This window comes from Uranotaenia lowii, chromosome 2, assembly GCF_029784155.1.
Source record: "Uranotaenia lowii strain MFRU-FL chromosome 2, ASM2978415v1, whole genome shotgun sequence".
Lineage (NCBI taxonomy): Eukaryota > Metazoa > Arthropoda > Insecta > Diptera > Culicidae > Uranotaenia > Uranotaenia lowii.
In genome coordinates, this window is record NC_073692.1 from 315,451,528 (window position 1) to 315,573,423 (window position 121,896).

The 121,896-nt window shown below is 37.6% G+C and overlaps 3 protein-coding genes across 9 annotated transcripts in view; all 3 read left to right on the forward strand.

Moving 5' to 3' along the window:
• The window catches only part of LOC129747983 (sodium/potassium/calcium exchanger 3), a 23,219-nt gene extending 19,374 nt beyond the window's left edge, over positions 1-3,845 (forward strand). For both annotated transcript variants that reach the window (XM_055742431.1, XM_055742432.1), the window contains 2 exons: positions 2,349-2,450; positions 2,527-3,845. In XM_055742431.1, the coding sequence (XP_055598406.1) occupies positions 2,349-2,450; positions 2,527-2,861 (437 nt within the window). In that variant the 3' untranslated portion in view covers positions 2,862-3,845. The remainder of the gene's footprint in view (positions 1-2,348; positions 2,451-2,526) is intronic.
• A 12,000-nt stretch (positions 3,846-15,845) lies between these two features.
• Positions 15,846-49,660, forward strand: LOC129749937 (sodium/potassium/calcium exchanger 3-like). Of its 6 annotated transcripts, none has more exons than XM_055745072.1 (8): positions 15,846-15,987; positions 26,887-27,571; positions 27,646-27,833; positions 36,593-36,740; positions 37,278-37,481; positions 37,548-37,745; positions 48,913-49,136; positions 49,298-49,660. In XM_055745072.1, exons 2-8 carry the CDS (start codon positions 27,091-27,093, stop codon positions 49,508-49,510), a joined length of 1,656 nt encoding a protein of 551 aa, XP_055601047.1. In that variant the 5' UTR covers positions 15,846-15,987; positions 26,887-27,090; the 3' UTR covers positions 49,511-49,660. The 6 variants fall into 6 exon arrangements, with proteins under 6 accessions (XP_055601047.1, XP_055601044.1, XP_055601046.1 ...); XM_055745069.1 differs by having other exon boundaries at positions 15,852-15,987; positions 26,844-27,571; XM_055745071.1 differs by having other exon boundaries at positions 15,879-15,987; positions 26,818-27,571.
• An 8,525-nt stretch (positions 49,661-58,185) lies between these two features.
• On the forward strand, positions 58,186-119,859 carry LOC129749936 (sodium/potassium/calcium exchanger 3-like). Its single transcript, XM_055745068.1, has 8 exons — positions 58,186-58,201; positions 68,558-68,917; positions 83,623-83,925; positions 83,987-84,123; positions 100,215-100,385; positions 100,445-100,862; positions 118,674-119,018; positions 119,087-119,859. Exons 2-8 carry the CDS (start codon positions 68,770-68,772, stop codon positions 119,410-119,412), a joined length of 1,848 nt encoding a protein of 615 aa, XP_055601043.1. The 5' UTR covers positions 58,186-58,201; positions 68,558-68,769; the 3' UTR covers positions 119,413-119,859.
• Positions 119,860-121,896: the final 2,037 nt, after the last annotated feature.

The window sequence follows — 121,896 nt, forward strand, 5'->3', positions numbered from 1 at the left end:
ACTTTTATATTGGCAGAATCATATTATTTCATTCAAATTTATAAAATACTCTTATTTCTAACAAAATATCTAGAAGCAGTTGAAGCCAAAAAATTTCAAATAACAACGAAAGGATTGAAAAGCCAATTTTATGACTGTCTTTCATTGATTTTCACTATGTCGTTTTGCTTTTTAGCTTTGGTTTAATGAAATTTGGTTACATAACATCTTAAAATATTGAAAAAAAAGCTACAAGTTTTCAAACGAACCTAATGTATGAAGACTCACCGACCAAATATTTTCATTTTGGGTGGAATTTGTTCAAAAAAGGCTAAATTTTACGATGGAACAAAAATTAGCGTTACTGTTTTTTTTTTCTTAAACACTTCTCAAAAAAGCACCGTGATAATCCATTGAAAATATAAGATAAGTTTATTATAATTTTTGTCAGTTCATTCTTAACATGCGCATTTTGAATACCATGATCCCTGGCGTGGCTTAGCAGAACAATCAATTTCAACAAAGTCCAACAGAATGGTTTTTGAGATTAACAGTACATTCTCGGTGCACAAAAAAAAAATAAAAAAACAACGTTGTAGTAGCCGGCCACGTCCTAGTAGTAAATGAGGATGAAGGGGAGGAATATTATGTAGTGAGATATTCTTCAGGTTCTCTCGCAAACTTCTTTTCCTGCATATTACAAAATTTACTTTCGAAAGATTCAGAATAAAAGGTAGTCAAGAATCATCAACTATGGAAACCGTCTGTACGTCTGCGAATGTATATTGCAGTATCATATGATGGAGATTTGTTAGTAAGAGAGAGGTATTGACCAGGATCCATTTTGGTGCGATTTTTTCCCTACACCTTTTGAGGTTCTAAAAATTTACTATGGTAATTCCTACTTCCAGTAATGAGGCTTGAAAAATATAAAAGAAATCTAATAATATTCCTTTCAACACTAAAAATATTAAAATTTTTCGTTGAAAAACTCATTTGTTCTAGCCAAACTGCAAAATTCACCTTCTAACTAAAACTTTTATGCACATGAATCGATTATGGTCTCCAAAACAAAATATAGATATTTTGAAGAAGATATTCATAAACAAACCATAACACATATTGTCAATTTTATGAATTTTTAGACTATTGCGAGAATCTGATTTGACAGATAAAAATTCCGCATTCACTAATACCATCACATTCTTTATGTAAACAATCATGTGCCAAAAGTTGAAAAGGGAGTATAAGACAAAAGGACCAACATCAGAGTTAAGTTGCTTCAAATCATTTCTACTAAAAAATCTACATTCATACGCACCGTTGCCATCCTCAACAAACTGCGCTGATTGCACCTATTTAGACTCCCTTGCAAATAATTCGCGCGCAGTATAATCTTCTCACTAACGCATACATAGACAATGACATATATTGATATGCTTTAAGATGAAATTGAATTAAAAATAATTGCGACTAGCTTGTCTATAAACAAGTGGATGATTTCTTAATTTAAGCTATTTTTTCATTAATTCAAAATACGTCCGTATAACCTATGATTTGTTTGTTTCAATAACATTCATTTAGTACCTGTAGAATGGACAGAATGCATTTTTTTCTGTTCGTTTTTTTATATGCAGGTCAATCAACTTTCATTATTAAACTCCTTGGTTCGCATTTCATAACTATTTTCGTTCAAAACAACAACGATTATGCCGTTTGGAAATGTGATTCGAAAATCAGAAGCGAGCAACGGCTGATTTGAAAATCTGTCATCGATTGTCTATGTATGCGTCAGTGCGAAAATATTTCTGCATGAAAATTATTTGCACAGGAGTCTAAATATGTGCAATTTCCGCAATAACCTCTTTTTATTTAAAATTGTATCCTAAAGTTTCGATAACGGTAGCTTAAGACGCAGTATTTCTAAAACGGGGTTCCCATAAAAGATTTTGATTTTTTATTGCAATTTAGGGTGATTCCCTTTTTTTTGCTACCAAAAATGTTGGTGGATACTTGCGTCAAACATAGGTTTTTTTTGCTCAGCTCCCATATTCTTCGATCAGGAAATATTGACAGCAAAAAACGAGATCGACTCAATTTTATCGTAATTAGTTCTTACAGCTAATCCCACGGTTGGGGTTTTTGATATGGCCGCTCGCTCTCTTACCCGCTTGACTGGGTGGCTGGTGGCCTAGGTAGCTAGTAAAAATTTACTTTGTCGTGGGTACCAACTTAGGCTAAGATAACACATGCGCGAAATGTAGAAACGATTTAGGGTTTTTTTCCTGTGGTGCGAAAGTGCGCTTCTAATCCCTCCAGTCTTCATATCTGTTAGTTGCTAACTTTTTTCTGTTTCTATCCCTCAACAGGCGATACGCTCAAGATACCGGACTCGGTGATGGGCATCACGTTTCTGGCAGCCGGTACCAGTGTGCCCGAGGCAGTCTCCAGCGTCATTGTCGCCAAGCAAGGTAGCGTCATAATTGAAGAGTAAAGAGACGCGTGAGGTCTGGATAATATTGCTCTTTCTCTCCCTTTCCATAACAGGTCATGGTTCGATGGGAATCAGCAACTCGATTGGGTCGAATACGTTCGACATTCTGTTGTGTTTGGGATTGCCGTGGTTCTTCAAGGCTGCGTTTTCACCGATTGAAGACGGTCATCACTGGGTCGGTATCAACTCGGCTGGGCTAGAGTATTCGGCGATTTCGTTGCTTTCGACACTTCTGATGCTGTACGTAGCCTTCTCGATGAACAAGTTCAAGCTCGACCGACGGGTTGGCAACGCCTGTTTGATCATGTATGCAGTATTTCTCATCTTGGCTAGCCTCATCGAGTTGAATGTTTTCTTCCCAGTTAATCTTCCGACCTGCGTTCGGTGAACGCCGAAATTGCGTTAGCTAACGCTCTGCAAAATCATTGTCGAATTCAGCTCCTCCTTCGCCAAATCGTGTGCATGAGGAGCGTTAAGAGTGTTGTGAATGCAACAGGCTGAAGCTGTTAGTAAAATTGTTATTGTTGTTGTTTGAAAGCGAAATAATTTTTGACAACGCCCCTTGGATTAAGATCGACAATGAAACCCGAAAAAAAACTGATAACAAAACAAAACAACATCACAAAAAAAAATTAAAACAGAAAAAGAGGCGGGGCATTAACCTTGTTATTGTTAACGAAAGTTGAAAAGGCGTCAAATTTAAAGCTGTATTTAACTTAATGCCGATTGTGACATTGGTCCCAATGAAAATGTTAGATGGTTAAGCATAAAAAAATGTCTTTTTAAAGGCAGAAAACGTTGTAAACAAATTCCAAAGATCATAGCCAAGTACCAAAAATAAATTCTCTCTACACATGTCTAAGTTAGCCGAATCTGCCGGTTTTGCGACTCAAAAAAGAATCAATTCCGTTAAATCAAACCAAAAGAGACAACACTGTCGTAATCCAAAATCAAAGGATCAGCTTATCTATTTTGTTATCCAAAATAAAAAAATCGTTGTTGTTTGCAGGAAACTGTTTGTCATACATCGTTTTTCATCAGATGTTATTCAGTATAACAAATAGAAAGAAAACAAATAGTCATTTTCAAATGTTGGATCTGAAAATTTTCATAGAAGCTTTACAATAGCACCAAAACAATAAAAAAAGTGCTCCATTTGTTACAATACAATGTATCTCATTTGGATTCATGCCATTTTAAACAGTAGGTGAATTTAATAATAAGAATTTAAATTGCTTCTTTGATATTCCTGTAGTAGTGAACTTTTTCCTCTGTTGTACATATGCGTCTGCAAATGATTTCTCCGTGTTTTATGTTTGTTTCAAATGTGCAGAAAGCTTATCTTAGCAAAGAAGAGTAAAGATATGATTTTATAATCTAAGCTAAAAGGTTGTTTTATTCCTTGTGGGTAGGGATTTTTTTCTTTCAAAATCTCCAAATGGCTAACCTGTAGATTAGACTGGCCCAAATTTGTATGGGATGATTTTCACAACATTTTTTGTGACACAACATTGTGACGCAATACGAGTTGAGTGTGATAAGTTATTTGCATTTGAATGTGCGATATTTTTCGCATTTCATCGATATGTCGTGAACGATGGACGGATTATTAGAACTAACTAGTTAGCATAGTCACACAATGAGAATAATAGATAGAAAATTTGTGTCTTCGGCAAATTTGTTGCTTATTTCATAACAAATATCTTTGCAAAAAGCTTTTTTGGCAACTTTTCCGAGTACACAAACTTTTTGTCATTCTTATTGTGTAACGATGCTATCAAGTTAGTGCGATTATTAGCCCATACACCGTTCAAATGTCCGAAAATGACCGAAAAATGTCACACATTCAAATGTAAATAACTCATCAAAGTCAACTCATATCGCATTACAATCTACAACAAACTTGGTTATGATCGTTTGAACTACAATTCCTGAAATTCTGAGCTTTCTAGCATACTGGAAACATATTTTAGAACACAAAGAGTGAAAGTATGTCGATTTTTGATACATTTTGCCGAAAATCTCCATACAAATTTCAAGTCCTTTGCGCCAGCTCGTACTTCTGCCAAATGTCCTGAAACTTTCAGAAAGTCATTTTTTCACCAGTCAGTTGAGAACTATAAAACAAACACTGTTTCTTACCATGTACCATGCCGACCTTATTTTAAAAAAAATTTAATGAATGATTGGTCAAATACCAATAAATACAAGCGAGATTTCAGTCTAATCTGGCACTTACGGATAAAATCCGATGCATGCATATTGATTTCATAACTCAATTTTGAAAGTCTGTAAAATCTGGACACTCTCAGCAAAAATCTGGGCAAAATCTGTGCCCGACCAATATCTGGACGAAGGGTTAAAAGTCTTGGTTTTTCAGACAAATCTGGGCACCTGGCAACCCAGGGCCCTTATCTCCTAACTGGGGAAGTGCATGCAGTAGGCGTTGGTAGGATCGGATGTATAATTTTTTTTCCGCGTGTGTCAAAATCGTAGTCGGACAATTCTTTTCCATGTTATTCAATAAGGGGAAAATTAAATTAATCAGTTTCCTCTAATAGTGGAGATGGATTACCCTCAAGGCCTTCGAATTCCGATGTTGCTCTTCCCAGAATTTCCTAGAACGAGTGAATAAGTCTTGCGAGGCAGAATGTTGTTCCCCCGGCCGGGTGTAGCCTATTGGCTGGACTGCGGACGAGTCTGCAACGTCCTCTTTGGCAAAAATTCAAGTAAATCGAAGCTAAGTATTCTTTTTCTTTTTTTTTATTCATTTTTAAAGCGAGTTCCATGAATGTGTTGCAGCGGTTTGGGATGCACATCAAGTGCATTGAGAAGCATCAAAATTTTAATTTATCTTCCGAACCGTTTTGATGTTTTAGTTTTAATCAAAGTATTCGTTTTATCATTTCACGGTTCATTTGAGTTAATCAGAGATGTTTGTCTTGTCTAATTTTTTATATCATGATTTTGTTCATTCTGCTACTGATAACTATTTAACAAAATTTAATTGTTATTACGATGAAACAGTAAAATCTAACTGACAAAAATTTTAAGAAAAAACACCTTAAAAGTAAAACTAAACAGTATAAATTGTATCCTTTTCTACATTTTCACAAGGATTTTAAAAAATCAGTAATGTATATCTCTGTCTCGATATTTTCTATCGATCTTATTTTGAAATTTAATTTAGAAGAGCGAAATCAAGTAACTGAAAAATTAAAGTGTAACAATGTCATTACTTGGTTTTTCATCGTTTTAACCTTCCAAAGTCGTTCGGGTCAATATGACCCGAAGCGCACATTCAAATCATCATAACTCTTCGAGAAAAAATCGCAAAAATTTGATTTTAAAAACCTCCCTGGGGAATCACGAAATACACAATCTGTAGTACCAGGCAACTTCCTGTGACCACCGGAAGTGCTCCCTCAAAAAAATCCGTAATTAGGCTGTTCGGGTCTATATGACCCGAAAGTTTGCGTAAGTTCCCCTGGCCGCAAATATTGACCGATTTCGTAGAATTTTAATTCATTGTATAGATAATTTATTCTAGTTTCTCAATATTGAAAAATAAAGTCAAAATATTTTACGAAATCACCAGTAGCTGATTCCGAATGAAAAAAGTCCCGAAAAAGAGATTTTTTTAGAATGCCTATAACTTGAGACATGTTCCAAATATTGCGCTGATTTTATAATATTTGGAATTGTCAAGAATAAATCTATCCATGAATGTATAAATTTTTGGTGGTCCAAAGGAAGTTTTGGCCGCTATCCCGGAACTTCGGGTAGAAAAAATTCTTACTTCAAAAAAGTCACCCAATTTTGGCTTTGCATTGCTGTATCTCGGTTACCAATGGATCGATTCTCTAAATTCAAATTTTAGTTTTTTTTTCGTTAACTTTATTATTATTTTCGTAGAACATAGTTGGTTTCTCAAAAATCTCAGTTGTTCAGTATATGGTAATGAAACTCACATCTTTTTTGTCATTTTTCAAACTCCCCCTCGTGTCGGTGGGTTTACGCGATTTTGTTAGCGTGATTTCTCTAAAATTTGAACTCAAATTGGTCACTTTTTATATACCTAGAGATTCATTAGAATCTCCTCTTTCGATTGACATACATTTTGTGTGGTGTTTTGAAAATTTGTAGCAACGTTTTTCGAATTTACTGAAAGCTGCCAGATTTCAACCAGTTTGGTCCACGTTTTCAACAGGTTGGTGTACAAATCTCGCACCCCTCACGTAGCTGCGGGAGAAACAAATTCTTTAGCTCTCTTTTTGTCGCTCACCAAATCTACCACCCAACCCAGCAGCAGGAGGAACTGCCGTCTCGCCGCGTGGTTTGTTGATCGATTGTGCTGATGCTGATGCCTCTTAGCGTAGTAGGTAAATGTTTTGATTTTAAAATAGAGAAAGATTATTTTTCCAAATTGAAATTAGCTTCTTGAATCTTTTTAGATATTTTATCATTAGAATTCTTCAGTGATACATTTGTTTTGAATGTTATCATGATTCTTTTCTGAATTTTCTGAATTTTAGAATTCTTCAGAGATACATTTTTTTTAAATGTTATCATGATTCTTTTCTTTTATTTCAAGCAGTGTCTACTGCAGGAGACACAAAATCTATGATTCAAGTAACAAATATTCTGAAATTTTAATCAGAAACTTTAATCAGAAATCGGAATTTGGATCGGAATCAGAAATTAGAATCTGAAATTTGAAATTGAATCTGAATCTGAAATCGAAATCTGAATCTGAAATCTGAATCTGAAATCTGAATCTGAAATCTGAATCTGAAATCTGAATCTGAAATCTGAATCTGAAATCTGAATCTGAAATCTGAATCTGAAATCTGAATCTGAAATCTGAATCTGAAATCTGAATCTGAAATCTGAATCTGAAATCTGAATCTGAAATCTGAATCTGAAATCTGAATCTGAAATCTGAATCTGAAATCTGAATCTGAAATCGGAATCTGAAATCTGAATCTGAAATCTGAATCTGAAATCTGAATCTGAAATCTGAATCTGAAATCTGAATCTGAAATCTGAATCTGAAATCTGAATCTGAAATCTGAATCTGAAATCTGAATCTGAAATCTGAATCTGAAATCTGAATCTGAAATCTGAATCTGAAATCTGAATCTGAAATCTGAATCTGAAACCTGAATCTGAAATCTAAATCTGAAATCTGAATCTGAAATCTGAATCTGAAATCTGAAATCTGAAATCTGAAATCTGAAATCTGAAATCTGAAATCTGAAATCTGAAATCTGAATCTGAAATCTGAAATCTGAATCTGAAATCTGAATCTGAAATCTGAAATCTGAATCTGAAATCTGAAATCTGAATCTGAAATCTGAGATCTGAATCTGAATCTGAAATCTGAATCTGAAATCGGATCTTGAAATTTAAATCTGATATCTGAATCTGAAATCTGAAATCTGTAATCTGAATCTGAAATCATGGACGTAAACTTTAGAAATGTTGCCCATCCATTAAAATATTAAATCAAAAAAGATTCAAGCAATTCCTACAACAATAAAGCATTCATTTCGTTATCAGCATCACCACAATCAATCAACAAACCACGCGGCGAGACGGCAGTTCCTCCTGCTGCTGGGTTGGGTGGTAGATTTGGTGAGCGACAAAAAGAGAGCTAAAGGACAAAGGATTTGTTTCTCCCGCAGCTACGTGAGGGGTGCGAGATTTGTACACCAACCTGTTGAAAACGTGGACCAAACTGGTTGAAATCTGACAGCTTTCAGTAAATTCAAAAAACGTTGCTACAAAATTTCAAAACACCACACAAAATGTATGTCAATCGAAAGAGGAGATTCTAATGAATCTCTAGGTATATAAAAAGTGACCAATTTGAATTCAAATTTTAGAGAAATCACGCTAACAAAATCGCGTAAACCCACCGACACGAGGGGGAGTTTGAAAAATGACAAAAAAGATGTGAGTTTCATTACCATATACTGAACAACTGAGATTTTTGAGGAACCAACTATGTTCTACGAAAATAATAATAAAGTTAACGAAAAAAAACTAAAATTTGAATTTAGAGAATCGATCCATTGGTAACCGAGATACAGCAATGCAAAGCCAAAATTGGGTAACTTTTTTGAAGTAAGAATTTTTTCTACCCGAAGTTCCGGGATAGCGGCCAAAACATCCTTTGGACCACCAAAAATTTATACATTCATGGATAGATTTATTCTTGACAATTCCAAATATTATAAAATCAGCGCAATATTTGGAACCTGTCTCAAGTTATAGGCATTCTAAAAAGAGCTCTTTTTCGGGACTTTTTTCATTCGGAATCAGCTACTAGTGGTTTCGTAAAATATTTCGACTTTATTTTTCAATATTGAGAAACTAGAATAAATTATCTATACCAGGGGTTTTCAGATCATTTGCTTGGCGGAGCACTTTTTAAAACCAAAATCTTTGGCGGAGCACCTGCATTTTTGAACCCTTGTTTTAAAAACTTCATAGTATACTTAAAATGAGTCTTGTCATCATAGTTAAAAAAAATCAGTAATGAATGGCTACTCTCTGAATAGTCTTGTTATTATTAACAAAATATGTGTCATAAAAAAATCAATGATTTTAATACACTTTCTGCTTTGCAAGCTGTAACATGTTTGGTTCAATTTGTGTCAGTTGTAGTCTGCCGTCTTGTTCCGCGTTTAGTCGGGATTGGTATTTTGTCTTCGTTGCGAGCTTTGTAGAAAATTCAGATTCACATAGATAAGTTGTGGAAAATGGCAGAAGAATAAGTTTTTCTTTATCTGACAAAATTTGAAATTAACTTTTCAGTTGACACCAAAACTCCTCCAACGACTTCTTGGAAGCGAATCTTTCTTGTATCTTTGAATCTGGTTTTTTTGACACTGAAAAGGCAGTTCCACGTCCACCCATTTTAAGTCTTAGTTCTTTTTATGATATTCTTCCGGTTAATATAGCTGAAAGCTTTTTAACAAATCCTGCGGAAAAAACTGTAATTGTAATTAAAAATAACTTTGATAGATACGTGGGCCTGTTAGTTCATCTTAACATCAAGGATTACAAAAAAATATTATCATCGAAAAGTGTTGTGGTTTTTTTTAAATATGTCCCTGCAAATGCTCTTTGAATTCTTGAAAGTTTTCGGATGATAACTTCGAGGTTATTTCTGCTTGAATGCTTCTCTATTGGGATGAATAAACCCATTGGGCTTAAAATTTGATTTTTCTCTTGAAGACCATTATTTTACCGTTTGAATCGAAGATTGTCATTCATTTTATAAAAAATGTCAGCCAAATAAGCCAACCTGAAGGGCCACTGATAATAATTCAATTTGACCCCCTATGCAAAATTAATGTCGCTTAGAATCGTTTCCAATCGCTAGTCCCTTTTCGTCGCGTGGGTCTTTGCCGATTTCCATCCGAAATTTGTTGTTCGTTGTTCGTTGCTTATGTTTTTGTAGTCACGGGCTCGCAAGGCCCGCAGCTAACCCCACTATCTCGCAGGAGGACCGTCGTGATGTTGCTGTTTTAGGTCCCGAACACCACCAGGACGTTGTTGCACTCCGCACGCCGCCCCTGACATGGAGAACAGACGCGTACGTGGAATCGTTCTATCTAACTGCTAAACTAATCATAATTCAAACGGGTGAAAAAACGTTTTTCCACGAGATAACCAACTTCGGTATGTAGTAGTAAATAGCGTGGAATGTCGGTTTCTTCGCACAACGCTTTGAATAACCTTAAATTTTTCGGTCGAGCTTCAATAAAGTTGATTAAGGGGGGAGTAGGGTCTAACACTTTCAAAAAATCGATTTTTTTATTTTTTTATTTCCTTATTGTAAAACATTTCAAGAATGTTGTGTCAAATTTTCAATTCAATCGAAGCAAAACTGTACAAATTATAGGTCTTTATCTCCTCTTATCTGATACTGCAAGAGAGAGAGAGCAGAAACTTTAAACGCGTTTTTCTCGAAATCACATTTTTAAAGTCGGTGGACATCGTCATTTGAAAACTACTTCATAGATTCTTTTCAAATTTGGAACGTATTTTCTACATATAAAATACCAAACCCCAACGATTTTCTTTTTTTTTTTACTTTGGGGAGATTTTACAGATAAAAAATGACGGATTTTTTCGTGAAAAATCTTAGTTTTTACTTCAAACAGGCACAAAAATTTCATAAAAAATTTTTTAAGTTAAATAAAATCGTTGGGGACCAGAAAAACATCTATTAAAAATATTTTGCTCTGATTTTTTGATTTCAGATGATTCTGTGCTCCAGTGTCCACCGCAAATCCTGTTTTCTAAAAGGCATCCTCGAAAGTGCTCCATCACCGGCTCGTTTTTCAATATTTTTCTACGAAAAAATTACTAAATGTTCTTTTAACAATGCTTCGTATAATGCAAAAAAATTTGAATACATTTGTTTGAACGATAGCTCTTAAAAAATTCGTGAAAATGGTGTTTTTTTTTTCCCGTTAGACCCTACTCCCCCCTTAATTTTACGCTTTCGCCAAGACTTCTTTCAAAGATGATGATAGTTCTTCATAGCGAGTGCATGTCAATGAAGGATGCAATGACTACTTCCGCAACCATTGGCCTTTTCTTTGACCTTGGCAACGACTCCGGCAGTTTTTCCAACCATAGCTTTCGCACCGTCCGTAATCACATCAATACAATTTCCCTATGAAATATTCTTGTCCGCAACATAATCATCAATTAGCTTGAAAGTTTCAGCCCCCGTTGTGGACGTTGGCAACGGTTTGCAAAGGAACAAATCTTCTACGAAACATTCATAACGTTGATAGCGGACAAATACCATTAGAATTGCTAGTCCTGCTACATCTGCGGATTTGTCAAGCTGCATGGCAAATAATGAAGTTCTCAATTGAGAAATAAAAATTCTTTCAATATATTCAGCTATGTCACAAATTTGCCGAGAAACCGTATTGTCAGACATAAGAATTGGATTTACCAATTCCACTGTTTTATCATCAATCATGACACGGACGATTTCTTGAATACAAGGTTTGATTAAGTTTTCACCAATAGTATGCGCTTCTCCAGCTTTTGCAACTCAGTAACTCACGAAGTACGACGCAAAAACAGCCTTTTCATAAAGTGTTTTATAGCGATTATTATTTTCTTGACGTTGGATACATCTTTCGGCTGAGGTTCTTCGATTTCCTCCAGGTCCAACTCAACGACCATCGATGGAGGTTTTTGATGCATCACCTTGCGGGTGTGTTGTCATCCTGCTCATTAAAGACTGAACGAACAGCAACCAAAAACGTACTATATGCCCTGTAAATATTTGTTTCGTATGCTTCGATAAAATCTAAACGATAGAAAATCAGAGTTTTCCAAAGTTGGTTTATGATTTTCGTTGCGTAAGTCGCGGAGCACTTCCAAAAGCTTCGCGGAGCACCAAGTGCTGCCCCTGATCTATACAATGAATTGAAATTCATCGAAATCGGTCAATATTTGCGGCCAGGAGAACGTACGTAAGCTGCAGGTCAAATTTATCAAAAATAGATTTGTACGGAAATTTTGCGAACGGCTTTGGAAGGTTAAGGTCAATTGTTAAAAATAATATAAGCATAGATTATAGTGAGGGAATCAGCTAGTTTGTAGGAAATTGGAATGGTTGCTTTTCTAATTATTTGAGAGTTCATAATTCTTTTTAAATTTTCTTATTAAAACACCTCGCAGATATTATAAGGAGTTTCCTTACGAAAATTTCTAGGAGCATAGGAGGTGTAGGTCAACCAAAGATCGCACCATTTTCCAAAAATGGCTCCTTATCCAAACCTCTCCCTTACTAAAAAAACCCTTCCTGAGATACTTGAATAGAGATTCACAGACGTATAGACAGTTTCAATAGCTGGAGATATTGACTTATCATTGTTTCAGAGTTTTCAAAACAAGCTTTTGAAGAAATCTGGAATAACAGATTTATGGTTGATCCTAAAAAGTATCTTACTAACAATCCTTCCTTCATCCCTCTTTGACTACTAGGACGTGGCCGGCGCCGTTATTTATTATTATTATTTTATTTTTAAAGGGAAAGCATGAGTTTTGTGCATTGAGGATGAGTTGCTAACCCCAAGCTGCATTGTTTTGGCCCTTGTTCAAAATTCAAATGGCCTCGATCAATCACGGAATTGCAACCATTGGCGATGTGGAACTAGTTCTACTTAGCCACGCCAGCGATCAAGAAATTCGAAATGCACTGGATGATTCGATAAAATTTAATATTATATTTTTATTAAAACCATGAGGAAATGGTAGTTCTTTTGAAGGCTAATTAAAGCATTTCGGGCTTAATGATTTAAGGTGGATATGAGTAGTCACTAGTCAAACAAGCTAAGCTCAGCCATATATCCTAACTGGGTTGTTGTTTTGCTGGTCCTGAGGTTTCGGACTTAAATTTCGAAAAATAAGAATGTGTTAAAACGAGTACAAAATGCGATATGGTAGCAACTTTGTTGCAACGGAGGACGGCAATCTATCTTCGGAAATAAAACAAAAGACAACTGAGCGTGAGTAAGTACTGACCAATTGAATGTTAGTTGATCACCCAGGTGGTTGAATATGGTTTTTTTTTAAATTCTTTGCTATGTACGGATGTTCGGTCAGCCAAACGAACTGACCAGAAGTTATTGGTTTTACATAGGATGCGCGGTAGACACGAAAATTCGATATGGCGCGAATAGACCAAAAATTAATAGTCTAGAAAAATGTGTCAAATGTAAAAAACTACTTTGCTATAACTTTGAAAAAAAAAAAAAAATTATAACAAATATTTTTTTAGTTATTTACCTTTGGATATTGATTTGCTCACCGAAACATAACCGGATATCCAGAGAAAACTCGACGACCTTACCGAAAGCTCCAAGGCTGCAGGTCTCAAAGTCAATGTCGGAAAGAGCAAGTCGATGGAGATCAACACAGGAAATTCCTCCAGTTCTTTTGCTACACACGCACAGTGCTCGGTTCGCTGGCTGCCTGGTATTGGCCGCTATTTATTTCCATCCTTCTCCGTCTTGTGATGCGATAGGGAGGGAGGTTAAAACGTTTTTTTTGTTTCTTTCAGACATACGCAATTCGGTTGCTCTGGGAGGTTAAAGCCGGTGGACGCAAATCGAATCAGCATCTTCTTGTACCAATGATACTATGTAATTGATTACACCCGATAGACACAGAGGCTAAATTTTGGGTGTAGGGGAGATAAAGGTATAACGAGCTCCCAAGGCATAATAAGCACTGCTCTTTTCTACAAAAGCACGTATTTTCTTAAATAAATTTTCATGAGGGTTTATTTCGTGCTACCTATCGTTTTCCATTAAAAAGGAAAATCCTTATCATTTTTACAGAAATATCAAAAAATAATAAGCTAGGTTCTCAAGTGACGAAAATATTATAAATTTGGAGCACCACGAAATAAGCTTTTATGACCTTAAATTTAAAGTTTAAATCATCTTGATCTAAAATGTACGCACTGCAACATGATTTATACTTTGTTTCTCAATTTTCGCCATCATTAACTTTTTGATTTTTCACTTTAATCAATTTTCAAACGCGTTTTTACTAAAATTTGTTGACTCGGGGCGAACATAGCACTATTAATCGGGGCACGATGAGCGTTTTCTGCCGTATAATCTAGCAGCTAATTCAACTTGATGAATTCGACTGAATAATAGAGCTACAGCTTGACTTGTTTCATCTAACGATTTGGCCTATTGGTAAGGTGTCGGAGAGGTAATTAAAAGACTCGAGTTCTATTCCTGTTTGAGGTAATTTTTTTCAAATACCATTCATGAACGATTATTTTTATTGTTGCATTATATGGCTAGTAGCATCTTGGTGGATTATGCAAAGCACCAAAAACATAATGTTGACAGTCCCGGAAGCTATGAAAATGCTGCTTTTCAAGCCACAGGTACAGATGGCTTGCCAAACCACAATTTCTTCGCGAATTTTGACAGTTTCATGTGCTTGAAAATATCTGCTACCTTTCCCCTTACTTTTGCCGTACAAAACTCCTGTCCCGGAAGCTGCTTGTAGTCGGCTTTGACGTAGGTTTCGTCGTCCATTACCACGCAGTCAAACTTCGTCAGCATCGTCGTGTACAGCCTCCGGGATCGCGCTTTGGCCGTCGTATTTTGTTTATCATCGCGATTTGGAGTCACTACCTTCTTGTAAGTCGATAGTCCGGCTCGTTTTTTGGCTCGATGTACGGTTGTAGACGATACACCCAGCTTATTTGCGGCATCTCGGAGAGAGAGGTTAGGGTTTCGCTTGCAACTACCGGCAACTCTCATTGTCGTCTCAGTGGCTTCCGGTTTTCGATTTCCCCCCGATCCAGACTTCCTGGCTGTCGACAAACGTTGCCTAAACACTTTAATTACATTTGTAACGGTTGATTTGGCAACTTTTAGTGGTTTTGCCAGCTTTGCGTGCGAGTAGCTCGGATTTTCGCGATGCGCGAGCAAAATTTTGATACGCTGTTCTTCTTCCTTGGACGGCATTTTGACAACTGAAGAGTGAATTCCAAAATCAAAATTGGAGCAAAATTCTACCCACACACACCTTCAAAATGAGGGGTGTTCAGGGTTTTTAAATTCAAAATTGAAAGAAATACGTCAAGTTGATATTGACCAAATTTTGACCGTATCACTCTTTAATTATGCATTCTTGTCGTAATTCGGGAGTTAGCTAATAAAAAGAATGGCATTTCGTATTGAAATTCGTTTTTTTTTTTCAAAAGTTAACAGCATTCAAAATTTAAAATAAATCACATGTTCTTACGGAGATTCGGTCCCAATTTTGATATGATTGTTTTTAATAAAATTTGTGGGAAGTTTGTTAAATATAACAAAACATTCAAAGTCATCCGAAAGTGCTTACGATTGGAAAAACGACAAGCTGTTGTTTTATCAGACAGCGCCGGCTGGTTCACCATAAAACCTTTTATGTTAACCACGAAAAATTACAAGTTTCACGCAGATTCGATTAATCCTTCTGTTTCTTATAATTAAAGTCGTTTTTAGTGAACTTTTCACTTGAGAAATGATGAAAAAGCTTGTTTGCCAGTGCTGGTGCCTTGCGAAGTATTGCGTGAAAAAAGTCATGCGGTACCTCACTTTTTCTAATACTAACGCCATATTAGTTTTGATGTACGTTATACAATAAATACAATAAAATCAATAAACGCTTTTCGTACCTCCATGCTTTGCCGGTTGATGTCGTCATTCGTGAGAAAACGAAATCTATCAACATCAAAGCCGCGGTTGTGTCTCACGGAAACCATACAAGTTTCAAAAAAACATCGTCATTGTTGTCTACCTCGGTAGTTCATCAGAACTACGCTGAATGTGACCCATTTAGTAACGAATTCGAAAGCAGAACGAAAAACAGCTGTAGCGGCCAGTCTCGTTCGGAAAGTTTGAAAAGTTCGGCCACTCGTCGTCTCAGTCATTATCATCCGGTATCAGCATTAGGTAAACAAGTCCCAAAACAATGTTGCGTTTTCCAAACAGTGCCATCGGAGAGCAAACATTCTCGACCAGCACAAGAAGCTGAGACACGACCGGAATCTTATCACTCACTGAGCTGCATTATCACGTTGCATCTGCTGGATTCGGATTAAAATGGACTGCGGGATATGCAACTGGGTTCCGTGTGCCGTTGATTTACACCGTGTGCTCGTTGCAAGTTGTCCCGGAACTTTTTTTTTGCTACACAAGTTTCATGAGATAAATGTGTCGGGCATGCCATAAGGTAAAAGGTGTTGTAAAATATTCTGTTTGGACTTTCGGATAATCAACCGGCAGGATGAGAAAACCGTGCAATTCGCAAACGCTTGACCGTTACATTTGTATGGGATGTGGGGTCATTGGCTTCTGAAATTGTTTTTGGGTCATTTGATTTGATGGCACAGAACAGAAAAAAAGACAGTTTGTAAGTTTAATTTAACATTTGTGTTGATGGCAAAATTTATTATGGGGCAGAGCAATTAAAATTATAAATATTCTTGTCTAATCATAACAAACACGAAGAAAAAAGCCATGATGCCACATGCCCCTATTAAATAAATTAGGTATGAGTTAAACAACTAATAACTTTTTTGCCAAATAAGAACGAGGTAACGGTCTTCGACAAAGTTGTTCAGTGGAAAATTCCCTTTGGAAAATATATAAATTGGCACAAAATCCATAAACAGGCTCGGTTCCACATCAGCAACAAAAATGATGTAGATTTTTCAGTTCAAAATAATCAGTTTTGCTTACAAACAAAAAAGTTCAAATTTATTCATGTAAACGTTACTTAAAAATTCTGAAAAGAATTATGGATGAGTTTTGAAGCAAAACGAAGCTTGTTAGACCCCAGGGTCTGAGAAATTCATAAATGTCCCCAAATCGACTCAGTCTATTGTTTTATGATTTCATCTATTATAATTATTATTATTATTGTTATTGTTATTATTATTTTTATTATTATTTTTATTATTATTTTATTATTATTTTTATTATTTTTTATTATTTATTATTTTTTATTAAACACACCAAGTGTGGGCCGTGTGTTTCGTATTTAGGGGTTCCGGCTGTGAAATCTATGCGAATAAGTTAAACAAAAGAATTGGTAAAACAGATTGTTGCGCAATGTGTTTGGGAGAGGATTATTAGAAACAAAATAGAGGGGAATCGAAGGTAGAATCAGCCATAACTTCATTTTCCGATGCGATGCTTGATAGCTTACATAGCCTTCATTTGATTTCTCGGAAAAAATCACACAAGATAAGTTTGGCTTTGTTAAAAAAAGAAATCTTGTCCCAATTAGTGTTTTTCTGGATTGTTTCTCCGTTCATTAGCTTGTGGGGTGTCTGAAACTATGCCTAGGGGAAAAGTTCATATAACGCCCCATGTGGCTAATACGTGCCACCTTGTTTTGAAGAATCTGAAACATTTTAAGCCTGCAAAATATTACCAATTTGCTTTAAATGCTGTGGTCATGGCAAGTATGAATTTTTCCTTAAAATGCCCCTGTGTCATGATAATTTCACAATTTAGGTTTTTCGTAATCGTCAGATGTAAACTAGACAAGCTGTAGCTCTATAATTCAGTTGACTACATTGAGTTGAATTCGCTGCTGTCGTGATTTTACGAATCTCAATTCAGAGATTCACCTAAACACGTCTGTCGCTCGCAAGAATAGATCAATGACTGACTTTGTTTTGTTTGTTTGTCAAGTGCTGCCAAAATAGCAAATGTTCTCATAGAAATTTATTTTATTTTATTCATCTACAGTGTTGCCGAATACAACTATTATTTTATTTTATTCCTAATTAAATTTGATTTATTTTCTGTATATTCTTCATCTCATCCCAACATTCCTTCTCACCTCTATTCTTAATTCAAAGTTTTCACGCATCAACATTTGTTTTTTTTTTGTTAGTGCAAAATTTAATTTACCAAATATCCTCAATTTTTATTCCATATTCCACATCTTTATTCTCCATACTACAAATTTTATTTAATTTCTGCTTATCCTTCATGACATTTCTACATTCCTTCTCAACTCTATTCTCAATGGAATCTTTAATTTACCGACTTTTGTTTTTCTAAAATACAAAATTTTATATCCCAAATATCCCTCAACTCAATTCTACATTCCATTCTCTGCAAAAGCTTTTCAAATATTTTTTTTTTTTTACATATTCTTCATTTCATCCGAAAATATTTTCACAAAAGCCTTCCCAGTTTGTGCTTTCTCTGTCGCTCTGCTTTTATTTACCAGAGCCGGAACAATCCGCAAAAAAAACATTCTTAGCAACAGCTTTCTCAAACTGTGTTTTCCTTGTTACTCTGTCTCTGTTTACAAGAGCCGGAATAATTCGAGAGTATTCTAAGAAACAGCCTGCCCAACCAGAAGACTTATTCAAAACAAACAATCAGCAGCAGCAGCCTTAAATATCTGCGCTTTCAACGGCAATTCCGTCTTATTTCCACCGGAAGGCCAAATCAAAACAATCAGCATCAGCAGCCTTAAATATCTGTGCTTCTAACGGCAATTCCGTCTTATTTCCACCGGAAGGCCAAATCAAAACAATCAGCAGCAGCAGCCATTGTCGTGATTTTACGAATCTCAATTCAGAGATTCACCTAAACACGTCTGTCGCTCGCAAGAATAGATCAATGACTGACTTTGTTTTGTTTGTTTGTCAAGTGCTGCCAAAATCGCAAATTTTCTCATAGAAATTTATTTTATTTTATTCATCTACAGTGTTGCCGAATACAACTATTATTTTATTTTATTCCTAATTAAATTTGATTTATTTTCTGTATATTCTTCATCTCATCCCTACAGATTATACGGCAGAAAACGCTCATCGTGTCCCGATTGATAGTGCTCTGTTCAACTTTAGTCAACAAATTTAAGTAAAAACGCGTTTAAAAACTTATCAAAGTGGAAAACCATAAATTTAATGATGCAGAGAATTGAGAAACAATGTTTACATAATGTTGCAGTGCGTACATTATGGTGATTTTAATGTCATAAATCCTTATTTCGTGGTGCTCAAAAATTATAATATTTTCGTCACTTGAGAACCTAGCTGTTTTTTCTTAATATTTCTGTAAAGATGATAAGAAGATTTCTTTTTAGATGAAAAATTAATACTATAGGAAGTACGAAAGAAATCCTCATGAAAATTTATTTGAGAAAATACGTACTTTTGTTGGAAAGAAAAGTGCCCCGTGTGCTCGTTATGCCCTTATCTCCCCTAAAGTTCAGAAAAAAGTATGTTCGGACTTAAAAATTTTGAACCAAATGAGACTTATCTTGTGACTTGTGTGATTATATTCAAAGTATCGAATGAAAGCTATTTGTGCCACCACACGCAATGAAAAATGGAGTTATAGCCGTTTTAACAGCGATTCCCCTTAATTTTTTAAATGTTGCAAAAACAAAATTTTCAACCAAATAAGGCTTCCGTTATGAGATTTTTTCATGAGAAAACGAATGAAGGCTTTTTGAGCGACCGCACGCTTTGGAAAAGGTAGCTATGGCTGTTTGACCCTCAATTCCCCTACATTTTTTCAATTATTTCAGAAAAATACATAATCAGTAGACTGTCCCAAATTTGTATGGGAAATTCAAAACCTGTGAAATGTTATGCGCTGCAGGCTGAAATTGATCCTAGTCCTAGTATAAGATCTCATGCCAAATTTGGGAGAGATCGGATCACGGGAAGGGGTCGCTCAACGAGCCTGAAGTTTGTATGGGATTTCGAGACATTTTGTTCGGGAGAAACATGAAGAACCAGTTTTTCATGAATAAATTTGGTTCCCGTCGGCCGATTTCTTTCGAAAACGGGTTTTCTTAAAGCCTTAATTATGAAAAATATTTCATCCGAAGACTACATTCCAATCAGAGTGAAGATAAGAAAGTTATTAAGCTTCAAAAACGGGCTAACTTTTATAAGGTTGGTATTCAGCACTGTTAGTGAGATCTCATCTCATTAACAGTGCTGAATAGCACCGTTAAAAAGTTAGCCCATTTTTGATGCTTAATAACTTTCTTATCTTTACTCTTTTTGAAATGCAGTCTTCGGATGAAATATTTTCCATAATTTAGGCTTTAAGAAAACCCGTTTTTGAAACGAATCGGCAGACGGAAACCAAAGTTATTGATGAAAAACTGATTCTTCATGTTTCTCCCGAACAAAATGTCTCGAAATTCCATACAAACTTAAGGCTCGTTGAGCGACCCCTTCCCGTGATCAGATCTGACCCAAATTTGGCATGAGATCTTGTACTAGGCCAAGGATCAATTTTAGCCTGCAGCGCATAACTTTTTCGAAAGTCGGGTCATTTGGGGCACTCTAATAATCAGGATTGAAGAAATTGAATCAAATGAGATTTATCTTGTGTGTTTTTTTTTTGAGATATCGAATAAAGGTTATTTGTTCTACAGCACGCGTCGGAACTGGAGTTATGGCTGTTTTACTCTCAATTTCCCTGTATTTTTCAATTAATTCAGAAAAATGCATGTTCGCAGAGGAAAATTATGGATCAAATGAGAACGATCTGGAAAGATTTTTCCGAGGAATCAAATAAAGGCTATTTGGGCCATCGCACGCATCGAAAAATAGGATTAGGGGAGATGAGGGCATAACGAGCACCCGAGGCATAATGAGAACTACGCTTTTCTACGAAAGTGCGTATTTTCTTAAATAAATTTTCATGAGGATTTGTTTCGTACTTCCTATAGTATTAATTTTTCACAAAAAAAGGAATCTCCTTATCATCTTTACAGAGATATTTAAAAAAAACTAGCTTGGTTCTCAAGTTACGAAAATATTATAATTTTTGAGCAAATAAGCTCTTATGATCTTAAAATAACCTTGATCTATAATGTACGAACTGCAACATGATGTACACATTGTTTCTCAATTTTTACCATCATAAAATTTTTGATTTTTCACTTTTATCAATTTTAAAACACGTTTTTACTTAAATTTGTTGACTAGGGGCATATAGAGCACCATATTATCGAGGCATAATGAGCATTTTCTGCCGTAGAATCTAGCAGCGAATTAAAATTGATTTATAGCGCCACACCTTGACTAGTTTTCATCCGAAAATTTAGCCTATTGGTAAGGTGTCGGAGAGGTAATCAAAAGACTAGAGTTAGATTTCTGTTCGAGGTGATTTTTTTCCATTCACAATTCATGATCGATTTTTTTATTGTTACATTATACGGCTAGTAGCATCATCCTCCGAACAAAGCACTTAATGTATGAGCGTGCGTGAATTGTTTGTATTCCACAAACAGATCTAGATTATTTTGTTATTGCTTTGTTTGATGAATCTACGACTCACCTGACTTCATGGAATTGAATTCACTGCTAGATTCCCCGGCAAAAACGCACATCTTGCTCTGATTAAAGGTGCTCATACTGCCTCAGGGGGGGTTCTCATTATGCCTCCACAGTGGTTGGTTTTCAGCTTTTGGCAAAATTTTTTAAAATGCATTTTTTAACGTTTTCATCTAGTTTTTCACGTTTCAGCCCGTTAGGGAATAGGCTTTTCAAGTGCCTGAACACGAAACAATAATGTAACCTCCATATTATAGCTATTTTCTATGGTTAAATAACCGTTATCCTTAAGGTGGCCATTATGCCCCCATCTCCCCTATCGCTGTTTTTCCCTCAGTTCCCTTACAGTTTCCAAATATTTCAGAAAATCGCATGTTCGGTCTTGAAAGTTTTAAACCAAATGAACCAAATCTTGTGTGTTTGATCTAAGTAAGCCTTGGTGGAGTGCGGTCGTGTTTTCTCGCTCGTGTCAATTTTCCTTGCATTTAAAGAAAATTATTCGAAAAATTGAATTCAAATGGATCATTAAGGATTATTTCTGAGTTTTCTTTCAAAAAATTGAATTTAACCAGACCAGGAGTTGAGCCTTGGTCGTGGGCGGTCGTTTTTCTCTCGTTCGCCCGTCTAGTCGTCGCGTTCCTGGTTTTTTGTTGGAATTGGGTTGTGCTGTGTTTCCTTGTGATATGAAAACACGAAAATTTTCTCAATCATTTAAAGTGCAGCCCAGGCCCAGCTTTGGTTCAATGAAAAGGAAATGGCCTTTGGAAGAAAATAATTAACAGAAACTGTTGCGGTCGGTGATGGTATTTGGCAATCACGCGAAGTCAAAAAGTGAACAGGGAAGTGGTTCTTTGATGTAATTAAATATCATTAAGTTGAGGGTAAAAAAGAGTGTTAGCTTAGCATTGCCCTTGAAGGAAAAGTTTGGTGTGAAGTATTTGAAAATTTAAGAAAATATGTTTTAAAAATGGCACCTGAAATTTTTTTTGTGATGCCTTCGTATACGTGTATGGGTTACGAATTAGAAAAGAAGAGAAATTGTGAAATCGGAGAAGGAAGTATGGTTGCTGTGATGTGTTTCTGGTCTGATTCCGTTTTAATAGAATAGTTCACTTTCATCGATCGGACAACTGCATAGACGGCATAAGGATTTTCACGTTTATGTTGACACTACCAAATTAAAGCTAAGCAGAGTAGAACCATTTTCATTAGTTCACCTTGGAAGATGAATTATGTGTTTTAATGTGGTTTAGATTAGAGTGTTGTTCAAGAATTTTTAAGGCGATCCAATAATTATTTTTTATAGTTTTCTAGAGCCCCGTAGAATGAACACTCTCAACACTTGCCTTTTATGTGACTATCCATCTTTCTTGCTATGTTTTGAGCAGGTCTACTTTTATTTTTCGTATAGAAAATGGATCTTGTGTGCGTTTCATTCCGGTTTCTGCCTTATTTTATACTCACCACACTGTTCATCATTATGTGAAACGCAGATACCGGCAACGATATACAATCCGTGTATACAATCCATCTCAGATTTAGGCTTGTTTTGACAGATTTAAGCTTTTTTTTCTCAGATTTAAGCTTTCATCTCCTATGCTATCAAGACAAAAAAAGCTTAAATCTGGGGAAAAAAGCTTAAAAACGAGATTCACCAAAACTTAGTTAAAGATGTTGATCACACGATACATAGACAAATCCCAATGGAATTCATAGCGTCGATCAAAAAAATGAATTTTGTCTGTATACATATATTTCTCATTGACATTTTTATAGGTTTTCTTTTTTAACACCACTTTTATCACACAGCTCAACAACGTGACACTTGATTTTCCATAATTTTGAGGAAAATATGTATACTGGAAACATAACGCACAGCTAATGATATTATGTATTGCGCGCAACGCACGTTGTTATTAAATCTAATCATAAATAATAGTTTTTAGAATTTTGCTTTTGATATTTTAGTATGTCATAATGCGCATGTATTCTTTTTGGCGCTGAAATCTTTTAGAATGGAAAAATTCTAAGAATTTTGGTGCTGGTGCTGGTGGTAATAATTTCTCTGCGCTATAACCATGGTCGATGACCTGAGATGAAGGTACAGGGATCCAGAACTAAACAGTGTATAATGGTTAAAGAAATTTCTTTAATTATTGTATTGTTAAATTTTAGACTCCATGTAGAAAAACCTCATTTCCATCCCCTGAAGGAAGAATCGCAAGGCCCAACACCAAGGAGCATAGAAATATCTTAGCATTTATGCTCCCAACGAATAAATATCAAACGAACATGGGAACGTATGGTACTGTTGTCCACGTTTCTTCCTCCCCTGGTTCCAGTCGTCTCTGCGTCCAATACTGCACAGTGGGCCCGGCCCAGTTGCCTTGATAAGATGAATAGTAACGGTATTTTTACTATTCACAGGGATGCTGACAAGATCTGGCTGTGTACGTATCATAAGCATAAGCGTAAGCAAATGATATTTATATTGTGTGTTTTTCGAAGAATTGAATAAAAACTATTTGAGCCACTGAACGCTTCGAACAATGAAGTTATGGCTTAACTATTTGAAAAATCTAGGGGAATTGAGGGTAAAATGCAGACATAAATCCATTTTCCGATGCGTGTAGTGGCTGAAATAACCTTCATTCGATTCCTTGGAAAAAAATTACACAAGACAAGTTTCATTTTTTTCAAAATTTTCTATTCCGAACTTTTTTAGGGGAATCGAGAATTGAATCAGCCATAATTCCATTTTACAAAGCGTGCGATGGCTTCATTCGCTTCTTCGAAAAAAAATCACACAAGATAAGTCTCATTTGGTTCAAGATGGTTTATCATGCCGATCATGCGTTTTTCTAAATGAATTGAAAAATGCAGGGGAATTGAGAGTAAAACAGCCAAAACTCTATTTTACATTACGTGCGGGTGCTTAAACAACCTTCATTCGGTTCCTCGGAAAAAAAATCACAGAAAACAGTATTTGGATCGAAATTTTTATGCTCGAAGTAATTTTTTTCATGAATTATTGAAAAATAGAGAGAAATCGAAGGTAAAATAAGCCATAACTCCATTTTCCGATGCGATGCTTGGTAGCTCATTTGATTTCTTGGAAAAAGACACAAAAAATATTTTTTTTTTTGGTTCATTTAGGAGGGAAGATATTGAATTTCTTCGCGGTTTATAAACTTTTTCCCCCATTGTGCATTGGGTTTGAACGCCTGAATTAAAAGAAGCGTATGTTTAACGGATTTAAACTTATTTCGGGGGCATTAAAATAAAAAAAAATCTGATACCCCTTATGGATTCGCAAGATCTTTAAATTTGCATATGAAACCCTCAGAGCAAAACCGGTATAAGTGACAGAATGGTCGATTTTGAGTTAAAAATGCCAAGCGATTTTTTATACTTCAACTTTATTTGCTGATTTTTTCATATTTTTTAATTATATTTCAATACTTTTACATTCGAAAAAAAATTAACTAATTTTTAAAAAATATATGGAACATGGCCAAACACAACAACTTGAAAGCTTGTTTCCTCGGAATAAGCTTTTATGCACTTATACCCCTTTGGCTTCATATTAAACTTTACACTCCCTGAAAGTCCACAAGCCTACCTGGACTGTGACCTACACGGTAAATTTAGATTATTCAGAGACTGAATAATTTCGGTTCAGCGGTCGCACCATGTATGAAGATGAAAACCACTGAGTTGAAATCCATCAAAATTTTGAGTTGTTTTCATCTAATGATTTTCAAAGCCTGGAACTTAGCGAAGACGCATACGTTTTCGAACAAAATAGATGAAAACAACTCAGAGAGTTCCAAAAGCCAGTGTTGATTGTTTAGATGCGATGATCGGAGACAGTTGACGAAATAATCAAGGTGAGTACAACTTTTAATTACATTTACTATTGAGTAAGAAAGAGAGGAAAAATACAAAATTTTACAAATTTATCGCTTCTTCCAGCAATCTCTACGGAAGCCATCATTCACAACTGTAAGTATAATTTTCAAGTGTAAATCATTTTCAGCTATGGTGTTTTTTCTTGTCTTTTCAGATCAGCTCAAATTAGACAGAGTGTGCTGGCGGATGAGTGTGCCAAGTGGGACAGCACGTAGTTCCACCGGCAGGATGCAGTCAAATGGCCCGGTGGCACTATTTTTTTTTGTGGTTAAAATAAACCAACCGAATAAAAATGCACGCATCCATCTTCTAAACACACCGTACAATCGTCTTTTTCTTTTTTAAATCAGAAATTCCATTCAAAACCGCTATGAAATTTCATAAATTTTTGATTTTTTTTCATTCATTCGATCCATGAACAAGCCTAAACCACCCTGAACAAAAACAACTCAAAATTCGCGAAAACCCCTACAATTCATTTCTGAGTTTTGCCGCTCTAATCAAAATTTGAGTTTTCCCAGTTTTGGCGCATTTTGAATTGTTTTCCTTCAAATCTGAGTCAGGGAGAATTAGAGTGTAGCATACAACATAAGACAGATTCTGCCAAACGTTCCAAGGAAAAGGCTAAAATTCTCTAATTCCTTCGGAGTAGCAACATCTATGGAGAAAAATGAACTTTATTGCACACATCTGTCCCCACCAAAAAAACATCTTTTCCTTTTCCTAAAAAAACAAAAATGAAAAAAAGGACACAAGAGAAGATAGCAAAAAAAAAAGTTTTGAGTTAATAATTCCAAATGATTTTAATTTTATCTTTGTGCTAATTTCACATGTTCAAAGATTTTCTAACCATTTTATGAACGAATGAAAACAGCATGTTTCAAATGGAGGATTAGAGAAACACAAAAATTTATAATCTTTTTTTTGTCGAGAGAAGCTTTAATACATTTTTACTTTCCCAGCTCTAGAGACCCTAAGTTCTTAAGGTGGGTCCCAAGAATTTAAGATTCCGAATCCTGAATGCAATGAATTATGAATCAAATACCCATAATAATTCCGGTCCATGAAGAAATACATTTTGATTATTTTTTTATGAACATCCGAGAGTTCAACAAAACAAACTTTTGAAGGAAGCCCTAGGATCTTTGAAATCAAAATTCGGGATCAATGAAAAATTAATACCAGAAGATTAATTCATACGTCATCATTAGGCTAAACACGAATCACGTTCCGATAGAACCCTAAAAGTAGAAACTAGAGTATCCGGTTTATTTACACAATCACCAAGCGATAGTAGATAGACAGAAGGTTCATAATGGTTGACGACGTAATTCGAAGTTATCACGATGCTGCGGCCGCTCTAGAGTAGGTAGGTACCTAAGTGACAGAATCAGTTGCTGCTCGGTGAGTGAGTGATGACAAACTTTCGGTGTGTTTCTGTTTTCTTTGCGATAAAGAGATGCATCCCGTTTTGTTTGGATTCATCTCGTTCACCCTTGGCTTTGGCTGTGTGTGTGTTTGTGTGGGTGGGTGGCTTAAGATTATCTTCTCGGTGGGCCTAAATAGTTGGTGTTGCGGCAGCAGGTATCACTTACTGATTTACTTGAAGTGCCCTAGTGCTTGTAAGTGGAAAAGCCTATAAAACTGTACGGGACAATGGAAATTAACTTTCTTCCGAGTGAGACGATCTTATCGCGTGGAGCTTCTCGTGTTGCTGCTGCCGGTTGAAGAGATTTCTTACAAAGGTAGTTTGGCCTAAGCAAATCAAAAAGCTGTGCAACGAATCGAAAACCCCAAACAGTGCAATCTGGAGATGGTAGAATCTAGGACGTTCTGTGGAATTAAGCACCCAAGAGTGAAGATCGCATTCGTGCTAAGAGTGTTGTTCTTTCTGAGCTTAGTTTCGATAAGTTTGCTGAATAGTGTGATATCGAATTCAGATGGCAGGGGTTCTGTAGTCTCGAGAGCGCGACCCAGGCGCCATCTTTTGGAAGTGTTACAAGATCAGGTGGAAGTGTTCGATGTAGCTACTGGGGGTGCTGAAGTGTTTGATCTCACGACTTCGACGACGCTTTCTCCGGATGTGACAACCGCTTTCAACGAAAGTGATGTGGGTCGGGGTAGAAATTGTACTCCGCCAGCTATTTACGAATTTCCTTCTGATGGGTTCACCAGATACCAGAGGCGCCATGGATGGATCGCGGTTCATATTCTGATCGCGTGCTACTGCTTCTGGCTGTTGGCTATCGTTTGTGATGACTACTTTGTGCCAGTCATTGAGCTGTTGTGCAAAAGTAAGTGGCTGATGCAATGTTGTGATAGCGCGGAAATGATAAATATCTACTTTTTCAATTCATACGCACCACAGAACTACAGGTCAAGGAAGATGTTGCTGGAGCAACGTTTATGGCGGCTGCTTCGTCGAGCCCGGAGTTGTTTATCAACTGTGTGGGTACTTTTGTGACCAAAGGTGATATCGGAGTGGGAGCTGTGGTGGGATCGGCGGTGTTCAATATCCTTGCCGTACCGGCCGTTTGTGGATTATTTGGGGGACAGGTAAGTCGGAAAGCAAGTGAGATATTCAACAAATCATAGTTTTCGAAATCGTTAAAAAAATTACAAAATCATTGAGGAGTAATGTTTATACCATCATTCTTTTACTTACCACTTAAAAATCCTGAATATGTTGAATATCACCAAACTTAAAACCTTTATAATTAAGGAATGTGGACCTTCATTTTGGTGATAGCTACATTCCTCAAGACCGGATGATAGTGTTGTGTTCGTAATGACAAAGGCTATCTTCTAAATATTTTTATCAGATGTTTCAGTTTACAGATACCCATAAAAACTGCGAAAATCTTTCAACAATGTTCATATTCACTTCCTTAATGTCAACATGTACTCGTATTCCATTTGCTTGAATTGTTTTTCAGATATGTAAAAATTATTCATGAGCATCCCTCCCTATAAATTATGCTAAAGATTCAGGGAAACATTTATCATACCCTAATACCAAGCCATTCAAAATTTGGTTCCATTTGCTCGGTTTGTTCTTCAGTTACTCAAAAAGATATATGGAAGGTCCCTTTATAATCAGTTTATTTATTTATTTGTTTATTCAATCAACGGACCAAGTATAGGTCCAAATGACGACTTAAAGTTAAAATTACATAAAATTTACATCTAGGGGAGATGAGGGCATAACGAGCACCCGAGGCATAATGAGAAGTCCATTTTTCTACATAAGTACGTATTTTATTAAACAAATTTTCATGAGGACTTGTTTCGTACTACCTATAGTATTAATTTTTCATCAAAAAAGAAAAATTCTTTTCATATTTACAGAAATATTAAATAATAACCAGCTAGGTTCTCAAGTGACGAAAGTATTATAATTTTTGAGCACCACCAAATAAGCTTTTATGACCTTTAAATCATCTTGATCTGAAATGTACGCACTGCAACATGATCTACACATTGTTTCTCAATTTTCAGCATCATAAAATTTTTTATTTTTCACTTTAATCAATTGTAGTAGTAGTAAAATTTGCTTTATTTCTCTGTTTTATGGTTAACATTTAATTTTGAAATTTTTGTTGGTCAGCCTAAATGGCTCTACAACCCTGTATCTTAAGTGCTTGGATGATTTTTGATTTTTAATTTTCAATAATGACTACAAATTGTTTTCACCTTTTTGTGATTTGTTTAAAGAATTTGATAACCTACTTAACTAATATATACATAATTTGATAACCTAGGATAACTTTAATCAATTGTAAAACGCGTTTTTACTTTAATTTGTTCACTAGAGGCGAACAGAGCACTTTCAATGAAGGCATATTGAGCATTTTCTATCGGAGAATCTAGCAGCGAATTCAACTCGATGAAGTCAACTGAATAATAGAGCTACAGCTTAACTTGTATCCTCTGACGATTTGGCTTATTGGTTAGATGTCGGAGAGGTAATCAGTAGACTCGAGTTCGATTCCTGTTCGAGGGGATTTTTTTTTGCACATACCATTCATGATTGATTTTTTTTATTGTTACATTATACGGCTAATAGCATCAAAGCATCATCCGTCAAACAAAACACCAGAAACATAATGTCTGAACATGTGTTAATTCTTTGAATTCTACAAACAGACCTAGATTATTTTGTTTTTGCTTTGTTTGATGAATCTACGCCTCACCGTTTAGTGCAATCATGATCATAAATGATAAATGAAGAAAAAAAAATCACCTCCACCAGGAATCGAACTCGAGCCTACTGATTATCTCTCCGACATCTAACCAATAGGCCAAATCGTCAGACGATACAAGTTGAGCTGTAGCTCTATTACTCAATTGACTTCGTCGAGTCGAATTCGCTGCTAGATTCCCCGGCAGAAAATGCTCATTATGCCTTCATTAATGCTGCTCATACTGCCTCGGGGGGTTTCTCATTATGCCTCTACAGTGACTGGTTTTCAGCTTTCGGCAAAATTTTTTAAAATGCATCTTTAAACGTTTTTATCTACTTTTTTAAGTTTCATCCAATTAGACAATAGACTATTTGAGTGTCGGAACACGAAACAATGATGTAATTCACATATTACAGCTGTTCTCTATGGTTAAATAAGCATTTTCCTTAAGGTGCCCATTATGCCCTCATCTCCCCTAATTAACGATTTCTTGATGTTCTTAAAACATTTCTTCGGAAAACATTCCGCGAATCGTCGAAGTCGAAGAGCTCGGAAAAGCGGTTGAACGTTTTCATTACACCGATGAATGCACTATTGGCTCCATAGTTGTTCAATCGAATGGGGACATACAGTTGCAGGTCCTGGTTTCTCAGTCCATGGGGTCTCACACTAAGAGGAATAGCTTCCAGTAGCGTAGGACAATCGATACGCGATGTCAGTAGATCGGCGACAAAAGAAGCTCGTGTTGCATTTCTTCGGGCTTGAAGAGTATCCATGTCTATAAGACGACATCGATGTTCGTAGCTTGGCATGTGGAACGGGTCTTGCCAGTTAAGGTGTCTGAGGGCATAACGCAAAAAGCGCCTCTGGATAGCCTCGAGCCACTCATTACCGTTCTGGTAGTAAGGACACCAGACTGCTGAGGCGTATTCGAGGATGGATCGAACTATGCTGCAATACAGGCTCTTCAGGCAATACATTTCCTTGAATTCCTTGGCCACTCGAAATAAAAATCCGAGGCTTCTAGAAGCTTTATCGACAACGTAGTTCGTATGTGTTTTGAATTCCAGCTTACGATCGAGTATTACGCCAAAATCATTGATGTGGTCCACCCGCGCAATGGACTCATCTCCTAAGAAGTACTCAGCGCAAAAAGGCTGCCGTCTTCGTGAGAAACTGATGACTGCACATTTACTGCGATTCAAAGGCAGGCAGTTGATGTCGCACCACTGTGCGAAAAGATTAAACTGGTTTTGCAGAAAATCAATGTCGTCCTGACCGTTTATGGCGTAGAACAGTTTAAGGTCCTCAGCATAACTAAGTTTCGGGCCGTTAAGGAGTGTGAGCACATCGTTAAAATAGATTAAGAAGATAATCGGTTCTAAGTGACTACCTTGGGGCACACCAGAGGAAGCAGAGAACTGGCTGGAGAAAGTGTCTCCAGTGCGAACTGTCAATTTACGTCCAGTTAAGTAACTGCGGAACCAGCCAAGTAAAGGTCCGCAAAATCCTAAGCGCCCAAGCTTACCAATGGTGATATCGTGATTCACCTTATCAAACGCTGCTGACAAATCAGTATAAATGGCGTCAGTTTGAGGCTTAGCAGCAAAACTTTCGTGTACATAGGAAGTGAATGTCAACAGGTTTGTTGTCGTAGAGCGTTTGGGCATAAAACCGTGCTGATCGATTGAAAAATTTTGCTTACAGTACGAGAAAATCGGATCCATGACGACTAATTCGAATAGTTTGGAGATTGCGCATAAAGAAGAAATTCCTCTATAGTTGTTGATATCTCTCCGGTCCCCCTTTTTATGGACTGGAAACATGTAGGCTTCCTTCCACAGTGAAGGGTGGGTGGCTCTGTCAAGAGAAGCTTGGAAGATGAGTCTTACAGGTGTCAGCAAAACAGGAATGAATCTTTTTAAAAAGGTAGATGGTATACCGTCCGGACCAGTAGAGAGGGAGTTTTTGAGCTATGCCGCTGCTTTAGATATGACCACATCCTCTACAACAATCGTGCTCATGCTGAAGCCGAGTGGCGAAACATTCCTGACAGCACTCTTCACGTGTTCTGGAGATGTTGAAGCAGTAGCAAAGGTACTCGAGAATTTTTGAGCAAAGAGAGCACAGATTCCGCCATCGGAGTTCGCAGTGTTGCCATCCAGAGACATTTGAGTTCGAATACCAGGTTCATTCCGCTGACTTTTGATATGCTTCTAGAACGATTTTGGGTTGGACTTGAGGTTACGTTGTACTCGAAAAAGATAATTTTGGTAACAACGCTTACTGGCTTTTTTATAAGCGGAGTTTAGTCTTCGATATACATCCTTAGTTTGGGAGGATTTGAGCTTATGGTAATTTCTAATCTCTTCGGCGTCTTCAGTCGACGCAGTTCTTTCGTAAACCAAGGAGTCCGCAAATTCCCGGAAGTCGTTCGCTTTGGCACGTGGCGGTCGATAACGTAATTTAAGATATGCGAAAAGGTTTCGGTCCCAGCATTGGGATTCAATAGATTGAGTTCAGATTCCCAGTCGATGGTGACCAGGATATGGGAGATAGCATCGAAATCCGCTTTCTTGAAGTCGAGATAGAAAGGTGCTGTTTTTTCGACGAAAGCATGCAATCCAGTGACCTCGAGCGAAACCATTAGAGCTGGATGATGCTGAACTGCCTCAACGAACGGAGCAGAAGCCGATTCAATGGTCGGAACGCGAGACCCATCGCTAGCAAAGCAGAGATCCAACACACGGCCGTTTTCGTTAGAAACTTTGTTAATTTGACGCAAAGTTGCCGTACTCAGGGAGTCTAGTATGATGTTTGAAGGCGCCGAGAATGTAGAGCGCACAGGATCCGGGTACAAAAAGCTACCATGGTTGGAGCACCACTTCAAACCGGGCATATTGAAGTCACCAATGACGAGAATATCGTCTTCGGGGGCGCAGAGAGAACTCACTTTGGATATGCAGCGAGAAAAAGATTCCGCCAGGGCGACATCTCGTGTGCGATCAGGGGGCAGGTACAGCACGCATACGTAGAGTTTTCGGTTGCCAAGATCGATGCGGGTCCACACAAGTTCCAAGTCGTGCCAGGAGTCATCGTCAATAAGCAGTGCATGAAAATTGGATATAACAGCAATTAAAACTCCACCTCCAGTGTCCTTCTTGCTATTACGGGGACTGCGGTCACAACGAAAAACAACGTAATCTGGTCCAAATATCTGACTCGAGATAGTACGGTCGTTCAGCCATGTTTCCGTGAAAGCGACAACGTCGTAGCAGGAACAAGAGCTGGTGAGCAGATAATCTGCTAGATAGGAGTTTAAACCCCCGACATTCTGGTAGTACATGGCGAGTGAATCATAAGATTCCATCGCAGACCTAGAGCCTCGAACGCTGGAAGGAGAGGAACCATCAGGCGGAGGAAAACGGTTAGGAGGGCCATACTTGCCTGAGCTCACAGGCTGGAGAACTCCTATGCCACAGACAAACTCAGGGCCAGGACGACTGATAACGTTGACGGGAAACAGCGCGACTGAGTCGAAGGGAATAGGGGTCTCCGTTGGACCTGATACGATGCGTCCCGGTGATGAAAGTCCTATGTTTGTTGAGTTAGCAAGCGTAGCGTGTTGATAGGCGTCAATGGTTGAAGCAGAGCTACCCAAGAACCGTTGTAGGGATCTGACAGTTGGTAGAAATTCATCACGCGAGGGAATGGATCTTGAGTTCGAAAGGTACTTGCCTGTGGAGGCGATCTGGGGAGCCTCGTCACCACAGACGAACTCAGGGCCAGGACGACTGATGACGCTGGCTGAAAACAGCGCGACTGAGTCGAAGGGCTCAGAGGTCCCCAAAAGGCCAAGCTCGGTGCGTCCCGGTGATGTAATCCAAGTCGAAGTGGCTGGTCGAATCGTAGCAAATTGAGAACAGCCTACCCAAGGACCGTTGTAGGGATCTGACAATTGGTAGAAATTCATCACGCGAGAGATTGGTTCTTTCTTCGAAAGGTACTTGCCTGTAAAGGCGATCTGGGGAGCCTCGTCCCCACAGACGAACTCAGGGCCAGGACGACTGATGACGCTGGCTGGAAACGGCGCGACTGAGTCGAAGGGCTCAGAGGTCCCCAAAAGGCCAAGCTCGGTGCGTCGCGGTGATGTGACCCAAGTCGAAGTGGCTGGTCGGATCGTAGCAAATTAATCGTCGGTGTCGGTATGAAATCTGTTGTAAGGCGAGATCATGTCACGAGCATTGTAAGTTCTCGAACAGAATGAATACTTGCCGTTGAAAACCGGTCGGAGAACCTCGTCACTGCAGTCGAACTCAGGCCCGGAACGACTGAAGACGTTGGCAGGAATAAGCGCGACTGAGTCGAAGGGCTTAGAGGTCTCCAAAATGCTAAAACTGTTGCGCCCCAAGGAAGAAGTAATTGACGACGAAAATGATTGGCTAGTAGATCCGATAAAATTCTAGCAAGCACATGAGGCTGAGGCCTCGAGGGACTCGTTGTTCTAGGGGAAAGAGCGGCGTCTTCGAGCTTGGGATCCACTCCAACCTTGAATGAAATGGACCTGAGCGAGTTCACGTCGACATCTTTCCGTACCAATAGGTAAACCTCGGCAGATTCGCACTGGAGACATTCCGTGACGAGTTCTTCGATGTCCTTAGGCTGATGTCATGCTGAAGCAACTAGCAACGCAACGCAACGCAACGTTCCAATAAGATTGCGTTGCAACGCATTGGTATGTCATGCTTGCGCGACCTGTGACTTTGAAATTCCCTACAAATCATCACTTCTCTACATCTGATAATGCTTTGAATCGTCTCCTTTCTTTCGAGAGCCATCAAAAACTCATCAAATCACGACCCGGATTGCAAGAATGCCAAAATTTGAACCGACAAAATTCCTTGTTTTTTTTTTGCGGGAACTAAGAATTCATGAAAATTTTCTCGCCGATTAGGATATTTTTTAGTTTATTATCACAAGTTCGGACAGATCTTCGTACTATTGTGCTTAAAACCCGGAATCACTGCTTCAAATCGAGAAAAAACAATATTCCTAATGGATTTCCTACTAGTCGCGCTACAAAACACATTGGCATCAGATTGGTCGCGCTATACAAAGCGACCAGTATACAGGTCTGCGCGATTTCCATGGAGATCAAATGAGAGCTGGTTAGTCGTGTGAACGTTGCGTTGTAGGTCGCGTTGCTAGTTGCTTCAGCATGACATCAGCCTTAGTTGTGACGGTATTTTGCAACGTTGCGAGATAGACCCAAAAGTTTTTCTCCCTCGGTGCTGTAGAGAATATTGGTATTTATTAAATTGATGTAGAAAACATTGGTCTTCGTGAAATTGAATATTATATAATATTTAATCATGATTATGATCAAAATTTGAATGTCAAAATTTGAGTGTACGTTAGTTTTGACATTGCTACAATAATATAAGAGTGAACGGAACGCAACTCTCTTAACTCGTCTAATTTAGCAAGAATGAAGAGATGAGAGGGAGAGAAGTTTCGAAAGAGAAAGGGAAGTGAAATTTAACGGTCATTCTAGTAACTAATTTGGACGCGAAAGGTTGATCTACAAAAAGTTTACATAAAATTTTCATAAGCGAAAAATACAACGGTTTTACATATTGAAATTCACGACAGGTGCAACAGTGGCTATCGATTTAACGATGACTTTCTTAGTACCCACACGGGAGGTTTGAGTAGGTGGTTCGATCCGCCGTCACTTGTTTGTAGGGGTGCCAAGGCTGGGCCAACGGGCAGACATGCGAGGGGATGGATTTAAATGGGAACGGTCGTTAATGATTTTGTCCAATTTTCGCTGAGTCACGGCTAATTCCGACTTCACTTCCGCAGCTAAGCTTGCTTGATTTTTCTTAAAATCCCGGATTAGAGATTCGTAACAAGCCATTGTGCGTCGAAACGCTGAATTCTTTAAAAGATTACAGCACGCATCACAGACCCAAAGCAGATTTTTGTTGTCTGCCCTGGATTTTAGGAAGAAGACCAGCGCACTTGAAGTGATACGCCAGAGTACAAAAGCCTTGACAAGTGATGCTGTCGGAATCGCTTGTGGGCTTGGCGCATTTGTCACAGAGTCACAGGCCATAGCGATGGAAGACATTTGAGCCTGTCTTGTATCCAAAATTTTGTTGCTGGAACCGTGCACGAAAAACGCGAAAGTTTCTTTCCACAGTTCACTGTCTGTTTTTGGCGTATCTGTGCCTTATTGAAAGCGGATCAAAACAAATAGTGGAAAAGAATGCAGCGCAAAAACTTTCAGCGAGAAAATCCGTCACGGGGGCACCAATCGAGCAAGATTCCACTACACACGGCGGCACCGGTTGGAAACGGATTCACAGGACACAAAAGGGACGATTAAAACGGTGATGAACACGACGGAAAACGCATTAAAAATAGCGCGCAGTAAGTACACAAATACAAAACAATAATAAAAAAGTCGTTTGTCGTCGTTTGTTTTTACTCATTGGAAGGAGAAAGGGGTTCCCCATAATTATAAAAACGTTTATAGTATCCAAGTATACTTCCATGCCAAATTTGGTTCCATTTGCTCGATGAGTTTTTGAGTTACGTGAAAAAAATAAGAGAGGCCTCCTCCCCCCTTTCTGTCTCGCTACTGGAAAGGAAGGGGGATTTCAAATAATAATAGAAGTATTCCTGGTATCCAAACACCCTCCGACGCCTAATTTGTTACCATTTGGGATCTCAAACCATAATAGCGACCCCGGCTCCTAACTACCATTAATGGATCGATTGTCTATCCTGAAATACCCCCATTTGTGCTAATTCTTGTCTCATCTGATGCATGATAACGACAAAATCGCAAAACTGTTAAAGGTTTGTATGAAAGACTCCTTTTAGAAGCGATCGTCAAAGAAAAGCTAAAAATTAACAGCTTCAAGCTTTCGTGCATTGAGTTTTTTTTAACTCGATGATTTTTTTTAAATTTTCTCTTAACCGTGAGATTTTATACAACTTACAATTCTAAAATATTTAAATAAAAAGTATTGTAACTTTTTTTTTAAATTTTCTAGCATTTTTTAAATTATTCTGATGATCCATCCCATCTATAGTTTTTTTTTGTTTCAACATCTTTTTCAGGTTGTCCAGCTAAGATGGTGGCCGGTTACTCGAGACTCGATTATGTACGGTATGGCCGTTATAGGATTGATTACCGTGTTGATCGATGGCAAGGTGGTGTGGTACGAGGCACTCGTTTTGGTGTCGGCATATGTTTTCTACATTTCTGGTAAGCATGTTATGATCACAATACATACATGAAAGAAAATTTAAAAAATGGACTCTTTTTTTTCATAGCTCATTGGGATTTTCATCCCTAAGGATGATTTACCCCATTAATCTTCCATGTAGTAGAATTCACATTTTAATTTGAATTTTAAGGTGTGAATCATTTCTAACGGCTCAAGTTCATGAGCCCCTTTTGAGAATACAGCACAATTTGATTTATAATCCGACACCTGGCATAACAACCGCCATGAATGGACAATGACAAATTTGCTTACTTTTATGGGGCCAATCTTTTAGGAAGACAATGTGGGTCAGCTGAAAGTGCATTCTCTGATAAACAACGGAGACCGCTTTTATGAGCTTCTTAGAATGAAAAAAAAAAAACGGTTTGGGGTAATGAACTTCACGAATGCACCAAATAGATAATACAGTCCTTCAATGTTAGTAATTATTAATTTTGGGCTTATCATTTCGGTGGATTAATATCTTATTAAGGTCGTTCTAATTGGGTTGATGTTTATTTTCTTCAATTCTCTAGCGATGTACTGTAACGATTCCATCAATCGATTTATGTCCCGTACTTTGAGGCGGAAATCGAATGTCCGGCCTTACACAGAAGTTACGGAAATCTCTCCGCTGCTTAAAAATGGTTCCAACGGATCTCAGAAAGCTAATGGCGAAAACGGACACAACGGTCACATGTGCGATAGCGAAGCCAGCGAGGACAGTTTTGAGGAAGATGGTACGATACGGATATTTGTTTAACTGAGGTTTATCGCCTCAACTGATCTTGAAATTAATTTTACAGAGTTGGCATCGACTCCCTGGGATCGGCGGGATGAGAACACGTTTGCCTATATTTGTCGGTGGCCGGTGACATTTGCCCTGTGGGCAACAATTCCTGACTGTCGGAGATATCCGAAGCTGAGAATACTTACATTTTTTTCGTGCATTTTCTGGATCGGAATTACGTCCTACTTCGTAGCGTTCCTGATCACCGTTGTAGGTAAGTCGTTGCACAATTTTTACCATTTTTTTTTAGGCATTTGTGGTGGATAATCAATTCCATAGTTTAGGTTCAACTGGACATCTCTCCATTTTGAGTTTTAGTTTTTTTTAAATTATTTTATTTTAACTTTCCTTTATGGTTAGGGTCTAAATGACCCGAACTGTACTTTCTTGAAGCGATATCTTAGGAACGGTGCCGATTTTATTCGGGTTTGCCCGGTTATGTAATACAAAATTTGGGAATTTTAACCCGGGTTTTTCGCTTTATTTGGCAAATAAAAAAAATTATTTCTGCCTTCAAAACGAAATTTTTTGAACAAGTTTATTAAAAATAATCTTTAGAGTTTTTAGAAGCCTAATAAACGATTAAAAATTTGTCAATTACACATTTTTAAAAAAAAAATTTGAATTGATTTTGGTTCAGTGAATTTTGAGTTTTCTCAAAATTTTCTTGGATATTTCCCGGATTTTTGGTCGTCAGTTTTCAAATCGAATGTCTTGAATTTTCCAAATTTTTACATAATATTGCCCAGATTTGTCCAGCCCAGATTCGTACTGAAAAACATTTAGACCCAGATTATTGCTTTGGTTATAAAATCAAAACTCCTGAACAGGTTTTCATAAAAACTACCATTTTAAAATTGTTCAAATGTCTGCTATCAGCTTATTCTTAGAGATTTTTGTTTTGATTTTTGGGGTCTTAAGAAAACGACCTTAAAAGTAAAAAAAAATGGGCATTTAGAATCAAAGATAATTCGTTTTGTTGGAGTCGTATTGAAAAACTTTAATTGATGTGAGTTCAGCAAGATTGAGTATGTATGTATGTATGTATGTAGATAATCCCCCATGGGTGCACGGATTCACCGCAGTTTCGCCAACGTATGCGTTAATTTGCATCCTTTAGATTTTTGGTTCGGCCGATCTTCAATGCAAATTATCACATACCCGACACCATGGCTTCGTGTGAACTGTCATGAAATGATAATGTTTCGTGTAGGTGTATGTCTTACTTGTAGAACGAGCAAACTGTTTCGCAGCCGTATAAAATTCATAACATATTTGGAGTTAAGAATCTACGACAGGTATTCCGCATCCGTGTAGATACCTGCCCAGCTGGCAACTTTTTGTTCGTTCTTATAAAATATATTTAATCAATGAAATATTTGTATGGTAAAATAATCTTACCTTTTTACCTGTCTTACCTCTAGACACTCTCAGCTTACCTGTAGCTGGAACCCACCTTGTTTAATTTCATAACGTGTTCACTTTCCGTCCGATCTAAAACAAACAATTTTTATATTATTACAAATCATCATCCCTCTATTCAACAAAACCAAAAAATGCTAGTAAACTATTGACTTATAATTTGAATGCGTTGAACACTACGAAACTAAAATTATACACATAAATTGTTTCAACAATTTTTCAACACATTATATAACGTATTTTATTTCCTGATTGTTTGTAAACTATCTGATTTATAAACTTTTCATTTTTAGGAGCTTTGCAACTTTTTTTTGCTAAGTAAAACTGTTGGAACTTTTATTGGATTTTGAGCGAAACTGTATCAACGATAAAGCATTCTTGGCTCTAACCGTGTAATTATTTAATTATTTTTGAATCTATGTGAAAAATATAATCAAGCACTTATTTACTAAAACACGTACGATATAATATTCAAGTTTTAACTTGAAATAGATTTCAGATTTGAAATATTTTCTGAACAATAGTTCTCTAATGATTATGCTAGCATTGAACTTCTGTCTTGGGGAGAGTAATGCGAAAAAAAATCTGTAATTAAATTGGATTCTTTTGGGAACATTTTGGTGCAAATCGTTGTTTCTAAAGTCTCTTACGACTTCTACTAATTATGAGAAAAAAATAACGATTTCTGTACTTCATGTTAATAGTTCTTTGAATTTGATAAGATTCTTTTGGATAGTTATATTTGCAATATTTTTAATATTAGTCCTAGAAAATTTAACGGATTTTGAGCTTTTTTCATAAGGCTTTTTGATGAAGCTAACTCATATTAATCGATAATAGAATACCACATTATGAAAAAAAAAACTAATGATGTAATAAGAATAAATTCTTATCTTTACGATGATTCATGAAGATTTTGATGCGTCATTATGAAACGCATAATGTTCATCAGCAAATAACCCTTCCAAAATAATTTTCAATCTTATGTTTCAAGATGAATATTTCATTTTTCTTCCTTGATTTATTCTTTGGAATTCGTTCTATATGTTGCCATCACTGAATTTTTCCCAGTCTTATTAAATATTTTTAATTGAAGAAGCACGCAGTAATTTTTTTTACAAAAAACTAATAAATTAAAAATTTTACTTGAGCTTGAGCTTAGATGAACCGTACATTTCAGTAGTTGCTACTCCGTGATTGACAAGACCATTGTCATACACGTACAATGCATTTAGCACCGGTGCAACTTACCAAATTTTATCACGCGTTTAAAACGAGGAGAGCAAGAATGACCTAACGAGCAAAAACGTTGTAACGCATTATGCAAACGGAGAAAATAAAGAGAAAAAGAAGAATAAAAACGCATCCGATTGCGCCTCGCTTGCCTGATGTACTATAAGACACTTATTTCTAAACACCGACGACTGAACCAACCGATCACGTCAAACACACACACAAATACACACACACACACACACACACACACACACACACACACACACACACACACACACACACACACACACACACACACACACACGCACACACACGCACACACACACACACACACACACACACACACACACACACACACACACACACACACACACACACACACACACACACACACACACACACACACACACACACACACACACAACGAATGAGTATAAAAAGGCCGTTTTAGATAACTTAAAAAAAAATCGAAATTAAATACCCTTGTGAAATTTTAATCGCAATTGAAGAACATGATATGTACCCAACAAACCATTAAGCACTATCATAAGCTGCATTTGGGCTGTATTTCAACATTTCAGTGCCTATAAGCTTTTCAGAATATTTACCAATGCCAATAGGCTAGGTGGCATTAAAACGTCAAATAAGCCCTGTATGAGCTAAGTGCCAATAGCCGGCTTAGTGTATGACATTTTGAAAAAGAAAAAAAAAATCGAGTGATAGTTTCAATAAAAAGTTAAACAATTTCCAATCGTGCTGCCTTTTGAATCAGAGGATTAAAAATTGCATTTAATTTAATACCGGGAGGACAAAGATGGAGCTGATACAGCAATTTTTGAAGCAGAAGATCAGGCCGCTCAATCTTAGGCAAACCAAAAGTGTCGGTGGAACTCGCTCGAGCTGTTCAAGATCCCGTAGGACCAAGAAGTCTGGAATGCCAAAAAAGTGGAAGGATCTGCGAAAACTCTTTAAGGACATGGATTATGCATCGGATATCCCGGGGAATATCACCCAAGTGATCCTGGAGGAGCAGAAAAAATGAGCGGTTCATGAATCAAGTTAGCTTATGCTAAATTTTCTACTACAAAAGTCGTGCTAATCAAAATTAAACAAAAATAGTGAACATTGAAATACTGAATATTTATTGTGATATTTTACTAATGATGTTTATATTTGAAAAAAAAAAGTGCTGTGCCATGAAAAAACATAGAAATAAATCTAAAATTTTCCTGATGAATATGCTGGATGTTTTGTTTCTTCGTTTACCACTGATATGTTGTAGTTCTTCATGTTTATTGTTTGTGTCGTTCAATTCCTTTTCGGGGCAACGTAGCGTATTTGAATTTAAATACTACAAATTTCTCAAAATTGAGACATGGACGAAATAGTTTAGAGGCCAAAGGCGCGGAAAAATGCTTTGTACTGGTTGCACCTGGTAGGTTAAGAGTTCAATTCCTGTTTCTAGAGCAAAGAATTTACATACGACAAAAAAAATAAGAGTTGGGAAAAGGGTGAGGGAGAAAGGAAAACAGATAGTTAGCGGAGGATGAAAGACAAAACATAAACAATTCTTTTTTTTTCTATTTCATCCAGTGGGTTGTACCCACTGGAATTTTTTTGACATTTTCGCATAGGCAGTATATCGGCCGATTTGCAGTCCAAACCCGACTTTTAAACAGCACTTGAATAAAATATGAAGCTATCAAGCTTTGTTGGGTATATTCTATATCCCGCTATAATGCCAAAATAGGGCCGGTTATTACTGCTTATTGGTTACTTGGGTAGTTTTAGTTTTGTACTACTCTTCACAGATTAAGATTTTTGACATTTTAACAGCAAATTAAGATAAAGTAATATGTTAAGATTTAATGTTTTTATATTACAATTGCTACAGGCATTGTTTTGTAGGATCATTTAAGCGTTCATCTATGCTCAGAGTTCGACTCATCGTTTATTACAACTTTGTCTTTAAAACACTAATTTGAAACTAAAATTGCTGAACAAATTTCAACGCTCGTGTTATTTTGACTATTTCCTATCGAGCAAAAATACACTCAAAATCAAAGTGCATGAAGACGAAAAAAACTCACAACCACAGCACCTTTGCCAGGTGAAGTTGCATTTGAAACAAATAAGAATATTTTTCTTCATTTATGTTGACATTGATTTCCGCATTCCGATTGAACAATATCACAGCTTATTTTAAACAGTCATGCACTTTAAACTCAATATTATATAAGATATATCTTCCTGATTCACAACCGTATTTGAACAACAATACATAAATAAATTTAAAAAAAATCAATCTTCTAGGAAGAAGTTCATTTTATGTGATAAGTAATTATCAACCTGATCCTAGAGCCGACTCACATCAGAAACAAGTCATATCACATTTGCCGTATTTATTATTAAATTATATGGAGAAAGCATCGATTAGGTGCTAACATTTTACGGAAAATTGTTGTCTACTTACACGTATCCTGAGTTAACCAGATGTACAAAGAAGCTGAGCCGGAAAAACATTTTTAAGCTTATATCTAAAAACTTACCAGCCATTGCGAAGCATTCGGACCCTTCTAAAAACCCGTTTACTCCCCTAATTCATAAATTTGTAATCGATTTAGTAAACCACCAATCACCAAAAGGATAAAAATATACTCCTAGATCGCTTTGCTCAGGTGATTTTGACAACTTTGTTTTGCTGCGTTACGATTTTTCCCACCATGGTTGACAGGCGTTACGTATTTGCCCCCATCGCGTTGACAGACAGTACGATCGATGCATGCAAGCCTTCATTTCGGTTATTTAGATAGCAATATTTGATTCTTTTGGCAACACTATTGTAAAAGTTGTGCTTGGAACGGAATGGAAAACGAAACTAGAAAATTTTGCTTGCTTCTGAAAAACCTCCAATTCTGCATTTAACCCCCATGCCTTCAAGAACATTCAATTCACACAACTTCATATCACTCTCAGTAGCAAATATACCACACTATTAATATTTTTGACCAATCATGACTATTAAGATTAACAAAAAATATCCACGGACCGAGTAAAAGAAACTTTTCACCAGCAGAGTTGCCAAACTCCTCCGTGAGTTCAGCAAGATTGAGGGCTCATATAGAAATGATGAAAGTGCTTAGTTTTACAGACCACAGCTGGTAATTTAAAAATTCAATATCGATAACTATAACTATAACTATAACTATAACTATAACTATAACTATAACTATAACTATAACTATAACTATAACTATAACTATAACTATAACTATAACTCTATAACTATAACTATAACTATAACTATAACTATAACTATAACTATAACTATAACTATAACTATAACTATAACTATAACTATAACTATAACTATAACTATAACTATAACTATAACTATAACTATAACTATAACTATAACTATAACTATAACTATAACTATAACTATAACTATAACTATAACTATAACTATAACTATAACTATAACTATAACTATAACTATAACTATAACTATAACTATAACTATAACTATAACTATAACTATAACTATAACTATAACTATAACTATAACTATAACTATAACTATAACTATAACTATAACTATAACTATAACTATAACTATAACTATAACTATAACTATAACTATAACTATAACTATAACTATAACTATAACTATAACTATAACTATAACTATAACTATAACTATAACTATAACTATAACTATAACTATAACTATAACTATAACTATAACTATAACTATAACTATAACTATAACTATAACTATAACTATAACTATAACTATAACTATAACTATAACTATAACTATAACTATAACTATAACTATAACTATAACTATAACTATAACTATAACTATAACTATAACTATAACTATAACTATAACTATAACTATAACTATAACTATAACTATAACTATAACTATAACTATAACTATAACTATAACTATAACTATAACTATAACTATAACTATAACTATAACTATAACTATAACTATAACTATAACTATAACTATAACTATAACTATAACTATAACTATAACTATAACTATAACTATAACTATAACTATAACTATAACTATAACTATAACTATAACTATAACTATAACTATAACTATAACTATAACTATAACTATAACTATAACTATAACTATAACTATAACTATAACTATAACTATAACTATAACTATAACTATAACTATAACTATAACTATAACTATAACTATAACTATAACTATAACTATAACTATAACTATAACTATAACTATAACTATAACTATAACTATAACTATAACTATAACTATAACTATAACTATAACTATAACTATAACTATAACTATAACTATAACTATAACTATAACTATAACTATAACTATAACTATAACTATAACTATAACTATAACTATAACTATAACTATAACTATAACTATAACTATAACTATAACTATAACTATAACTATAACTATAACTATAACTATAACTATAACTATAACTATAACTATAACTATAACTATAACTATAACTATAACTATAACTATAACTATAACTATAACTATAACTATAACTATAACTATAACTATAACTATAACTATAACTATAACTATAACTATAACCCAAAACCCAAAAAAAGAGCTGTAGGTTGGATGAGCTGAAATGCTGTTCTTAGACTTAGACTCAGTTAAACGTAATCGATCATAAAAGTTTTTCAGCCAAAAAATCGTTAAAAACATTTTCAATGGGATGTGATATTTTATGATAAAATAATACAGGATTTACATTCATCACAAATAATCCAATGTTCATGAAAAAGGTACTTCAAACAATTCACTTTGTGGAAAGATAAATCCTTATTCAAAACTGCATAATCTTGATTCTTGAGCATAAAAAATCTGAAAGTTTGGAGTTAATCGATATTCATATAATATTATTCATATATTGTGTGAAATCGATCAACTTCCAATACCTGAAGGAATTATTTTATAAAATGATATTTTCTTCACAGGTTTAAGGGACCGGGTCGTGCGAAGGACCCGTATTTTGTCGCCGTCCATTGGAATGTTGGGTCCTGGAAAGGACAAAATGTAGAAACTATGTTTTTATTATAAAAAAATAGTTCTTTAAGCTTCCAAAGAGATTAGTTTTTCAAAACATAAAAATTCAGGATTCTAGAACAAATACAAACTAAAAATATAACAAGAATTTTAAAAAGTTCGACTTAAAAATTCGGTAAAACTAAAAACAATTTTGTTTTAAAATTCGGTAAATTTATCCTAAAATTTAAACAAAATTTGGAGATGAAAAAGATTAGTTTTTCGACAATTTAGAAGAAAACTTTTTCCATTTTAAAAACTTAACTGTACACTTATCTTTTGTCAGTCTTTGTTTGTCACCTCTATTTTTGTGATGCGATGTTTAAGAGTTTTTAAAATGAAGTTGTGATGAGTTTTTAGTGAAATCAATCATTGATAACTAGTTTATCAATTGATGCACTCAAATGTACATGCAATAAAAATTATGACGCTGAGTTTGTTTTTTATACTTAATTGAATTAAGCTATAATATTTTGATGAAGATAATGACAAATTATCTAAAAAAGTTCATTCAACAGTTTTTCAAAATTTGAAAACATATCATTACTACCCAAGTAACCATAAGTACTAAAATATAGCCCTTAATCAACACTATATTCCGATATATGACTCTGAATTAATGCTTGTTTTGCACTTTATGCGTATAAAATGCAGATTTAATGCTAAAAAGGCGAAATAGCAGGCTGAATAAATGCTATCACAACATAGCCTTTAATAAGCATTAGAAAAGCTGAATTAGAGCACCATCAAAACGTCATTTTTCGCCAGCCGTATAAAAGCATTAAAAGTGCATACTTAGAACACCTTTTAATCATTTAATTATTATTCTTTGAATTATAAAAATGACCAAAAATTAAAAATTTAAATTATTATCTACAACGTCAATCAACCTGCCATCAATCAACCATTTCGACCACTCTTGATGCTGATAAGGTGGGTAAAAAAATCCATTCTTCAAGTACTGTTCGGGTCACACCACTTTTTTTATTGCTTCCTTGCAATAATAATGCTGATTTAAAACTAAAAAGCATTATGATTGATGATATAATGCTTGTTTACTTTATATATTAGCTCTATATGTGCATATAGTGCTATCATTAGTGCTATTTTTTTATTGCTTCTATGCATTAATAATGCTTTTATAAATCTAAAAAGCATTGTGATTGTTGATATAATGCTACCTTGCATTAGAAATGTTGATTTGATGCTACCTTGCATTAGAAATGTTGATTTAATGCTGATTCAGAGTTACAGCTTAATGCATATGGTTACTTAGATAGTATGTATTACCACCATTACAGAAGAAAGTTTGAAAAAACAGGTTTTATTTTATTGAACAAAGTTGTTAAATCTTGCAAAACGATTAACCCAAGTAACCATAAGCACTAATACATAGCCCTTAATCAACACTATATTCCCAAATTTAACTCTGTATTAATGCTTGTTTTGCACTATATGCGTATATAATGCAGATTTAATGCTAAAAAGGCGAAATAGCGGGCTGATTAAATGCTATCACAACATAGCCTTTAATAAGCATTACAAATGCTGAATTAGAGCACCATGCAAACGTCATTTTTCGCCAGCCGTATAAAAGCATTTACAATGCATACTTAGAACACCTTTTGATTATTGAATAATTTATTGTTTATTGTTCTTTGAATAATTTAAATGAACAAAAATTAAAAAATTATTATGATCTACATCATCAATGAACCTGCTGAATGGAGGATTATGCCTGCTTAATGAAGGGTTCTAAGAAATAAGAAGTGAATATAATTGAATTATGAATTAGTTTTGATGAGTCTCGAACCGAGGATCCGGCAGCAGCCTTTATCTTTCCTTGCGCCTTTACCATTTCGACCACGCTTGATGCTGATAAGGTGGGTGAAAAAACCCGTACTTCAAGTACTGTTCGGGTCACACCTCTTTTTTAACTGCTTCTATGTATTAATAATGCTGATTTAAAATTAAAAAGTGCCAACTTGCCAACTTGCATTAGAAATGTTGATTTAATGCTGATTTGGGGTTATGGCTTAATGCTCATTAAGGCTTTTTTTTTATTGCTTCTATGCACTAATAATGCTTATATAAATCTAAAAAGCATTATGAATGTTGATATAATGCTAACTTGCATTAGAAATGTTGATTTAATGCTGATTAAGGGTTATGGCCTAATGCTTATGGTTACTTGGGTAATGTTTGCTTTTAAAAAAATCTATCTTAAATTCAATTTAGTTAAAAAAATTTCAGAAAATTCATATAAATTCCCGTTTTTTTCAAATTGGGGCAAAAGAAATGATTACAAATCTTTCATAACTTTTTCGCAGAAGTTGAATGTACTCGCAGTCTTGAAGAAAGTTGAATTTTGATTAAAATCCGCTAATCTACAATTTTTAAGGTTTTTTTTTTATCAAATGCAGACATTTTTTCACTGATACTGAACATTTATTTCAAATATAAAAGCTGATTGAAAAATAAAAAAAAACCTCTGCACCTTGGAAAAATGTGAATTTTGTAACCTTGTCTTATTTATAAAAACCCTTTTGATTATCAAGTTGAACATTGAAAAGAACAAGAAAAAAAATTGATTGAGGCTAAAATTGGTTTTTTGATGAATATTTCATAATAGCATTAAATAAGCAATAACATACATATGTATGTATACGATTTTTTTCATAATAAAAAAGACTGATAATAAAATCATGGAAACTACGTTTAAGATTTAACCCCTAAGCCCTCCACCCCCCGTTTGCACGGCCTTGTAAGGGACCAAAATCAAATGACATCCTATGTTCTCTCCATCGAATAATAATCATTTTTTTTTCAAATATTTTTTGTGTTTAAGAACTTTTGAGTCCGTTTTTTGAATTTCAATAATTTCAGTTTAAAGTTTCAAGGACATATTAAAAATCACATTACAGGGTAATTAGGGCTAAATAGCACTCCATTTAGATGGAGATGGAGAATGGAATCTGACCGCAGATTTAATTTTCTGAGGAAATTTCACGTATCATAAGTGCTATTCCAGCCTCTCGAACCGGCGACTTCAAATGTCTAGGGATTTTGGGTCCAAATTTTCCGCTGTGCATTGGACGGTTTATATGGATGACGCCTTTTAAAAAGGGCTAGAGGTTCTCATAACAATTCTGCACCAAATATCAACTCTTAAAACACATGATGGCTCAGCTTTTAGAAAGCTTTACGCACGTCATGAAGATTGACTGTGTGACATCTTTTGGACACAAATAACCTGTTTTAATGGTTTTTTTAAATGTTCATGTGATTTTTTTCTAACACCTGAATTTATGGATCTTATTGATCTATCCTACAATTGTACAATCGACTACAAATTGGGGGAGTTCGACTAAAATGAGTAAAATACAGCATAAAACCTAAGATTATCTGCTTAGCTTTGCAACGATTGACAAATCACCTTACGATATTTTAAGTAAATTTTTAAAAAACATATAAAGTAAGAGCGTCTAAACTTTTTTTAAAATGTGTTATGAAGATCTTAGCAACTTAAAAAATACTGCTTTTAAATTGAGTGTTAGTTTACGACACATCTCATAATTTTTTTTTAATTATAATTGTTATTTCCATTGTCTTTCTCTTCCAGGTGACACCATCGACATCCCGGATTCGGTGATGGGTCTGACGTTTTTGGCAGCGGGAACCAGCGTCCCAGAGGCCGTTTCCAGCATCATCATTACCAACCGGGGTCACGGCGAGATGGGTATCAGCAACTCGATTGGGTCCAACACATTTGATATCTTGCTCTGTCTGGGTCTACCGTGGCTGATAAAATCCCTCGGATTCCCGGCCGTTCCCGGTGAACGTTGGGTAGGTTTTTGAGGGGGGGTTAGTCATCACAACGGCGCGTAACGAATATTTATAGGTAGCTAGTTATAAGCCGTTAGCGTGATGAGTAACAAATTTTACGGCAGCCGAATCCCTCGGTTGTAAACGGAAAATCCTGACCAATTTCTCGTCGTTTTTTTCAGGTGGTTCTAAACTCGCAGGGCTTAACGTATTCGGCGATATCGCTGCTTTCGACGCTGTGCGGTCTGTACCTTGCCTTCTGGACCAACCGGTTCAAGCTGGACTGGAAGGTTGGACTCACGTGCACCTCGATGTATGTGGCGTTTCTGACCGTGTCCAGTCTGATCGAGCTGAATGTCTTCTTCCCGGTCAACCTGCCGACCTGTGAGCATTGATAGTTTCGTCTCGGTTCGTTGTAAATACCATAAGAAGTTTGTTTATGTTCCGGAGGATAAGGAATCTAAATTATTTTGATATTATTACCGGGTAGTATTTAGTTTATCTTTTGTTTGTAAGATAATGAGAATATAATACACCGAAAACTATGACAATGTTTTTGTTATTTAGAAAGTCCCTAGAATTGATAACAGGCTTCGCTCATTCGCGATATGGTTTCAAAAATAAACATACAGCAATGTATACAAAGGGAAGCATCCCAAAAAACAACCACAATTGTTGATTGATAAATTTACATCTGCGATGAATGATGGGCACCCACCAGCAAATTACTGCGGTAGGGATTAAAGATTTTCCGGTTTGTTATCTGGCTGTGTTCAATTCGACAGTTTCTGGTGTGACGCAATACATGCTGCGTAGAATTGAATGGAACCGTTTGAGTAGGGCTCCCGTTTTTATTGGCTTCAGCTTGATTTTCGGTTGGAAAGCTATTGAAGTTTATTGATCAGCACAGATTTGCATCAGGCGCCCGCTTCGACAGAGGTTTGATTTATGGTGTGTGTTTTTGTAAAGACTACGTGAGTTTGCGTTTGCTTAGTGAATCGGATGCATTTTCTCGACAATTTTGCATAAAACATTCAATAGATATTAAAAAAGATCGTTTTCTTGTCCTTCAATTAAACATTCAACTGAAAGCAATCGAAAAATCCCCTTTAATTCAACCACGGTATAAAAAAAGTTCAACTGACTATCTTCTTCAGTGAGCGTTTTCGTTTGAAAAATGTGTATGGTTTCCCTCCCTAAAATTGTCAGTGTTACGGCATCAGCGAACGCGCCTTCTTTACCAAGAAGACCCCACCAACAACTGACGTCAATGTTAACTAAAGAGAAGCCTTCTGGTAAAGAAAAAGATAAACTAAGAATGAAGACATACTAGTTTACAAACGGATCCTTGATCCGCATGGTGAAACGTTTAGTTACATATGACAGTTAGTGTAGAGGGTTTAATTTCTCCAAAATTGATGTATTTGTTGAAACTAGTTAACAACTATTTACATGTACATTCATCTACTATAGTTCTTACAATATTTAAACACAAAGCTAAACCTATAATCACAGTCATCAGAGTTTGTATCACCATTCATTATCGCAGTTCGATCATCAAGTCGCTATCACAACTTGTTCCGAAAAGACCTTATACTTACCAATCTAAAACACCGATCAGGTAACATACACACAACCTATTTGATGAATTTTAAACTAAAATATGTGTTTGAAAATAGTACACGATACTACCCTTCAGAACTTGAACCACGGCAACAAGACCATTATATTTACCATAGCGCAGGCACTTAACGTAAGTAAACATAAACCACATCTATTGAAATGTAAACACTGCTTTATTAGTAAATATTATAATAAGGTTTGGAATATTGGTTGCAGGTTAAATTTAAAAATCAAATAAATTGATAAAATCTACGAAAGCCTTATACCTTGTCGCCGAAGCAGGTAAGTTAAATCGTAGAAATTTAAATTGCTGTAAAAAACAGCAAACGTTAATGCTGGTTTCCAGCGATTCAAATTCAAACTAGCAATTCAGATTGCTGGAGTTTTTTGGACATTTTAGCCGAGTAAAGACGTCGCAGATTTCGAGGACGCTGGAATGAGTTCTGGACGCAAAACCCGTCACGACAACCATGTTTTTTTTTAAAACAACCGGCTGTATTTAGGTTCAAATTGATGTTTAAATTCAAAATTAAATTTTGAATACTGCCCAAGTAACCAAAAGTCTCGTTAAAAAGGTCGAACACAGATTAATAAGCATAATCGATGTGCTGAAGTTCCTTTTATTCAGCCCAAAATTTAAGTTCTTATTGAAACTTTGAAGTTCCATTACAGATTTGAACAGCCTTCTATTCAGCCCACAAGTAAACGTTTAATCAGCGAAAACAAAAAAATAATTCTCCTCTTTTCTCTTACTTTGGTCACCACCAGCCCATGTGGTGCTGCCGGTTTCTCGGCATCCATCTTTATGCCTCCCATCATCTCCCTCAGTTGATCTTACTGAATTGCTTTTTTAAACTTTGTTCGATACATGCCAGCACGCACGCCTGTTCTGTTAGACTGATTCGCTACTCAAGCAATCTAACAAACTAATGAAAAAAATCAGTCCTGGTACCAGATTTGAACCCGATCCTCCGAGATGATAGCCAAACGTGCCGCCACGACGCCACGCCTAAATGTTGCCTTGCCGGCAGCTAAAATTCGAGGTGGTTATAAGCTTCCTAGAATACCCGCAATGGCAGCCAGCGGCCAGCAGCAAAGACGCATGTTGATTATTACTAAGAAACATCACGAAACGGCGTATAAATCAATCATCCGTTAAAATAATTTCCAGTTAAAAAAATGGAATTCCATGTTTATAACTGTTAAGCATAAAATTATACAAATTCTTGAGTTTATCTTGATATTGAATTAATGAATTGCTTGAACTGACTTTCAATGTGTGATAAATTCGTGGTAAGTAAATACAGTTTGACGAAATTTTATAAAGTCAAAATATTTACTCTTTTCAAAAACAGTCATTTGTGCGATAGCTTTTAGTTGTTCCGAGTTGAAGTTTCAATATAAATTATACATTTCAACAATTTCCAAGCTCCAAAAAATGTTTTATTTATTATATGCCCTTTTGTGATGTTCGTTCACATTTCATATTCATGAAATGGCGGACATGTCTCAAAAAAGGCTCTTTGAGGAACTTTTTAGAACTTCGAGTCCATAGAAGGCTATTTGAGACCCAATTCGTAACTTTTATTCTGAATGATGCGATTGACATGTCACAAAAAAGGCTATCTGAGGAACTTCTTGGAACTTGAAATTCACAGAAGGCTATTTGAGGCCTAATTTGTAACTTTTATACTGAGTGGATGCGATTGACATGTCACGAAAAACGCTTTTTGAGAAACTTCTTGGAACTTGAAGCTCACAGAAGGCTATTTGAGGAACTTTTTGGAACTTGAAGTTCACAGAAGGCTATTTGAGACCTAATTTGTAACTTTTATACTGTGTGGGTGCGATTTACATGTCACAAAAAAGGCTGTTTGAGGAACTTCTTGGAACTTCAAGTCCATAGAAGGCTATTCGAGGAACCTTTTGTAACTTTCATGCTCACATTCGAGAGAATTCGGTACCAAATCCCTTTAGAACCTTTGTTCAGCGAAATTCGAACTTTGGAGGCACGATTTTAAGTAGATATGAGACTTTTGCTTGCTTGGGTGGCTATGCATACAATAAACAATAAAAACAATTATTTTCTCCCATATTGTTATTTGCAGAAACACGATTTTTTTCAATATTTTAATACCGGCTCTGGGGTGACAGCTTTGTGCCAAAGAGTTGATCATCCGCCACTTGTAAAAATAGTTTTGACTAGTATCTTTTATCGAATTTCAACCTGTCCAATAAAAACTCACCCTTGACTTGATATCTAGTTGCTAGAATATAGAGGAAAATAAAAATAAAGGATGGTACGGTCAAAATTTGGTCAATATCAACTTGACGTATTTCTTTCAATTTTGCATTTAAAAAACCTGAACACTCCTCATTTTGAAGGTGTGTGTGTGTGTAGAATGTTGCTCCTTTTTTATTTTGGAATTTACTCAAAATTGCTAAAAGTTGCCAAATCAACCGTTACAAATGTAGTTAAAGTGTTTGGGGAACGTTTGTCGACAGCCAGGAAGTCTGGATCGGGGGGAAATCCAAAACCGGAAGCCGCTGAGACGACAAAGAGAGTTGCCGGTTTCAAGCGAAACCCTAACCTCTCTCTCCGAAATGCCACAAATAAGCTGGGTTTATCGTCTACAACCGTGCATCGAGCCAAAAAACGAGCCGGACTATCGACTTACAAGAAGGTAGTGACTCCAAATCGCGATGATAAACAAAATACGACGGCGAAGTTTGACTGCGTGGTAATGGACGACGAAACCTACGTCAAAGCCGACTACAAGCAGCTTCCGGGACAGGAATTTATACGGCAAAAGGAAGGGGAAAGGTAGCAGATATTTTCAAACACTTGAAACACTTGAAACACATGAAACTGTAAAAGTTCGCGACGAAATATCTGGTTTGGCAAGCCATCTGTACCTGTGGCTTGAAAGCAACATTTTCATAGCTTCCGGGACTGTCAACCAAGAAATTTACGTAAAAGAGTGTTTGAATAAACGTCTGCTGCCTCTTCTAAAGAAACACGGTTGATCCGTACTGTTTCGGGCGGATTTGGCATCTTGCCATTACGGTAAACTGGCCATGGAGTGGTACGCCGCCAACAACGTGCAGGTGGTTCCCAAGGACAAGAACCTTCCCAACACGTCAGAGCTCCGCCCAATTGAGAAATACTGGGCTATTGTCAAGCGGAACTTAGAGAAGACCAAAAAAACTGCTAAGGACGAGCAGCAGTTCAAGGCAATCTGGCTTTCTGCGGCGAAGAAGGTGGACAAGGTGGCTGTTCAACATCTGATGACAAGGGTTAAGCGTAAGGCCCTGCAATTCGGATTTGGAAAAGCGAAAACCTAACTGAATATATTTGCTGAATTTTATACTAATAAAACTTGAAAAAGAAATTTAATTTGATTTTTCAAATAAACGATTTCACCGATTTACACGCGTTTTCCCTTGACCAAATTTTGACCGTATCACCCTTTAATTATATTAATCTAACCAAAATTCGTAAAATAGAGTCTCAACTTGCTTCAGTGTAAAAAAACAAATAGATTCCAATTTGACAACTCGCTTGCTGATTTTCTAGCAAACTAGACCAATTTTCGGAAAGTCAAGAAATTTGAAAACCGATTTTTCAGCAAAAATGACAAGAACACAACCGAATGCTGAAAAATCCAGAAATTAGAAAACCGAAAGCTGGTTTCCAGCAAAAATTTGGATTACTGAACGTTTCCAGCAATTTTTTTTGCTGGAATTCGAAGCAAAAATTTAAAAATCGATCGATGCGTTTCTGAGCTAAAGGGAGCTCATTTGAGCGATCACATTTCATCTTTTTCGTTCGTTGCAGTGCAGTATTTTTCTTGTGGGGCGGACCACGCTACTAATGTGTGGTGGTAGATGCATCTCTATCTGTATCTAACACTTCATTTTGGTTGGCCTGTGTTGAACAAAAATTTGATATATGATGATAATGTGTGTGTGTGTGTGTGTGTTCCAACCAATGACCCCCTGAGCTGGCAGATATGTTATGCAAAAGAGTCAACATTAATCCATTGGATTAAAATTGTTCAGTTGCGGGTGCTGGTGGTGTTAGCTCTATTGAAATTCCAGAAACCCATTTCAGAATGACAGAGACCTAGCTGCACATTCCGAGGTAACTTTCCTTGTCAATAAGCCCCGCCATTACCAAATGGGTCATGTAATTATGATTCGGCTTTCCATCTCCTATTGTTGATTTATTTATGTTTTTCAAAGTATATTTTATGAATACAAATAAATATTATGGGTGGAAAATGAAAATATTAATTAATACTAAAAATATTTAATTGATGATTAGAAGAGCTGAAAAACAATGATCGTTAGGTAATAAACTAAAAAATTTGACGCCATCCAGCTTTACGTTTGATAATACTATGTTAACTGTGACTATTTTTATAATATAATTTTGAATATAGCTGAAATAGAACATAAATTGAAACGAAATAAAAACTAGTTCAACTATTTCATGAATTATTAAGAATAAAAGACAGAATAAGAGACTGTAAAAGTAAAAACAAAAAAAAAAGTTACAGAACAGTGTTATAATGAACTAGTTAACATGTTTGATTATGAAAAAACCATTGATTTTTTTTTTGGCAATTTGAAATGGATGACACGACGATATATCAATGGGAAATATATCAATAATATATCGGCACACGATTTGTGGACTGTTATTTTTCTGCTGGAAAGCTGAAATGGAATATTAAATTACAAAAATAATTAAAACCTTTTTAGCCAGTCATGCTTGGAAGGAAGTTGCAGAATTCAACATGTTAGCTATACTAAAAGTTGGCACCCTATAAGTATAAAACAACTTTCATACGATTTTTTGAATTTATGATTCTGTACAAACTCGTACGCTGAAATTCCGTTGTTTTTTGTTCTTATATTAGAGTAAAGTGGGGCAAGTGTACGCAGGCGGAAAGAGTACGCACTAGGCTTTTACAGTAAACGACAACACTGTACCGGTTTGACAGGTCATCGAGTCAGCTGATCATATCAGCACCAACATGAGAAAAGGGTATAAAAGACAAAATAAACAAAACCCGTTTTCAGTGGATTCAAATAGCCCAATAGGAGCTCTACTTAACACAAAAACCGTTTTTAGCTTTTCAGTTTTCGTAAGATTTATAATGCAGTTTGAGCAAAGGATCTAAAAAATTTAGAGCCATAAAATGACATTATCCTCACACAGATTGTCTTTTACACCCTTTACTCCACAACAAAGCAAACGGTCTAGATGCAAAACATTAAAAGGGGAAATATGCGGAAAGCTATTCACTCACTCCTGTAGCGAGAACCATAAGCCTTTGTCAAAAAAAAGGAGAAATTTTATCTCCATCCCACTCACACATATGAGACATACAGTACAAAGCAAAGGGTGTAAAAAACAATTAGACGAATTTCATACTCCAGCTAGGGTCTATAAACAATTGCGAGCTATTTTTCCATGATAATACCGTCGCATCGATAAAAACATATTTAGAATGATCCTACGCATCGTTTTGACTATATAGACTTGAAAGATTCCTCGTGAATTTTAATTAGCGATTAAAAAAAGATTGAAAAATTTTCAAACGCGTTTTTCTCGAAACGTCATAAATGAACATAGACCCTTTTCTCGTGTTGGTGCTGATATGTGTTTTTGTTTGTGGTTTGGTTCGCGCACGTAGGAGAAATGAGTTAGGTTATAGTTTTTCCAATTTTTATGTAATTTTACGCGTATTTGGAAACATTATTACGCTTTGTGGAAATTCGCTAATCAAATCTGCATACGTGACAAAGGACACATAATTAATATAGATTAAATCTGTTGAACACTCTTGCCAGGATATGATCGGAATATTTAGCACTTTTAGCTTTTTTCACAAATGGTCGTAGGGGGCAAGAGTACGCACGTTTGGTGGGGCAAGAGTACGCGTTGGTTTCCTTTTTGATAGCATTTGGAAAGCTAACCCAAAGAATGATCATGTTTTCAATAATCAGGACGTACAAAGGAAAAACCAGCCGGAAGATTTGCTCTCCGGAGATGCTGGAAAACGCCAGGCAGTGGTTGAAGGACGGAGAATCGAAGCGCCGGATTGCTGAAAGCCTCGGGACTTCGGAATCAACCTTGCGTAAACGCCTTAAGAAGGTAATCAATAGAAGATATTTTTGTATTGAATTGTGAATAACAATCATTTTTCTCGACCAGGGATTCGGTGCTGAAAGCCATGGACAATTAACTTCAGTTTTTACCCCTCAGCAGTCAGAGGATCTCGTAAATCACTGCAGAGCGCTGCACAGTGCTTTTTACGGTCTGACTTTCAGTGATTTGCGTCACTTCGCCTTTGCCTTTGCTGAAGCGAACAGCGTTACCCATAAAAACACTGTTTTATTTTAACTATTGTTTATGAAATAAAGGTTTTGTTTTGTTTAATAAACGATTATAATGATTCAAGACCTCACTTACACCGGACCAGAATGGAATACATTATATGCGTACTCTTGCCCCACCTCATGCGTACTCTTGCCCCACTGGTGGGGTAAGAGTACGCTTTGGTAATTTTTGAAAAATATGATTTTTTATCAATGTTTACAAACATAATCAAAACTTTTAGCGTCATACAATCAAGGTTAAGAGCCTTACTTTAATTTGGTTTAATTACTATAAATGATACTTTGTTCTTTGAAGAGATACAATAAGTACACAACTAAGTGCGTACTCTTGCCCCACTTTACTCTACTGCAAAAGAATATGAATAATAAGATGATTAGTTAAATTTTTTTTTAGAAATATGATTACAGTAAGCGGTGTCATAAAACTGTGGCATTCGAACTAAAGATGATAGGCTGTTAGGGCGTGAAACACCCTACAACAAAATCGCTGGGCTCACTGCTGGCAGCCTATTGTCAGCTGATCGACGCGCCAACCAGCGGGATGTAAACACCAACATGTGTGCTTTTATTATTGTTGTCCAAGCGAGTCGCACGTCCCAATTTTAGTTCGTAATAAAAGTCTCTATTTTAGCATGTAAATCTCGCGTCTTTTTAATTCGTGTATCCGCATTTCCCGGTACATAACAGTGGCGACGAGTCGGTCAAGTGATTATCGCGAAATTCACTTTATTATCGCGTAATTACGTTCCCCACGCGGAAACGACGTCGGTGTGATATGGATTCGAGTGATCATAACCACACTCCGGATCCAATCGCTGGATCAAATGGGACCCCCAACGGGCTCCCGAGTGGACAGCAGCTCCACCCAGCTGGCATGCAGCAGCATTTCGTTCGCCCCACACAATTCGGTCAGCAGTTACCGAATCTGGGACTTCCTCTACAGCAGGCATGTCAAACTAGTTTAGGTTTGCGGGCCGCATTAAACATTTTCTATGACGTAGAGGGCCGCAGCCAAAATCAGTAAGAAAACATAACATATTAGTTTCGCTGAGGTTAGATACAATACAATGGAATATAGTTATAAGTAAACTTGAAATGATACTTGCGTTAAATTTTTATTAAAGCTTTTAATGTTTAACATTCTTATATTATAATGGTTATACTAGTTTATAAATACATATCAGGTTGAAGTTAATTTGTCACTGACGCTTTCATTATTGATGATAAATTTGTATCAGATAATCTCGAACGGTGAGAAGTTTTTGTAGCTGGTAACGATTCTAGGTGAAGTATGTATTTACTAAATGATGCAGCCTCATTAGATCTTTTAAGTTCTTGACACGTAGAGAAGTGCACAAGGTTTTCTTTGGAAATTTGGTTGATCCATAACAGTAACTTCGCTTGAAAGTTTTTTACAACTGCAGTTATGATATTTTTTTTTCTTTTCCTTGAAGTTTTAAGTTCAAATCTTGCAGGTGGCCAGTGAGATCAACGGCAAATGCAAAATCCTGAACCCAGTCGTCTGCTTGAAAATTTCCAACAGGTTCACCTGTCATTTCCAAAAATAATATTATTTCCTCTCGTAGCAAAATCTTTTTAATATTTTGTGGCAGGAAAGTCAGCGTACTTCTGTGTATTAGGGAACACAATCGAATTCATGTAAAATTTTTTCCAAAAATGTCGAAAATTGGCGATGATTCAAGCCCCGGGAACGGATCAAATTTGTATATTTTTCTTTTTGAATTTAAAGTTCCTCAATTCAATTCTTCAAGCGTCTTTCGTTATTTTGAAGTTTAAGTATTAAAATCTCGATTAAGTGCTTTTTTCAGATTTTTATAATTTTATCTTCATACTTTTTTGAACGGACAAACACAACTTCACAAACAGTATATATAGAAAATCGCATAACAAAGAAACTTTGAAGCGTGCTATCTCGAAAGTAGCTTTTGTGCACCCTTTGGCTCTGAGGGCCTCATATGATGTTATAGCAATTGTTTACAAAAAAAACTGAACTTCATTTATTGACGTAAAGTTTCAAATTTAAAATCGATCTCTGAATCCGAATAGAAATAATATCTGCGAAGAGCAGTTTATTGGTCAGATTATAGAAAAGGATTATTTCATTAACATAGCTGAAGATAACACAATAACGCTAAAAAAACACAATTATTTTTTTCATTTTACAGTATTTCAAAAACTGCTCTAATCAGATTTTTCGGATTTAATTTTTTTTTTAATTCAGTGACTGATATGGTATTAAAAATGCCTCTCAATTTACGAATAATAAATATTGTTAACTAGTGTTATTAAAAAGGGAACTGGGGGTATAATGCCCATTGTGGGCAAAACGCTCCACTGCGATATCTGGCTAGTTATACACTTATTTTAACATTTCTTTACGTTATTCCCTTCTAATTAACGGCAGAAAACTTTTGTACAAAAAATTAGCATCAAATTTGCGATAAATCTCTGCAAAAATCCAAAAATATTTTTCAAGCCATATTCCTTGCAATTTGTGCCTTGACTTTCGTAAGGAATTGCGGCATCTATCGGCAAAACAATTACCTGACATATTTTACAATTATGAACATTGGTCTTGAAAATCATTACAAAACGAAAAATTTCCTTATTCAATTATTTTTTCTGTTATTTTGAACGACTTTTAATAAACATGTCTAGGTGGGGCAAAACGCGCCATGTCCGTTAATCTTTAAGCATGTTTCATATTTGTATAAATTTATATGCAGTTTCATCACAACAATTTTAAAGATATTTCTATGTTGTTTTGGAAAACATAACTTTAATATAAACGAATATATTTAAAATTCCTAAATTTAATATAGATTTAATTAACTATTCACAAGAATTTCAGTATATCTGGCAGCACTGCGCGTAGCAATATATTTTTCCATCTGTAAAGTAGAATAGAAGTGTTTTCACCTGGCAAACACTTTCGGAAGCACTTGAATCAATAAACACTTATTAAACGCTAAACGGCGCGATTGGGTACACACATATGCGCATTATGCCCCTACTGAAATTGAAATCCAATTTTCAACCTACTCTTCAAACTTCATTAAATTTGTGGCCTTTTTTTACCTTCCAGTTATTCTAACTATCAGATTTCGACAAAAAACATTTCAAACTTCCAAACACAATCGAACAGTAAAGTTAATCTTTTCAAATGTACTCTAAAACAAGGCTTTCTTCTTAACGTGGGCATTATGCCCCCTCTTCCCCTATGCTGTTTATACTCACGTATTCGGATAGGTTTGAGACAATAAGAAGATTCCAGCGGGTGGGATTTGTTTTTGTTCAATTCCGGTGCAACCAACAAACTTACCATAAAATTAACTGAACGTTGGACAAGTGGTCACTGAAATAAAATTATTCAGAGCTACAAATTCAATCACGGAAAATTTTTGATTATTTAGGATGTGCTTTTTTACAATGAATAATGTTGATATTCATTCTTACGTATATCTTCAATTTAAAAAACATCACAATATGTCTGTTGTTCCTTCGGTAAAACAAAAATAATAAAACCAATATACTTGGAAGATATTTATGTTTTTTACACTATGAATGTTCACACACAATTTTAAACGGAAGCAGGAATCACCTCAAACTGTGGTTCAGAGCAACAATGTTACTCGTGTTTTTTTAAGAGGAAATTTGAACATCGAAAAATATTTGCATTCAGTTGAATACGTTACATCCAACTTTAGTTTTTTGCAGTAATACTTTACGTAAAAATTAGTGGTGTTTTTTTGTGAAAATTTAAGACGGGGCTACGCGGGCCGCATTGACCAAGGGCACAAGCGAGTCGCACGTCCCAATTTTAGTTCGTAATAAAAGTCTCTATTTTAGCATGTAAATTTCGCACCTTTTTAATTCGTGTATCCGCATTTCCCGGTACATAACATAGGCTGTAAAGAATTTGATTAGGTATTTGCTAAGTCAACTCCAGTGATCCAACGTCAAGCTGAAAAACGAACATTTTCAAATTCTTCAACATAATTATCGGTTATACAGTCTTCTATCTGGTACTAGCTGACCCGGTGTGCTTTGCTACACCTTTCAGAATCAAATGATATTTTCAGAAATCATTCAAATTTTTATTGTTTTTGGTATTATTTTAAATCAAATTATGACGAAATTAATAAGCAACCACTATAAAATGAGAGCTTCAGCTGGAGTTTCAAATTGCAACACAAACCATAACTTATATTCTGAATTTTGATTTATAAATTTGTTTTAAAGATCTGATAATTTTCATCTGTTTCCTTAAGTTTCGCCCAAAAAAAGAAGGGTCCCAAATTAATCGTTCGCAAATAATCTAACTTAAAAAGTATGGTTGTTTTTGCTTGATATGCTCTGGATTTATGCTAAAAAAACTTATTAACCCCTGTCCTTCCCTTCACCCCCTGCTGAATGGAGATTGTAATCTTTAATAAACATATTTTTCGTTCCCAAAAATCCTCTTATATCAAATATAGTTCCATAGGTTGATAAGTATTTAAGCTTTACAACAAAAATTGTATGGAGCCCCTTTCTTTCTTTCCCTCTCTACACTGTAAAGCATAAGAGTCTATAACAATCGTAGAAACATATCTCGTGACCAAGTACCTTTCCATGCCATGTTTGTTTCCATTTGTTGGCTTCGTAAGCATAAATTTAGATCATATGCTAACAAAATTGTATTGGGCTCACCTCCCTCCTCCCATGTACCTTCTCACTGAAAGAAGGATGATGTGTCAAATAATCATAGAGTCATACCAAAATGATTTTCCATGTTAAGTATTGTCCATTTCTCGGATTTTGTAAAATAAAAGTTAAATGTAAGCTTCCCTCTTCCCTTCCTATATTCCATGCCATGCCAAATTTGGTTTTATTTAAGTAGTAAATTTTTGAGTTATGTATAAACTTGCAAGGGAGTACCACCCCCCTTTCCGTTCTCTTCTTTCAATAGAGAGGTGATAACTTAATATTCATAAAAGTATTTTTCGTACTCAAATACTTTTTGATGATTATGATGAAATTTGGTTTCATTTGCTCGATTAATTCTCGAGTTATGCAAAAAAAATGGAAACCCCCCCTTCTTCCTTTATATCTTACCGCTTAAAAGGTACGGCTTCAATTTATAATAGAAACATTTCTCGTATCCAAATACACTCACATGTCAAATATGGTTCAATTTGCTTGATCAGCTCTCCAGTTATACTGAAAATTGTAAGGGAGACCTCGCCTCCCCCTTTTCATCCACCTCTTCGAAAGAGTGAGGGATACCAAATATTCATAGAAGCATTTCTCGTACAAAATATCGTTCCATGCCAAATTTGGTTCCATTTGCTGTTGTAATTCTTGAGTTATGCAGTAAAAATTGGATGGAAGGGGTCTCAAACAATATTTAGAACATGTCACGTTCCCAAATACCCGCCCCTGCCAAGTTTGATTCCATTTGCTTAATTACTTTCTTAGTTATGTTGAAAACTATAGAAGAGGCCCCTCCTCCTTTATATCTCCCTATTGGAAAGAGGGAGGGGTCTCAAATAATCATAGAAATATTTTTCGTATCCAAATACCCTCCCATGCCAAATTTGGTTCCATTTGCTTTATTAGTTTTTGAACTATATAAAAAAATATGAAAAAGGCCCCTCCCCCTTTCAACTGGAAAGAGGGAGGGGTCTCAATTAATCATTGAAATATTTTTCGTATCCAAATACCTTCCCATGCCAAATTTGGATCCAATATCTTGATTAGTTCTCGAGTTATATGAAAAATTGTAAGGTAGCCCCCCTCCCCCCTTTCTATCACGCCACTGAAAGGAGGGAGGGGTACCAAATATTCATAGAAATATTTCTCATTTCTAAATACCACCCCATGCCAAATATGATACCATTTGCTTGATGGGTTCTCGAGTTATGCAAAAAATTGTCTTTCGTTTGGGAGGCCCCTCCCCCCCTTAATGAGAGAGGGAGGGGTCTCAAACCACAATAGGAACCTTCCCCTGCCTTCAATACCCCCACCTGCCAAGTTTCACGCAAATCGGTTCAGTAGTTTCCGAGTCTATAGGGAACAGACAGACATACAGACAGACAGACAGACAGACAGACAGACAGAAATTCATTTTTATATATATAGATAAAAAAAAACGTTTCAAAACCCTGTATAGTAGAGCAAAAATAGATCAGCTGCCTGGAGGATGAATCCAGTTTGTTATGAATAAACCTAAAATATTTTTTCGGCGGAATTGGGCTATTTCATGCAATACGATGAAAATCCCTGAAAAAAAAAGTTCAGTAGACGAGAAACCATTCCAAATTCGAACAATCTCATAATTTATGCTCAATCTAAATAACAAAAAGGCGGACACCCACTGGCTGTTTTTCGTCAATCAAACTATACTATTCCAGAATACGATCACACACAAGTTTTCAAATGAATGGTTCCCACCCGATAAGTATAAAATATCTAAACCCAAGCACATTAGAATAAGAATAAAATTATTGAAACCACATCCTTTGAGCGTGACCTTTACGTAAGTGGGTCGGAAAATTTCGGAACTTAATTTAATAGTGCACACCTATCAGAAAATTGGACCGTCGAAATGTTGAAAATCACCGACAGCGGAAGAGGCAGGAGGCTTGGAGGAGGAGGAGCTCGAGGAGCTGGAGCAGCTGCATCGTTCCCAAGAAACACGAAAGTTCTATCAGAAACTCAACGCATCCCGCAAAGGCTTAGTGCCGCAAGCCGAAATGTGCCGGGATAAGGACGGGGGTATCCTGACGGACAATCGTGAGGTGATGAAAAGGTGGAAGCAGCACTTCGATGAACACCTGAACGGCGCACATGCAGGAGATCAAGACGGTGGGGGAAGGTACATCGCCGGCGTAGCCAACGACGAAGACGAGCCACTCCCAACGATGAGTGAAGTTAAGGAAGCCATTCGCCAGCTGAATAGAAACAAGTCGGCTGGGAAGGATGGCATCGCAGCTGAACTCATCAAAATGGGCCCGGACAAGTTGGCCGATTGCCTACACCGGTTGATAATCCAGATCTGGGACATAGAACAGCTACCGGAGGAGTGGAAGGAGGGGGTAATATGCCCCATCTACAAGAAAGGCGACAAATTGGACTGTGAGAACTACCGAGCGATCACTGTCCTCAATGCCGCCTACAAAGTGTTGTCCCGAATCCTACTCCGCCGCCTAACGCCACAAGCAAACAGATTCGTGGGAAGTCATCTGGCCGGCTTTATGGAGGGACGGTCTACGACGGACCAGATATTCACATTACGGCAAATCCTCCAAAAATGCCGCGAACACCAAGTCCCTACGCACCATCTATTCATCGACTTCAAAGCCGCATACGACACGATCGACCGTAACGAGCTATGGAAAATCATGGACGAGAACGGCTTTTCCGGGAAGCTGATCAGACTGATCAAGGCGACGATGGATGGAAAGCAGTGCTGTGTGCGGATTTCGGGTGAATTGTCGAGTTCATTCGAATCTCTCAGGGGGCTTCGACAAGGTGATGGTCTATCCTGCATGATGTTCAACGTGGCGCTAGAAGGTGTTATTCGACGAGCGGTGGGCGAAATGCGGGGCACGATTTTCAACAGATCAAGTCAACTTATCTGCTTTGCCGATGACATTGATATAGTCGGCAGATCATCTGCGGCGGTGGAGGAGATCTACCGCAAACTGAAACGCGAAGCAGGAAGGATTGGGTTGACGATTAATACGTCCAAGACGAAGTACATGCTGGCCTGCGGATCCGAGACCGACCGAACCCGCTTGTCCAGTAATAACAAGGTCACGATCGACGGCGACGAGCTGGAGATAGTCGAAGACTTTGTCTATCTCGGTTCACTGGTGACCGCAGACAATGACACCAGCCGTGAGATCCGGAGGCGAATTATCAGCGGAAGTCGTGCCTGCTATGGACTCCACAAGCAACTGCGGTCGAGAAGACTTAGCCCTCGCACGAAGTGTAACCTGTATACGACGCTTATTAGACCGGTTGTTCTCTACGGGCACGAGACATGGATATTGCTCGAGGAGGACCTGCGTACACTCGGAGTATTCGAGCGACGAGTGTTAAGAACCATCTTTGGCGGCGTACAGGAGAACGGAATGTGGAGGCGAAGGATGAACCACGAGCTCGCGCGACTCTACGGCGAACCCAGTATCCAGAAGGTGGTGAAGGCTGGCCGGATACGCTGGGCGGGACATGTTGCGAGAATGCCGGATGACTGTCCTGCAAAACAGGTGTTCGCCACGAATCCGGTAGGAACAAGACGAGCGGGGGCGCAACGAGCGAGGTGGTTAGACCAAGTGGAGCGTGATCTGGCGAACGTGGGGTGCCCGAGAAATTGGAGAACGGTTGCCATGGACCGAGTGAATTTTAGGAATTATGTTCGTCAAGTTATGTCGTAAGACGGAATACTATGTAAATAAAAAAATAAATAAATAATACCTATCAGAAAATAAATAAATTAATTTAATCAACAAATTCTTAGCTTTATAATCGCTTTATAAGCGTTTATAATCGTTGTTTTTTCTACCAAAAATAAAGGTTAATGTATCTTTGAAACTTCGTGTTCATTATTTGTCCTGTTTATAACAAAAAGTTCTCTTTTTTTGTTAAAATAGACAAGATTAAGAAGTTTATTGAGAAAGTTCCAATCGGAAATGTCAAATTTTCATAATAAAAAAAAAATTCAAAAAAGTGCGTTGTGACGCCACGACTTCAATAACTCATTTATCAATTATTTTATCGAGAGAAACAAATATCAAAACGTAATGCTATGAATTTTGAATTCACTGAAAAAATGTGTAAAAATATGGTGACTTCACCGAGGAATGGATCTTAGACAGAAAATAAAATGGAAGGTGTAAAGAAATCGAATACTGTCAACTGGGGCAACATGCAACACTTTTCAATTTCAACGGCTTCTGAAACATTTATGTCCACAGATAATCATACCCCTTATACATCAAAAGTTTTAAACTCAATGGGATATCATATCATATTAAATTTTAAAAAAAATAAACGTAGCCATAAAATTATTCCGAAAAAATGCTTCAGATATGATAACTTCCAATATAAACAGAAATTAAATGTACAATATTTATAGTTGACCTAAGTGAATCAATCATAGAAATAAAATTGAATCTATCATATTTATAATTAAATCAATCATATTATTATAATTGAATCTATCATATTTATAATTTAATCAATTATATTATTACAGTTGATTCTATCATATTTATAATTAAATCAATCATATAATTATAATTGACTCTACTATAATTATTGTTGAATGTATAACATCATTCGCGCATTATAGTTGAATCTATTATATTTATAGTTGAATGCACAAAATTAGTCTTACAACTATAGTTGAATGTATAATATACATTGTTGACTGTACCAAATCAATCAGATTGTCTATTATATGTATTGTTGAAATTTTAATAATTATAGTTAGCCGAGATTTAATCAGATATATGATTGAAAATAAGTGGATTATTGTTGGAAATAATATACTTTTTTTCCGTGTACCGATATTCCGGCATCCGTGTATATACCTGGTCAGCTGGCAACAATAGTCAGTAATATGAGGAAGCACATCTAACCTGTCGGCCACTTATGGGATTTGAACTCAAAAAAGTTTTCTTGCCGATAGCGGGAATCGAACCCAATACGTCTAGCATACCAAAACCAAACTTGGACCAGTCTATCCGCTAGAACCCATCGGCGCTTAAATAGTCTGCCAGTTGAAGTACTGCACTTCTGAAGCATCTATTTGAAAATTGATCACCCGAACGCAAATCGTCAAAGGTTCTAGCATCTTTTGAATCGCATTCCAAGTTCATTTTATCTATTACAGTGTTTTGACAAATTTTTAGACAATTTTTTAAAAATGTCATAAGCACAGGGGCTAAGGAACTTGACTTTCAGAACATTTTCGGTTGTAGTTTTTACACACTTAGCCCAATTGTCCTCAATTTTGAATAATATTAACACTCATCCATAGCTATGTTTTTATGTAGTTTTGGTTAAAATTGGCCCACAAATAACTGAGATATTTAAAGTTATATGAAAAGTAAATATTGCGAATATTTTTCAAATTGATATCGTACTTTCTCAACCTCGCAGACGGGGTTTATGTTTCATCTCTCCTTCCTAACTTAGAATATTTTAAAAATTTTATTCAAGAATGTTAGAACTCTTTGACCTAGGTAACTGCCAATCATTTTTTTAAAGCACAGTTTAGAAAGAAGTGAGAAAAGATTGAAAAAAATAGACCAATAAATATATAGATCGATCAATCTTCAATTTTTTCCTTTGATTAGTTTAAGTAGCAGACTTAAGCCCACAAGCGTGATATCGATTTGCGTCACTAAAATATCAGTTGGTTATAATCGGTTCCTTCCCCCAGCCTTATGGTTCCGCTCAAGATCACAGACGGCCCAATAGATTGCTCATCAGGTAACTCTTAACTGGTGACAGGTGAATCGCCTTTTTTTTCTCTGCAAAAGCCTTTTCACCTATTGAGCATTGATCTGTCAACTGTCTGGCCGGTTGTTTAAATATAAATATCTCTCAGAATTCGGTAGATTTATAGAGGATGGGTAGCTGCATCTCTCTTTCGCTCACGTTTCTGTCGCGTGGTTCGTTCCCCCGAAATGGACAGTCACTTCCATCTGGCGAGAGAATCTCTTTTGAATTTTCGGCTAGTGGATGTTCCCTCGGCCACCTCTTAGTGGCACCTACCCCTTCAAAAAAAAAAATCAGAGATGTCGATGATGATTGATAAGACACAACACTTTGGTGAACTGGTCAGTCAGTCGGCTTAACTCTATCTATGGTGGACACACGAAGATAACGATCGCTATTCCGGGCTACCGTTTCAGTTTTTTTTTGTTCGCTTGCCAGGAGGAATTAGTTGGGCTCTAACTTTGGAGGAACCGAGGTTCCTCCAACCGATGGCAACGGAACAGGCTTTAGTTTCGAAAAAGAGCTCGGTCGCTTTAGTACGGTTTCCAACTTCGTATTAAGTCAGTTAGATCTGGGCCAGAACTGATATTAGTATTTGTTACGTGTTGTTGGGATTAACTTGTTTTGTAATAGCTGCCCTTTTTTAGTTGTAAGAATCTGGACAGTTTTTTGGGTTTCAACAACCAAGGTTCAGATATTGGAGCTTTCAGAACTCGATCATCGAAAAGTTTTTGTTTTTGCGGGAAACATTACGTCTGATAAAATTGTTATTGGTGATTAAAAGTTAAATAGTTCCCGCATTTCGTTCTGTGTTACTATTGTTTCTGTTCCGCGTCAGAAATATTCAAGTGTCCACATTGCCGTCATTGTTCATGTGCCAGTTTTTTCTCAAGTGAAAGCAACAGGAAAAAAACCCAAAGGTTAAACTTCAAGTGCTGTTTTGTAATATACCCACGTAGTATAAATAAAACAAACCCCCGGTGAAGTGCTAGTGCATGAAGCAAATCACGAATATTAAGTCAACTTCGGCGAAGGCTCTTCTTTCTTTGTGGCTCGAAACGTTGCCGTGGAGCCTCTCGGAACCTCTCGATCAATTGGCCCCGATATGAGAGGCAGGACTCAGAAAAGTCGAGCACCGATTGGACAGGTTCATCAGATAACCTTAGGCTTGGGCTTAGTGTTGCTATTGTTTGTTGGAGTTCAAGGAATAATTGTCCCCGATGCAGAATTAACCGACCAGGATAGCTTAGCAGGTGAGTAATCGTTGTTGAGGGTGATTGATTGTTGGCCCTCTTGAACTGAATTGTTATTGTTTTGATTCGATGATTCAGCGGACAATCTATAATATTATGTAAACTCGAATCAATTAAAGATTTGAGTTTGTATCTTCATTTAAGAAGCATCTGCAATATAAATAATGTTAAACTAAAACCAGTTGGATGTGTTTTCACTTGAATTTTATCTTGAAAATGAATAACAAGTTTTTTGACCACAAATTATTATTAATAATACTTTATTTAATGATAAAAATCCTAGAAAATTAAAAAAAAAATCGAGGTATCTCAAAAATCTAATTTTTATTTTATATTTTTGACTTCGGTTGGATTGTGTTCCTTACTGACACTGAATGAATATAAAATTTTAATTTCGAATCCACAATCAAAATTATGAAACTGTGATCACCTGTAATTTAAATCCAATAAAATTCTCCCCTTGATATTTTAATCTTGATAAGAAAACTTAGTTGGATCTGAATTTTTAGTTTTGATTCCAAATCTGAGTAGCGTAATCTGGGGTAAGATTGATCACTTTTTTCAATATATTTCGATTATTTTTTCTGTAAAGGGGAATGTGGCATGTTTTATATTGTTAAAACCAGTACTGGACTCCTATGAACGTAAAACATGGATGCAGAAATTTATTATACTACTTTAAATTTGATTCAAAAATCGTTTTCGTCTCTGTTCAGAATTTGATGCTTCGGGGTGACATTGATCAGTCTCTATTCTGACGGTTTTAACGAAGTTTCTTGATCATAAAGGATACAAAACACCTTCATAATTTCTACATATGCTTATTTATCAATTTCACCTTGATTTTTAACGTTTTATTTTAAAAACATTTATAATTGGAAAAATAACTGTTATGCTGTCTACATTAAGGGGCAAAAATTATAATAATCGCTAAATAGTTTGAGCTTCAAAATACAAATGAAATTTTACCTCCAAACATTCCCCTAGACCAGCGGTCGGCAACCTTTTGAGACAGAAGAGCCAAAAATTGCAAATTAAGGAAATGTCCAAGTTTCAAAGAGCCGCACTTCATTTTATCCTTACTACAAATAATGGTGATCGCTAAGATACATTGCATCCTGATGTTAACTCATTTTTTTTATCCTTTTTCTCACAAAACCAGAGATTTTCGTTGTTTTATTGGCAAACAGAAGCGATTTTCTTTCTTCTAAACCAATACATTTTCATAACGAGAACAGCTTAGTTACGTTGAAATTTTGGCGATTTATCATTGTGACCTGATAAAATTTATCGTTTTATACTTTGGTGTAATTCTTTCCTAACACCTATTCCCAGATAAACAATTGAATTCCGATGTGTTCTGTTGTAATAATCAAAAGAAGCATTGAAAATTTAATATCATAAAAATGCATACTACAAGAGCTAAATAAATATAAAAAAAACTAAATTTATTTATTTATTTATTTATTTATTATAATTGAATTCATCGAACATAAATGTTTAAATGAAAAGGTTTAGTTACAATCAAATTAGTAAAACAATTTGGACTGACGAATTCGACGAATAAATCGGCTGGATGATTCTTCGAACTGATGCAGGTGCTCAGCATCCTGAAACATACGCATCATTGCACTGAGTGGTTCATTGTAGCTATACGATGTTCGGTGGATTTGATGTGACAGCAACGAATTAAATCGCAGAGTTCTCGATGGGGCACTGAGGTTTATCATCCTTAGAAGATTTGGCGATTGAACTTCTCCATTCATAATCTTAACAACGAAAGAAGCCTGTTGAGTCTTTCGGCGACATTCGAGGGTTTCGAGACCCAAAAGCTGACACCGATCTGAATATGCTGAAAGATCTTCGGGATGACGCCAAGGCAGGTGTCGCAAGGCGAATCTGACAAACCGCTTCTGTACACGTTCAATCCTCAAGATCCAACTTAGTTGATACGGAGCCCAAACTACAGCAGCATGCTCAGTTATAGATCTGACGAGGGCGCAGTACAGTGATTTTAAGCACAAAGGATCTTTGAACTCACGTGACACTTTGGTGATGAAGCCGAGCTGACGATTCGCTTTGTTGATAACTGAAGAGCGTTGACTGTTGAAAGTGAGCTGCGCATCAAGGATCACGCCAAGATCATCCACTTCAAAGACCCTTTTCAAAAACTGGCTGCCGATACTATAGTCATAAGGGATCGGTGTCTTATTCCGGTGAAAAGTTATCACAGAGCATTTTGAAACACTGACTGTTAGTTTGTTCAGTCTACACCATTCATCAAACTGGTTCAGCAGAGATTGGAGGCGAATGCAATCAGCAGTACATTCCACTGGCAGAAATATTTTAAGGTCATCAGCGTAACCAATTTTCGTTCCGTCTTCTAGGCTTGTAATCAAATCGTTAAAAAAATAGCGCAAATAATAATGGCCCCAAATTACTCCCTTGAGGGACGCCAGATCGATTGATAAAAGGATATGAAATGCTAGTGCCGTACTTGATCCTTATGCAGCGCTCGGTAAGAAAGGATTTCAGCCAAGCAATCATGTTGTCATGAATGCCAAGCTTGGCAAGCTTAGCGAGCAAAATCTTCTGGTCAATCGCGTCAAAAGCGGCTTTGATATCTGTATACACCGCATCGACTTGTTTTTTATTTTCCAACTGATTGAGGCAAAACGACGTGTATTCTATGGGGTTAGTACTCACCGATCTACCAGGCATGAAACCATGCTGTTCAGGTGCGATGTACTGCGATGAAGCGCGTAAAAGGGCTTGACCAACAATTATTTCAAAGAGCTTAGACCCTGCAGACAAACTGGTGATACCACGATATTGCTTAACGTCTCGACGATCGCCATTTTTGTACACCGGAAACATAAACGAATTTTTCCATTTCTCTGGAAATTTTCTTTGCTGGAATGATCTGTTGTAGATTTTAGCCAGAGGCAAGGAAAGAGCTTCGATGCAGCGACGATAGATAACAGCTGGAATCCCATCAGGTCCAGGAGCAAATGAGCTTTTAAACTTTTTCGCAGAGCGCTCGATAAGATCTTGATTAATTTCAAAAGTATTCAAGTCAAAAACATCGACAGGTACATGATTGATGGCTTCACTGCACTCTCTTTCGGATGAGACGGTGTTCAAAAAAACTGACTTGAGGGTTTGTCACTATTATTTTTTCTTCAAATTCTACAAATAAGCTTTCAAGTTTTTTTTTGGTTTTGAACATTCGTTAAAAATATTTTCCGGGCCTTAAAATAAATAATAAAAAAATAGTCAAAATTGCGATAATGCGGTTATAAAATTTCTGTTAATTTTTTATTACAAGCATCCCGATTCAGCTCTCTAGTTCTCATTTTGATTTCTGGAAAAATTAAAAACAAATAAGGTTTCAAAAATTATATATTTCGATAACGAAAATTTATGTTTAAATTTTCAATTCTTTTCAAAATCATAACCGTTCCAATTTTTTTCCTCCTTCGTACTAATGAAATCTTAAAAATAATGTCTAAACCTCTGAGTCTCACATACATCAAATCATCAATTTTTCAAACAAATGTTTTAATTTGTTAGATCAACTCTTAGTTTTCGATGGCGAATTTGTAATGTTATTAAATTAGAGTAGTTTGTTGGCGGTTCCCTGGCCGAAAGTGTTAACCAATTTAAATGATATAAGATTCGTTGTGTGAATAATTTATTCTAATTTTGCAATATTTAAAAAAAACAATTTCCAATATTTCAAACAGTCAACAACAAATTTTTAAATACTTTCAACTATTGACAGATTTGCTGTATTTCAGTGTACCTTGGATTTTTGGAATCGTCAAGAATAGATTCAACCGATGATGTAGAAATATGCTGGGGTCCAATGACAGTTTTGATAGCTATCTCTGATCTTCCAGTATAATGATGAATCTTACATGATAATAGACATCTAACTTTGGCTTTGCTTCGCTGTATTTCATTTTTCAACGAACCGAGTTTTTAAACTCAAATTTTAATTTTTTTGACATTATTTTGATCATCACTTCATAGACCATAACCAAAACTAAAATTCTGATTAAGACTCATAAATCAAATCAACTTTTTAAAACAGCCATGACGTTTTAAAAATAATAGCAGAAACATGATAAAGGAATTAAGTTTAAAATCAAAAAAAGGATGTTAAAGTTGTTAGAAGATATAAAAAAGTGTATGGAAGAGAATGCTTTTTTACCAAATAAAGTTACTCCTTCCAATATATATCTAAAAATAGTCATATTATATATGAAATTCTCAAATTAGATCCAGCACTCAGCTCCCGGTTTACACAAATAGTTTTTAACAAACTTGAAAATTTTGTTCACTGGAACTCATGTTTAAAATTAGAGCGAAGAACTTGAATTTTTGAAAATTTTTAAAATGCTTTCATGAATTTGAAAAGGAATATTGAGGGATGGAATTCAATATTTGAAAAAATTTAAAAACAAAATGTTTAAAAAAAGACATTTTATTGTACAAAAAATTATTATCAGTATTTAAAGCATCATTAAAATCATCATCTGATATTCATATTTGATCAGAAGGGTGGTAAAGCAAATTTATTTTTAAAATATTCAATTCAAGAGAACAAACTCAATTTCATAATCTCAACAGTGAGGACTTTATTTGACGATTGAAAAGGGCTCGGTTTTTATCCGATTAAATGAAAAAAAAAAAACAAAGGAAACAAATTCAACGGAAAATTTATCCAGGCTTTCAAATGCTATATCAGACTTTGATGGAAAACGTTAACTGATTTCTAAATCTCAACTTGGTTGAAAACTGACAAGATGCTGTTAATTTGTTCAATAGTAGTTTTTTGGTTTCTTTTTGAATCCTGGGAAATATTATCTGAACTGAAAACTTATGTTGCGTCCGTTTATTTTAGAAACTTTCGAGGATTTTCAAAATTTTCACACATTGAGCTAAAGAGCCGCAGTTATACATCCAAAGAGCCACATGCGGCTCGCGAGCCGCAGGTTGCCGACCCATGCCCTAGACCAGTGGTTTCCAAACTTTTTTCCTTCACCGCCCCCTTTCGTTTAATTTTTGAGCTAATTGCCCCCCGGCCCCCTGAGTGATTTTTTGAAAAATCTCTAGAAAGAATGCTAATTGGCATTGTTGCAAAACCAAAAGCTTTTGAAATTTTATTGTAGTTTAATTTGAAACGTTCAAAAACTGTTATGATTGACTTGAGAAGATCGAAAAGCCAACGCATAACCATCAATTGTAGCAAATCAAAACACAAAATAAATTCAAAATTGCTTCAAACATCAAGACTGAAATTGAAATAAATTATTTTTTTTCAGGACAAACACTTAAACTTCAAAAAAAAAAAAACAACTAACGCCTATCAAAGTTTTGGAAAACAGAATTCTTTACTAATTAAATGTGCCATATATTTTTCACAAAATAATTACTGATAATTCGGTGAAATCGCATAAAATGTATTTTACATAATATCATTTCTTGATCAAATAAATTTCAACTTATATTTATGACAGTTGTAGACTGAAATTGAACACTATTTCTTTCATGGGTCTTAAAATTTAACATAGGTTCCAAAAATTTAGTTAAAATCGAATAACTTTTGATGTTTATTCATGAAAATTGCCGTATTTCATTTTATTAACGATCAGCAAATCAGAACTAAAAATGAAGGATCCTCTGTTTGAGTTGTTGGCATTTTTTTTTCTTTTCTTCAAAAAATCTATGACCATATCTGCGACGCCTTTTATCACAAATTATCTTCGAAAGATTTTTTGTCAATTTTTCAATAGAATACATTTTAATAATTTTCATGCATTGTATAAGCTTAAGAATTCATCAAATTTATTTGACCTAAAACACATTGCCATCCAAAATGTTGCTTCCTTGTTCAACCCCGGCTTGTGATATAGCTCAGTTGGCAAGTCTGTTGTCTCCTGAGCCGATGTCCGTGAGTTCGAGCCCAAGAGTAAACATCGAACACAGTTGTACCGGATAAGTTTTTCAATAACGATCCGCCAACTGCAACGTTGATAAAGTCGCGAATGCCATAAAGATGGTAAAACGACTACAATCGAAACAAAAAAAAAATAGTTCAATCCAAAATAAACTTACAAAACCAGATAAAAAAAACAGATTGTTTGTTTGTTTGTTGTTGAATTATAGAGACTTTAACTAAACAGATTGTGAATATACGAAATCTTTCACAATTAAAAAATAATCTGTCTGTGTTTGTGACTTACAGAGACAAAAACATGCTTATCAACTCTGTGAGTTAACAGATAAATATTTGTCCTAAACCTGGTTATAATTAGATTTTCAGAGTTTTTCAAAATCGTTTCATTGTTGGGCATTGAACGTTCTCGTTGTCATTTCAATTTTAAGTTGTTCCGTAATTTGTGAAAATGTGCATTTAAAAAGGACTCGACCCCCTGAGCCCCCCTGAGCCCTTCTAACGCCCCCCAAATTTCAAAGTTGAGCTCACCGCCCCCCTAAAAGCTCTCATCGCCCCCAAGGGGGCGGTAGGGACCACTTTGAAAACCACTGCCCTAGACCCTTCCACTATTTCCATTTTCATTTTTTCTTCAAAGTTAACGATTTGATAGGGTTCCTATCCATTTATCCAATACGGGGTTATCCCGATCAGAAGAGCATATCAAAATAATAACTCAAGCGTATCTCACCAAGATATTTACATCTGATTCAGTTATATTTAAGTACTACAAATTTTCGATTTTAAGTTTCTCCAATTTGAATTATATCTTATTCTGATTGACAGACTTGAATGGGGTGTTGAGCTCATTTTCAATGATCAAGATTTTTTTCGGATTGTCCTAAAATAAAATGATTATATCTTATTTTGATATACGTACAACTTTTTCTGAAACACGGACATCGAAGTCAACGGCCCAAACCGTACGTTTAGTTTCGCTCAACAGATTCATAAAATTGAATCCAAATTTTGGTAAACCAAAATTGGGGCATGGGTTTAGCAAATTATGAGGTTTATTGACATTCCACTAGAAAGTTTTCTCGAAGCACTCAGATCTTGATAAGTTATAATTGTGATAGGTTTTGTTCTGCCCAAAATCAAACTATGCAATCTGAACGAGATATAATCTTGTAAGGAGCATATATAAAATTGATAAAATTTGATTGATAAATTGATAAGATTTTTTTTTTTGATATAATTTGAGATATTTTAACATCCTACGAGTACTGAATAATAACTCATTTAGATAGGAAAAATATTAGTATCAAAATATCTCATCTTGATATAATTTAGTTTTTCCCTCCTGATCGGGTTGTGAAAAATAGAAATATGCCTAGGAGCCTTGGAAAATTTTGAAATAAGATTTTTGCTAACTGAAAAAAAAAATCAGATTTAAACCAAATTTTGCCTATTTGATACTCAACTAATAGACTTTCAAACGTAGAAAACAGTTTTCAAAAATTCAAACTATGGACTGAGTTATTGATGATAATGTGGAAAAGTTTATTGTTGATCAAATTTACCGCGGTGATCAATGTTACCCCGTTTTACGGTACTCCTTTTTGAACCTGAATTTCGAAATCTGAATTACCAATTTGAAAGCGATTTTTGAATCTTTTCAGATAATAATTCTCACTGATTATTATGAGCAAAAAGCGAAATTTTGATCACAATTCAAACCAAAAATCTCTTATTTGAATTCTGAATGTTTGGCTTTCAATATGAATTCATTCTTTAGTTATTTATTCGAAATTTAAGCTATGAATCTGAATGAAAATAGCAAATTATGAACCTGTTTTAGGTTTTTCAAATCTGGATCACAATTAAAGGGTGATGGTCAAAATTTGGTCAAGGGAAAACGCTTGTAAATCGGTGAAATCGTTTATTTAAAAAATCAAATTAAATTTCTTTTCAAGTCTAATTAGTATAAAATTCAGGGAAAATATTCAGTTAGGCTTCCGCTTTTCCAAATCCGAATTGCCGGGCCTTACGCTTAACCCCTGCCATCAGATTTTGTACAGCCACCTTGTCCACCTTCTTCGCCGCAGAAAGCCAGTTTGCCTTGAACTGCTGCTCGTCCTTAGCAGTTTTTTTTGGTCTTCTTTAGGTTCCGCTTGACAATAGCCCAGTATTTCTCAATTGGGCGGAGTTCTGGCGTGTTGGGAGGGTTCTTATCCTTGGGAATCACCTGCACGTTGTCGGCGGTGTACCACTCCATGGCCTTTTTAACGTAATGGCAAGATACCAAATCCGGCCAAAACAGTACGGAACAACCGTGTTTCTTCAGGAAAGGCAGCAGACGTTTATTCAAACACTCTTTCACGTAAATTTCTTGGTAGACAGTCCCGGAAGCTAGAAAATGCTGCTTTTCAAGCCACAAGTACAGATGGCTTGCCAAACTTTGACAGTTTCGTGTGCTTAAAAATATCTGCTACCTTTCCCCTTCCTTTTGCCGTATAAAACTCCTGTCCCGGAACTGCTTGTAGTCGGCTTTGAAGTAGGTTTCGTCGTCCATTACCGCGCAGTCAAACTTCGTCAGCATCGTCGTGTACAGCCTCCGGGATCGCACTTTGTTCGTCGTATTTTGTTTATCATCGCGATTTGGAGTCACTACCTTCTTGTATTACTTGCTCTCTCTGAAGGAGGTCGCCAATAGCCCCATGTAGCTGGTCAAGCCACGGAAACCGTCTGGGGTGGGCTACATACGCCTCTTTTGATGGGCCAGCTAGAGCTTGAGAACCACTTGGGCTCAAGGTCGGCTCTCGCTTTATGAGACTGGTCGGATATTCAATAAAACACTACGGACTCTGGTCAAAATGTTCTGTATTATAAAAACTTACGTTCGTGTAGTGTGGGTGTGTGGTGTGAAATCTGTTGCAGCTGGAACCGGCCGGCCGTAACGGATGCGGGGCGCACTTACCATGCGCTCGGGACTGCTTCGATGCTGTGTTTCAAAACGTGGTCATCAACTATTGACCATTCGATGCAATGGAACCGGAGGGTAGTTGATTGAATTCTTACGAACTTGTTTGAAGGGATCAAACAACACCCTCTGGAACCAGATCGAGATGAGTCAGTTTGGCGGTTATGGTTGTCGTGGTAGATACCAATTTCCAGCTGGTGCTCTGAATGGTGCCCGCAGTGCTTACGCTCCGCAGGCTCCTCGACAGAGCAACGGAACCCGGTGGATTGTTATAGGCTGTGTTGCTGGGGATTCTCCGCTGTAGTTGCCCACTGTGTTCTTTGGATCCTTTGCCTCTTGGGTGGCAATTTGTTGGACCCAACTAGCGGATGGACACGGGATGTTCGGGACCTGGGAATTAGGCTCACTAGCTCGTTTGCCTCGTGCAAATTGATGCTTCGTCGAGGCTTATTTGCAGAATCCAGAAAACTCCGGATAGGAACGGGATCTGGCTCACTGGTTCGTTCGCCTTGTGTGAACCCAAACTACGTCGAGTCGATCCGGTCAAATTTGCTGTGACCAGAATCCTCGAGACCAGAAACTTTGTGGTCAGGAACTTTGGGGTCCTAAATCGGAACAGGCATTAGGATGGGTTTTTAGAAACAGCTGTGGGAAACTCACTTGACTAAGGCTCTACTCTGGAAAAACAGGCACTTTCCACTTTTTAATTGTATTACTTTTAGTAATTTAAGTAAAACTTTTTGCACTACGATCTAGTCGCTATCGTGATTGCAAGCGGAAAGACTTAACTTAGTCAAGGAGCTGATTTTCCCACCCTTGCCAGTTTCCGTTCCATTTTCCGTTGACATTAGTATGTCCGTCGCCGTTCAGTTGGTGTTATGTGTTTTTGTTTGCGTTCTGTATTTGAATTTTTAAACTGCTGAATGTTGTCCGTTACTTTTTAATTTGGTGTGCTTAAATTATTCGTTTTTATTTTATTGAACCTATCTCCTAATCTTTTCCTGTTTAACAATTTTGTGTTGTTTTTATACAAAATGAGGCGGTAAAATCGTCTATATTTAATCGACGAACTTCTTGAGCACTCAGAAGGAATGCTTCAAGTGGCTCGCTCCCTATGGGTCCAACGGGGCAAAATACCCTAACGGTTACACTTGTAAGTCGATAGTCCGGCTCGTTTTTTGGCTCGATGCACGGTTATAGACGATACATTATTTGCGGCATCTCGGAGAGAGAGAGAGTAAGGTTTCGCTTGAAACTACCGGCAACTCTCTTTGTCGTCTCAGCGGCTTCCGGTTTTCGATTTCCCCCCGATCCAGACTTCCTGGCTGTCGACAAACGTTTCCCAAACACTTTAATTACATTTGTAACGGTTGATTCGGTAACTTTTAGCGATTTTGCCAGCTTTGCGTGCGTGTAGCTCGGATTTTCGGGATGCGCGAGCAAAATTTTGATACGCTGCTCTTCTTCCTTGGACGGCATTTTGACAACTGAAGAGTGAATTCCAAAACCAAAATAAGGTGCAACATTCTACACACACAAACCCCTTCAAAATGAGGGGTGTTCAGGTTTCTTAAATACAAAATTGAAATACGTCAAGTTGATATTGACCAAATTTTGACCGTATCACCCATTATTTGCAAAAACACAAGTGATTGAAGTTTTCTTTTTGTTGGATTTCGAAATTCTGTATCATACGAGAATTTTAAGAATGTTTCTAAAAGTTTTAGGCCAAATTGAATTTTAGTGTGTCATGTCAATTACATCCATTCAGTATAAAATTACAAATTGGGTCTCAAATAGCCTTCCATGTACTTGAAGTTCCTCAAACAGCCTTTTTGTGACATGTAAATCACATCCTTTCAGTATAAAATTTACAAATTGGGTCTCAAATAGCCTTCTATGGAATTGAAGTTCCATGAAGTTCCCCAAATAGCCTTTTTTGAGACATGTCCACCATTTCATGAATATGAAATGTGAACAAACATTACAAAAGGAATCAATAAATAATTTTTTGTTGCTGGGAAACTGTTGAAATGTAGAATTTATATTGAAATTTCAACTCAGAGCAACTTAAAGCGGGTGTATTCCATTTTCTCGAAAACCACCCAGAATGAAAAATCACCAGAATTTCAATCAGCAGAAATCCACTTCCCCAGAATGTACCATTTACCAGAAATTTTTTCCCAGAATGACCATTTCCCAGAAAAAAAAATCACCAGAATGAACCATTTTCCAGAAATTTTTTACCCAGAATTACCATTTCGCAGAAAATTTAATTTATTTATCCAACCTGAAATTCAAGAAATTCAAATAGATTTTTTCCACTAAAATTGGGTTCCCATAATACAATTCTTTTGCAGCAAAGCCGCCAAAGACGAGGATGAATGGGCCGAGGCGGCACAAAGCCGCCAGAGCTCTCAAATCCGAGGCGGCTGACGACCCGCGCCGTCGGAAGCGGCGGCCCTAATAGATTGGTCTAGGTCTGCAGGGGCTTCCTAGGTCTGCGTGAAAGCTAGGGGTGATCCCTTAGTCCCGTTCGCCACGCGACAGCGTGAAGGACAAAACGTATTTCAAGTTCGAACGCGCAGCGTGAGGAGTCGGATACCAAAACGGTTTTTAAAGGACCATGGTTAACATTTAATCAATTAAAGTACCCAAATCATAAACAAAGCACAATATTAGTTCTAAAATAAATTTAGTTTCAAAATAAATTTAATTAGAACTAGAGGAAAAATCTGGGATTTGGGCCATTTTGTGAAATGTTCCATTCTGGGGAAAAAAGTTTTGGGAAATGGTCCATTCTGGCAAAAAAATTTTGATAAATGGTGCATTCTGGAGAATTTTTTTCTGTGAAATTTCGGGAAAGTTTATCATTGAAGTAAAAACTTATGTTTCGATTAAAACCTTTGGGCTGCTTTTAGCTTGCACAAGAAAACACAATGCTTCGCAGAAACGAACTTTCCCATGGCATGGATGTGGCAAATATCGTACCCGGTTGAGAAGAGGCCTACCGGGGCTTGCCTTATGTAGCGGTATGTTTGCTTCCGGATTCGTAGCTCGTGCCTCTCGTCCTCCAATCTCCTATGAACCAATCGGTAAAACTGAAGGGGTCCTGTTGGCGCAATGGGACAAAATACGAACGGATTAGATTTTTATTCCGATGGGCCAGTCCATGGTTCTATGGATTCCTGGGCAGGCAGCGATCACTTCTCATCTGGTTATAACGTGCTATGTTACTACGCGTGCACTTACGAGATCTCAGTACCGTATCGTTCGGTTGTTCTTTGTGGAGTGATCGCATTAGCTGTCGGCCATTGCCCCGCCTCCGGACTTTCGGCTCCATCCTATAATTCCGCCCCATTGCGCCTTTTTCGAAGCCCGGCAATGGCCTCCCATTCGTGCGTTCATTCAGCGCCATCTGTTCGTCAGCGTATTGCCCGTCCATTACCTTGACTATTATTTGCGTATGGCGTCAGTGGTATAAGGTACGGTCCGCCTCCACTCCACACAGCGCTTCCTGTGCGTATTTACATTTACATCGTTGATTCTCACTGATCTTGGGCTTCTCACACAACGCACTGGTTACACGATATTATTTCAAATGTTTCAATTGTTTATGAGTAACTAAGATTGGAAGGTTTTTTATTTCCATAAGGAAGTTGGTATAAACAGGCAAAAATAGAATTTATGATGTAGTAGGTATAAAAAAATTTCCGAAGCGATTTTGTAAAGAATTTTACTACAGTTGTTTTTCGAAGAATTTATGTGGAGTCTTCGAGCAGTACAAAATGACATATTTTGTAAACGTTTATCTCAGTCCCCTGTGCCCAATGCTGCTGATAGCTGTCTTAATGGAATCCCAACAGTCCTCAAAAGGAATTTCGTCAAGCCTGCAGCGCTGCTTCGAGCGATTGCGCGTAGTCTGCCGCGACCTCAGGTTGCTTCAGTCGTGCGATATTCAAGCGAGGCGGGCGTCGGTTTCGTATGTTGTTCACTATGAAGAATTTTGAGCGCATCTTCACCATCAACCAGATAATAGTCTGATTCGATGTTGGTGCCGCGACAGGATCTGTTGTCGATGATGTCCGAGTTGTCTAATACGGTGATCTTTAGGTGTACTTGTGTAAGAAACGGTGTTGGAAGAAGGTACTACGATCCTCCTGGCCGACCTGAGCGGTAATATCCCCGATTACGATTTTGATATCCTATTTTGGGCAGGGTATTAACGTTCCAGCCGCGCGTAGAATTCGTCTTTGTCGTCACCGGTACTTCCTAGTGTGCACATTGATGATGCTGATGTTGAAGAACCGGCCCTTGACTCTCAACCGGCACATTCGTTAGTCGATCGACCATCACCTGATCACGCGTTTCTTCACCTTCCTCATCACTATAAAAGCTGGTGTGTGTTGCCGCAGGTGTGGTAACATGACCATATTGAAATATTCGTTTCGTGGAGCTCTTCCAGCATACTTCCTGTAGCGCTACGGTGTCGAATTAGCGGCTCTTCAATTCGCTGGAAAGCACGTGGGAACTTCCCATGAAATTTAGAGATCGGCAGTTCCATGTTCCAAGTTTCCAATCGCTAGTCCCTTTTCGTCGCGTGGGTCTTTGCTGATTTCCATTTGAAATTTCTTATTCATTTTTCGTTGCTTGAAGTGTTTTGAAGTCACGGGCTCGAAAGGCCCGCAGCTAACCCCACTATCTCGCAGGAGGACCGTCGTGATGTTGTTGTTTTAGGTTGTTGAACTCCGTACGCCGCCCCTGACATGAAGAACAGACGCGTACGGAACCCTCTAACTCACTCTGCATGTGACCAGAGCATCCACCTAGATTGGGTACCCGATCTCCACTAAGATTGCTCGCACCCCAGCTAGCACCACGGGAAGGTTGAGAATGGGGGTAATAAGATATCAGATGATATGACAACCCGATGGATGGGTGTATGGGGTCTCCAGATGCACACTATCTATCAGGCCTATTTTTTTTTTTTCTATTCAGCTTAATTCAGGTAAACTTTACCTTGCATCGAGGTAGAAGTTACCTTTTTTGTGTTTACCTTTTGATAAGTGAATTGAACTTTTTTAATCAGCTCATTAAGGTTACATTTCAACTCGCTACGAGGTAGGATGTACCTTTTTTGAGTTTCACCTTTTTCTAGGTGCACTTTACCACGCTACGAGGTGAGTTCCACCTCTAACAGAAGTTGGTATTCACGAGAGTTCACCTTGCTATCTCGGTAAATTTTACATTTTCATTTTTTTCCGTGTTTATTTTTACATTATTCTGCGGTCAATAGTAGCTATCTTCAAATTTATAATGCCAAATCAGAATATTTTATGCAAGCCAAAATTTTCAAGTTGAATAAGTTTTAAATTCTCAAATCGTTAAGGTCACTTCACAAATTGAACCGCACATTGGTGATTACTTTTATGGCGCTGGAAAAAAGTTTTGGAAACTTCTTAGTGTTCTTTTTTCGAATGGATTGCTTTGAATAGACGGATTTGATTACCTTATAATATTTGTCTTGGGAGTTTTACAGAAAATGATTTTCCAAGTGAGTTAACAAAATATTCTCAAATCTAGTAATTTTAAGAATTTTTATGTTTTTATCTCTTCACTTAAATCATATTAAAACTCTTCTTACAGAGGACGAACGACTGCAATGGTTAAAATCCTCTATAAATAAAGAAAATTAGAATTAGAATTAGAAAACTCTTCTTAAAGCACTATCTCATAACCATGAGACCAACGCATTGTCACCGTCTATATTTCTAATTTCAGCCTACAACAATGATCATTTTCAGAGCCAGTCGTACATTCCGGAAGCTCCAACACCTCCCCCATCGGACTACGGGGGCTTTCGTACCAATGACACATCGATCAACTTCCGGCACGTATCCTTCTTCGAAACAAGTCCGGCGGCCCAGCTGACCCTAGACGAACGGATAGAGTTGGAGAAGATCACCTGGCACTGGTATCCCTATCGGCGGATTAACTACAAAGTCCTGGAAGATGGCCGCCGAATCGAGCTGTTCTGCGAAGGTGGATCCGCAATCGACGATCTGCCGGATGATCTTTTCACTCGTAAGTGACTGGAAAATTAATCAGAAACCGGTTTCGATAAGATGATTTGCTTGCTTTTCAGAGGAACAACGCTTGCAGGGAGCGATTGTGTTACATTTCATCGCTGCGATATATTTTTTCACCTTTTTGGCGTACACCGTCGGTGAATATTTCCTACCCTCGGTGGAATGCGTCTGCGAAGACCTGAAGCTGACTCAGGTAAGTTCAAAACTATAATTCATACAACAGCTTTAGATATAGAAGTTCTAAATTATGATCCATTAAGTATCGAGTATGTTTTTCAAGATACCAGTCAGCTTTTGACAGTAAACCGTGAAAATTAATGACCTTGAAAACATGTACAGTGTTAAGTTACATAACGCTTATATGGCAGGGTACAGTTATTCATACACTTTTTAAAGGTTTTATTAGTGACACTCTACCATTCTTGTGGAATTTAAGTTTTGTTTATCTTTTTGAGTATCAAATTTCAAAATAAAGGGAAATTGTTTTTAACTGAGACAGAACTTTTAATCAGTGGTTCATTTATTTAGACATTCAACTTTGTTAGTTTAATTTTACCAGAAATATAACTACCTACATGTGAACGCCATTGGTGCTGATCAGAGAGAGAATAAAAACACCGATGTAATGTATTCCGATTCAAGTTTATCGGTAAGTGTAACGATGAGGACAAGTTCTCTCTTCCACGCAAGTAGTAGCACGGTCCAATTGAGGACTTCGGTCTAGTCAAGGCATAGTCGCCAGTCGAGGACTTCGGTCCAGTATAGGACATTGGTCCAGTAGAGGACTTTCGTCCAGTTGAGAACTTGGGTCCAATTGAGGACATTGGTTCAGTTGAGGAGTACAATTGAGGAGTACAATTGAGGACGTTAGTCCAGCTGAGGACTGTGGTCCAGTAGAGGACTTCAGTACAGATGGGGACTTTAGTTCAGTTGAGGACTTTGGTCCAGTTGAGGACTTTGATTCAGCTGAGGATTATGGTTCAACTCAGGACTTTGGTCCAGTTGAGGACTTTGGTCCAGTAAAGGACTTCAGTACAGATGAGGACTTTAGTCCAGTTGAGGATTTTGGTCCAGCTGAGAACTTTGGTCCAACTAAGGAGTTTGGTCCAGTGGAGGACTTTGGTCCAGTTGAGGACTTCGGTCCAGTTGAGGACTTCAGAACAGATGAGGGCTTTAGTCCAGTTGAGTACTTTGGTCCAGTTAAGAACTTTGGTTCAGCTGAGGACTTTGGTCCAACTAAGGAGTTTGGTCCAGTTGAGGACTTCGGTACAGTTGAGGACTTCAGTCCAGTTGAGGACTTTGGTGAAGCTGAGGATTTATGTCCAGTCAACGCATAGTTGCCAGTCGTAGACTACTATCTCTTTGAAGACTTCGTTCCAGATGGCCCTTCGGTCCAGTTGAGAACTACTGTCCAATTACTGACTTCGGTCCAGCTGAGGACTTCGGCCTAGTCCAGGCATAGTTGCCAGTTGAGGACATCGGTCCAGTTGAGGACTTTGGTCCAGTTGAAAACTTTGGTCCAACTCAGGACTTTTATCCAGTAGAGGGCTTTGGTCCAGTCGAGGGCTTTGGTCCAGTTGACGACTTTGTTCCAGTTGAGGACTTTAATCCAGCTGAGGACTTTGGTCCAGTTGAGGACTTTGGTACAGTTGAAGACTTCGGCCCAGTCAACGCATAGTTGCCAGTCGTGGACTACGGTCCAGTTGAAAACTTCGTTCCAGTTGGCCCTTCGGTCCAGTTGATGACTTCTGTCCAAATGAGAACTTTGGTCCAATTGTGGACTTCGGTCTTGTCAAGGCATCGTTGCCAGTCGAGGACTTCGGTCCAGTTGAGGACTTTGATCCAGTTGAGGACTTTGGTCCAATTGAAGACTTCGGTCCAGTCAACGCATAGTTGCCAGTCGTGGACTACGGTCCAGTTGAAGACTTCGTTCCAGTTGGCCCTTCGGTCCAGTTGATGACTTCTGTCCAAACGAGGACTTTGGTCCAATTGTGGACTTTGGTCTACACAGCAAAAAAAAATGTAACGATAGACGATGTAATTTCTGGGGATTACGGATTTCTGTTGCAATAATACATCTAAATGATGTACACTACTCGAATACGTCGTGAAGTGTAATATCACAACCTTCTATGTGATATCGCATCAAGTAGTCAATGTTTTCCTTTGTTGACGTTCAAATTTGATTACATTTCAAAAATTAAGAAACGGATTACGGACCTCAGCTGTATTTGTTTGGCTTGTAAGTACTACCAAAATTAATCAAAAATATAAGCAAACCCACAGCTTGAAAAATAATTTCATAATTTTTCATTTTTTAGGAAATTTGGCCCATATGGATCAGAGGTACGAAACATATTCTTTGTCTCCAAACAGCCGGGTACATCAAGACAGTGTAAAATTAGGTACCTTTTGCAACTCAAGTTATGTGCAGGTATTTGATGTAATATCACACTACTTTTTTTGCTGTGTAGTCGAGGCATCGTTGCCAGTCGAGGACTTCGGTCCAGTTGATGACTTTGGTCCAGTTGAAGACTTTGGTCCAGTTGAGGACTTTGGTCCAGCTGAGGATTTTTGTTCAACTCAGGACTTTGATCCGTTGAGAACTTTGGCCCAGTTGAGAACTTTGGTCCAGTTGAGGACTTTGGTCCAGTTGAAGACTCTGGTCCAGTTGAGGACTTTGGTCCAGCTGAGAACATTGGTCCAGTTGAGGACTTTGGTCCAGTAGAGATCTTTGGTCCAGTTGAAGACTTCGGTCCAGTCAACGCATAGTTGCTAGTTAGTCGTGGACTACAGTCCAGTTAAAGACTTCGTTCAAGTTGGCCCTTCGGTCCAGTTGATGACTTCTGTCCAAATGAGGACTTTGGTCCAATTGAGGACTTCGGTCTAGTCAAGGCATCGTTGCCAGTTCAGGACTTCGGTCCAGTTGAGGACTTTGGTCCATTTGAGGACTTTAGTCCAGCTGAGGATTTTGGTTCAACTCAGGACTTTGGTCCAGTTGAGGAGTTTGGTCCATTTGAGAACTTCGGTACAGTTGAGGATTTCTGTTCAGTTATGGACTTAGGTCCAGTTGAGGACTTTGGTCCAGCTGAGGACTTCGGTCCAGTTAACGCATAGTTGCCAGTCGTGGACTTCGGTCCAGTTGAGGACTTCAGTTCAATTGAGGACTGCGGTCTAGTCAAGGTATAATTGCCAGTCGAGGATTTGGTCCGGTTGAGGACTTTGGTTCATTTTAGGACTTTGGTCCTATTGAGGACTTTGGTTCTATTAAGGGCTTGGGTCCAGTTGATGACTTTGGTCCAATCAAGTCAAAATTGCGAGTCGAGGACTTCGGTCCAGTCAAAGCAAAGTTGCCAGTTGAGAAATAACAGTGCATTCACGGCAAAGTTTCCAGTAGAAAACTTTGGTTCAGTTTAAGTGAACGCGCCAGTTTAGGACTTCGATTGAATAAACTCAAACTTTACCATTCTTAAAATTCGGTCGAGTTGAGGTAAAGTTGCCAACCTAGAAATAAGTTTAGTTCAGGTGAAATCGTTAGCTTAGCTGTTTTTTTACACTTTGGGCAGAGATCTTCGAACAAGATGACGACGAAATTTGTCACCTATATATTTTTGTAAGAATCGTCAGTTGAATTCGGAAAAAAGCAGGCGATGTCTTGTGTAAGCCGCACGCATTTTTCTTGGCTTTGTCCGCAAAAGATTTGTTTAAATGAAATTTTATTTTACAAAAATTAAAGTTAATTGACGAAGAAGTGCAACCACCACTGCGGCTTATCATTGAAGTGATTACCGGAAGGCCATGGGTTATTTTTTCAATAAAATTGATAAAGAATTCAATTTAGAGTTCCTTTCCGGTAAAATGTAGTGTTCCCGACTGATGGCTGCTGATGATCGGAGTTGAAAAATTTGAAGAGTTTTTGTGTTTTTTTTATGCTGATGAAGAGACAAATTTTTCCTTTTAAAAGTGTTATCTGTTTGGGTTATTTAAGAAGCCTTTTAAGAAGTTCTATCAGTCGTTGTTGTATTAAAGTCTTTTTTCAGTTGTTTTGCTCCAGTACGGCCAAGTTACTTCTGTCATGTTAACGGCTAACTCTCCAATAGGTGTTTGAAAAGGAAGAACCGTGAGTTGAAAAAGAGGAAAGTGACGGAAATGTGTTGCAAATAGTTTCTTCGACAAGATTTGTTGCAAGTCAGTGATTAGTTTAGTGTCCATAGATTTGCCCCAACACCCAGAGCTGATTTTTTTTTCTGGTTGTAAGCTATGAGCGATGGAATCGAAAAGTTATTCTTTCTCTCCTTAGGAAAAGCTCGTAAGATCTGTCAAAAGTTGGGTGAAATTTTAGCTGCGTCCCACTTGCACTAGTGCAAAACCATCACCCAAATTCGGCAGCGCTTCCATCGCCTCTTATCGTGGCTTGCAAATATTGCTGATATGTAAGAAGAATCTGGAAAATAAAGGTTCTGTGACCTGAAAAGAACTGATAAAGATTTTTAGTAAAAACGATTATGATAAACAGTTGTCTGTATGAAATAACCAACCTAAAAATTCGTGCTTGCTGTAAAAAATGTAATTACCTGTTTGAATTGGCATCAGACTTTTGAAGTTTCGGGTGAGATTAATCCATATGATTTTCTTCATTTCAGCTTTACAAATACGTTGGCACTTTAAAACTTATTATTTAATCATAAGAAGCGTTTAGCAGGGAACTCCACGCTTCATCCCTCCCTCGTTCCTGTATCTTTTGCGTTTTGGTTGGCCTGGCCGTAATAGTATCTGCAATGCATGTTCCATGTATCAGACACTATGTTGAAAAGAAAAATGAGGAACGCAAGTTTTTCATTTTCCAGGATGCATACAAGTTTTGGCCATGTTGGTGTAAGAAGAAGAAGACGAAGAAGAAGAAGAAGAATCGTCAGTTAAGTTCGAGTTTTTTTTTTCAAATACAGACCGTTATCTGATGTGAGGTTTTGGATCTACCACCATATTCAAGTGATAGTATACTATACTAAGTAGTTTAGAAAAAAATCTTTAAATTAGATGTAAAGAAACCGCGAAGAATTCAGAATAAACGAAAACTTCTCAATACGCCTTCGACGAATACACGTTACGATATCTTCGATCTGACTGGACTCGAATTGAAAACGTATGGATTTCAATTGCATCGACAATGCTGATGCTGGCAATGCAATTGATTTACGAAAAAAATTTATTAAAGGAATTGAAAGTTATTCTCTTGGCAAATCATATGGCCTACGTGAAAATGGTTAATAAGATAACAGCGAAATAAACATGATCAGTTATTATTTTTAGTTCAATTGTGCTGAAAGACTTGGTTGTACTTTCAGCAATATATTTATCATATTTTTGTCAAGAACTGCAACACCACCCAAGAAACAATTTAAGCTTTATTATGGTCAGAAAAATTTCGTTAGGACTATAGCATTGATCTTCATAAAAAGCTTATAACATCACCAGAACCCTAGTAAATCCAAAATCCTAAAAACGTCATCATGACCAGTGTTCCGAATATCAATCAAAACAAACACTCAGGATGCGTTTCCTGTTGGAAACATTCTGATTGTATAATGGGATAGCGCCTCTCGCAACTGCTTCGCCTGGCTGGTATGCAATCTCGATCAGCGCTCCTATCAGCTATGCAAACCGAGTCGCATTATTCAGAATAAGCGGTTTAGCAAACATCGCATATCGGAGATGATTGAGATACAAACTGATCCATTCTGAATGTAGCTCACTCAGTATCTGCCTGAATTATATGAAATTCAAAATTATTTTTTGCAGGACGAGAAAAATCAAACAATTGTGAGGAACACCATAAATTCTCAGTAATTTTAACGTGACGGACGACAGTTTAATAAAAGAACTTGTAAAAATTGAAAAACACGGCGAAAGTGAACATCTTTCCCTCACAAACACAACTACAATTTGATTTTAATCATACTGATGTTAAAAAACGTTATAACAACAAATAAATTTATTAATTTGCTGTATATCAAATCAAACAAAATACGCTAATGATCGGCTTCATGTATCACTCACTCACTGCCTGATTCATTCACTCCTGATCGAAGACCAACAAGATTCGCCATATGCATTGCGCATTGGTGAGATTCCAATTTGATGATGGTGCTGCACTGTTTTGACAGCAAGCATCGTGCGAGGTGATCTGAATTTTAGCGATGAATTGAACGATCGATGATCAGGTAGGTCGAGTAGCAATCAATAACGAAACCCGACCGCTGTACGTTCAGGTGCGAAGGGCAATCAGAAACATTCATTGAAAATGAGTGATATTCGGAACACTGATCATGACCAATCATTATGCTTTAAAATTTTGGTCGTCAAAGATTTTAAAAAGCTATTGGGGCTTATTCTGCGAGGCGAGTGACGTGAAGTGACTTAGTTTTTCAGAGTCACCGTATTCTAGCAGGCGAATGCCGTGACTTCAATGAACTTTAGGTGACTTGAATGAACTTTCTTTAACTGTCACCGTATTCTCAGAGGCGAATGGCGTGACTCGAGTCGGTGGCAAGTGACTTTTGGAGTCGTTACCTATTCAGTAAGTGACTTGAAGAAAAAAATCTGAAAAATTTAACATAACAGTCCAAAATTTCTTCAAATATGTGTAATAGGGTAGCTTCAAACATTCTTATATGTTTTTTTCATTGACCAGGTTGATGAACTAAAGATTTTAATTCTTTATTGTTTAATTGCATCATCCATATATCTTATTTTAAGAACTCAAATCAAGTTTTTGAAAAAAATATTGTTACTTTAGTCTAAGGCTTAAAAAAATTGAAAAAAATATTCTAAACTTTCAAATTGAAATTTTAACAAAAATTGAAATCAGGTATTAAAATATTATGGAGAATTTTTAGTAAAATTCTAAGAATATGGATGAGTTACAAAACACAAATTAAATTTCACATTCAAATTCTAGATCAACATCTTATTTGTAACTGTAATCTCCAGTATTGTATTTGAAACTGGATAATATTCTTGAGAATTTGAACCTGAGCTCTTGAGTTAAAATCGGAGCTTTAAAATCTGGAACTGACTCTGGGAATCTTGATTAATCTTTAGTTTCATTCAGAATCATGTCATCAAAAAAACCAAAAGTTTTCTAATGATTTTCGTTTATTTTCTTTGCAAGAGAATACAACACTTTTCGTTCTTGAGATAATTAGGCAGAGTTTTTCAAATATTCCGTAGTTGCTGTTAATCGCCTAGAATTCTGTCAATCATGGGTCGGCTTTTCGTTATCTTGGGAACGGAAAAAAACTTGTATTTCGTTGGGACTTTCAATATTTTAGGCCGCTTTTTCGCCTGATTGATGATCTTTTCCCCTCAACGGCTCGAAAGGGAAGTGAAAGTAGGAGGCAGTTCTGTAAATAAAAGATGATTTTTATTTTCAAATTTAAATATATTGAAAGATAAGTTTTACTTACGGGCTAAGCGCTTTTCGGAATAAGTACGTCAGCAGTCCAAGGCCGTTCAGCACCTGGTCACAAAGTTTAAAAGCCATCTGTGTCATTTTTATTCTTTGCTGAATAATTATTTGTTGCGGAGGACAGTCGCCAACGACTTCAGATATCCGGATTGAACTTCCAGGAACCGATAACTTTCGATGTGCGCTGAAGGCAATCAATATTTTTCGGCCGCGAACTTTTTGTTTCGGTTTCAGTTTTTGACAGTTCGCGAGGTTCAATCTGTTCATCGTGAATGAATTCTGCAGCAAAAGCCAACGCTGTGCAAAGGCAGGTGATGAACAAATTTCCTTGCAATTTTGGCATTCACCAATACGAAGTGAAATGTAGATTTTTCGTTGATAAAGACAAAATATTCTACAGCTGAAGTTAGGCGGAATACCCAAAAATGATTTACCGTACTGAGCGAAACCTATTTTTCTTTAAAATTTTAAACTTATTGTACAAAGTTGTACGTCAATTAGATTTGTTTTGGGTCACCTGAGTATGTACGCTCGTTGGACCAAATTTATTTCTGATGAATTCCGACGAACGGTCAATCCATAAGGTGAACCTGATTTCTCAGGTATAACATTTTGTTTTTGGGCTATGTATAAGTAGTTCTAAAAGTTAAGCGAGTTATTATATCACTGTTATTTAAAAACTCTTAATAAAAAGAAAATAAAATTATCATCCAACGTGTTTTATTTTATGGTTTTAAGGGAAGTTTATTGATTTCAGTCACACGCAAACAACGAACATTTGAGTGACTATTGATTAGGTAGAAAGAATTTTGAGTTCCTTCTTTTGTCACTCGGAGTATATTTATAATTCACAAATTGAGCAATTCGCTATACAGGAAGCCACCACCGACCCGAAAGGGAAATCTGTTCTCGAGAGCGATCCTACGAAAGCCTCATCCCTTTGCTCAAGTCAAACAAAATTTAATCCTTTCTCACTAACACAACACAAGTGAAGTGAATACTCGGCACAACAAAACTTTACGAGTTATTAGACTCAATAAAACTATTTCTAATTAAAAAAAGAGCAATTTTGAATATAAATTTTCTCAAATTTAACTTCAAACAGCAACTGTCAGAGTGTTTTCATGCATAATTTATGAACAATTTTGGGATTCGTTAAATATTCAAAAAGCAAAGTTTGTAAAATAACAACATTTTCAAATGTTTGATAACAATAAAGGTTAAGATGCCTTTTTGACATTTGAAACATCATATTTAAGAAAAGCAATACTGAAAATGCTATATATGTTTGTTTTATAGTACTTTAAAAAAAGAATCTTGAATATTAAACTTATCTTAAAAACTCATCTTAAAAAAAAGTTGTTATCTTCAAATTCAAAAGTCCGAAAGACTTTGATCTTGGTCTGAACTGTTGATTCTGAATATTAATAAACAATATGAATTTTGAAATCTGAATCTGAAAAATATTTATTTCAATTTCAAATCCGTAATTAAATGTAAATCTGTATTTGATCTTTTTATTTGAAATTCTCTATAGCTATTTAACCTTTTTATGTGTACAAAAATACAAATTCCAATTCTTAACCAGAACTGGAACGAAAGACAATTTTAATTTTGCTTAGAAATTTACAGCATGTTCGAAGAAGATTGAAATTTATTTGAAATCCTACATCGGGTTTGGTTACATAAAAATTGAATGCATTATTTTTAAATTCTTCATGAATGTGACGTCATCCAAGAAATTGAATATCACACTACCTGCTTTGAATGTTCCTTACATGTTTGACAGTTCGCATGGTGAACCCGATGAAACTGGTTCATTGCCTCTGGAACGTCAAAATGAACATCAAGTCACCGAGGCAATGAACTAGTCACCGTGAGTGAGTCGCCTCTCGGAATACCCCGACTAGAGTCACGTGACTACGACTAATGTGACTCCGAGTCACTTCATTCGCCTCGCAGAATAAGGCCCATTATTAAACATGTAAGCCATTTTTGTTTTTTTTTTCGATCCTGTGAGTTCTTGGAGTTTTATTTTAATTTTTCACAGCAACTATGATGGTTGATAAATGATAATTGCATTATTCTGATATAATCTGGTAAAATGAATAGCCAAAACACCAATGTTTAACCATATTATGAGCATCTTTCTACTGCCAGTCAAGATTTTAGGCAAAATGTGTATGAAATTGTATCTTTAAAAAAATGTGCCTCGACAAATCTGATGGTTTATCATGATGAAATTTATGGAATATAGGCCTGAAAAAATATTTTCAAATACTTGCATTGTGAATCCATCAACATGGCGTCATTTTGAGCCCCTCGATTTTGCAACCAACATCGCGTTAGTCAATTTAATGCTTAGTAGCTTTTTTATGATTAGATAAATGGTCAATTAGTTGTTGTGTGAGTTCATCATATCTGAGTTGTTAGTCATTAGTACAGTAAATGAAGAAAGACTTTTTGAATGAAAAGGGATTGGTTGTGATTGACCCGTGGAATAAACCATGAGTTGAAGTCCAATTTCGTTTCCTGACGCCATCTTGAAATCCAAAATGGCGGCTTTTGGCGGCACTGAACTTCAAAATTATTTTAATCACTGAAAACCGCATGAAATCCCCACATTATGGGTATTGAGTTAATGGACTAAGCTAAAAGAAATCGAATGTCGCTATCTGACGCCATCATCAATCCAAGATGGTGATTTTCGCTATTCTTTTCAAAACTGTAAATTACTGAAAATTTCATGATTCATCCACAATATGGGTATTGGACAAAAGGGCTAAACTAGAAGAAGTCGAATTACGTTGTCCGACGCCATCTTGAAAGCCAGAAGCGGCTTCCGCTGAACTTTGGAATTCTGTAAATGACTTAAATCTCCACAATATGGGTATTGGGTAAAGGGCTAAACCAAGATAAACCTAATTTCGCTACCAGACGTCATTTTGAAATACAAGATGGCGACTTCCGCCTAGCTTCAAAAAACTGTTGATCGCTAAAAACCGCATAAAACGCCCACATTATTATTATTGGGTTTAAGGGCACCATTAGTAGCAGTTGAATTCCTTCTTTTGACTTTATCTTGAAATTCAAGATGGCGGCTTCCACTGAACTGGAAATGACTTAAAATCGAAAAAGGCTTAACTAAAAGAACCCGACCCTGTTTCTTTTTGGCACCTTTCTCCTTATATCCCGTATTGTGGATGTTTCATTAGATTTTCAGTAATTAATAGCTTTGAAAAGAAAAGCGAAAGCCGCCATCTTGGATTAATGATGGTTTCAGATATCAAATTCGACTTCTTCTAGTTATTTCTTCCACACAATTCTCATATTGTAGGAATTTCATTTGATTTTCAGTGATAAAAGTTATTTAAATGTTCAGCAGAAGCCGCCATCTTGGATTTCAAGATGACGTCTGATAGTGAAATTCGACTTCTATTTGTTTGGTCCTTTCACTCAATACTCATATTGTGGAAGTTTCATGGGATTTTCAGTGATTAACAGCATTTTAAAGTTCAGTAGAAGGCGCCATCTTGGATTTCCAGATGGCGTCTGATAGCGAAATATGACTTATTTTTTTTTCAGCCTCTAACCAATACCCATGTTGTGGGAGTTTCATGCAATTTTAAGTTATTTTCAGCATTTGAAAGTGCAGCAGAAGCCGGCATCTTGGATTTCATTATGGTGTCAGATAGCGAAATTTGACTTCAACTCGTTCAGCCCTTTTACCCAATACCGATATTGTTGAGGTTTCATGCGATTTCAAGTAAATTACAAAATTTTAAAGTTCAGCGGAAACTGCCATATTGGATTTTAAGATGGCGTCAGATAACGACATTCGACTTTTACCGGTTGATCTCTTTTGACTCATACCCATATTGTAAGGGTTTTATGCAATTATCAGTCATTCACAGCATTTTCAAGTTGAGTGGTAGCCGCCATTTTGAAATTTAAGATGGCGACGGACAGCGAAATTCGACTTCTACTTGTTTATTACTTTCACCTAATAACCATTACCATTCACTGAATACTCATATTGTAGAGATAATTATTCCACTTCCGGTAATTTGAAGTTTCAAAGATTTTCATATTTTTTTATATTTTTACTCAAAACCAACACACATAACTTATCAAAAATGTGTATAAATGGGGATTCTAATTCAAATATGTTTTATCTAATCTGAGCTGAGCGTGTCCTGTTTGAACATATTGATCGAGAACTGTCACTAAGTTTTATGGCGGATGAATAATCAGGCACTGAGTGTTATTATAGAACATACAAAAGAAAGCTTAGAGCAAACTTCTAAGTTTGTGTTTTATTATAGTTTAAACAGAGCATTCATAACTCTTCCAAAACAACTAAAACAGTATGTTTGGTAAAAGCTTTATTAGCGCTTTGAAAACTATCTGAAAACATATGGTCGATTTAAGAATATAAGCATTTTGCATTACCATAATTAAACCTTCATAAAACGAGCTGCACAAAAATCTATATATATAAAAATGAATTTCTGTCTGTCTGTCTGTCTGTCTGTCTGTCTTTCTGTCTGTTCCCTATAGACTCGAAAACTACTAAACCGATTTACGTGAAACTTGGCAGGTGGGGGTAATGGAGGCCGGGGAAGGTTCCTATTCTGGTTTAGGACCCCTCCCCCTAACAGGAAGGGGAGGAGGGGCCTCCCAAATAAAAGACAATATTTTGCATAACTCGAGAACCCATCAAGCAAATGGTATCGAATTTGGCATGAGGTGGTATTTGGGAACGGGGAATATTTTAATGAATATTAGGTACCCCTCCCTTCTCTCAGTGGGGTGATAGGAAGGGGGGAGGGGGGCTACCTTACAATTTTTCATATAACTCGAAAACTAATCAAGATATTGGAACCAAATTTGGCATGGGAAGGTATTTTTATATGAAAAATATTTCAATGATTATTTGAGGCCCCTCCCTCCCTGCAATTGAAAGGGGGAGGGACCTCTTTCATATTTTTTTACATAACTCAAAAACTAATAAAGCAAATGGAACCAAATTTGGCATGGGAAGGTATTTGGATACGAATAATATTTCAATGATTATTTGAGACCCCTCCCTCTTTCCAGTAGGGAGGTATAAAGGAGGGAGGGGCCCTCTTTTTAATTTTTTACATAACTCAAAAACTAATCAAGCAAACGGAACCAAATTTGGCATGAGCGGATGTTTGGGAACGTGACATGTTCTAATGATTGTTTGAGACCCCTTGCTTCTTCCAGCGGGGAGAAAGGAAAGAGGGAGGGAAGTTTCATAAAATTTTTATTGCATAACACAAGAACTACAACAACAAATGAAACCAAATTCGGCATGGAATGATATTTGGGTACGAGAAATGCTTCTATGAATATTTCGTATCTCTCACACCTTCAAAAAGGTGGATGAAAAGGGGGATAAGAGGTCTCCCTTACAATTTTCAGTATAACTGGAGAACTGGTCGAGCAAATTGAACCATATGTGGCATGTGAGGGTATTTGGATACAAGAAATGTTTCTACTGTAAATTGAAGCGCCACCTTTTTTCAACGGAAAGATAAAAAGGGGGAAAGGGGGGCTTCCATACAATTTTTTTGCATAACTCGAGAATTAATAGAGCAAATGAAATAAAATTTGGTATCAAAAAGTATTTGAGAACAAAAAATACTTTCATGAATATTATGTTCTCACCCCTCCATTCAATGGAGAGAACGGAAGGGGGATGGCACTTCCTTTCAAGTTTATGCATAACTCAAGAATTTACAACGCAAATAAAACCAAATTTGGCATGGGATGATATTTTAATACGAGAAATTTTTTTACGTCAAACAATTCCTTTCTTGCAGTGGGATGATAGAATTGGGAATAGAGGAAGGGAAGAGAAGAGAAATGGACAAAACTTAACATGGAAAAACATTTTGGTATGATTCTATGATTATCTGACACACCATGAGTGGGTACATGGGAGGAGGGAGGTTAGCCCAATACAATTTTGTTAGCATTAGTTCTCAATTCATGCTAACGAAGCCAACAAATGGAAACAAATATGGCATGGAAAGGTACTTGGTTACGAGATATGTTTCTACGATTGATATAGACCTTTCGCTTTACAGTGTAGAGAGGAGAAAAAAGGAGGGGGTTCCATATAAATTTAGTTGTAATGCTTAAAAACTTATCAACCAATTTAACAATATTTGATACAAAAAGATTTTCGGGAATGAATAAAATGGGTATGATTATTAAAGATCACCCCCCATTCAGCAGGGGGGAGGGAAGGACAGGGGGCAAATAATTCAACTGATAAAAAATGGTTGTTTTTGCTTGATATATTCTGGATTTATGCTAGAAAACTGATAAGAGAGTCCATCAGTTTTCTAGCATAAATCCAGAATATATCAAGCAAAAACAACCATATTTTATCAGTTGAATTATTTGCGTACGATTTATTTGAGACTCTCCTTTTTTAGGGCGAAGCTTAAAAGAACAGATTAAAATTATCAGATCTTTAACACAAATTTATGGATCAAGATTCAGAATATAAGTTTAAGTTATTTTTGGATTGCCATCCGAAACTCCAGCTGCAGCTCTCATTTTATAGCGGTTGCTTATGAATTATGTTATAATTTGATTTAAAATAATGCCAACAAAACAGTAAAAATTTGAGTAAATTCTGAAAATATCATTCGATTTTGAAAGGTGTAGCAAAGCACACCGGGTCAGCTAGTACCATAATAAAACCATAATAAAACATCCAAATGCTAATTAGCTTAATCTTTGTTACTTGGGCATTTTAATGACAACACAAGAATTGGTATGAAATTGCGATTCTTATGCATATAGTTTTATTGCATAAGCCTTGCGTTAACATACTCAAAATCCAGTACAAAGTCAAATTTAGGTGCTGGAATAGTCTCAGAAAATGAAGGTTAATAAAAAGTTTAACAAAACAACTACATTCTAATGGTCGTCAAAAATTCTGTGTTTCGTATTTTATGAATCTCAAGAAGTCAAAATTTCACAAATTACGTCAACTTTTTTCAACGAGGACTGCAACAGTTTTGGCGACTGATTCATTAAAAAGTACGGGTTTGACACCAATTTGTTACATTTTTTTGTGGCCATGATCTTAAAAAATATTTCCAAATGTGCTACATATAGCTTCCTACTACAGCTTACTATTTGTATGAAACATTTTTTTTATTTCAAGAAAAATATTTCATTGACAATGATGCTCTGATATCGTACTGCTTGAATGATATGAAATCAAAATAAATAAATTAGTAGACGTCCAATTTAATTTGTGGCCTCACAAACGTCTCAATCCAATTTTCGGCGCATCAATCTTACCATAAATCAAACTCAGCTCCACCAAAAAAACTCAGCTCTATCTCAATCGTTGAGCGATTTGTTTTGATTTAATTTTACACTCATAAATAATCCCTCGAATGTAACCGGCGGTTTTGTTATCTAGGAAGTAGAGTGGATTTTCAATCGTTTTTCTTTCTGTTGTGGAACCTTCCTTGATACTCAAGTCTAAAGCTCAGATGTTAATACGTCACAATGATAAATTAGACTTGCAGTACATCACGCATTCGGCGCGGGAAAGTTTCGAGCACACTTCGTCATTGGCTTAATTTTCAATATGACTTAAATTCGATAAACATTATCAGAAAAAAACATCAATAATAATAATTTAAGAGATATTGTTCAATATAAAAATTCACTTAGAAAATATTTACTAACTTTTTATGTATAAGTCGTTCGTAGAAATTGTCGGAGGGATATTTTTTTAAAGAAACCTTAACCTGACTTAACTTTCCCCTTATCTTATCGATAAACTTAATGCTGTTTATAATATCTGCATCTTTTTTACAACTTCTATAACTGATCGCTCGATGTCAAATTTTGGATTTTTTCAAATCTGGACGGAATTGATTTGTTTTATTTGATTGAAATGATTTCGTTTACGTCATAGTTATTTTTAAATGTCAAAGGTTTCCATTTCGTCGAAAAAAAAAATCACTTCTGTTACATTTTCTCAAACAAGCACTTCCTACGAACAAATTTGCAAATTCGTTGGAGTCATCAAACAGCAAGTTCAACGATGCACTACCTTGACTGCTTTGCTGCTGCAGTTCAATGAATCGATCAATCAAAATTTGCGCATTTGCTCGATGGTTTGTCATTATTGTTCCATCATAATCAGACCGTTTGACAAACTACATACATGTATCTGCTGATTTCTTTTGTTCCGATGATAGACTGTGCTCTCAGTCTGATAAGAATTTGTCGATTAAAATTAGTGGCACACGTTTGAAGGAAAAAAAACAGAATAACGATTGCGCCGCCATGAGGTGTGACTAATCGGGTTAAGATTTGTTGTTTGAAAAAGCCGGCCACACTGCGGCCGATGTTCGGGAGCTCCAAAATACATATTAAATTATGAATATAATATGAAATATATTTTAAATTTTTTTATTAAATTGGACAGTCTACATTTCTCTTTTCAGTCATTGGTAAGTGAAGGTAAGTTTGGAAAGTCAACCATTTGCCACCCATGAAGGTTTGAAAATTTAAACAAAGTGATCATCCTTTTGTTAAAAAGCTGTTTTTGACTATGTTATGAGCATGTTTTTTTGGTATTAACAGATATTTTTTTTCCTGGAATCAGATTTTCTTCTATTTTTTGTTTAATGTTGTATTCTAACAGGTTGTTGACCTTTCAATGGCTGAAAATGAATCTTTTCAATGATTTTTTTTAATTCAAAGAAAAACAAATAGTTTTTTAAATTTTGAAATTTTTCCTTTTCTAGGATGTCGCCGCGGCAACGTTTATGGCCATTGCCGGAACTATTCCGGAATTCTTCACCAATACTATCAGTACGTTTTTGACCGATTCTGATATGGGAATCGGAACGATCATGGGATCACTGCTCTTCAACACCCTGGGCGTCGCTGCCTTGGCTGGTTTGGCCACGAGAAAGGTACATCCTTGAAGTAAAATTTCACATCTTCTCGAGTTCTTAACGTCCTTTTCCCGCAGCCAGTACAACTGGATTGGTGGCCTCTCACTCGAGATTCGCTGGTGTTTGCCATCAACGTTTCAATTCTGGTCGGATTTTCCTGGGATGGGCGAATTTACTGGTACGAAGCGATGATCCTTTTCATTCTGCTGTTCGTGTATTTTGTGGTTATGTTCCAAAACAAACACATCATGAAGGTTGCCAAGAAGTACATCGAGGGCAAGTGGAATCTGTGCTCCAGAGTTATCCGTCAGATCGAGGAAGATGAGCGGGTGGCGATGGAAGAAGCGGCCAAGCAGGAGCAACAGCAAGCTAGCGAGAAGCCAATTTCAACAGTTGCGGAAAAAGTGCGGCAACAACCGGCCTTCCGAGCCTCGATCGCTTCCATTTTGTCCGACCAGATGGCGGAAACTCCCATGAAAGCGGGAGACTTGCAAAGTGAGTATTGTTACCGAATCTATCCGTGACTTCTCAGAACAAACAAAAGTTAAAAAAAATCTAATTTTTACATAACTTAACTTGTTTACTTGAAATGGGACAATATGTTGTAGAACATCGGTTTTACTTTTCTGTAGTTAAAAAGTTGATCCGAAGTTTTTGGTTTAAAATAAGAGGGCTTTATGCTCTGAAGAAACCACCATTTATCAAGTTTTTTTTAAATATATTTTTATTTGTACCAATTCATCATTAAATTTATAAAACATTATTATATTAATTTAGGTGTTCATCTCAATAATGAACTGTTCAGAGCCCTTTAGTAACCTATAAAGGGCAAACACGAAATAATTGCGACACCGAAAATGTCATGCCAATTTCCTTATAATGGTTAGAATCAAACCGAAATGTCAGGGTAGTTTTATACATACATTTACTTAAAAAATCAAAAGAAAAATTAATCGATGAAGCCTTGAGTACACTCGATGTCCTCAATCAAAGTCTTTACAGTGCTATCCGGTACCAGTTTATCAGTTTTTTCCATTTTTTAACAACTTCTCGTCTTCGAATGTCTTCTTGCTCTTCAGAAGTTCATGCTATATTATTGCCCAGTACTGCTCCTCCGGGCACAGTTCCGGACGGTTTGACAGGTTCATGTCTATTGGAACAAAATGGACAGAATTGGCCTCATACCACTCCAGGACAGTTTTAGAATAGTGGCATGATGCCAAATCTGGCCAAAATAGCGAAGCTTTGACGTGCTGCTGCAAGAACGGAGAAAGGCGCTTCTTGAGGCACTCAGATTTGTAGATGTCGCCATCTACTGTGTCCATTGTCCGAGCTCTTTACTGAATACTTTCACAGCGTGTATCGTTTGAGCAACGCAGAAATAGAACAAGAACGCCAATCACCAGTAGAAATCTTACCCGAATTCATCATAGCGGCATCTGATAGGGGAAAGGTTTCCTAAATGGGCCTATCGGGTTAAATGACCCTACGGCTGTTTGATGAAATGGCTGACTAGACAGCTTATCTGACCAATGCATTTTGAGGGTGATAAACTTAGAACATAAGGCAAGAAAGAATTTTATGAATTTGCAAACTCAAAAAAAATTAAAAAATCATACAAGGTTTTGATACATTTTGATGTAATATTTTGACTTTTAAAAATTATACGTAATGAAGCTTAAAACAAAAACTAGGATGGTTTTTGTTTCTCACTCAAATGAAATTAAGAAATTAAACATATTTCAGCCTTTGTGGAGGTAATAATGATTATATAGTGGAATAATAGAGTGTTTTTGTATGCCCCCATCATGTTTGTAAAATGCCTCCATCCTAAAATAACAGGTTAAATAGAATTAATAAATGATTTTTATTATTGAACCTTCAAATCTAAGCTCTGAATAACATCTTAAGACAGAATTGAAGATCTAAAAACAGATTTGATAAAGTTTTTCTCATGGATGAATTGCCTCCATAGTATGGCAACCCTAACTTTTGTTTTATTCCATAAAATTATAGAATACATAGATTTTTATAAAACTTCAGCTTTGTCGTTCGGAAATTATTACTTTCTAGCAGTTTCAATGAAATTATACGGAAATATTGCCAAAAAAACAGAAATTTAGTTCAAAACATGAATAGGCGCATTTAGCCCGCGCGGTTTGAGGTTCGGCATTTTTGACAACACTTATAATAAAATCATTTTCTTGGAAACAGAAGAAAATTTTAACATCAAAATTACTCCAATGTATAGAAAACAGATGCCTGCACACGTGTTTATAGTTTTTGTACACATATTCGATGTGATATTTGATTAAATCAGTGTTCTGCTTAATAGGCGCATATAGCCCGCTCCTCTATACGACGAAAGATTTTAACGCTCGACGAATCGAAAAGTTGTGGCGCTGATGGAATACCAAACTCATTTTTAAAGAAATGTGTGAGTGGAATCGAAGAGCCCTTACAATTCCTCTTCACTTCATCGATTCGTGCCGGTTTATTTCCGAAGTTTTGGAAAATCTCGCATGTTATACCGATACACAAGAACGGTTCCAGGCTCACCGTAGAAAACTATCGTGGTGTTGCAATTCTCTCTGCAATACCCAAACTTTTCGAGAGTATTGTATACGATAAAGCTTAGTTCTTTTAGAAATGGGACAGTTACGAATGCCTGTATCTAAAAAACTATTTGTTTGAACGAAATACTTTCTATGAAGAAAAAGAAGGTAATGTTATGATCTTTCATGAAAAAATTTGAAAAAAAATATTTACCGTTTTTTGTTAAAGAAATTTCTACTTAATTCTTGGTATCACCCATTGGCCGGCGCACACTTTTTTCAGTCATGGTATTGATCAGTTTCTCCAACTTATACTTCGTAAAATCTATATTTTAGGTGGCTTCACCCTCCTTCTTCAATTTGTGATACTTTCTGGTCCAACACTTCTCTTGAAACTGGAAATTGGAAGCATTTTAGTGGATACAGTTGTTTCGAAATGAACAAATTTGATTATTTTTGACCACATTTTTGAACGTTTTTTTTTTCGGTACCGGTTTCATAGCTTAAGAGCTTTGGAACTATCAAAAAATGGTTGTTTGAGGTTGGATTTCAATTAGTCATCACTAGGCAACACTTTCAGCTTATCGGAGAAAATTGTTTTGGGCATTTCAGCGATCTACCCTTAGTTTTTCGTTTATTGAAAATTAAAAAAGCTGCTATAAGACTTGACTTCCTTGATGATCCTTAACCGTTGTTGCCGATCATGTGCTTCTCTCCAATGCTTGATTTGAACTTTGTGGACATTATTGACAGTGTTTGCATACTTATCCACCACAAAAACTCAGTAATTCTTTGAATAATCAACGGTTATGTCAGCTATCAATTTGATATTGACGCATTTTCAAGGAAACTGTGCAAAATTATTTTTTTCTTTTTCTCTTGCATCGTACATATCTCAAAAACGCGTAAATTTTAAAATTTGAAAAAAATAGGTCGAATAGTACTTTTTACAGGCAACAAAATGTTGTCAAAAATTTGGACCTCCGATAACTAGTTAACGAGCTATTAGCAAATGAAAGTGTCCCATTTCTAAAAGAACTAAGCTTTAAGATTTACCCGTGGATTGAAACGAAGATTTCGGATGTTCAACATGGTTTTCTCAAAAAACGCTCAACCGTAACGAACCTAACAGAGTTTGTATCGAGAACCTCGCAGTGGATGATGCAAGGTTTTCAAGTTGACGCAATATACACTGACATGTCCAAAGCCTTTGATGTAATCAATATAAACGCTCTACTGTCGGTATTATGCAAGAATGGAATAACTGGATCCTGTCTCCAATGGATTCGTTCGTACCTGATCGAAAGAACGCAATACGTCAAACTGGAGAACGTGAGATCTAGTACTTTCTCGGTCAACAGTGGTGTTCCACAAGGGAGTCACTTGGGACCCCTTCTTTTCATCGCTGTTATGAACGAATTTCCTGAAGTACTGACTGATGTGTTCGCGCTGGTTTATGCTGATGATTTGAAAATGTTTTTGTCTATTCGTCACCCGAAGGATTGCGTGACTCTGCAAAACGCCTTGCACAGATTCACAGAGTGTTGCAGTAGATTCGGCCTAAAGATCAATTCCTCGAAATGCAACGTGATAACATTTTCCCGGAAAATAAGCAATATCACTTATGAGTACCGCTTAGAAAACGATTTCATCATTGCTCGGCAAAGCTCCTATCTCTACCTTCCCGCGGTGCCGGCTAGGATGCGAGTAACCTAAGCGGAGATCGGGTACCCAACCCCGGTGGATGCTTTGGTCGCATGCAGACTGAGAAGGTGGCCGCACGCGTCTGTTCCCCAGGTCAGGGGCGGCGTGCAGCAACAACCGAGCGTTTGTTCTCCAGGTCAGGGGCGGCTCAAACAGCGTCTGTCTCGCAGCGAGCGGCTGAATTTATGAAATGCGGCTCCCGCCAGCTAAGTCCAAGATGGCAGCTCCATCGCGGGATAGGGACTTTAGACTAACAACCTACTGCTCCCGATTTGAAATTGTTACGGAATCCGAAAGAAATGACCGACCTGGAACTTTGGCGACGACTTTTAGCATGAAAACACGGACACGAATTGGAACTTGGAATGTTTTGACCCTTGCCCAACAAGGCAAACTGGAACAACTTGCTAGAGAGGCCAGCCGCCTCAAGCTTGAAATTCTGGGACTGAGCGAGGTCCGTTGGCCTTACACTGGAGAACACAAGACACAGTCCGGGCAAGTCCTGCTTTACTCTGGCATACGAGGAGAACATGCTACTCGGGAACGAGGAGTTGGTTTCCTGTTAAGCCCGCAGGCCTACGCGGCCCTCATTAGATGGGAACCGATAAACGAAAGAATAATCGTAGCCAGATTCAGAACACGGGTTAGAAACCTTACAATGGTCCAGTGTTATGCGCCAACTGACGTTGCCGACTTGCAGGAGAAAGAGCAGTTTTACAGTCAACTGAACAGCGTGGTTGAGAGAATTCCGAAGGGTGACATTCAAATCCATTTGGGCGACTGCAACACAAAGATTGGCTCCGACAATCAGGACCTTGAGCGCATCATGGGGCGCCATGGCCTAGGACAGATGAGCGAAAACGGAGAGCTGTTTGTAGAATTTTGTGGCAACAACAACATGGTGATCGGTGGATCGCTCTTCCCCCATCGACCAGCACATAAGGTCACTTGGGTATCCCGAGATGGCCGAACAGAAAATCAAATTGACCACATCTGCATCAGCCGAAAATGGAGAAGGAGCCTTCTTGATGTCCGCAACAAACGAAGCGCAGACATTGCATCTGACCATCACCTCGTCCTTGGCAAGATACGACTGAGAGTTGCGCGTGTCCAACGGCGCGAGGAGAAAGTCGGGTGTCGATACGACGTCCGCCGGTTGGAGAATCCAGAGGTGAAAAGGGCATACGTTGAACAGCTAGAATCCCGAGCCTCAGAGCTGCCGACAGACGGAACAGTCGAAGAACAGTGGTGTGGAATCAAGAAAGCCTTTATCACGACGAGCCATGGAACTCTCGGTAAAATTTGTGGAAGGAGTGAATGGATGTCGGATGAAACTTGGAGGATGGTCGATGATCGGAGAAAGGCGAAAGTCGGAATTGAGCAGGCATGTACCGGGTCAGCCAAAGCAGCCGCCCGCTTACGATATGCGGAGCTGGAAAAGGCAGTTAAACGAGCTTGTAGCCGAGACAAGAGAGCCTGGACAAACTCCCTAGCCGAAGAGGGAGAAAGAACCGCCGCCAATGGAGATATCCGATTACTTTATGACATTTCTCGCCGCCTCAGTGGTGCAAGGACTAATGCAAGAATGCCGCTAAAAGGCCGAGCAGGTCAGTTATTGACCGATCGAACAGATCAGCTCAAACGATGGTCTGAGCACTTCGAACAACTCTTCCGAGTCACGAATAGCGATGGCCAACAAAACCCGCAGCTCGAAGCGCCAACTAAGTCGCATTAATGGCGTCAACTCGGAAGCGCCCTCGCTGGCTGAAATAGAAGCGGCAATCAAAAACATGAAATCCAACAAAGCACCTGAGATCGATTGCATCCCTGCTGAAATGCTGAAAGCCGACCCTGCCCTATCAGCACACATGTTGCACCGTCTTTTCGCTGACATCTGGGATACTGCAACATTCCCGGTCGACTGGATGCAGGGTATCCTCGTAAAGGTCCCGAAGAAAGGAGACCTGACAGAGTGCGGTAACTGGCGAGGCATAACGTTGATCTGTACAACCCTCAAAGTACTCTGCAAAGTGATCCTGAACAGGATCCAGGAGAAAATCGACGCTACACTCCGACGGCAACAAGCTGGATTCCGATCCGGACGATCATGTGTGGACCACATCACAACGCTACGAATCATACTGGAACAAATCAACGAATTCCAGGACTCTCTTCTGCTGGTGTTCGTTGATTTCGAAAAAGCATTCGACCGACTTAACCATGAAAACATCTGGGCGGCTCTAAGGCGACGAGGGGTCCCAGAGAAACTAATCCATCTCATCGAAGCACAATACGAGGCATTTTCGTGCAAGGTCTTGCACGACGGTGTCTTGTCCGAACCAATCCCGGTAACTGCTGGAGTGAGACAAGGAAGTATTCTATCACCGCTACTTTTTCTAATCGTAATGGATGAGATTCTGATTGGATCGATTGACTGTGCTCCGAACCGAGGATTGCCGTGGAATCCTTCAACAATGGAGCAACTGAACGACCTTGACCTGGCTGACGATATTGTTTTGCTCGCCCAAACACAACCAGATATGCAGAGCAAACTCGACGACCTCACCGAAAGTTCCAAGGCAGCAGGTCTCAAAGTCAATGTCGGAAAGACCAAGTCGATGGAGATCAACACAGGAAATCCCTCCAGTTTTATGGTAGCTGGGCAGCAAGTTGAGAAAGTGGAGTGCTTCCAGTATCTTGGTAGCCAGATAACGCCTGATGGTGGTACCAGAAAAGACATCGAAACACGGATCAGAAAGGCCCGATTTGCGTTTGCGAGTCTCCGAAACATCTGGCGGTCACGCCAGATCTCTCTACGAACGAAAATCCGAATCTTCAACTCAAACGTCAAATCCGTATTGCTGTACGGGTGCGAAACTTGGTGCACATATGCGGTAACGACGCGAAAACTGCAAGTATTTGTAAACCGCTGCCTGTGGAATATCATCCGCGCTTGGTGGCCTGGCAACTGGATCTCGAATGAGGAACTACATCGCCGGTGTCATCAAAGGGCGCTAGAAGTCGAGATTCGGGAACGTAAGTGGAGATGGATTGGGCACACGCTGCGAAGAGATGAAAACGAGATTTGCAGAGAGGCGCTAGATTGGAATCCAGAAGGTCATCGAAGAAGAGGCAGACCCAGAAACTTATGGCGGCGAAGCCTAGCCGCTGAAATCCGAACTGTCGACGAGAATCTTGACTGGGACCAGGTGAAGACGCTGGCCCGGATCGTCAACAGTGGAGGTCTTTTACCACGGCCCTATGCACCGGAGGATCGGCGCGGGATCATTAAGTTAAGTAAGTAAGTCGGCAAAGCTCAGTAAAAGACTTAGAAGTAGAGTTGGACGCGGAGTTAACTTTTTCAAAACACATCGAAAAAGTTGTAGCAAAGGCCAATTCTATGTTCGGAATGGTTAGTAGAATCTGTCACGAGCTGGATAATCCCTACACGATTGTTTCTATCTACACTGGATTAGTTAGGACCGTCATTGAATATGCCGGCATTGTGTGGCGACCGTACTACAACATACACAAAAACAGACTAGAGAGAGTTCAGAAGAAGTTCTTGAAATACGCTTTGAGAAACCTTGGGTGGCAAGCAGAAATGCCGGAGTATCGAGTCTTGTGCATGCTGGTAGGTTTGGACACGCTGGAAACCCGAAGAAAATCGATCGACGCAGTGTTTCTAAAGGACTTAATCTGTGGAAGATATTACTCGCCGTATTTATTATCTTGTATATCTCCGTACGAAGCCCGCAGCAGTTTACGAAGCGTAAGGCCGTTTCAACTAGCTAATCGCATCCAGAATTACGCCAGAAACGAACCAATGTACTGAATGATGGCATTTTACAACACAAACGTTGATATTATTCAACTAAGCATGTCCAGAGAACAAATCAAAAGTAGAATTATGCAGTGCTCTTTTACAAATTAACAATTACTGTGGTTATTAAATGTCATTTATATTATAGAATAAGATAAAGGGCTGAAGCCTAGGATCTAATCAATAAAAAACTAAAAAAACTAATTGTCACGAAAGGCTCAGTGTGCAAGAGCAGATGGCCTGCCTAAAGAGATATTTGGAGGCGAACTTCGACATTTTCTTCTTCTTAAATTTGTCATTCACATCGAACTTGCTCTTGCCGGTGAAAAACTCCAACCCCGGAATTAGCTTAAAAGCGTCTTTTATAAACGTTTCGTCGTCCATCACACAGCAGCTCTTCTCGTAGAGCTTCCGTGCCCGAGTTTTAGCCGTCGATTGTTGCCGCTTATCACGATTTGGGAAGTTCTCTACCTGTAGTCCAACTCACTTCTTTGCATTCTGAACGTAGCTCTGCGACATGCTGAACTTTTTAGCCAAATCACGGCTTGAGGCGTTGGAATTTGCTTCAATCATCCGCTTCACCTTTCCCTCCGTCTATTTGTTCTCCGGTCCCGGTTTTCTTACAGCTCCTTTGCCGTGGTTCAACGTCAACTGCTCCGGAAACCGCTTCAACACTCTGGAGACGGTTAAATGGTGGATGTTCAATATTTTTCCCAACTGCCGGTGCGTCAGGTCAGAACATTCCAGGTGTTTGGAAAGCATATGTTTTCTCGACTTGCGTTGGTTCACCTCCATTTTCGTTGAATCGAAAAACATGACTTCGAGTTTGACAGCATGTAAACAATACACTTCAATGAGAAAGTGAGCAAAATTTGGTTGATTTTTACCTAAGGGTAAAAAAGTTATGCCATGTTGACTGTGTCGCAATAATTTCGTGTTCGCCCTGAGGAAGGCTTTGCCACGAACAATCATTCTTCTAAATGGACCTTCAACGCCATCTAAAGAATTCCGGCAACCAGATTCATGAATCCAGCCATGGTAACCAAAGTGTGTCTTGGAACAACAAATCAGCATAAAATGTTTATCTGTTATCTAGAAGTTAGCACTGCAGAGCCATCTACAATACTTCGAATGGGGAAAATATATTTTTATTGATTTTTCGGACGAATTGCTTACCTAGTATTGTCATCCGGAAAACACTTATATTGAATATGAATTAAATCGAAACTCAGCTTCCTTTATTTTACTTTGTTGGGAAAATCATTCTTTGAATGTTCAATTGAGATTATATTCGCTCATAAAAACAAGCATGTTAAAATTGATACCAACAGTGCGATTACGAACAACGGTTGCTATGATAATTTTGAGTGTTATTTGACGTTGACATTGTTGAATATTCAAACCATTCACCCCCATGAAGACTGCATCGATTTGCTTCTGAAGTTAGAGATGATTTTGTTGGCTATCTTTTCGATCGATTCAATGTCCGCAATCCAATGAAGATCTTCGGAGCTGTGCCAAGGTGGAAATCGCAAAAGCATTTTCAGAACCTTGTGAATCTTCACCTATTTATATATGAGCACTTATTCCTCAGGTACAGTCTGATTTTCCTGTTGATGAGAGAATATAGACACAGAGAACAGACGTACAAGCTCGAACAAAAAATCGTCAAAAAAGTGTGTAAAAATTCAAATGCAATCACCAAAAAAACACGTTAGAAACTGACTACAAACAGTGCCATCTATTGCGCCGTTCAAAAGTTACAAATCAACTTTAAAGTGCCCAGTTTTCGAAAAGGTGTTATCGTTTATGAACTCACAAAAAAACAAATCCAATGTCTCAGAAGAATGGGCCGTTTTCATTTATTGCTAGGAAAATGAAATCAGAGCTACTTTTGACTGGGGGAAATTTCAGTTTCTTTATTTTTGCACTTCAACGATAGTTAAAATTACTAACAGTTTTGGTATAAGTTTTCGCACTTCTTGAACAGTAATTCATGTTAGAAAACGCATGTCCTATGTCCAGTCAAATATAAGAACAGTCTTGACGATCAGTCTCATCCAGCAGTACTGAATCTAAGCATATCGAAGCGGGTTACTTTCACATATCACTTTACCAGCCCGCTGTTTAAAACTTTGTATTTCTAACAAATTTGAAAGTAAAAGCCAATAACTTTTAAGATATTTTTTATCATGCAACATAATGAACGTATTACGAAAATTCATCAGCGATTTTCTTGAAGCATGCTTTGTTTTGACAGTTCTCTTTGGTGTGTTTGGCAGTGATTGAAATCCTCACCAATTTTCTCATCAGAGGCATTCAAAATACACACTTTGAGGCCTCCCATAGCTATACAGGAGACGATACATATACATTCATTCAAACCTCCCCCCATGAGGAGGATCTGCTCTGAGAGACACTGTCCGTTTGCTGCCCCGAACGAACTCTCTCAACGTTCGGTTGCTACATGATGCATGAAGAAGACGAGGCACACATACTCATTTACGTTGTTGAATTTGAATCACTCGAGCCGACCGCAAAGGTTGAGGCAACAACAAAAACAACCGAACTTATTGCGTTGCACGGCCCGCAACGTATGGTGAAAGAGGGGGGAAGAAAAAGAAATGAAAAAACTAGCTGCCTGCGTGCGGTTGCTGTGCAATAATAGCAATAGCAGAAAAACCTCACGCATTCGATCCAGGCACAAACGAGGAGACTCGGGTTTGCTCTGCCTTTTGAATTCGGTTCCCTCAAGGTTGGGACAGGAGATGAGTGAGAGCCATTCGTTTGGTTTTTTGGATTCGCTGCCTCGAAAGTATATTGCTTCATGAAGGCGGCCATGTTGAGAGCGTATACATCATCGGTTTTGTCGTTTTCGCTGCCTCAAAGCAACCTTTGCTTCCGAGTAAAGCGTTGAGCGAGAGATGGTTGATCAACTCATGCTCAGCAAAATTCAATCACTGGTGTTTGGAGACATCTGGTGGCCCAGCCAAAAAACAAAAATTGGTTCAAAAAGCGTGTTGGGATTTTTACACAAGTTTCGTGGGCTAGCTTGTACGTCTGTTCTCTGTGATATAGAGATGTAGTGTATTTATTACAATTAGTTTTAATATCTTTATGTGATTTATAAAGAAAGATTTCGATCAAGTGTGAGTGCTTAGTATATCAGACCATTCTAATGAAACCCCATTGAAAGTTCTGGAATGATTTTCATTAGGTTTTAAAAATTGAGCTCTTGGTTTATGAGGAAACAAAATAAGTTGAGTTTAGGAAGCATTAGGAGAAATTTTCCACCATTTCAAGTAGTCCCAAAACAATTTAAGTTCTGTTGCAATCTACTCCGTAACCACCGACAGTGGAAGAGACAGCGAGTCCGAATTTTCCAGGAGGAAAGGCGCCGCCTGGAGAAGGAAGAGCTCGAGGAGCTGGAGCAGCTGCATCGCAGCCAAGAAACACGAAAGTTATATATATAGGTCGAAGGACCCCAAACGATGCTCTTCTTTAACAAAGTCTAGTCCGGATGAGTGATGCTTGCGACATCACACGCTACAAGTGGGAATCCGTAAAACAACGGTAATCCGGATGAGCGCTAGTGTAGTGGACTAAAAAGCCATTTATCCCTCAGTGTCGTGAAGCACCATGTGACGGGATAAATAATGGCTTTGATGCCACAAATAATATAAATGTAAACATCATTATAATGGCAACATTGATGCGTTGCAAAATTCGGAAAAACCCATTATATTTCCCTAAAAAATGGTCAAAAGACGAGCGACTTACATTGCTTCCTTGCTGCGTGCTGCTGACCCGACTTTCGGGTGCTTTTCATCGGGCCACATTTCCGAATGCCTTGCCATCTGGAGGCTGTCCGATACCGTGACGATGACCAAATTGCGCAACTCGTGGTTCGCTGACACGCGATTCTGTGCGTTCCGGCTTGGGCCGCTGAACCCGCAGATCCTCCTGCTGGATCCTTTTGTTCCGGTGGTTCTCCGGAAGAAATGCTGCTTCTTTGTTGTCATCCGATGACCAACGATGTTTTCCCCCGGTTGCAACCGGGAACGCCTTCCGCTTATTTCGCCGATCCCTCGACGCCACTCGCTCCTCTCGCACGTACCTCGTGCGCGATCAACACGGCAAGCAAAACTGCCAGATGCAGCAAAAATTCACTGATAAATGTCCGGCGAAGTGGCTGTTTGCCCCCAAAAACAAAACGCTCCCACGACTGGCGAGAAGATAGCACCAAGCGCTGAATCCGGGAAACCGAAATATCACCAACGGGTGACAAAGTGTGGCAAAAGGTGTCAACAAAAGTGACAAAAAGTGTCCAAAATAGGTGTCAAAAAAGGGGTCCCTTTTAAGATGTTGCTGGTCCGAGTGCCTTGTGTTTTTGCTGGTTGATGGTGGTTTTCGGCCTATGGTGCCTTTTGGTGCGTCTTGGCACTATTCCTTTGGAGATTTTACTTCAGCCCTGGGTGGCTAACGTGTGAACGCTACCTTTCTCCGGGTGGTCCTTCTTGGACCTTCTCCCCTCGGGAAATTTCCGATGCGGATGGACTTTTGCGTCGGCTCTACGTTCCTCCTGTGCCTTACGCACTTTGTCCCTCTTGGAGGGAAGCCTTTTATTCCCCTTTGTGTCCTGGTGGCGGATGCACAAGGGAAAACGAACAGGAGTACTTGGTCCCGCCGGTCTAATTGTGCTTTCTTTTGGCACCACGGAGAATCACTACCGACGCACGCGATTTTTTTTCCACGCCACTTTTTCCCGGTGCGGTGATATTTCGCGGTTTCGTCCCGAACTTTTCTGCCCGACGAGCAAGTACTGCCAACTTGCAGAACCAAAATCCTCCGCGGGTGAAAATTCTCGCCTCCTTTTCTTGTGGCCGATATTCGTGTTGCTCAATCCAACAGTGTACCGATGTTTGGCTGAAAATCCTTAATCCCTCTTGATTTCTCGCAGCTGTTTTGGCTCAGTGTTTGAATGTTTGTTTATTATCCCCTAGGGGTGATCATGTGCATTTCAGGTGTACACACTCGTGCGCTTTTGAAGGGAAATGGGTAAAAGTAATTGTTTGCGTAATTGCTCCTAACATCGTATCAAAATTACCAAGCTTATAATTAAATGTAACAACCATGTACCTCGTGACACCGTTGATCTGTGTGGGTTCATCAAAGGTCGAGAGATTGTGAATAAACCTCCACTTCCGTTACAAATTTGGGAGGTTCTAAGTGCATTAGTGTGACCTGGGGGATACCTTCTAGTGATATTTCCGAGCGACTCCGTTAAACGCTCACTCAATTGTCCGTGATCCACCCTACAGTGAAAAGTGCACATTGGACAACACTCCCCGGACAATTAAGAAACGCTGACCTCCGTCAACATAGGCCAATTTGTCGCATGGGACCGTTAAATTAACGGTCACTTACCTGGCCTCCGTCAACATTGGCCAATACATCGAAGCCGTTGGCTACGACGACCAATTCCGCACCGCATGCAACTTCCCTGGAATCCTTCTCTGACTCCGTCGTCATCCGCCATTACCTGTTCATCGAGGTCCCCCAACGAGTCGACCAACGAGCATAACGGCCGCAACGAGTCCAGCATCATCCTGAAAATAAAAAAAGAAACTAAAAGCGCAAGTACTTACCTTACTTCATTTCATTTAACAGTGAATTAAAGAAAAAGTAAAATAAAAACCTAAAACTAAAATCAGAAGTTTTCATGCAATAAGATCAAGTCAAACGATCTAATAATTCAATAAAAATTAAAATGTATTTAAAAAAAATCACTAAGTTATGTTCCCTAAATTAACAGGTTGATAATATCCCAATCTAGAATAGTTTGCCTTTCAGTACAGTCAGTATTTGAAAAAAAAGGCTACCCCAGCGAACCTCCAGGAGATCAAACTTAGTGAACGCCGGGCAATCAAAACGTGAGTTTTTCCTAGCCTTAACTAATAAATACGTTTCAAGATGTGGAAGAAGACGACAGTCTACTAGAAAGGCGACAAATTGGACTGTGAGAAATACCGAGCGATCACTGCCGCCTACAAAGTGCTGTCCCGAATCCTAATCCGCCGCGTAACGCCACAAGCAAAAGATTCGTGACAAGTCAACAAGCCGGCTTCATGGAGGGACGCTCTACGACGGACCAGATCTTCACACTACGGCAAATCCTCCAAAAATGCGGTGAACACCAAGTCTTAACGCACCATCTATTCATCGACTTCAAAGCCGCATACGACACGATCGACCGTGACTGATCAAAGCGAAGATGGACGGAACGTAGTGCTGTGTGCGGATTTCGAATCGCGCAGAGGGCATTGACAAAGCGATGGTCTATCCTGCATGATGCCACTTTGAACGCTAGAAGGTGTTATTCGACGAGTGGTGGGCGAAATGCGGGGCACGATATTCAACAGATTCAGTCAACTTATCTTCTTTGCCGATGACATTGATATATTTAGTCGGCATATCATATGCGGCTGTGGAGGAGATCTATCGATAACTGAAACGCAAAGCGCGAAAGATTGGGTTGATGATTAATACGTCCAAATCGAAGTACATGCTGGCCTGCGGACCCGAGACCGACCGAGCCCGCTTGTCCAGTTAAAACAAGGTCACGATCGACGGCGACGAATTGGGGATAGTCGAAGACTCCCAAGTAACAATTTTAGCTTTTTTATGGTCAGCAGAATTTCGTTTGGACTATAGCATTAACCTTCATGAAAAAAGCTAAAGCACATTCTATAACATCACCTGGACTCTAAGAGCAAGTCCAATGGTGTTGGGAAAAAGTGGTAGAAATTTTGATAGCTGTAGCACAGATGGGAATTTTTCTATCGTGAAATATAGAACAAAAATGTTGGCCGTCCACCGGTGTGATAGAATACGAAGGTATAAAATCGAAAGCGACCAGCGATGTCAAGTGAATTTGCTTTTCAGTAATTTTACTGACATTTTGTAATTTGAATTCGCCGTTTGAAAGTTTAAATCAATTTTCTTTATTCAACCATCGAATTCAACTAATAGTGTTAGCACATTGAGGACATTAGACATCTAAGCCGTGAAACACCAAAACCTTGGCACTTTATATCTCGGAAGGAAATTCTTAAGTTTTTGAAAATGTTTAAATTTTGTAGATGAAAGTTTCATTATGGAGTTAATAACATCTTAACATTTGCGCCAAGCGAAAAAAACGAGAATTCTCGGGGTTGGTCCGCAATGTGTTAATACGAAAATTTCAGTATGTTTGGATCGCGCATTGGGAGTGATTTACTATGTAAAACTTTTCGGATTTAAGAGTTTTACTTTTAACAAACTTACATTGGCTAGCCTATTTTTTATTATTACTCCTTCGAACATGTTAAAACATCGTTTTAAAGCCGGTCTGCAGATCAGTGGAATCGCCGGAAACCAACCGAGAGACCGGATTAATGGATCGAGGGAGCCTGCATCATGCTCGAACAAATCAGGCTGCAATGAGAACGGGTCAACTCAAACTGTACGGATTCCGGAAACACCACCTAAAATATAAAATATTGGTTTTTTACTTGCAAATTATTTGCCAGTGCTTTTCGCGTTCATTTACCTGACAAAAGTATACAATTGTCTACAATCCGATAATTCTGGAATGAGGTACACTGTACCCAGGGTTTGCTACTACCGAAAAGTTGATTGTAGACTGATTTTTTTTCCCAATGTATCAGCTGCGTCTGTTGTGAATGGCACTTGTCGAATCCCCGCAGGAGCTCCGTTCTAAAGCATTCCAACAGATTTTTTTTTCTAAAACGAATCACTAACTTTTGAAATCCACGAAAACAAAACAAACGAAATGAATTATATAGCTGTCTGGCATCTCTGCGCCTCATGTTGTCGATAAAAAAGTGATGGTGCTCGCAATTGGCCATGGGTTATGAAAATTTGCTTGTAATTTTGAAAGAATTTATTAACTTGTTTATAATTCATATAAATTTTAGTTATGATACTTAATAATGAAACATGAAAATATCATATGACATTACAATTTAAATGGGCTCAATTTACATTTTTTTTTCCTTAACCGAGGTTTCGAACATAAGAGAGGTGGCAGCACCGAAGCGTTTCACGCACGAATACTGTTTTGCAACGCCGGCTCTATCACTCGGTTCGGTGTTGCAAAACATCGTGTTTTTCTATCACCCTCAGCCAAAAAGTGTTATACGACATAAATTTTGCAGCGCGAATCTGTTTGAATATCAGATTTTCCCAACACCGGTGTACGGCAAAAGTCTTGTGATGTGTTGTAAACCATCGAAATTTCCAACTCCATCCCAACCAGTGAACTCGCTCTAATAAAGCCAAAAGTAAGCTATTTGGCCCTACCCTAGAAACGTCATCACGACATATCATTGTTGGTCACCAAAGCTTTTAAAAAGCTATTATTAAACATGTTAGGAATTTTTGTTTTTTCGATTCTGTGAGTTCTCGGAGTTTTATTTTTATTTTTTCCAGCAACCATAATGGTTGATGAATGATGATTGCATTATTGAGATATTTATGATCTGGTAAAATTAATAGCCAAAATACCAATGTTTCAACCATATTATGAGCCTCTTTTGTACTGCCAGTCAAGATTTTAGGTAAAATGTGTATGAAATAGTGTCTTGAAATAAATGCGCTTCGTCAAATCTGATGGTCAATCATGATGGAATTGATGAAAAATGGGTCTGAAAAAATATTTTCCAATGCTTGCATTGTGAATCCATCAACATGGCGTCATTTGGTGCCCTTCGATTTTTCAACCAACATGGCGTTAGTCAATTCGATTTGACCAATTACACGCTTAGGATGAGTTCCTCATTTCTGAGTTGTTAATCCTTAGTACAGTAAATGAGGACAGACATTTTAAATAAAAACGGATTGGTTGTTTATCACCCGTGGAATAAATCATGAGTTGAAGTCAAATTTCGTTGTCTGACGCCATCTTGAAATCCAAGATGGCGACTTCCGCTGATCTTTCAAATGTTGTAAATGTCTCAAAATCGCATGAAACCCCATCAATATTGGTATTGCGTGAAAGGGCTAAACGAGTAGAAGTCGAATTTCGCTATCAGACGAATCCGCTGAAATTTTAATGCCGTAAATGACAAAAAGTTGCATTAAACAACCACTATATGGGTATTGGTTGAAAGAGCTGAACTAGAAAAAGCCGTTTTTTTCTTTTCAACGCCATCTTGAAATCCAAGATGGCGTCTTCCGCTGAACTTTGAAATGTTGTATATGACTTATAATCGTATGAAAACCCAACAATATCGGTATTGGGTAAAAGGGCTAAACGAGAAGTAGTCGATTTTCTCTTTTCGCTTTAGGCCGATGACATAGTGAGAGCGATGCGATGCGAATTTACGGACGCAGCCTATGCGAACTCGAGCGACGGAACAAATCGACATCTGCTTGGCCGCGTTGAGTATGTCAGGTTTAAGCGATTTACATACATTTTCATCAAATGTGGTTCACTCTGAACTTATTCTGAAATGCTGTAAGTAACCCAAAATCGCACAAAGCAACCACAATACAGACCCCGATCGTTTTTGGCAACATTCGATTTTAGAAACATCCGATTTTGGCACATGTCCCTAAATCAAACAAATAACAGAAACAACATAACCTTGTAGTTTTCGCTTTAATAGGACCAATACAATTTAAACATATTAGCATGATAGACATAATACAATGACAATAATAGCAAATATGGCAAAATACAAAAACTATCGACAAAACACGAACTTCGACTTTTACTGGTTCATCTCTTTCAACTAATACCCATATTGTAAGGGTTTGAGGCGATTTTCAGTCATTTACAGTATTTTCAAGTTGAGTGGTAGCCGCCATCTTGGAATCGAAGATGGCGACGGACAACGAAATTCGACTTCTACTCGTTTATTACTTTCACCTAACAACAAGCTTTTTTCTTAGGAAAGTGAAGTTGATACTTGGTAGCCTGGGAACCTCCTATCCATCCGGTCTAGAAACCAAGAGCTTCAAGAGTTCGTGAGTTTGTTTCTAGATCTAAATGTTGGGTATTAAATTGTTGTTTGTTTATTTGAGACACTTTACAATCTCTGCGGCATTCGTGTGTTGGGTATTAAATGTTAATTTTCTTTCAAATGCGTCATATTTTTTTCTCCTATAACCTTTTGTGAACATATTTCTCAATAAGTAATCTATCATCATTATTTACAGTTCCCTCTCGCCACGCCCTACCGGATCCGGATGAGCACCCGGACATGACTCTGTGGCGCATATCGAGAGAAACGAAACTTCGGCTGTTCTGGTGGTTCTACAGCTGGCCAATCCGTTTTCTGCTGACGTTCACCGTTCCGAATCCCAAAACCTGGCGCCGTTGGTATCCTTTGACGTTTTTTCTGTGTATCGTGTACATCGCCTTGTGTTCCTTCTTTACGTTCTGGATGATGTCCATCATTGGGTACACCTTCGGAATCCCGGAAACCGTCATGGGTCTGACGTTCCTGGCCATGGGCGGGTGCATGCCGGAAGCCGTTTCCGCAATTTTGGTTATTCGAACTGGTGAGTTTGCCTTTTTTTTTTATAAAGGTAGTAGAAATGTTCACAACAATTTATTTATATTTGCTCAGGTAACGGTGCCATGGGAGTGTCCAACGCCCTCGGTGCCAACTCCCTATCGATTCTGTTTTCCCTGGGCATGCCTTGGTTCATCCGGGTTCTTGCGGATGGGGCCAGTGCCACGAATGCGTACGTCGTAATCGCATCCTATGGAATGCAGTATTCGATCATATCGTTGCTCTTCGCCATTGCATCGCTCTATTTGGTTATCTACGCGGCCAAGTACAAGCTCCGGAAACGGATCGGCCTGGCGCTGTTCCTGTGCTACGGTGTCCTGGTGACTTTCATGTTGCTGAACGAGCTGGATGTCTTCTTCTCATCCGGAAACGAATGCTGAATGAAGCAACCATCAACGCTTAATAAGGAGGAGAGTCCGGATCGAGGAAAATCACTTTCCGGAGAGAACTCGAATTGGAGTTCCATTGGCTCGTTCTTTGGGACTTCCATTTTTCTAGATTTTTTTTGTTAAGCAACTCGATATTAGTTTGAGCGTTCAACTGATACTTAACCATTAGGATAAACCTGTTGTAGTTCGATTATGTGATATTGTTCCTCTTTTTTTTTACTTTAAACCATGCCAAGATGTTATGTTGCTGGAAAACATATCCATATCCAAAGGTTTAATACACACATAATTTGCACATTTCGCTCCCTTACTCGTTAGTTAAGTTAACACACCGTAGTGACTGAAATGCCGATGATGTTGGATTGGAACAAGAGATTTGATATGTCTATCTTTTGTACAGGATGTATTGATAGGATCAAATAAAAGTATGTTATAGTTGTTGCAATCTCGTTTTATGTGGTTTTTCGTTTGTTCAATTTAATATTAAATGCTCGAGTTTGATAACGGATCATCGAAAAAAACATCGACTTCCAGTGTGACAAAAAGGTGTGAACGAGTTCGTAAAGACGTCATAGGATCAAGATGAGAAATGTTTATAATTTTTTGATGGTAGAGGTTGTCCACGATGAAATTTCCCCACTATGAAATTGCTTTAACTTTTTAACCGTAGGGTAGAATTTAATAAAAATTTGGGTGAATTTAGTCCATAGTGCATTGTTTACATCCTACAAGTTTTAAAGTCCTGTGATCAAAACTCGCGAAAATGGAGTCGAAAGAACAGTTCGTGCGTGATAAAATCTTGCGCATCCATCACGAGAACAAGGATCTTTCGCATCGTTCCATGGCGAAAACGTTGGGAATCGCGAATTCCACGGTGTCGCGAGTGATTAAGCAGTTTGAGGAACGATTGAACACCGATCGGAAGCCCAGAAGTGAAGGAAAAAGTATTACGTACAACGCCAAAAATCACAACCGGGTAGTTGAGGCCTTCAACTGAATCTCGAACGCCTCCGTTCGGGATGTGGCTAAGAAGCTGCACCTGAGCCGTAGTTTTGACCAGAAGGCCAAAACTAAGGCTGGGCTTCAAACGTTCAAGGTACAAAAGGCCCCTAATCGTGACGAGAAGCAGAAACCCGTGCCAAGAAGCTGTACCTCAACATGCTGACGGGAGTTGAATGCGGCATCATGGAAGACGAAAAAAATCTGAAGGCCGACTTCAAACAGATCCTTAGCAACCTGTTTTTCACGGTCAAGGATAAATTCAGCATTCCGGAGCATGTCTGCACTCAGAAGATGTCCATATATGCGAATAAATTCCTGGTTTGGCAAGCCATCTGCACGTGCGGGAAGCGGAGTGCACCTTCCGTGACCCAGGACACTATGAATGGACAGATGTACATGAAAGAGTGCCTCCAGAAGCGGATGTTTCCTCTCCTGAAGGCCCACAACGTTCCAACAATCTTTTGGCCGGATTTGGTCTCATGCCACTACTCCAAGGACGTGCTGAAGTGGTATGCGGACAATAAGGTCAATTTCGTGCCGAAAATGTTGCCCTCCCAACACTCCGGAGCTCAGCGCCATCGAGAAGAACTGGACGATTAAGAAGCACCACCTTCTTAAACGACCTAAGGTGGTGGAAACAGTCGAGGAACTGAAGAGAGTATGGGTTTATATGTTGCATTTAAGTTTACGTTATATTATAATTCTTAAAAAAATATACGATATGAGCGATTGGCAAAACTAACACATTTAAACCCACCCCCATGTCGAATATAATTAGCGTGTTTGAAGAATTAAACCAATACTAGACAAAAGATGTCAAGCGTGCATGTTTGGGTTAAAAGCACCCAATTCGGAGGAATGCAAACAGAGCGTGTAGGAAGCTGTTAAAACCGACCACGAGGAGAAAAGAACGCCTTTTTTTCAACAAGCGTTGGCGTCCACGGTCGTAGTCGCGGAAAAAAGACTGGTTGGGTGCTGGCTGCGGAACACAGGTGCGAGATCCAACAAGAGTGCCTAAGGAAGCAGGTACGGTTATCCCATAGGGGAGGAAAAAACCAATTTAATTAACGGCATTTCCGAACTCACTAGACACCCGACCACCGTGGTCCAGGCAAGCCGTCCCTCACCGTCGTTCGACACGACTTGCTAGCGGTATGACATCGGCTCGGCAAATCGGAAGGTACGACTTTTTCTTCTCTCTAATTGGAAGCACTCTACCTCTTTTCGACTCCCTAGACAGAAGAACGGGCACAGTTCCGCAGAGGAAGAAAAGGTGCGTCGGAAGGAACTAACGAGAAGGCCGTACAAGGGCGTAAGTACCACTTGGGACCACGCTTGGGCAAAGATAATCAATGGATTCCGTTTCAACAGACCCCTTTTCGGAGATTAACAATCTCATCTCCTGCACTAAACCGTCGGAAACATTAACGCAGCCCCCTGGTAGACTCCAGGAGGCGCCACAGGCGTAGGGCG

Coding starts and splice junctions, on each gene's coding strand:
- LOC129749937 (XM_055745072.1), top strand. CDS start 27,091: ATGGTAGAATCTAGGACGTTCTGTGGAATTAAGCACCCAAGAGTGAAG. Junction 37,746..48,912: donor GTTCCTGATCACCGTTGTAG/GTAAGTCGTTGC, acceptor TTTCTCTTCCAG/GTGACACCATCGACATCCCG. Junction 49,137..49,297: donor CCGTTCCCGGTGAACGTTGG/GTAGGTTTTTGA, acceptor CGTTTTTTTCAG/GTGGTTCTAAACTCGCAGGG.
- LOC129749936 (XM_055745068.1), top strand. CDS start 68,770: ATGAGAGGCAGGACTCAGAAAAGTCGAGCACCGATTGGACAGGTTCAT. Junction 68,918..83,622: donor CGACCAGGATAGCTTAGCAG/GTGAGTAATCGT, acceptor TTCTAATTTCAG/CCTACAACAATGATCATTTT. Junction 84,124..100,214: donor AAGACCTGAAGCTGACTCAG/GTAAGTTCAAAA, acceptor TTCCTTTTCTAG/GATGTCGCCGCGGCAACGTT.